General features: G+C 37.5%; 3 protein-coding genes across 12 annotated transcripts in view; 2 read left to right on the top strand and 1 right to left on the bottom strand.

Moving 5' to 3' along the window:
- The window catches only part of N4BP1 (NEDD4 binding protein 1), an 18,798-nt gene extending 9,707 nt beyond the window's left edge, over positions 1-9,091 (top strand). For 2 of the 4 annotated variants that reach the window (XM_075766053.1, XM_075766055.1), the window contains 5 exons: positions 1,865-1,995; positions 2,439-2,535; positions 3,565-3,672; positions 5,222-5,329; positions 7,448-9,091. In XM_075766053.1, coding sequence (XP_075622168.1) covers positions 1,865-1,995; positions 2,439-2,535; positions 3,565-3,672; positions 5,222-5,329; positions 7,448-7,784 — 781 coding nt within the window. In that variant the 3' untranslated portion in view covers positions 7,785-9,091. Of the gene's footprint in view, positions 1-1,864; positions 1,996-2,438; positions 2,536-3,564; positions 3,673-5,221; positions 5,330-5,504; positions 5,567-6,521; positions 6,562-7,447 lie in introns of all 4 variants that reach the window. The other 2 variants (XR_012837670.1, XM_075766054.1) reach the window with 2 other exon arrangements.
- A 59,235-nt stretch (positions 9,092-68,326) lies between these two features.
- On the top strand, positions 68,327-88,422 carry SIAH1 (siah E3 ubiquitin protein ligase 1). 7 transcript variants are annotated; one of them, XM_075765942.1, is made up of 3 exons: positions 77,426-77,521; positions 78,057-78,096; positions 87,027-88,422. In XM_075765942.1, the coding sequence occupies exon 3, from the start codon at positions 87,029-87,031 to the stop codon at positions 87,875-87,877; it is 849 nt and encodes a 282-aa protein (XP_075622057.1). In that variant the 5' UTR covers positions 77,426-77,521; positions 78,057-78,096; positions 87,027-87,028; the 3' UTR covers positions 87,878-88,422. The 7 variants fall into 7 exon arrangements, with proteins under 7 accessions (XP_075622056.1, XP_075622058.1, XP_075622057.1 ...); XM_075765946.1 differs by lacking the exons at positions 77,426-77,521; positions 78,057-78,096 and adding exons at positions 83,632-83,831; positions 84,559-84,637; XM_075765941.1 differs by lacking the exons at positions 77,426-77,521; positions 78,057-78,096 and adding an exon at positions 68,327-68,559.
- Positions 88,423-92,358: 3,936 nt separating this feature from the next.
- Positions 92,359-136,143, bottom strand: LONP2 (lon peptidase 2, peroxisomal). The gene is made up of 15 exons (XM_075765939.1): positions 135,819-136,143; positions 134,625-134,859; positions 133,692-133,823; positions 132,345-132,467; positions 131,407-131,570; positions 130,617-130,711; positions 128,310-128,568; positions 121,425-121,566; positions 114,209-114,359; positions 113,612-113,738; positions 112,400-112,533; positions 103,222-103,364; positions 96,089-96,296; positions 94,572-94,762; positions 92,359-92,748 (listed from the first exon to the last, which is right to left on the bottom strand). The coding sequence occupies exons 1-15, from the start codon at positions 136,049-136,051 to the stop codon at positions 92,527-92,529; spliced, it is 2,559 nt and encodes an 852-aa protein (XP_075622054.1). The 5' UTR covers positions 136,052-136,143; the 3' UTR covers positions 92,359-92,526.
- Positions 136,144-144,179: the final 8,036 nt, after the last annotated feature.

Below are 144,179 nucleotides of genomic sequence, written 5' to 3'. Positions count from 1 at the left end.
CAGGACAAATCAAGAGCTGCTGTTCCAGGCTTCAGAACACTTAAAAAAACCAGAGAGTACTTTCGGTAGTGCAACAGGCTTAAAGCTCAAAAAAAAAAGGAGAACGGACAACTAGAGAAGGCATACTTTTCAACATGAGCATCGAGACCTCTGCATCTCTTAAAGTCTGATTGAGAGCCCTTAATACAGTGAAAGTATTTAACAGAGCTTTCCACTTTATTGAATATGATACCTGACTTAAAGTGGGCAGATGATGACTGCTTATGAGGGGTAACTCTTTTGTGACAATTGTATTCCTTTATTTGACTGCTCTTGACATCAAGAACACTTAATTTCATTAGGGCAAATGTGGTATAGGATTTTTTTCTCCAGAAAGTCTGTTAATAAATCAGTTTTTCTGCCATTTACAGTTCAGATGTAGCTTACTCATTTTTCTGCCCTTCTACATAAAACATTTCTCTCCAAATTCAGAGAACCTTAATAGATTTATATTTTGGTACATTTATTTTAAATTTAGTTTAAAAGGATACATAGCTGGAAAAGGATACATGAATGGTACTAAAGGCTGAGTTTCACTGTAAAGTATTTCCATAGAGATGTTTTAAAGAACACTCTGTTCAGAAGATTTCTTGGTAGGTTAAACTAGGGGTTTAAAGATAAGATTCCATTAAAAACTACTAAGGCTTACTATTAGGCTTATAATATACAATTGCACGTTAATTAGGAGACTGGTTTAAAATATAAATACCACTTGATCACTTATTATTATGAGAAGCCCTTTGTAGTGACTTAACATCTAACTCAGAATATGTACTACTTTGTAAGAAAGGCTTTGCCTGTTCGTGCCATCAGTTCTGAATCAGTGTGTCTTTTCTAATTAAGTATATCTTTGTTTTGTCTAAGTGTAGCCTCTAATCTCTGAAAATGTGAGGGGAAAAGTTTCTGAATGAGAACTGGATTTAGCCTTATGTAAGGTACTAATAGGTGTTTTGTAGGAATTTATTCTAGAGGTATTCTTGATTCTGTCTTCTGTGCTTTATTTTAAGATTCTTCTTCCATTATTCTCCTGAAGCTCAGTTCCCAGAATCTGGTTAGACAGTTAATTGCTAAAGGAGGACTTCCTGCCATGTGTTAAACAGGGATATAGCATCATTGGGATAGTTCAGATTGAGAGGGACCTCACAAGGTTATCAACTCCAATCTCTGTATCACTCATATTAGGCAGTTACTGATTTTTCTGGAAAGTCACTTAAACTGAGTTGCAAAACCAGGTAATGAACATATTATATTTTTAAATGGGGGTGGGGGGGGATTGCCACTGAAATACAGTGTTTTGAAAATCTTTGTTCAAAGAAACTTCATTACTTTACTTGAAAACAGTAGCTCAGGTTGTTGAAATGAAAGGATAGGAAGCCCTAATAGATGATCAGAGAACTTCTTAGATGTCATCCTTGGGAACTAGTTGAACCAAAGATGTTCTGTTTTGTAGTGAAATTGTATTTGGAGCCACCACAATATTGGATTATGATCATTCTAATCTATAACCAGTAGATTTTGGAAACCATTGCTATTGGCCTCTTTTTAAAGCTATAAACCCACTTCTAATTACTCAAATATCATTATGACCATGAAACGGAAAGGAGACTGAGCTGTGAAGTTGGAAGAGATGTTTCTATTCTCTTCTTTTGCTGAAGATGTCTATTTATAAGAGTCTTCATCTATAACATCCATCCACCTTTTATTTTGGTGAGGCTGTATGTGTAACTTCCAGCTTCACTTTGCAAGGTTTTGTTCTGTTTTCCTTGTAGTCATAGTAGTAAAAATCTAGGGAATCTAATCTCCCTTCTCTTTCTTCCACCCCCAGTCATGGTCTAAGGAAATTCTTCTCCTGTCGAGGAATTGCAATAGCTGTTGACTACTTTTGGAAACGTGGGCACAGAAATATTACTGTATTTGTTCCACAGTGGAGAACAAGACGTGATCCTTACATTACAGGTAAGGGAAATAATTTCCTAATATTTTTTTAATTAAACTAAATTGTAACTATTTCTTTGGATACTTCTGTGAAGAATGAGTGAATAAATGAAGAAGGAATGCTTCATAAAATGTTAAGCATGAGCAGTCTGGTTGCCCAGTATGAGTAATTGGATTTCAATATACAGTGTGAGACACTCTGAAATGCTGTTTATGCTAACTGTCGTAAGTAGAGGCCTTTTTGGTTTGTTTGGGTTTTGTTTGCTCTTTATAGTTTCAACTTTTTGCTCCCCGTTTTTATAATATTAGCAGTCCTTCAGCTATCAATGTAATTTCTGTAGATTAATAGGTACAAAAAATAGCCTATCTTCTCTGCTAATTATATCTCAGACTAATTGTCAAACCTATAAATAGCTTATAAGAAAGCTTTTGTTTTTAAGAACAGTTGTTTCATGTTTTAACAGAGCAGGATTTCTTAACACAGCTCCAGGATGTTGGAATATTGTCTTTAACCCCTGCAAGGATGGTTTTAGGAGCAAGAATTGCTGCTCATGACGACAGGTACAGAACATACATAGTTTTAAAGTATTTTTAAACATCTGACTAATGGCTGTAAAACCTTAATACTTCATAAGCAGTAGTATAACCTGTCTAAACAGAGCTATGCATCCAGCACCATGAGCTCTAAATCTGTTACGTTGCTTTACTGTCGTAAGAAACCTTTTCATATAGAATTCTCTAATATTATACATGCTGTTTTCAGAAATTCCTGGAAAATGGAAAATTTTCATGGCAATTTTCACAAAAGAAAAGTTAATGCACTTCAAATGTCATCACTTGCATTGAGGAAGAAATTAGTCTTATAGTAATGTTTTTATCCTTTCCTGATCATCAGTCTGTCCCTGAATTGCCTTTTATGTTTGGGGACTGCTAGCATAAGTCAGCTACTGATCAGGTACTATTTTTGTTCCTTTTTTTTTTTTTTTGATGCCATTGTGGCATACAGACATAATATGTATTTGTAACAATGTGTAGGCTAGTAAATTTCCACATTAATTTGAGCACCAAAGTTCAACTTCAAAATGTGGGGATCATTTTTCAGTGAACAAGACAACAATAAGCTTTAGGGGTTTTCTTCTTGGGTATTGGGGGGGTTTCCTAGTGCTTACATTGCTACTGCCAAATTTTCCTAGTCTTGAGACACACAGTTGAAAGCGCACGCTGCCTAAGTTGTTTTTTTTCCACAACCAGCTTTCCTAATTCTGCATGAATGAGTAGTTTGTGGCTTTGAAATTGTGTTGTGCAGCTAGCTACAGTTTGCTGGATTTCAGTTTCTTTCTTCCTACTAATAATCTTTCATACTTTATTTTTCTGAGTACAAAATTGTCAGGTTTTTGCATCAGGGGCATGCCTATTTTTGTTAGATTATGTAGTCATGTATCTGATGGCAAAACATGACAGGCAAAAGATAAATTAAGTGCACTCTATATATATCTTCCTTGTTAAAATATAGCAACACTAATCTCTTAATAATGCTGCAATTTTCAGCAAAGCAGACCATCTTAACCATCTTTGAAATTAATTTTACAGGTTTTTATTACACCTTGCTGATAAAACTGGAGGTGTTATTGTGACTAATGATAACTTCAGAGAATTTGTGACAGAATCACTTGCCTGGAGAGAAATTATTCAAAAAAGGTAATTACTCAATTTCTATGAAAACTTAAAAAGATGTCTGTCTTTACAGTTGTAGGCACTCTACTTTCATGTGACACTTTTTATTTTTAATTAATCTGTCATGCAATTCTGGTAGAGCCCAACAAAGTACTGGGTGCATTTCACCACTTTGATTCATGGCCTTATAATCATGTGTTGAGTAGTCTGATGTCCCTATTATTCATATATTCTCTAATGTCCATCTGTTAATTGCTCACATAAATTGTAGCAGCCAAGCTATATCGCTTCTGAAGCTCAGTGTTAGATCCTGTTAGAGTATATGCTTTGTGGTCAATTCTCTTAGGCTTCCTTGTTTTACATTTCATTTCTTCAAGGCAATATGATAGCTGATGCAGACATACAGTGTCACTTTTAAGGTTTCAGAATCAATCACTCTTTACTGTAGTACAACAAATCAGCATAGCTAAAGAAAATAATGAACACTTGCAACATAACCTGGTAGCTGTTTCCCTGCAATTGCTGAGCGTCCTTTGTTTAGATGAGTTCATTTAGCTATCAAATGTCCCTGCTTCAGCTTGTGGATTCTCTGTGAATTATAGTTTCTCCGGTGCAACTGGTTGGGGTTTTGTGTGTGTGTGTGGTTTTTTGTCATTGTCTTTTATTTTCCCTTTTCCAGTTAAATAGGGTAATTTTACTATTAAGGTATGATCTTCTGTTGCCCAAACTGCCCATTAATCCCTCAGATTCTCTCTGACCTCTTTTGAGGGTACATCTACTGCAGTGACTGGGGTCTGTATAGGTCTAATAAATAATTAAAAACTCTTTGGTTCTCACAATATAGCTGTGAGAACATGGAATTGATGTTGTCTAATTAAGAAGGTATTTATGCTATTTCTCGAGTGAATTCTACCTGTCAGGTTCTGTTCTCCTATAGAACTTTAGCAAGAATACTTAGCACATCATACTGAGTCTGTGGCTTTGTAAGAGCTTGTGTTAACATCTGCTATTAGTTTTACTTCTGGGGAAATTCCACAATACCAAATTGTCTCCTTGCAAATTTTAGGTGAACTGGTTTCCTTCAATGCAGATTTCCCTGTCCCAAAATGATTCCAGAAACAAGCTTCTTTGTCCTAACTGTAAACAGCTAATGCTATGTTTGCTAGTTGTGTGGCTTTCTGATAACATGCATTTTAGCTACGTGGTTGAAGATCCTTAAAAGGAAGGAGAGTTTGAACAACCAGAAAATCTTCTCTAATCACCTAGAAAATTCCACCCTAGTCTCTTTGCAAAAATTTGCAGTCATCCAATGCTTGCTGTTGGGGGCGGGGGGGAGGAGGGAATAAAAAAGCTCAGTGTGCTGCACTGCAATAGGAACAGTTCATATAAGCTCCCATTAAATTACTTTAACAGTGAATGTTGGTTGTATCTAAAATGGTTTACTAGTTAAGCTTCAGTGACTCCTGACGTGGTGTGAAATGTCTGCTCTAAGGCAAATTGTTCTGTGCCACAGAGGTGAAGGGCAGCAAGGGTGTAATACATTGTAAATAATATTGAAAGTACTCTCTTGCAGGTTGCTCCAGTACACTTTTGCTGGTGACATATTTATGGTTCCTGATGATCCTTTGGGAAGAAATGGACCCAGATTAGATGACTTCCTTCGAAGTGAAGGCTATTCTAGGTATAAGCACCGTTTTCACTTTTGTTTGAGACAGTTACGATTTCAAATGTGGGATAAACTGTTTCTTAGTTCACTTGAACACTTCAGATCTGTGTAGTAATGGTAGAGTAAAATTAAGCAAGAACACTGTAGGATGTAGTAGCTTAACAAAAACATGTTTTTCCTATTACTTCAGTCTGTTCAGAAACTGCTGATGACATTTGCATCTAATCAAGATCTTTCTCAGAACTAAGATAAGTAAGACAAAACTTCCTCTGAGACTTGATTGTGGTGGCTTCATACAAAGGTGGTCCAAACTATGTTAACATAGCACAAAACTGCCAGTGGTTTGGGTATGTGGTAGTCTGGTATCCTGTTAATTACAGTGATGTTATTTAAAACACCTTGGTTGATCACTTACTCATAGTGGGACAACAGGTGCTACAAAAGAAACACTCTACACTCATATTCTTTGTCACGGGAGAAGCATGTCACTTCACACTTGAGGGTACTGTACTGTTACTAAAATGATTTTTGAGAGCATTGTTATTAAATGCATTTGTATTAGATTCATACTTTTAATATTTATATTAATAAACCTATATTGTTCCCTTAAGATCATTGTACTTGTGCATATATTAAAAGTATGAATTTGCTTTGCATTAAGTACCAAGACTTGAGAATGGGTTTGTTCTTTTGCACAAGAAGATAAGGTGCTCTTTGCTCTTCTTTCACCAGCTTAGGAATTATAAATGCCAATAATAGTGAGTATTGAGAGACCTTTTAGAAACAAGTGAACTAAATAAAATTAGCAATACAAAAGGCAAGCTATACTTAATCCTTAATACAAAGAATAAGCAGGAATCTGAGCTATTAGAAATTATTGTTGAAAGTAAGGCATGTATATACCAGTAGATCACAGGTCGATTTGAAAATAAGCATGTAATGTCAACACAAAAAAAGCAAGTGCAGTTCTGGAACTCAGTAAGAAATGCTGAGAAAGTATTCAAGCTCTAATATAAATGCTTATGAGATGTCATCTGGAACACTGTATTTTAGCTGCCTGTGTCCAGGAAAAAGAAAGTGAAAACAGAGTGTGTTCTGAGAGTTGACTCTGATGATTGTAGAAAGAGAGACTCTTTTGAGAAGACTCTAGAAGAGCTTGGCTTCCTATCTGTGAACTTGGAACTAGGCTTTGATTTTTTTTTTGTAGGTGTGTGATGGGCCTTTTTAAGACAGAGGAAAGCGTGCCAGTGTGTAAAGAGTTAATTTTGTTTCTTTCCTGAGACTTTTCCACTTGAGTTAAATGATGTAGAAAGCATAAATGGCACCAGAAATAAGATCAGAAACTAGAAGGATATCGAGCAATTAGAGAGTCTTTCCATGTTGAGTGGTGGGAGGTGTTGTAACCTAAATGCTTTTAAAATAGAGCTCTGTAATTTAGGTAGTTTCCCTCAGTGGTAGGAGAATGGACTGTAACATGAGTTCCAGTTGACATTTCTGTGTTATCTAGTGGCATCTGAAGTAGACTTGGCCCTAAATTTTGTAGTGCTAGCAGTTTAGAGTAGCAACAACTTTTCAAATTCTGAAATGAAATCTCAATAATTAAGAATATTCAGATCCTGAAATTGCTAAAAACCTTAATTCCCCATTAAGGATATCATATGAGGGAATCAAGGCCATCATCTAAATGTAAGCACAGCTCAATCATGAGCAAAAGTAGATGAGGAAGTCTTGTGGAGCATCTGGAAGCCACTTTGGTCTGTCAGTATTTTTCACGTGTTCTGGGTCAGTGTACATATGATCAATGTATCTTGTTATCCATTTAGCTTAATAATGCTGATATGGATACTTCCATAAAATAAGCTTTGACTGTTTCTGTATTCTGCCAAATAAAGTACTTAATGCTTATTGGAACCAATGCTAGGTAATGGTAGTTAATGTTGTTAGTCATGCCAGATTCAAACTGAAAACTGTTACACCTACTGTTTTGTTTCACTTTTGAAAAAGTGCGTATCATTTGATTCCAATCAGTAACTGAGCTGTAGTGAAGTATGGGAGTTTCTTTTCTGTGTTTGTACAGAGACAGCTAGCATCTCCTTTACCTTAATTTAATAAAATTTTTATTTTGTTCCATAGAGATTTTCGATCTGCACAAAAGGCTTTACAGAGCAGTGGACAATATTCTTCAGAGACACCTTTCTTCGTGCCAGTCTCCAAACCAACCAGTAGCAGTCAACAGCCTAAAAACAGAGTACATAGTGGTCGTTCATCAACATGGCTTCCACTGGAAACAGACTTAGAGGCTTGTCTAGCAATTCCGCCACAGAGATCTGCCTCAGAAACAGTACAGCTTAGAGAAGCCCTGATAAAAATTTTTCCTGATTATGAGCAAAGACAAAAGATTGATCAAATACTAGCTGATCATCCATTCATGAGAGACCTTAATGCACTGTCTGCCATGGTGCTTGACTGAATATTATACAGGGTTTTTATATCAATCTGACTAACTTTGAATATCAATGTGAAGAAAAATGTTGCTCTGTTATGTTACATTGTGAATATTCAGAACTTAATTTTATTTGTATAAACAAAGATATTTTTTGTGTATGTTCTGTTTCTAATAGATGCCAGTTTTTGGTAAATTAAAAACTGCTGCTACTACAGATTTGTAGTAATATTTTCTATGAAAAAACAAATCTTCTGCTTCACTTGAATTACTTATTAAAGCAGTAGCAGTTCTAAAGAACTGTTATCACTTTAAATAATGTTAGCACTTTTTAAAAACCCTTTTCCTCAAAAAGGAAAAATCATGTCAGAGGCTTAAAAGTGACACTTACAGCTTCACATATATTTTCCAGATGTTTGCATAACATACTATAACATAAGCCATGCTGCACCTGTCAGATATCGTTGGTGTTTGTATCCAGAGTATAGATATTCTTAGAAAATCTATGCTCTACTAGTACGTCCTTCTTATGAATTTTGAAATATTTCTCCATGGAAATAAAACAGACCCTTTAAATATTCTCAGATACAAAGACTTCTATGTAGTGTATATGTGAACCTGCTTTCCTTAAGTTGGCGTTGTGGATTTTGGAAATAGGCTGTACTCCTAAGGGTCTATGGACAGCAGTTCGAAGATCTCTGACATCAGTGGATGTTCAGTGTATTGTTGAAGTACTGTCACAAGGTGGCGTTATGCATCTGTTGGTCTGTAATGATCAACAGGAAGGCTTCTGACATGTTCTGAAGTGCTGGTTCTCACATAAAGATTCAGTGCAAGACAGGTAACAGTAATTGTGTGTTGTGGATCAAATTGTATATTGTATGAATAACTTATGGATACTAAGCCGCCTTCTGATATTATGGGCAGCTAAGAAGCTTTGTATATGTGGGTAAAATCTTAGTGCCCATGGAATGAGAACAAACCAGAAAAATCTATTTGCCTGTTCATCCAGGTTGAGAGATACTATGCGGGAGTAATTGGGAGAGGGAAGGTTTTGGTTAGAAAGTGTAAATTCACAACTCTTCAAGAGAAGATATTTGTAATGCTTTAAAAGATCTGTGGTACCGACATTATTTTTTGTTGGAAATTCTTTTGACCATCAGTAGTCCTTCAGAATAATTTTAGTATCTTTAACAATCTGTGCTATTACCTGTTTGTCTTTGCCCTGCCTGTTCTAAGTCTGAATGCTGTGATAAGTTATTAACAGAGTGTGATGCTGTTTATGTATGAAAGCTGATGAACAGGACTGCTTTCAAGAGCTGGAGCAAAATGAAGATTACTGTGTGTCTGTGTCTCTGTGCATGCTTAAGTCTGTTATACCTTCCTTTTAACTGGTTTCTGGTGCTATGTGTTCACATTAGTAAAATCAAATTAGACTGTAAAGAAAATGTGGGCTACACAGCCCATGTTAAACTTCCGACCTACTGAGCCTTACCCTAAAGCCTAAGAATAGTGGCTTTCTCTCCAGCAGGAGTTCCCTGGGTTCTGAAATCACTCTTTGCTTAAATGTAAAAAAGCTGAAATATACTGAAGAAATGAGGGTGTTGAAAGTCAGTTAGTTTACGTGGCCCTTTTACATGTATTGTGAAGTCAGAAACAGAAGGCAAAGTCTTGCTCTTCCCTTAACAGGAACAAACTGAAAGATGATTGCAGCAAGAGCAAAAGTATTAAGAACAGTTATTGCAGCATCTCAAAAACATAAGTGAGGATGAGGAAAGGTTTTGAATATGTTTCTACATCCAAATAGACAAACCTTATTTTTTCCCCCTACTTAAATGAGTGGGTAATTCATTAGTCAGGTGGGCCGAGTTATTCTGACCAGCACGTTTGCCAAGAAGCAGTGCTTGCCTGCTATGTGATCACCAAGTTCTGTCCCCATAAGAACTTAAAAGGTTCCTAAAGCCTGTTGTCACTGATTGGACTTGTTGTTTTAGTAAGTAGTAAGGGAATAAATTATGACCAGTGAAGGGCTTTTTTTCAACAGGGATAAGATCCTAAGGAAGGGGGTAGTGATGAATTGGGTAATTCTGCTTAGTTCTACATTGGAGTGAAACACAGGAACTTTGGGTCAGCTGCTTAATTCCTAATAAGCTCTTCTAGAGGCAATCAGGAGTATCAAGGAAATGGGCCAAGAGCAACACAAACTATTCCCCATGTACTTTGCATATTAGTATACTCAAAGCTGAGATTGACTCTGCAGTACAGAAGCACAGATAAGGAAATGTGTTTTTGTTTTTGTTTGTTTGTCAGAAGAAGATAAAAATTGGAGTATGACACTGCAGGGGCAGCAAGATAAATACTATGTTCATTACTATCTAGTGTGGGAGACATGGTGAAGTATGTAAACTTCACTAGCTAACAATGGGTTACGGAACTATATTAATGCTAGTAAATGTTGATGTGCTGTTCGCTTCTGTGCTAAACATCCACCTCAAAAGGAACTGGAGCGGAATGTAGCATCAAGTGTTCAGCAGAGTAGTAGCTGATTACTTTTTCATGACACAAGAAGCCTAGCTGGGAATACTAGCTATCTAAAACCTGTAATCTTACCACTTTTTGCCAGATAGAGGGCAGACTTGACAAATGAATTAATTTTGATGGCAGAAGCTTGTTGCTGGATGTTAAAGCAAGCTGTCACAGCAAAAGCTCATGTAAAATTATACCAAGTGAGGCTAAAGATTCTGTGTTTTCTTCTTTTTTTAGGTTCTATTGTCCCTTCAGCTTTGAGTTTTAAATATTGCATCTCTGTTAACAGGGAAGGTGACAAACATAACCAGTGTGGTCTGAATTTTCCTTGAGGGAAATGGGTGGAATTGCTGCAATGCTATGCCATATGGTGGAGGAATACCCACGGCGGCATCTCAACTGCATTTAGAACAAAACCATCAGTCTTTCAGTTTTGTTTTCATTTGTTCTTAGTTCCCTATTAGCCTACTTATTTTAAGTATGGCTGTTCATAAAATCCATAAACAGCCTCTTTCAGTGCACAACAGAGTAAGCACTGCATGAAACACAGCAGCCTGCAAAGCTTTCTTGGGCCCAACAGAACAAGTTTTTTGTTTGGATTTGTTTTTAATGGCCAAGACAATACGTTTTTTTATGCAAGAAAGTCAGTCTGTGATTCTCCTTTATCACCTGTACAAAGTGCTGAGAGTGGAATGAGCAGAGGAAGGATCAAGTCTGAGTTCAAATGTAACCAGAATGTTCCTGATCCCTAGAATAAACTTTCTGTGAGATGGTATGTATCACTAATACAGCTTTCAATTTATTGGTATTTCCACTGAAGTGGGAAGATAAAGGAATATTTCTTTGATCTTGCTCGGAACTTCCCTGTTTTGTAGATAGGATACTCACAATTCCAGGTAGATAAAACCACTCTTACCTGAACGGAACAGTCCTGAGTTTACCCATGATAGTAAAAAAGTGCCAAGACCCAGCAATAAGCAACAAAAACCTGAAATCCTGGATATATGTATAATCTAGCTCCATACTAAAACAATAAAATACCATAATCACCTGAGTGCATTCAAGTAGTTGTCTGTGTGATAACTAGTGTGTAACTGTGGTCTAGTTCTGTTGTGATCCTTGTGTAGCAAACAGTGCAGTGGATTTGTCAGTTTGGGGACCAGCAGGATACAGCTCTAAGAAATTATCTTAGAGCTCTCTGCTCTGCTTCCTGCATTGCTCCCAATCCTAGGTAGCTCACACTTCAGATAGATTATTGGGTGCTGTGCTGGTAAGAGAAGTGTACAGTGACTGACATGGTTTTGCAAGCAAGTCCTGCACTGATGGTGAGCCTGAACTTGTAATTCCTGCTGGACCTGAGCTAATGCTGTGAAGCATCTTCGTACTGTGTTTCCCAGTATGTCTCATAATGTGGTATTTGGGCTCTTTTTCTTACCAGTGTTAATTGCCTGGTGTTCCAGGCACCTTTCCCGTCATCTTGGAAGACAGAGCTGACTGAACCTGCACCTTTCCTGTCATCTTGGAAGGCAGAGTTGACTGAACCTAAGAGAAAAAGCACATCAGTTTAAAAACGGGAAATATACTGTTGCATTTATTGCAAAATACTATTTCCTAATGCTAACTTGTATGAAGAAAGAAAAATATGAAAAATTGTCAAAATACTGTGATATGTGGGAAAGTCATTCTTCACTGAAAAAAAGGTAAGATTAAAACCTTAGTATGAGTAGGTAAAAATGTCTGGGAAGAGACTGTTACAGAACTGAACAAGTTTTTCCACACAGGAGCATTACAAAGGTTCATTCACAAGTTTTCTGAGGACAAGAGAGTGTCTATTGGCAGCAGGTAACCCGCTGGGTATACAGCAAGTGCCTACATGTTCTTTTTACCTATGAAAAAATACTGATTAATGATAAGTTAACAACATAATTGCAAATTGCCTTTTGTTTAACACAGAATGAGCATGCAGAAGGTCAGCTTGTAGCACGAATATTACTACATAATTCCCATTATTTTTATAGACAGATCTGAGACAATGCCTAGATTTTAATGGGTGGAAAACATGGAAGAAAAGGGCTTTGACATGAGGAACTACAGAATTGCCAAGGAGAGTATTTGATGAGTATCCTTCTTAATATCAACCAAAATGTTCCACACAGATGGCCAGCATAAACATTCCCATTTTTCAAACACAGATATTGAGGCACAAGAAAGAACCAACTTGCCTAAAACTGCTCAGTATGGTGGATGGAAGTGGTGACCAAGCTCCCAAACCTCAGCACAGCAACGAGCTCCTTAGTAAATCCTTCCTTATCCCACTACAACATCTATCCTGCCCAGGCAAAATGTACAGGGCTGAAGTGAAGATTTTTCTCAACTGGCTTCAACATCATCCACCCTGCAACTAGCACCACAACAGCCCTGCCGCTGTGAAAAATGAGGCCTCTGAGGGCATCCATCTTGTTTCACCTCAGGTGAGCTGCGGCAGGGAGGGAGGGAAAAGGGGCGTGAGGAAACTGGGAGGGAGGCTGGTGACTGACACAGTGCTTAAGGGAAGGCTTTGTGAACCTGTATGGCAGTGTGGGCAGCAGCTCTGCTGGTTTTCTGTGCCTTGGCCCAGTTTTGCAGCTGAAGCAAGTAGGTTGAGAGTGAACAAATGCAAGACACTGAGGGGAGACAGGCTGGTGGGAAAGCGGCAGGGGATGGGGGAGCACGAGCCAAGCCCCTGCTTAGTGGCAGACCGTGTGGTAACAGCAAAGCCCTCATCTGGGTACAGGGCACCTCCACAGTAGGTTTGTATTTTAGGTGAGCTTAATTCTCACTGCTCTATCCCCATTGCTAGGCTTGACACAATGTAGTAATGTCAGTATTGAACTGGGATGGCAAACTGCAGGTAGCCCCCTGTGCTGAACAGTCTACATACAAAGTGAGGGGTGTCAGAGAAGTCAAGACTGTACTTCTCTTTAAATAATTGCTAAAAGATGCGATTAAATGTGTTTCCTGTTAGGGCTATGGTTTAATGGTGCAAATGCTGTGTAAATGCTGTAGCTATCTGTAGTAAGGGAGATGGGATTCAGTCTTTTTACCTCAGTATATAGCAAGGCTTCTGTTCACATGAATTTGTTTGCTGCAACTGATGGCAGAGACTTTTGGGGTTTGTTTTTCTTGTCCTCAATGATTGAGCTATGCCTGAAAAATGTTAAGTATTATGTTCTTATGCCAAAATAAATATTAATGCTTGGACTTAATCAGGAGTAGATTGATCACTTCAAAGTCACACAATTACTTAATCAAGGGAAGACAGAACCACAGTGTGATTTTTGAGCTTTGTTTGTTTGTTTGTTCTCGGTTTTAAAGGGAAATGGCCTTCTCTCTGCACTCAGTCTGATATTAGCTATAGGCTCCCTTAAACTGCGTGGACCCTGCATGCATGTGTGAACGTGCTTCTCGAAGAACTTGTCTTCTTTCACTTGTGTGTATTCTGGTTGTATACATGTTCATTTTTTAGCTGCTGGTGTGAGAATAAACATACATTGTAACCTTTATTTCTTTCTCTAAAGTCTGTTCCTAAAGTATGCTTCATGCTATTGAACGTTTGGTTGTTAAAAACCCACCACTAGAAGCAGTGTTTTGAGTGGAAAATAACAGGGACCATCCCTTATGAGCAAGCGATGCGGCATTCTCTTTTCCCTTCCTTTAACGTTTTATAGAATGACTGTCTCCAGGATAAAGTTCCAAGACTTTGACTCTGATTCCTCGTGCGAGGATGAGTACAAGATTTTTTGTGATAAACTCAACAGTGTACTATTGAAAGGAGTGTTTTCTCTAAGTTTTAAGATAGGCGTTATGTAATTTAAGTAATTTTATTCCAGTTGTAAATAAGCAAAGCTACAAATAAGTCCTAGTATTCAGTGCTGGTACTGCTGTTTTTCCCTTCTCTTTCAGTGCTCTAGTAGGGTAGTTTTTGTATTTTGGAAGAGTATTTCTGAACTGCCTTTTGCAACAGCAGAGAAAGTACTTGAGAAAGTTCCATGAAAAACAGTGAATCATACAGTGTCTTTCTAATACCGATAGTGTTTCTTTCTGCTTTGCAAGCTTGCAGGCTGTGTTTGATAGGAATGCCTTTCTTGCTGGAATTTTTTTGTAGCTGCATCCAATGCTATTTTTAGCTCTGGGCCTGATTTATGTTCTGAATAGCTCTGTTTCACTGGGAACCTTGAAACTCTGTGATAATTCACATATAGGACCTTTTATTTTCATAAATACTGTTCTAAATAATAATTACTTTGCAGATTGAAAGACTACCTAATCTGCAGTATAAACTATAGTAGGGTATTCTGGTATTTGGAGGAGTCTGGTTACAAAACTAGGTGTCTCTCTGACGTGTTCAGTTTATCTCTTTTATCACAGAATGTAAACCCAGGGCCCTTACAGCAGTGCAACTAATTGCATTTAAAGTACTTTTAGTGCCCCTGACTGCTACGGTGTGTGGTCAATTTGGTATATATGTGTTGGTAGGTAATTCTATGCATACAGTGCAAATACTGCAATGTTCAAGTAAAAGGGATAGACAATTGATGAATTTTTAAAAACAAGTGGATTTCAGATATGTACATTTTTCACCTGTGTGGGTGCGCATTTCTGTTTAGAATGTGGTTCCATTGTACTGTTGAAACTTTGCAGCTGTGTATGAAAAACCAAGTTTTTCTGTCTGCCTTATGGCTAGCTACATTCTGTAAGATTGCATTATATCATTTCAAATGGCTAATTCAAAGGAAGCATTTTTAAAGAGGAAACTGGTTTTGAATACATTGGTTCCCCTTTTCAGTCTCCACTTGAATACATTTTTAACTGTTTCAGGAATGATACTTTCAATGAACATAAGAGAACTAAAATAGTACATATTTTTAATTAAAAAAATAGAAACTATGCCCCAAACACATCAGAGTTCTGCTGAAATATACCAATTAAGTTTTGTTGTGTTCTGGGTTTTTTTTAAACGTTTGTTGCTAAGTATAGGAATCATTGTGATTCAAATCCAAAGTAACGTATAATTTTTCTAGCTGGCTGTTGAGCATACAATATTTGAAGTATTGAGTCTAAGTATTATTAATTTTAAGAGAAAGCTTTGAGCAAGATATTATTCAGAGGCCATTAGTAAAAAATAAAAGCAAAAAATAAAATGCTGGCTTGCATGCATGTTGGTATAGAGACACACACATATGCTGTTTAAAACAAATGTTAAAGATGAATCCAAACTGTAAGCATTTCAGTTCTTTAATTTTATATAATGATTTTGATGGTCAGAAAACAAAACAGTTTCTGGGAAGAAATACCAGTACTGACATTGTTGTAACAGTAGAGGGAGCCACTTGTTAAGTCTTCGGTTTAAAGGTAAACAGTTGCATGTTTGGCCTCCAAAGAAAATGTAGAAAGTTATGGGATGATGTATGAACATAATAAATATTTGCACAGTTACCCAGTCTTAGTGCAGAAGTTCACTTCTATATCTTATTGTATCGTTTTAGACCTTTATTGATACCCTTACTGCTATATGTTAGGTTTCATTTGCTGCTTGGCTCAGGGACTGTACTTTTCTTCTGTTTGCTAATAGTTTAGGTTTGAGATGTGAATGAAATTGGTAGTAATAGATTTAGCTTTAATATAAGTTCTTTGAATTCAAAATTGCAACCAGAAATCTGCTGTTTGGACAATTCTGATTGCTAAAAGTTAAGATATCAGTGCATGAGAAATTATTTTTTAAAAAAGTAAAAATAAAAAAAAAATCAGAGGGATTACATTACAAATCAGAGAAGATATCACAGAGACTAAATGATACTGAAGCCAGTCTGAGTCTGACTCCTTTATGTGAGGAACATTACTGCACCTTGAATCCATATGAACCCAAGTCAATTGTGTGTCTTGATAGAAGAAAATTGGGAATATCTAAAAGGCAGAGCATGAAGGTCTGGCGATATTTTCTGAGAGGAGGAGGAGATAAATTGTGGTTTATAAATACTTTTCTGTAGGACATCTCTGAAGCAGAGGGCCTTGAATTAAAAAGAGGATATCAGAGTCCTTTGCCAGATCTCCTGCTGGCAGAACACCAAGAATATAGATAAGGACATTCTTGACATTCTGAAGTGAAGGGGCATTAAAATAGTAATATTTGGCATTTGCTGGAAACCAATTAATGTTTTCTGTTGCATTTGCATAAAGGATTCTTTACATTAGGGGAATAGAATTTGCTATATTTTAACTTTTAAAAATTTTTTTATTCTCTCAGCATGCATGTCTATCAGCTGCTAGCGCCTAATCTAAAGAGAAATTTCCAGGGCTGAGTGTAACTTAGTGTGAAACATGTAACATCAGTACTCAGCTTCACAATGTTCAAACTTGTTTCCCTTCCAGAGTTGAGCCAGAAACTGACTTTTGAGTAAATGAGAAAGGAGGTAGCACTAAAAATTAAATGATTTAAGACAATGCTAGTGTGATCATGAAAATTATTTGCAGACTCTCTACTGATTCAGTGTGTGCACAATTATTTTTGTTTTAAATCATTCAATACATTAATTCTGACTAAAAATTATTTAGGGCTCTGATTCATAAGCAGTATATGTTGTAGTGGCCTAAAATGTTACCCGTGTTATTTGCAGGAGATTCACTTCAGCTACCCTTGCTACGGCAGGGCTGCTGTGTGTTGGTTTATCAGTTGTCACAGCTGGCATATTGGTTTAAACTGCTATAGGTCACGAGTCAGAGCCCTCAGTTCTCTGCTGTCAACAAAAATGTAGAGAAGATAAAGATATAGTAGCTAGATGGTTATCCTTTGTTTTATAGCATTCATCAAAGCAGATGGAAATGGAAATCAAATTAAGCTCTCCAGTATTACAGCAGCTATGAGTCTTCCAAATTATGATGGATTGAAATAATTCATGCAAAAGCCCAGAATATCTCATCTATCCCATCTGGTGAGTTTAGTCTCAGGGCCTTTCAGGGACATTATTCAAATGTTTCTGGTAGGAGGTGAATGTAATTGCTGCTTGAGGAGCTATTTGGGAAGGGAGGTTATGATTTCTTTTAATATGATATTTAATTATATACAAATAATAAAGCAGCTTAAATGAGTTTATAATGTTCCTGTAAAAATGTTATGGCCTTTTTTTTCTTTCCTCACTGATAAGCTCTTGCTTGTCTCTTGTTTGTATCATAATGCACTAATGGTGAGTGATACATAGTAAGAAGGAGGTAATGGAAGTCTGCCTTAAATTGTGTGTATCTGTTCATAAGCCCTTAGGTGGGAGGAGAAGATGATGGGAGAGTTAGCAGAGATGTCAGTGGTTAGTCAGTACTGTAGTGGCAGAGACAGAAATAGAATCTAGATCCTTTTTTCCCATGTAAGGTATATGTGACACCTTCTCATGACTAGGACTGCTATTTAGTTGTGGTGGTCATGGATTAAATACTAGCATTGCATGCACGTATTCTCTCCCTCCTATAAAACACAGGGTAGGTGTACTTTGAAAAAGTTTTGTTAAGATAATATCTTCTAATGCTGTAAACATAGAGAAACACAAGATGAATTCAGCTAAATTAAAGACGACAACCTGTTGGGCAAGGAGATACCTTGTTTGGTATCAAAATAAACAGTAGAGGTTGTGTGCTGTTCTATCTAGAAAGTTCTTCCCAGTCCAAAGGATGGCATCCTTACACAATAAAGCAAATAGTTCTATATTCTGCTATTAAAACTGTTTAAAAAAAAAAAAAAGAAAATTTGAAGTTATGAAGGTTGGTTTCTTTCCAGTTTCTTGTTGGGTCAAACAAGCACAAAGTTAGAATTTTGTTTAAGGCTGTCTTGTGGTTAGTGAATGCAGACAGGGAGCAGAAGGTCTGATCAGGTATCAGTGTGCACAAGGGTGGGAAATAACGATAAGCAGTGTTCAGCAGAAGGCTCTGAAATGCACTGAGTGGGTATATGGAGCAAGTTCTATTCCACAAGTGAAAATATAGCAGTATATTTGAAAACTGTGTTTGTATTTCAAAATAGATTATGTTTGTGAGTTATAACAACTTACCAAACTGCCATAGACAATGCTATTTTCTCACTCTGTGTACAGACTGCAATTGTGGAAGGAGCTGAGTATTAAATCATATCCTACTACACAAGTTTAACAGTCTTAAAATTTTATATTTTCTAACATTTGATCTGAATAAACTGCTTTCTGAGAATTGTCTTTTCTACTAATTGATTTGACAGTCTATGCTACTGAACAATGTTGGAAATACGTGCTGCGCTGGTTTTGGCTGGGATAGAGTTAATTTCCTCATAGTAGCTAGCATAGGGTTATATTTTAGATTTGTGCTGAAAACAGTGTTGATAATATAGATATGTTTTTGTTCTTGTTGAGCAATACTTACACAGAGTCAAGGCCTTTTCTGCCAGTGAGTGGGGTGCATAAGAAGTTGGGAGGGGACACAGCCAGGACAGCTGACCCAGACTGGCCAAAGGGATATTCCCTACCAAATAACATCATGCTCATAACTGGGGAAGCTAGCCAGGAGGCAAGATAGTTGCTTGGAAACAGACTAGGCATCAGGGGTTTTTTTCCCTCCACAGGTGGTGAGCAATTGGACTTGTGCATCACTTGTTTTATATATATATGTATTTATTATGATGATCCTCTTCCTTTGTTATACTATTAAACTGTCTTTATCCCACAAGTCTGGGTTGTTTTTTTTCCATTCTCCTCCCCATCCACTCTAGGGAGGGAGGGAAAGTGAGCCAGTGGCTGTGTGGTGCTTAGTTACTGGCTGGGGTTAAACCAGGACAGGTGCACGTTTTCTGCTGTGCATATTTCAGAAGAAAAAATGGTATATATACTGTGTGGTTCTTATGTTATGCAGGTATTGGCTTGAGAGTGTGAAGGGTCTATATCAGGACCTATCATTATGCAGCTCATCAAGGCAACATTTGCAATCCTTGCACTTGCAAAAAGGCAAAGCTGCTTCCAAGACTTTCCTGCTAAGACAGAAAAAAAAGCAGGAAGGATTTTACTGTCTCTTAACAGTTGAGAGGGAGAAAATATGGCATACACAGTGATGGGCTGCAACCTTGTCTGTGTTCCCCTTTCAACTAGGTTGTTTCCTGAAGCTTTCTGCAAGCATTATTATTGAAGACATCTGTGATACCCCACTCACCCATGACTCCTAAAGCAAGGCTATGCACTGACAAGGTAATTTAGCTCACAGGTGAACAGAATATATATTGGAATGAATGGTAACTGGTATTATGGAAATACCTGACACACCCAGCTGAATTAAGGTTCTGCTATGTCATATGACCAGCAAATTCAGAGTAAAAGATAGGCCATGTCATAAAGACTCTGCATTCTGAATAGAAAACCTAAAGAACTGTGAGAGTGATGCAGGCACATGAAGAGTTTGATGGCTGTTTTTTCATGTGAGGTTTGGATTCTTTTTTTCTAATTTTCTAGTTATCTTGTAGTTTTGATTGTTGTTTTTATCAGTTTCTTGTTGTTTTATCAATTTATGTAAGTTACTGCTTTGCTGTAAGCCTACAATGTTTTGTATTTGATTCTAATGCATTGATGAGTGATTGGGGGAAAAAACCTAAGCCAATAATGGAAAGCCAGAATTTTGAGCTTGAAAAGCTTATGACTAAGTCTTAATTTATAAGAACAATTTTTAATGTGATATTTTTGTATGTCTATGCAAGTCCATTTTTATGTTGGCTTTAGTCATCTTGCTGCATCTTAAATAGTGAGGTATATCATAATGTTTTAGTGAAAAAAATTAGATATTTGTGGTTTATGTATAAATAAGCTCGCAGGTGGTTGGATAGACCAATTTTTCTATTCTGTTGGTTTGATTCCCCATGAGAACTCTGTTTCAGAGTAGAATTAATTTAAAAGTGAAAATCTTGCTATAATTCTCATTAGTACCTTCAGGTGCCTAAACACCATTTGAGCTAGTTAGATGTAATATTTCTCTCCAAGCTAGACATAACCTATCAGCTCTGATACAAATTAGCACACTTACTTGAATGAGCTTTTGCTTGAGTGTGATTTTCCCAAAGATCTAAGTAGACTACTATCAAGGACCCCTAAAACTGTTCCCATATCAAAATGTGGTGCCACGAACTGCAATGATGAGTTACTGTTAAAATATTTGCAAAAGCTCTTTGTAGGCAGAAATCCATTTAAATGTGCTGCAGAACAAAGTATTTACAGATTAATGATAATTCTTGGGATATACAGAGGATTCTTCAACTGTAATCTCTAGAGAATTATTACTAAGTAGTACATATTGCTACTTCCATTGATGGATAGAGAAATTAAACTCCAAAAAAGTCAAGGGTTTTGCAGAAAGAGGTCTGCTTAAGCAATTTGGAAAACCTGGTTTGTATTGGTCATAAAGAAAATAACAGGAAAAAAAATCTTGTAGAGAAAATACAATTTGTATTGTTGGGGCTGTTATCTTTACAATATTTCCAATTTTATTTTTTTTTTAAGTAAATGTAATATTTGCATCACATTATATATAAACATATATATAGTTATTGCCTGTTAATATATAGACACTTTTTAAGTGATGGTAATACATTATACACTTTCTTTCCCTGTTGTGATTTGGTGTTTAATATAATAAACCTGTTTAATAATTTTAAGAAGGAACATTATGTGTGAGGAAATCAAAACAGCTGAGCTCAATTTTCTAATCCTTCTCTCTTCTACTTTTTCGGTAGGGATGATGTTCATCCAGCTCAAACTCAGGGTTTTTGGTTTTTTCCAGTCTGTTTTTTAAATCTAGAATACTTTGTGGACAATGTGAAGTTATAAACAAATATTTCCTGATCTCCAACTCATCCAATTGTAATGGATAGTGTCCAGGAGTTTCAGCTTCTCTTTTTTTTTTAACAAGGTATTTCTTGTTCCAGAAGGTACTCAGGAGCTTTACAGGGCACTTAGGGATCTAAGTCTAGGGACCCTAGAGGTCTAGGGACCTCTACAGAATTTTCAGAAATCTATAGGTACATAAATACCACTGAAAGACCACAGTGCTTCAGGTACTTTAGGAAGTGTGCCTTCAGGACCTAAGCAATTACATTTTTGAAAAGCCTATCTTTTGCACTCATATAGTATTACCAAAAAGTGACTGCCTCAAGAAAGTAAGATGAGATGAGGATTTACAATGGGAGGTAAATGTACTTCAGGTCCCACACCATTAGCACCATCTGGAGTAGTATGTCATATGCCACAGGAATGCACAACTGCAGCCACATGGCTGTGCAGCATTTCCATGTGAACTGTCCCAAATGTGGCTACAGGTTGTTGCAAGATCCACTGTACACTTGAGAGAGGGGGAAAAATAGGACTGATTTCACAGTAATGAAACTGTGGACTTGCTAAACTTACTGGATGTAGTTCCAGTTCTGATCATTATTAAACTTCCTTTCATGAGGATGGAAGGGAGACAAAGCTGGAGGCATAAATGTGAAGCAGGTTGTACTATAGCGGCTGCACAGGAATAAGCAGTCTGAATTTTGAAGTATGTGGGGAATGCTGTGCTGATTTCATTGCAATTGTTGTTGCAGGCCAAGATTGTTTTTAGAGGGTTCATCACATGTTTGGTGCTTAAATAAATGAGACCATATGAAAGTTATGAGTCTGAAGATACTGAGCATCAGTCTCAGTTGTTACTTGCTGGCATTGAAGGTAGTGAGTTCAGTATCTTGTTGCAGAGACCAACATTTCATAGTGTACTTCAAAGTGTCTGGTTTTGTCTTGACCTGGCACACGATGATACTTTTTCAAAGCAGAAAGAGCATTTCCAGTGTGAAGTATGCCATAGAGCCATTCTGAACGTGACATTAAATGTACTGATGCTTTGATCTTAGGTTAATATGAAATCAGAGCTCTATTGGCCTGAAAGACCGTCTTGACAAAGTCCCCATCTACCTCATGAGCTTTTGTTTTGCTGGTGATTTCTAGGCCCTCAGTTCATCCCCTGTGATAACTTTTGTGACTGCTGTTCAATACAAAAGTAAGCACAAATGTTTACTTGAAACTTGGGTACACAAGCTTGCTTTTTTTTTTTTTAAAGTTGTGATTTTTAAAAACAAAACTAACAAGCAACAGAATGCTTGCATAAAAATGAAGTAACAATCATGGTGATTTGGTGTGCCTGACAATGCTGTTAATCTGCCTAGCTTGGCAGTTGGGAGGTAAGCTTCTTACAAGTGTTTGTCTCCTTAGGAATTCCCCTCTGCTTAACCAGTGATAAAGAGATGATGGTCTGTTTAACCATAAAGGCTTCTCTACCAGCTGCCTCTATATTTATTAGCACAGTTTCTATTACACAAAAATCATTTAGAGTACAATTACATGTCTGATTACAGAAGTGTATTGTGATATTTTCTGTTTCTTGTGAATTGTTTAATATGAAGCAACCATGCAGAAATGCTTGGATGGGTGAAGTTAGTGAGGCATTTAATTAAGTTGCAAAAGCCAATGCACTTGCAAATGGAATATTGAATGTACTACTTATTTCATTTGTGAAACAAAATTGGTTGTGGATTTAAAGAAGAAAAGGCTTGCAGACAAGCACATCCCTCTAAATTCTAGAGATATGTCATAACTGGTCTACAGTTTGGGTTTAAATTGGAAGTGCCCTGATCTGGGTTTTTGTTTTACCTAGTTTAATAAAGCAAATCTTTTGGTATTTCCACCCTTGATTTTGCTTCATGGGGACCAAAAAAACCCCAAACAAAACCTCTTCCTTTTTCTGCGTAATGACAGTCTGTAATGCTTTTTTAAAAGAAAGCAAAATGTTTTTTGTGCTATGGGTTTTGTGTTTGTTTTTGTTCTGGGTTGAGGTGGTGGAGGTTTTTTGGGACGTGGGGGTGGGAGGTGCATCTGGGGGCTTAGGTTTGGGGTTTTGGGGGGTTGTTTTTTTGTTTGGGTTTTCTTTTTGAGAGAATGGGGCTTTGTGAATTATTTCTATGGTCTGTAAAGGTGTTGTGTGGGTTTTGAGTTCACACAAACTGGGTTAATCTGGGACTGTCACAAAGGGCATATGGTCTGGGAATGAACATATGGTCTGGAAGAGGGCATTCATTATAGTGCTGCAGAACCTTCCCAGCTGGTTTATCTATGGGGTAAACTTAAGAGTTCACTTGGGAAGACTGCATGTCTACCTGGGGAATCAGTATAAGATTTCATTATTTGAGCCAGTATACTCTGCTCCCATTGTAATCTATTTACCAGAACTGTTTTCTCTCAAAAAATAGGTCAGAAATTAAAGAAAAACTTTGGCCAAAAAGACACTCTTTGGAAATAATCCACATGACAGTGAAATTGCTGTTTGGGAAGCTTATAGCCTTGTGAGTTTCATTAACAATGTCTACTAAATACTCTAAAATTTAATATTGTAGATCAGCTGCCCAGTCCTGCAGCTCTTATTCAGCTGACCTTAATAGAACTACGTGCTTGTTTGGGTTGTGTTTTGTTTTTTTTTTGTTTGGAAAAATATTCTCTCAATGACTGAACTTTTTCCAGTAAATGTATTATTGGAGAGGCTGATGATGTTTGTGATGATTCTGTACATTGGTTCTATTTGGCCCATTGTTTGTCTACTGAATGGCAAATAAAGGTCTTGAATTAGAAAATAAAAAAGAATAGAATTTCAGTTATAGAATCAAGGCATCCATCTAAATATCCATGGTTATTCACTGCTTATAAAGTCCTAAGCATTAAAAAAAAAAGAATTACTCTTAGATTATTTTTTTCAGCCTACAGTAATTTACTTCTACTTAACTTCAAATACGTATGTAGAGTCCTTGAATATTCACGTATCTGAGTAAATAAAAGTGTAGCTTTAGGGATCCTTCTGTATTGGTAGATTTTTATAACTAAGTATGCAAATTAGGATTCAAGATTCCCCATAAACACAGTAAATGCAAAATCTTACTGTTACTGAAACAAAAATAAGGCTCCAAGCTTGTGTCTCAGACTCCAAGATGATTTTTCCAGACCCTGCATTTGATGAGGGGGATAGGAGAAAGAATTCCTCCTGTATAAATACAAGAATTTTGATATGGAAATTTTTGTTTCCATGAATATCACAATATTATGTATATACAACTCTTCAGAGTAGGAAAGCCAGCATGTAGTATGCTTATTCCTCTTTTTTTAATGAAAGATTAATGCTTATTTTCATTTACATTGGCTTTATCAGTACTTATGTTCCTTATGTTCTCTGTAGTGAATGCTTTTGTGAAGTCTAAGCAAGTTTGGTGAAAGATCTGATCTTTTATTCTCCCCACTGTTAACAATTAGTGCAAGATAGGGCCCAATATTGCTTACTAAGTCAATATAATCATAGATTAATTCAGGTTGGAAAGGACCTCAGGGCATTACCTAGTCCAGCCTCTTACTGAAAGCAGGGTCAGCTACAAGATCAGGCTGCTCAGGGCCTTATTCTGTTGGGTCTTGAAAACCTTCAAGAACTGAGACTAGGCAACTTGTTCCACTGCTTGGCTGTCCTCATGCTTGAAAGATTGTTCCCTTGTATCCATCCAACCCACTCTTGATTCAATTTGGGGTTTTTTTTCTCTCATCCTTCCAGCATACATTACTGTGAGGAGCCTGCTTCTGTCTCCTTGATTACCTCCTTGTAGGTAGTGGGGAACTGCTATCGAGTTCCACACCCCCCCCCCCCCCAAAGCCTTCCCTTCTCCAGGCTGTATCCAGTGTTCTTTCCTCTGCTTGTCTTCACAGGATAAGTGCTCCAGGACCTGGCTGTCTTGGTGGTCCTCCATTGAACTCTCTCTCTCTCCAGTTGATCCATGTCTTGCTTGATTGAGGAACCCAAAATGGGTCACAGTATTTTGGATGCAGCCTTATGAGTGCCAAGTACAGGGGGGCAATCACTTCCTTCAATCTATGGGTTATGTTCCCATTAATACAGCTCAGGATGCTGTTGGCCATCTTGGCTGCTAGAGCACATCATGGGCTTACGTTCAGCTTGCTGTTAACCAGGATCGCCAGCTCCTTTTTGGCACAGCTGCTCACAGCCAGACAGTCCTCAGCTTGTATTCTTGCACAGGACTGTTCCATCCTAAATGTAGGACCCTGCACTTGTCCTTGTTGAATTTCTTAAGGTTCCTGCTGACCCAAGCCTCCAGCCTAAGTCCTTCTGGATGGGAGTCTTGCCCTCAAGGCTGTTGACTGGTTTTCCCCAATTTAGAGACACCAACCAAGATGCAAATTCAATGGGGGTTCAAGTTGAAATTTTTGAAGCTAAGCTTACAATAAAGTTGAAAATATTGAAGAGCTTTCTCATGATTATTTTAGTATATGGAACTTCATGTTTGGATGTGATTGTGGAAATGTTTTCTGAAACTCTTCAAGGAAGTTTCTAGTGGAGCAAAACTTAGGTTGAGAAGCAAGACATGTTTCTGTCCAGAAACAATTAAAACACAGTTCTTTTTTTAGTAGGACAATCTTTGCATGTTGGTTTTATGTATATACATTAGTAGGTAGACACAGTCGCAGACAGGAGAAATCTGACATATATTTTATGGAAAGGAAATAATCTTCATCTGGAGCATTTCAGTTTGATTTGGCATTTTCGGAATGGCTAGGACATGTAAACAGGGAGATCACACACGCAGAAAACCTGCATGTCAATGTAAAAGCCTCAACATTCCAGTCCTTTGGCAACAGAAGATCCTGCCAATGAAAACTAGCTAGATACCAAAGTAGAACAAATCAACAGGAAATAGCCCATGAGAAAGTTTCCAACAGAAAGCCACGGGGGTTTTTTAGCACAGTGAGTATAAATTTCACAGATTATATGCTTGTTTAGTCATCAAGGTAAATCTGAGGAAGACGGGATCTGCTTAATGGTAACACAATTAGCAAATGGTATAGAGTTGATCAATATTCCATGTATTACCATTTTGCTTTTAACTTTGACTTTTTGAGATGCTCTTTGCCTGCCTGGTATGCTACATTTGTTAATTAAGTCCATCTGCTGAAAGTCTGGTCTGGTACTTTAATAATATGATGAGTTGCTTATTAAAAAAATTGTGCCCGAAAGTGCTACTGTTGATCTTAACAAAGAGAATTTAAGGCAAGTATATCTTTGAAATATCCTTATTTTGCTGGCGATATCACTAAATCTTAACCTGTTATAACTACAGTTCTCCACGTTTGAGGTTTATAGGAAATGGTATGCCATGCATTTCACTATGCAAAATATTATGTTTAACAGAATAATCTTAATCACACTAGCCTTGTTCTGTAGATCATATTACAAAATGTAAAGAAATCCACTGAAACCATGAAAGGGCTTGAATTTTGCAGCTTTGAAACTGCAAGTGAAAGAAGAAACTGCTAATAACTAACTTCACAACTTCTTGGTGAATTCTATTTGAACATGTTAATGGAGACATGGCGTTCTATTTTTTAGGCCCTATTCAAAATGTATATCCTTTACCACTAAATGCAGAAGATTTGCCTGACAGTGTCATGGGCATACTGTTACATTCTTAATGAATATAGGGAAAAGAAGGAAGTAATATTCATGTCATTTGGATCTTTATGTTGTAAGTTGGTTTAGAGTATATATTGCTATTGTATGTATGAATATGTACTACCATTTGACACGCATCCTGAGGCAAAATGATACATTGATATTACAGCCTAATTATTCTTATTGAATACCAAGTACATTTCTGACTTGCTTCTTACAATCTGGCTTCTTCAATATGTGTAGTTAATGGTAATTAGGTAATAGCTTTTAAAATAATGTTTGCTATTCAAGGAATTGCTGTGTCTGGTTCTCCAGAAGCCTTTAGCATTCTGTTGTGTTCATAATTAGTCTGCATGCTGTTATGTAGTTAGTAAAGATAGTTATATTGTACTTTCATGCAATTTATAGCCAAACAACCAGTAGATTATATAGCCTGACATGTAGATGATGGGCAATTATAGTTCACCTAACAATTTGCCTGGTTGTCCTAGGGTCTAGCTTTTCGCATTCTGGGAGATTGTGCTGCAAGCAGAGAATTAGGAGACAGCATGCCATTAAGACTAATTTATTGATAAGTAAACGGGTAGGTGAAAGATTCTTCTACCACCTACCCTGATAAAAATGTTTACCAAAAATAGTGGAACTTCACTAGTAGGAAATACTAACGTTGACTTTGTCTTGCATCCATTTCTGTTTATCAGCAAAACTGAAAAGCTTTTTTTTTAAGGTGTAAATACCTATGCTTAGTGACGGTCACCTATCACCTATCAAAAATTTCCTTGACAAAGTCGAGCTTTGTTAACCTCTTGTCCCATGTGTCACTACTAGGGCCTCTGTGCTTTAAGCTTTCCAAAATAGTTTCATTCTTGAAGGTATGCATATCAGAATTAAGAGAAGCTGTCTTTCCAAAGATGTGCACAGATGTGAATTATTACATTTCTACTCGTAGATAGATATTCTTGTTTATAAATACACAAAAATCCATTGTAAAGAACTACTGAAGTACTAAAATGATTAATGTAGGTGTTGCTGACCCTTTTTGTTACAAGGTTGCACAAAGAGCTGAAATGTGCTAGTTGCAATGATCCTCAGGTCTTTCTGTGATTTGCTGCTTTTCAGAATGGCTTCCATCTCAAATGTATGTTTTTGTGTCCTTTCTTCTTCCTTCCTAGAAATATTGTAATACTCAATTACATTAATATTCCATATGACCATCAAATCATCACTAATGTGACTTGCCATTCTATAAAGATTTTGGCAATAAAGATTTTGCACCACTGTCTATACAAGTATAAATGGCGCAATCAAAGAATAGATCATCTGGTCCTGCAAATGTTGGTAGTTATGTTTAGAGATCTATTATCAGCCTGGGTTTAGCCCCTTAGTATTGTCCCTGTTCCAAATATTCTATTTTATGTATATGATATAAATATATATATCATGTGTGTATATATATGTATATATTTGTATATGGTAATAAATTAAATGCTCTGGTACATACAGGGTAAAATATAGTTGCCTTATCTGCTGATCTTTTCCCCTATAAATTACACAGACTTATTTGTCAAGGTCTACTCTGTATGCAACTGGATGGATAACTGACACTTTGTTGGGGTTTTGTGAAGACTAGCAACCCTTGCAACAAAATTAGTAGTAGTTGGTGAGAAGCACACAGGATGCCCTCCCTCAAATTCTCTTACCTATTCTTAGCTTATATATTAATCATAGTTATAAGCTCCTAATTCAAACTGCTCCTTAATTGCTGCCAGAGAACACTTCATTATCAACATACTTAAGCTTAAAAAATTATATTTGCAGTCATTTTTAACAATAAAATAACTAAATCTTGGGAAGTTGACCTGGACTATAATCATTAAGCAAATCCTGTTTGTAAGTAGATGCATCTGTAACTTCTTCTGTTTCACTGGAAGTGCCTAGATGGAAGCTAAACTTGGCCTGTGTAATTGAGTTTCTGGAGACAATTAGGTTGAGAATTGTATTGTAGATTAAAAATAAGGCCCACACATTGCTTATTTATGACATAGCCTGACTGTACTGTATCGGTAGATATCTGCCCTAATGTCTTTTTGTTTTCTGGGAATATAATACTTTGTATCAAAAACATGAGTAATTTCTATGTTATGGTATGATATCATCTCTATTGACTTCTTTAGATTATCCAAAGAATACATTTGAATATCCTTTGATTCAGAAGATGCATGTCTTTTAAAGTATAATATATGTCATTAGCTTTTAAAGTATAATATATGTCATTAGTATCGTAAATAAGCAACTTACCCAGATGACTATAGTTCGTTGAAAATTCTGGCTATAATGATATTTTTGGTAACTGAGTATTTAGATATACGCCTAATGGAATTTTCAGAAGTGCCTAATTGACTCCTTCCCAGCACTACCCTTCTGCCAAAAGTGTGTTTTGTTGTTGTGGTTGGTTTTTAAATTGAAAACAGTTCAGGTTTATATAGTATGAACACATTTTACTTTGGTTATTCAAAAGTGTCTCCATAATTTCAAGGCACTATTTATTTGGCTTTACAGAGTTAAAAGGGATTGCACAACTTGACTAATCCACTGACCAAAGTTTTAACGGATGCATAGCTAAGGGAGTGTTGTTTGGCATAGATTCAAACACAGTAACTAATTAGAAAACAATGTGAGGGCTAAGGTGATGGCTGAAAAAGCCCTTGTTTGCTAAGCTCTGTTCAAGCAATCATGCATTACTTAATCAGTGTTTAAAGTGACTTTTAGGATGCTACAGCAACATGTATGGCCAAAATGGTCTTTTGGGGAGGGCAGGGCAGATTTTAACATTTCAAAGCAAAGCAGCTGGATTTTTAAGCAATCAGGAAGAAATGAGAGTAAAATAGTCATCTTAATAAAGCAGCAAATCAAAGGGAATCCTTTGTATGCCTACAGTAAGATAATCAGGCTCTCATTAATGATTATTAACTTAATAGGAAAACTAGTTGTGAAGGGGGAAATAGTTGCCTACTCAGAGCTGCTTTGCATCTAGATGTTCAGTAATAAAGTTTGATAGTTCTTGTAGCTAGCTCATGCCTTGTGTATCAGGTGGAATAATGCTCCTGTTAATGCATCTCATATTATAATTTTGTCTCTGCATTTGGTTATCTAGTTGTTTATAATAAAGTCCAAACTGAGCCATGGCCAGGATAATTGAATGTATCTTAAAGGTAGCTAGGATATGTTGCTCAATCACTTGTGTTGTGCAATCTGATTCATGGGAGAGAGGGGGATTTGTGCGGACTGTGAACTTCATCAGTTTTAATCATATGAATCATATCTAAGGAATCCAAGAAACTGAAAATTCAAAGGGCCATTCTTCAAGTGCTTCCTGTTAGTGCCAGATCTTTAATTGCTAGGTTCTATGTTATAAACTGCAACGTTGCTGTGCTTTTTACAGTTAATTGCTTATAGAGACTTAGGAAATGTAATTCAGGTCATTTTTCAGGTGGTTCAGTTCTGCTGAATGCTTTGCAGGAAAATGATTGACAAACCAAGATATTTTAGGAATATCAATATTTTTTTCCAGGAGATATTGTTTGAAAAACTGCTGCTGTAGGGAAATCAATGCAAATTTACATGCTGTTCTACAAAAATTCTTTACTTTAACCAGTAATCAATAAATGTGGTATTTAGAAAAATGTAACACTAGCCATAAGAATTCTGGTTTTAAAATCAAGGGTAAAACAAAAAGACATCCAAAACTCAATCTAAACAAACTCTACCTGTCTGTTCCAACATTTGCCATTCTTAATTCCAGCCTGGTGTCTGAGTGGAACCTCTAGTCATCCTTTCCAAGATGAATGAGATTGGAAAGACAACGGAAGGAAAAACGGGGCGGGGGGGAAGTGCTTATAAACTACAATATTCATATGAGTCCTTCGTGTGGTTTTGGCTATGGAAAATGTCATCCTTTCACCAGATTTGCCCAATGTGCTATCAAAACTCAGAGTTTTCTATCTTTTCTCCTTTTGCCTTTTACTGCAACAGAAAAGCAACAGTGTGGCATCCTGCATGTTAAATCAGTTCATAGACCAGTAAAGATGAGAACAATATGCATGCAGAAGGCTTTAGTAACGCAGCACTTACAACAGAGGAAGAATAATACTAATACTGATCAAGACTCAGTGCAGATATACATGGGAAAACAAAGTTGTGCTGTTACTTTCAGCTATATTTCTCTGTAACCTTTTTACCTGCAAGAACCTAGCAAAACTGTTTGGCATGCCCTGTAACAGGACTGAGAGCTACAATCTAGAAAGAATAGTACAGCAAAAACATGGTAACTGAGTGGCTAAGATGTCTCTTGATCTGTAGTGAAGTGTGACTTTTTTTTTTAATGTCTCTATAAATCAGCCCTATGGTTTTTTTGTAGTGGTTTCAGTTGTTAAGGATGAGATCAGTAGGTCTTGTCCCACACTTGAGGAATTTAAATATTGGTTGAAATATTTGGTTTTTCTTTAGCACATTCCATTGCAGAGCATCTTGTTTTGCTTTTGCCTCTCCCACTTCCTTTCAGAATTGTACCAGCAGCCTACAGGCTTGTTCAGCATTTCAAAGGGGCAATATGCTTCCCAGATCAGAATGGTGTCAACAGGAGACAGTCTGCCTAGTGTCATTTTTTTGTAAGTTGTTTCTTTGTTTACACTGTGAAATGAGAAGGGGGGGGGGGGGGATCAAATGGCGTGCAACTGGCTCCAGTAAATGTCAAATGACAGTAAATGCCTTGTTTATTGCCTGGGGAAGACTGGTAACTTGCTGAATTTCCATTGAGGCTCCTTCATAAAGGAGCAGGGCTCAGATCTCCCTTGGAGCTGATTATGCAATTGATGGGGCAGGGTTTTGGCTTCTGGAGCAGCAAGCTTGCATAACATGGTTTATAATCCAGCGCTACTTTCCCAGCCTGAAAGGACCTTTTTCATAAGGCGTTTTCTATAACAAAAACTGTTTCCAGATTTCTACACAATTACTGAAATAATGGTACCCTAACTCTTAAAACAAACAACAAAAAAACCCCACCAAACCAAAAAAACCTTGTACAAGAAATTCTTGACCTGATCTTTCTGTATATGGGGCACCTTTTCTTTTTCAAATAATGAATCATTTATAAGATTTATTTTTTTTCATACCATGAAGGCAACTTTGTCTTGTATCAACAAGAATTCTGCTAATAAAACACTGAAGAAATTGAATTACACCAACTAAGAATTTCTTGGAGGCCTTAACGCAAATAAGTTGGTTTCTGAGAGTTTCATTCTTCTTATACGACCTATATATGAAAGCATAGGTGACCAGACCTGCAACTAGAATGTTTAGTCGTGTACTTGGGAGAGGCAGGCCTGAATAATAGCATGATGTTAATGCCACAAAGATGATGTCTGTGGAGATGGCTGCAGTGGTGACTTAAGGACAATAGGAATTGGGATGTCTTGTTCTTTATTGCAGCCTAGGGGCATGCATTCTTCTTGCTTTAACAAGAAACTTCCATCTATTATTCTTCAACTCCCTTCATAACATACACTGCCCCTCTCCAGATGCTTGATTACTCTCTGCATGTTTCTGTCCTTACAGAAATGCATGCGTCTCCCTGTTAGCTTGGTTGAAGATTCTAGAGCAGCCAATGAGTGGTATTTGTGTGTTGCAATCCACATCCTACACTGCTTTGTGGCCTGACTGTGCAAATTTATATTCAGGGTCCTTAGGGACAATATGAGGACTCATGCAGCATAAGGTGGCATAAATGTTTATATTACTATTTTATCTTCCAGTTGATGGAACAAAAGAACGGTAGGAAAAATGCATAGATGAAGTCTCCTTGGGAGTTGGAAGTAGACGATCTAATATTCTTTTCCCTCCTGTCCCTGAACTGCCCCACTGAATCTTCATGCCCAACAAGAAAAATGTTCCCAGCTTGTTACAAATTTGGGGTTTGTCTGGGTACTCATCAGTTAGGAGCTGGTGACTTGGAAAGAGCTAAAGTTACATATGCATCTCCCATCATTGTCACCTGTAATTGCAGATTGATTGGTCTTTCTGAAAATAACTTTTGTGGTGAAAAGGTGACACTCTACTATTTCAGAAGGCAGCAATCAGAATTACTTATGTGAGATCACATGAAATATCTATTATTATGTCAGTAGCAGTTATTACTTGCTTTTCTTTCACAAAAGCAGATATGAAAGGTGAAACAAAGAAATGTATTTATTTAAATATGTTGCTGCTTTAAATTGTTGGCAAAAATGACTAAGAATTCTAAATGTGATCGCCAAAGTCCTCGTGCACAAAAGAGGCAGTTTGGACAGCAGTACTGAAAGCTTCGTAACTGTTGCACAAATAGGAGTCATCATATATCTATGCATTGTTAACCCACTGTCTTCAGGCATTGGACTCTGCCAGCAGTATTAACAAGGAAAAGTTTCTACCAGAAAGTTCTCACTACAGGAAAATTCTCAAGTCTCACTTTCTTCATTGTTTCTCTGCTGCCAATAGCTTTGTCACCATCATCTCTGCTGTTTCATTACACAAACTATGGATCACTTTTTGACTCCTTTCCCAATATCTAGATTGTGCCCAAATCTTGAGGTGGTAATCGGAGGGACTGCTGTTTTTATCTAGTGGATTCTCTGACACCCAAGGAGATGATTAGCGGATTAAACACAGTATCATAATGATTTCATTTATGTCTCTCGGATTCACTAAGTGATGATGTTCAGTTTGGATTTGAATGACCAGAAAATGACTGTCTTTCTGAATCAACTTTCACCTCCCAAAGGGGTTGACAAAAATAACCTTAAACCTCAAACCTCTGGCAGGAATTGTTCAGATCTGTATTTTGAAAAGTCAATAATTTGGTTGTAGTAAACAAAATGTAATACGTGGGATCAGAAAATTGAAGTAAATTCTCAGATTATTTTGGATTTTATTATTGAAATGCAAATGCATTCTTAATACCAGCTGAATATAAATCAGGAGGTGTTTAGAGGTTATTAACAACAGTTAAATTTTTATGAGAAACTGCACATCTTTGATTTGTGGCTACCTAAAAGGCAAAACATGTATCATTGCACACAATCTGACTAATCTCCACTAAGCAGCCCTAGTGTTTCATCTACGGGAAACTGGAATATAATCAAACATTCTGTTTATGCAGTCTGTTATTTAACGAACTACTAACCCTAAGGTTATTTGATCTTCGACAGTTTGGGGTAAAGCATCCTCACTGGCAAAATCCACATTAATTTCAGAGTTTTGAACTGCAAGAAGTGTAGGGTCAAGTCTGTTGTACAGGAATGCATTCACTAAATTGTGTATGATTGGTAGTCCAGTTCTTACAGTAAAAACAATTGTAAGCAAAGTTATGTGAATTCAGTTTTAAATTCAGTCTTTCATGTTCTGAAAGAGTCTGCAATGACTAATAATGAAACTAAAACCTCAATCTGAAATTTTGAATTGCCAGATAAGTTTCTGTGTACTCACTGGACAAATAACTCTCACTTTTACCCATTTAAAAGCCCTCAGCTCTGTTTGTCTGGCTCTTTAAGCATAAAATGAAAAAAATTCCCCCCATCTCTCCTTGAAATTGTTCCATTGAGCTCTGGAGCAAGTCCAGGATGGGACAGAATGTGTATAGCTCTAAGGTTATCTTAAAATTATGACTTAAACTAGAAGCACATTATTGATATAAGAATATATGCTGTTAGTAGCCTGCAAATTTTGTGGACACTGTAATATTGATGACTGCAAAGTTTGGATTTTTTTTTCCTTAGATATGGGGGGAAAGTGTTCATGTAGACCAAGTAAATATATCTATAAAAATAATGTTAATCTAGAACTACACCCACACAATGAGCTTGCATCAATGTGTCCCTGAGCGTTCAGCTGCCCAGCTACCAATGTGCTATGTGCTATAGATTTGTATTAGTGTAGCCCCCTGAGCACGCATGCCTCCTCTTTTGATACCTAATATATGTTAGTGTCATATAAATCAGTCAAAAGTATAAGGTATGTTTATTAAAAAATCATTATATCCTCACTTTACATTCATCATTGTACATAGTGGATGCTTCGAATGAAGGTTATTTGAAACAAACAGAATTTGTCTTATCAGTTTATCTAGTTATGTAGCAATCTGGGATAATTCATTGCAGGCAGAAAAGCCACATAATGGTATATATAATGGGGAAAGTTTTTTGTTTATTGGAAAAAAATGAAATTAGCAGCTTCAGAAATAGCCTTGAGTCAGACAGCTAGCTCTATTATTATGTTACTTAGAAGCTAATGTATTATGAACAAGTGCCAAATATTTTTGTGTAATGCAGAGGAGATTAAATGGAAGCTTCTATTTTTGAGATCCACTTTGTAGCGTACATGTAATCAACAGAAAGTCCTAGATAACAAATAGTACACAGATAGCCCTGCTAATTTTGAATAATTATGTAAATGATTATAATCTGAGCATTGTACTTATCTGAGGGATTAAGAATGCATACAAATCAACAGAAAAGTTTTGAAAATGAACTTACAAAAAGTCAATTATAGATTTCTTTTTAAATGACGATGTGGGAGCATAACTCAGCTATGTAGTTTTGTTTAAAGTCACGATCCTAGCATGAGGAAAGAGAAAACTCCCTGATAAGGCTACACTGCATAAATCTAGTGGGTTTGAATCTGGTCAGGTAACTTGCACAGTACTTGGTTGTCAGAGATGACAAAATTTGTGAGTTTCTGAATATGTTTCTATACAATTTTTGGCTAGTTCAGTATGGCTTTATGCTTTCTGTATTATTTCTTTACTGGAAAGGTCAGTGTATGAGGTTGCAGAGCTAAACATGGTAAGACTAGCTTCTCTGGTTAATACACTGCAGTGGCAGCTCCAAACTATTGTTCATTCAAATATTCTCATTTCTGAGACAAATTGCAAAATTGATTTCAAAGATCTCTGTTCTAGGAAATTAAATTAGGTATTTAAACTGATTTGCTTTATTTTGAAATATGACTTGGCATGCTCTTCTTACTGTTTAGAAATGTTGAGGACTTAACAGAAGTATCTAGGATAAATTTCACAGGAATGGGCTTATTTAAAATATTCTCATCCAGGGTAAGTAGATGGTCTAGTTTTGAGTGAAAGAAAGGTGCGGCAAGAGTTGACTCACCCAAAATTGGCCTACTGTCTAATTCTGTGCTTGTGGAGTGAGGGCATAGAAGACATCAGGGAATTTACACTTCTAGCATTGACTTACAGGCTCTGAATATATTTATGTTTTCTGAATAGTTTTTAATTGTTAGTTTTGGATAGGTGAAAATGTTACTGAATTTACAGGTGATTGTTTTACCTTTGTGGGTAGCAGTAGTTACTATCTTGCATGTTTTAAAGTGCCCATTGAAGGCTCCAAAGAACTCACTTAAAGTTAGCATTTTAGTTCCATACGGCACTATCTGTAGAAAAGGATCCCACTCCACTGTCAGTCTCTAATGAAAATCAGAATGGATTGTTGTGGCCACTGGAGGAAGCAATAATTAAGGCTCTGGGAGAAGGAAGGGTACACTTCACAGCTACCTGGCAGAGCAGCAAGTGTGTTAGCACGTTGCTGATTGGAAGAGAACACTAAAGGCAATTACTGCTACCTCATTAAAGGGATTTAAAAACACCTTCTCTAGTACTTAAAACCTTTTCTATGTTGCCTCTGCAGACTTTCTGAAAGTGGTTGAACAAGAAACCAAATTTTGTTTTGTTTTTGTAAGAGTACCATTTAAAACAAAAAACCAAACCCAAAACAAAACAACCTTCTAAATCAAAAACAAACTGTCTTTTCAATAGGTATTTGTTGCTAATTCTTAAGAAGTAAAACTTACAGACACACCTTGTTCCTGTTGGCTTTCAAATATTTACATGCTATTTAAAAAAATACTTGTGAGCCCAAGCAAGTTCAGTTAGGAAGCCTTTGAAAGAATTTTCCCAAGGTGTATTTAATTTATTGGAATTTTTTTTCCCTTATGCTACCAAATAAGTTGTTCTTCATAGAAGAACATTTTTCATACATAAAGACAGTTCTTTATGGATTAAATCTTAAAGCTTTCATTTGGGCAAATACAGTTTCGGTTTTAATGTTGAAGTAGGTTCAGTAGGTTCAGCTTTTTAAGTTTTGAAAGTCAAAACACAACATACTAAATAATGAGGTAGTAGCAAATACAAGATGATAATTCTGCTATTTCTAAACATTTTGATTTTAAAACATGAAAGTTCTGGAGTTTTTCCTTCTAACACATAATCTCAATATTAGAATCATAGAATCATTTCAGTTGGAAAAGACCTTTAAGATTAAAAAGTCCACCTGTTAACCTAACACTGCCAAGGCCACCTCTAAACCATGTCCCTAAGCACCACATCTACATGTTTTTTAAATATATCCAGGAGTGGTGACTCCACCACTTCCCTGGGCAGCTGGTTCTAATGCCTGACAACTCTTCCTGGTGAAGAAATTTTTCTTAATATCCGATCTAATCCTCTCTTGGCACAACTTGAGGCCGTTTCCTTTCATCCTGTCACTTCTTACTTGGGAGAAGAGACTGACACCCACCTGGCTACAGCTTCCTTTCAGGTAGTTTTAGAGAGCAATAAGGTCTCCCTTGAACCTCCTTTTCTCCAGGCTAAACAACCCCAGTTTCCTCAGCCGCTCCTCATAAGACTTGTGCTCTAGACCCTTCATCAGCTTTGTGGTTCTTCTTTGGACATGCTCCAGCACCTCAATGTCTGTCTCGTAGTGAGTGGCTCAAAACTGAACGCAGTATTCAAGTTGTGGCATCACCAGTGCCAAGTACAGGGGGATGATCACTTCCCTCGTCCTGCTGGTCACACTCATTTGAGTAACTGCTAGCTCATCTGAATGATACATAAGAATTACATAATTCTGTCCCTATGAAATTTTGTAAACGCCAATATTCATTTGGATTTGACTCTAAAATTCTTACCAGGTAGTCAGCTAAAGTTGATATTTATTACCAGTCTGTTCATGACTAAAGAATACTTGTGTGATCACTATGTGGTGAGATTCTGGTGTGTTTCTAGAGTATGCCAGAATTTATCCATAGCATCCTACTGGGAGCTAAATAGTGATAGGAACAGAATATGCCTTAGAGGAGCTCATGAGTTAAGATGAAATTAATGCAATGAGAAATGGTAACAGGCAGAAGAGGAGGATCTGAGGAAAGTCAGCAGTCACAGAAATCGAAAATTAACTTTTTTTTATACCCACTTCAAGTGCTTTGTTTAGGCAAATAGGATGTTATTTATTGGTCAAAGTTTAGGAGGATTTTTGCTTCCTCTCTGAATGTAGTAGTTCTAGAGTGTGTTTCTTGAGCTCTTCTTGTGTTGAAAGAGTCTTTGTTTCTGGTTATGAGGCTTTATTTATAAAGGACCAATAATGAAGATGCATATTCTGAAAACAAGGCTTTTTCTATGACCACCTCTTACTCATTTGTCTGGGGTTCTGGGAGGAGTTCCATTTCCTGTGTCTCCCAGGAATCCCCTATACTTGTCCCAGTACATCTGCAAGAGGGTGTGCTGATCTTTTTTAGATGCTGATAATATCTGACATTTAACTGGCTCATTGAAATTCTCCAGGGAACTTCCAAATTGTGATCTACTCCCTTAGCTGCCTAGTTATCTTAACACAATGACTGAGTTTTATCGTTCCTGTCATTGAGGCAGCTACTGTGGTGTCAAGCCAAGAAGGACCATCTGGGATAACTTTGCAGATAAGTTCCAGTGATTTGTTTAGAGATTTGTATTGACCTTAAAGCAACGTTCTCTGTCTGGGCTGTAAAGCACTGTGTGGAGGTATTTGCATCTGAACTTGTTGTTTCGTCCTGTTTAACATACTTTATTAAGTTCAAACTGCACGTGACATTGGTTTCTCCCTTGTGACAGATACACTATTACAAACAGGAAGTCTGCGTCTTGTGTGGTTCATATTTACCAGCATAATTTCTTTCTCAAGAAGACTGTACACACTAAACGTATTCTCTAGATATGTCTCCTGTCATCAGTCCTGTGCTTGAATTGTTCATTATCATGTCTCTAACTCTTGTCTTATGTAACTGATGGGGCTGTTCAGATTGTTTCTAAACAAAGTTCAGAATGGTGTATAATCGTGGCAGTCACACTTACTGAAACATGGATTTCTCCAGTGGTAACGTGTGGCTAAATAATGGTGCTGTTACATGGATTAAATTTACATAACATATTGTCTTCCAAGGTATTTGGTGACAAGACACAGTAGTTACTAGATCAAACCACAGCTACAATGAAGGTGGAATTTCAGTCTCTGGAATGCTAAGACAACAGCTGCAATCCTGTGGGACAATGTAGATCACAAAGTCCTGGATAAAGTTATTTCATTTAAGTGGTTCCGGCTTAGAAACATGCTTCTAGGGCAGGGCTTAGAAACATGCAGGCAGATTAAACCTAGCCACTGAACATTTTGGGGAACTTCTGCAAAGTCTTCTTCATAGAAGAAGTCTTCTTACTGTTGGAATTACATATATAATCTGGATACCAACTTTACCCTGAGAAAACCCAGGCAGCACCAAATAATTACTTTGGGGAAGAAAAAAAAAAAAAAAAAAGGGAAGTTTTTAAAGTAAAGGTGTCTAGAACATTTGATTTCACAAGAAAGAGACGTGATGAAGATTTTATGAAATACGCTTTGGACTTTACTAATTTGTATAAAGCAAGTATTCAGACACTATAATGGTAGGTGAAAGCATAAGCAGATATGCTGATAGGTCCTAAGCAAATTATAACTATTTAGTTGTTCCAGGATCTGGCCCAGCAAAGATTGCAAACCATTGTGGAAACTGGAGCTTTTGAGTTTTACAGCCGAATCAATCTGATCTTCTTAATTTTTATTTAAGGCTAAGGGTCTTTCTGAGTGGTAACGCTGATTTTTCTGGTGGTATCTGCATTTTGTATTTAATTTGCGTACAAGTGTATGCCCAAATCTGCCATCTCTTTTTTGATAACTTCTTCATTTTCCTCTCCTGGTTTCTGTGTTGTAATGAAAACATTGCTAGATGGCCTAACCTCCAGATACTATTCCTTAGTGACAGCTGGAAAATAGTCTCTCCAAGAAGTACTAGGCAAAACAATAACCCCAAGCTTTAGCTCCAGCTAAAAGGAACGTAGAAGTTTACAGCTACAAGCATGTTTTAATTTAAGTAGGCGGCTACCAACTGTTTCTTTTTGAGTGCTGCTATGACTTTTCCCAGGCATTTCACAGAAGTAAATTCCATCGCAGGAGGAGGTCTGATCTGACTGCAAATTTCCTAAAATATGGAAAGGAAGAGATAGGCTACAGGGGGAAAGTAAGTTATTTTCTAGTCTGTACTAGCAAACTAAGCCAGACTAGGGCACAGATTCACGCGCTGACCCTTCGTCATCCATGCTATTTAATTGTTAGCATGCTCACTGAGGCAGTTCTGGCCTGCCAGCAAGCACTCCCCCAGGCAGTGTAAAAACATGGCTGGGGGGTAGGGCAGGGCAGGGCTGGAGTAGGTTCTGGCTAATCTTATTTACTTGTGTATACATAGGCACAGAGCCCAAGAGGGGAAGAAAGGCTTATGCAGGTCCTAAAAGAGAAATAAAAAGATGCTAGAGAGAGAAGACAGCTAGGAACAAAAGAATTTTTTTAGATTCCTTTTTTTACTTAGACAGAACAGGAACCTCTGAAGTGGTTAGGAATTTTGTTTACTGTCTGTTGCTTATAGATTAATTTAAAAGTACTTGACCATTTGTTATGCTTGTTTTGTTTAAGGATTGCAAGTGCTTGTCTATACTGAAAAGCTAAATCATGAGGTTTCTTTACTCGGCTCCCTCAAGATTAAAGGTACCATGAAATGATGGTCAGGATAAGATATTTTGGCCTAAAAAGATTAAGCTCTTTTTCCTACCAAAGCACCTGCATAAATATAGACAAATCCAGAATCAACAGAAGATGTAAATGTTGTATGATGTGACTTAGCAAAAGCACCGATGTCAGATCATCAGTGAATATTTTAATTTCAACTCCTTTTTGTCTTTATATAGATATGAGTGCCATTATTAGTGAGGTCAGAAATTTGCCTGCTTTCCCCTTATTATTATATATTTTCAGTTCAGTTCTGAGTAGCTGTAGAAATTTTTCATATATGAAAGTGCAGGTACGTTTATGCTGCAATCCTGTTACTTTTATTCTGTAGCACATGTAGACCATAAATATAGACAATATCCTACTCCTTTGCAACTCTCAGCCCATTAAGTTCCAAAGTGAAACATTTCAAAGATGCTAGAAATAATTTTCAGGAACTAAATATGAATTAATATTAATTAAACACCAAGGCTTGGCATGGACACCATGCTCTAAGCACCCTTCTTTTGATGGTATTACAATATGGAAACTATCATGAAAAAATGATAGGACAGATCTTTTTACTTTATTTAAAAGATAAGTAATTTGAAACAAGACTTGATAATTAGGAAGCAGGGAATAGCTGCAATTTAAAAGGAGTGGTACTATCTGTGTCTGACTACAGTTTTGCAACAGCTCTAAAAGAACTAGAAGCTCCCATGGAAATACATTGGGAACCTGAGTGCATAACCCCCTTAAACTAATAGCCTAGTGTTCTCAAGGGAGTAGAGGGGCCTGGAAGGAGTGAACTGTAATCCAATTTTCATAGATTTGTGTACTACAGTTATCTCTGTAGTGTCTGAGTACATTCCTGCAAGCTACTGCTTTTCTGTCAGCTAGTAAGTATCAAGAGTGTGTCTTCAAAGAAAAAAATAGTAGGCCCAAATCTTGTTCTCCAAATGGTATAAATAGGGAATATTTTCAGCAACACCACCTAGTCTATGTAGAGAAGGGAAGAATCCACTTTGTGACATCTCTTCCATATGTCAGTATAACACACTGGAGGTGGGATTTGTTTTTTTTAATTGACGTGCTTGGTATCTCATTTCAGTAACTGATATGAAATTCAAGTACAGTAGAAGAGACAGTAGTAGCCATGCATATACCTATGGGCAAGCAGACTTGTCAGCCTGTTACACTGGTACAGTTCTGAATGAAGTACTCGGTAGCAAACCAAAAAGCAAGACCAGAAAGTCTACTTCTTGTATTGCTGCGTGTTTTAGTGTGCTCAACTGTTGTTGCAAAGCAGATTGAGGAATTTGGATTCCTCACGTACTTTTAGGTTGCAAAATTCATTTGATACCTTCTCCTGCCTTTGACACCAGATGGGGTCTGAAAAAGGCTTCACCATCTGTGTTTGTGTTGGCTTGGTCTTTGCATGTCTAGTGGGTAAGTCCCACAAGTATTTCTCTGTGAATAGTACTTAAGAGTCTTAGCTGATGCATTTTTACATGTTTCATTGTCTCTTCATGTGACAAATGCACTGAAAGCTTTTAACACGTCCCAGATATTTCCATCTCTTGTTTTAGGGAAGTATAAAATAGGATGGTTAAACTCTCCATTGTATCTGATGTTGTTGAGCATTCTTTGAATTTAGTAGTAATTCCTCACAGCATTTATGTATAAAGATGCTCTAGAAATCTCTCTGTCCTATGTAGAATTTCAGCTTTTCTATCCGTATATTGCATTTTAAGAGACATGTAATGTAAACAGTTTTCCTGGTTGCAAAAAATACTTTTGGAGTCTCTGGGACGTGTTTCTACTCATGATATAGCCACATTTTACCTTTCTGATGTGGTAAACATGTCTGGTAAATCAGGAGGCTAGAGATTCCTTACATGCAAAATCATTGCAACAGCTGGAACAAGGAAGGGAGCAAGCTTTGTCAGGGAGTAGTTTTGAGGAAGCAAGAAATTTGTGCCTGGAGAGTCTTAGTAATAAAGGAATTTTCCTGACTAAACACTTAGTGGTACTTCAGGATAAGACCTCTGCATATGACAGGAATGGGCATGCTTAATCTTCAAAGACCGGAACCTGGCTTGTATTTGGACCGGGGGATACAAGTTGGTAAGTACACTTAAGAAAGTGAAAGAAAAATCATTTTTAAAAACATAAGAAAATTTTGTATATATTTTTAATTATCAAGATACTTTTTAGTATTAAAATGGACCATAACTTTCCTTCTTGCATATTGCAAGTTCCTAATAAAGGCCAAACTACTCAAGGAAGTTGAAATGTAAATGAGAGTCTCACACAACCTTGCTGAATGCTTGAACATATTGAAAATGCGTATTAGTTTCTTGACATGCTATTAAGTCTGACAGGTTGACTTCACACTGATTTCTGTGGAATCTAGAATTTTGCTTTGTATGTGTACAAGCTGCAGACACAAATAAACTATATGCTTGTTTAGACACTGTCAAGTAATTTTCCCAAGAAATGTAAAGCATGAATGTCTTTCCAGGAAATTCCTGTTAAATAATAGCCTCTCTATGAATTTAATCTTCGAGAACTGGAACATTGTTGAATAGTACTATATTGGTATAGGGACAAAATGGTGGACTATTGAAGCAGTTTTAAAATGTAAATACAGCTTTCCTTTCATGTCTAGATCTCTCTCTTAAAGATATCTAATTTGTGTTGCAAAAATAAAACTACAACAAGTAAACTGTTTATAGAAAAAGAAAAACAAAATTGGAACCATATGTTTAGAACTAAGTTATTACTGCTTTCACAAATGGTTTGTTGTACAGCTTTTTCAGAATTACCCCAGATAAGTATTTTGTTGATGACAAGCTGGAATTAAATTAGGATAATACACCCTGCATTATTAAAAAAATAAAGTAAAATAAACAAAAGTATCTTTCTGGCTAAAAGCTAGTTGTCACCTTAAAGAATTTTTGGTTTAGGTTATTAAAGCACTCAATAATGATTGGCTACCCTTGGGAGACATTTATTAATATTTTATTCCGTGTAAACATCTGGATTCAATTTAGCCAAAGAACATTGTGAGTGAAAACTGGCCTCTCTCCAATGCACTGCAATAGGTGTCTGGAGGTTTGAATACTTTGTTTGCATTACTCTTCTGAGATAAAATTTACCATCAATCCAACTAACTGAGACCAGTAAGTGCCCTTTAATGCTAAGTATCTTAAGAAAAAACAGAAAATAAAATTCAAGTTCATGTGCAGAATGCTGCTACAGTGTAATAATTGTAGGATTTGTAATAGAGGTGTACAAAAACATTTCAGGAATCACTTTGCAAAGATACAGCAGTAAAATAATTTCTGATCCTGGGTAGTGGAAGTTTTCACTCTGATTTGAATTTTGTTGTTTGCCATTTGATGTCATAACAGAAATATGACAAGCTGCTTTGCTAGCCTTTGGCAAACTCCCAATTTATTTCTTCCAAGAGCAAATTAACTTTGACCTTTATGACCAAATCAGACAAATACCAAGCATCTCCCTTTGAGGTATTGAATGCTACATGAAAAGGAAACGCTGTCATGAATCCATGAAGAAAATATTCCTTGATGATCATAACATTTATGGTTTTGTCTATGAGCATTAGTAACCATGAAGGACACTGATATTGTTGATTAGTTAGTGAACAAATTTAATACTTTACCACTATAATGTAGCTGTAACTTCAAAGTGATGGGCCTTCTTGATTGAATTTAAGTTGTATGGTCAAGTCGTGTTCACTTTGCAATTTATAAACAACATTGGAAGCTGTTCCCATACATAATAAAAGCCTTTTGGGGAGTAAAGGCATCAGGAGAGGTCTAGCTGAACATGCCCATATGAAGCTTCTCTGGCTTTGAGCATAAACCACTGTAGTCAATTTTCTATCCTGATTCCTTGCAATTTTATAGTCCTTTGTGTCAAGGAAATCAAGTAATTGCATTTCAATTTGTAAAATTATGATATGTTAATATCTTACAGGTTATAAAGATTAATTTTGTAAAATTTTCTGATTGTGGAAAGTGTTACTTGAAGGTTTAATTAAGCACTGTTACATCCTCATAAGGTATGCAGTTAGTATTATGCAGTTGCTTAGACTTATACACAGCAGTTTGGGCACAAATCCTGCATGCTCTATCCTACTTCCCCTAGTTTTTGGACTTTTGTTATTGGGGCGTGAATCTGTTGCCAAAACATAAATGTCCATTGCCATCATGATGAGGTAAGATATTTCACTTCTTCTCTGGCTACCCATTCATAAGGGAACAGATATCCTTTATGCTCTCTGTTATATCTAAATACATTTTTAAAAATAATTTGAAGCAGTATATGTTTCACAATCATTCTAAATATGAAACAGTGTAGGTGTGATCCTAGGATCCTACATGCTAACTATCCCAGAAGGCCAGAGGGATTCTTCTGAGTCAGCTGGTGAATCAGAACAACTTCTGATATATTTGCTCAGATGTGCTGTGTCACTTTCACTTACAGTTCCAACGTTAGTAAATATTTCTACAGTTTCCCCTAACTGGCAGGAAAGAGAAAATATAAAAATAATAATGCTCAAAAATCAAAGAGTAAATATTAATGCAAAGGGCTCCATATTAGGTTTTTTAAAATATCTTTAAAAATTGTATGGTATAGCAATATGGATGTGCAGAACATGGATATGGGATATATTTTGTGTGCATCAGCTATGTGAATATCACTTGTCATGGATCTTATGAGGGGTTTTTCTTTAAGATTTTGTTTACAAAAATAATCAGTCCAGATTTTTGAAGCATAGTAGAAATACATTCACTTTTTGAGTGTCCCTCTGCAAGTTTCCTTGGCTTGATAGAAATCATAGCCATCAAAGGCCAGTGGAAAGGTTGTTCTTGGCCTCCTTCCCAGTTTGTAGTAGGTGAAGGTCCATGTGACATTGGTATCCAGATCCCTGTAGGGGGATGTGTGTGCATACATGGACTATATAAACCATAATAAATCACTTGTTTCAAACATAGTTGATTCTTTTTTCTTGGCATCTGAATGATTGAGATTGTGCTGTATTTACTTTGTCTCTTCCTAAATGTTGTATTGAAAAGGAACAGATTCTTCCCTGCCCTTTTCCTCCTATGACTCCTCTGAATTCATTTCAGTATTTTTATTTCTAAGCTTTTTTTCAGGTTATTCAGAGGTATAATGGACTAAGCTTCCAAAGTGGTGTGGTGAGCTGGGCAAGACTAGAGATCCATTTTAACAGTATTGTGCCAAGACAGCAGATACCTGTGTGCCCCTCAGTTTTTAGTTAAAAAAATAAGAATGGGACAGTTCAAAATTGCATTCTTTCTCTATTAGTAGTGCTTTTAAAAAAAAAAAAAAAAAAAAAGAAAAAAAAGCCAAACCAACCAAAAAACCCCCACCATTTCTGTACTCTTATTTTGGTTCTTTTTACTAGTTGGGTCATTATGGAGTTTCAGGTTTTACATTGTCCTTCAGAAAACTATTAATAATATCGGCAGTGGCAATATTTCAGAGATAAAAGTATTTCTTTTCAAGTTTTATGCATAGGTTGTAAAATGTAATTGAATTGCGGAGACTCCCCCCCCCCCCCGGTATCTTGAAGTATTTCAGATGAAAGCCCTTTTTTCAACAATTTCCCCACAATTATATAAGATCTCCACCAATCGTATTGATCAGTATCCATAACAAAACTCCAAAACAGTAGACGTGCCACAAATTTCTTATTTCTCAAAAGTAAGGCTAGAAAATGGGACTGCAAACAAGCACCAAATCTAAGCTGAAGAAAACAACAGTAACTGCTCCAATATATGAGATTTGAATGTGACAGGCTGAGACTGGCAATACTACAGTAAAAAAAAAAAAAAAAATCCTCTTTTGGTGAGAAAGAAAATCAGGAGGGCTTGTTGATGTTTTTGAACCACTACACACAACAGTGGAAGTGCCAACCTGATTACTTCCTTAAGTATAAATGAAAGCAGAATAAATAGAACAGACAGACAGAGATTCTTTGCAAGTCAGGTCATTTCCAGCTATAGTCTTGCTTCCCTGTATTTTGTAAAGGTACTTGAATTCATCTGTTCAGGGGATTGCCCTAGTTATGCAAGTACTTGTTATGGAAAGACAACACTTCTGTTTACACTGGTATGACTTTCAACAAAGGTCAGATGCCTCCATGCAAGCTGTAGCTTTTTATACAAGGAGTTTGCAGGAGGTCTCTAGCTCTTGTCACTGTTAACTAGTAGCTTTAGCTATCTGCCAGGGGCTGAAAGTCTTGCCCATTTGGGGTTAAACTCTTTGGATAATCATACAAAACAAACAAACAATTTTGTTGCCTATAGACAGACTGAGGAGCTAGCTGGCTTAGTTCTTGCTTCCTTCTTGCTACACAAGCCACTGTCACTTTCAGTTTTTATGGAACTTCATGATTTCAGCACTCCCTCCCTGACAGTGAATAAAACAGCATATAGCACATGCTGTCTGAATATCTCAGTGTCTAATTTTAAATATGTTTTTCATTGCCATCTTTGTGTCTCTCTTTGCAGTAGCTTAAATGAGGTCAAAGATTTTGTGTCTACAATGCAGCCTAATGTATCTGAGTAATCTAGTCAGCAATTTAATATGGGATTTAGAGGTCTTCAATCCCTATTTTTCCTCCAAGTGTCCATTGGTTTAAAAAAAAAAAAAAAAGTAAAACTGAAAGCTATATTATTGGCTGAGTGCACATTTTAGCAGGCTTCTGATTTATTTATTCTATGTGACCTGGCTGTGTGTCTGGAGCTATGGAGATCCTCTCAGTGCTTCAGAATGCTGGCTAGAGAAAATGTGAGGCATTCTGCTAGTATTAGACAGATGCAGGTGCTGTGTTATGCAGGGACCTATGCAGTGTTTTCTTAGAAGGAAGCAGTGTTTGCTCCAGCACACTAGCCCACATGAGGTCGTTGCTTTGCCTCTGCTCCCTCCATTTGCATACACCCCATTGAAATCATGCTTTGTGAGGTATAATGTGAGCAAGAGAAAGTTTGTTTTGTTTGGCTTTTGTCACTATTAATCAAGAGAAGGCTGGTGTTTGCACCGCCATTCTTTCTGAAGCACAGAATCCTTGATTATACTTTTATGTATTTTTGAGGTGACATAATCCCTGCGCTGTTTTTTTTTCTGTATGTGAATAGCACTTTAAAAAAAAAAAAAAAATTGTTTCTAAAAGTGGGATAACATATCACTTCAAGATCTTTGCAAGATCTCTCTATTTGGAGGTTTAAATTTAGAAACTTGTGCTGTCATCTTAAAAATTAAAAAAAAAAAAAGTTGCTTTTCATCTGCTTTCCCTCTGGCTCCCAGGAGTCAGTCTCAATGTAGCAGACACTGCATTGCTATTTCCTTTTTAAATCTAGGACAGCAAAGCTATGACACTTTTCAAAGTTCTGATGTCCTTGTTAATATTTCTTTTTACTGTGAGCGAAGGTAAAGCTGACGCAGGAAGTGTCCTACTTTCCAGTTCCTAATTCCAGCAGAAAACCCTTAGAAAACAGAAGTTTGACAGCTTCTTGTATTGATATATATTAAATCATGTATATTGTAGTGTGTAAAAGCTTTGTGCAAGATGGAAGAGATAAAATGCAAAAGTATGACAGTTTATGATCCAATTATGATGTAAAATATTCTACTGCTACTTTTGAAAGAATTTCAAACTTTCACAGTCATTTAACTGAGATGTATCTGCCTGGTATGTGAGCACTAGAAACCTTTTAATGGCTCTTCAGTACCAGAAAGACATTGACATATTAGAGTTAATTCAGTAAAAGGCCACTAAGATAACCAGGGGCTTGAAGTACATGATACACAAGTAGAGGCTGAGAGAACTGATTTATTCAAACCTGAAGGAGGAGAAACCTTATTGCTCTCTAGGTCTATTTAATGGAAAGGTATAGAAAAGACAGAGGGTGACTCTTCCCGGGGCTGTACAGCTATAGGATGAGAGTAGATGCAAACTGGAACACAGGAAACTACAATTAAATATGAAGAGAAATGTATTCACTGTGAAGGTGATCCAACACTGGAACAGGTGCCCAGAGAAGTCATGGGATCTTCATCCTTGGAGAACTGAACAGGACAAAGCCCTGTTTGACAAGATCTACTTGCACCTGCTTTGAGCAGGGGGGTTGGACCTAAGTTCTGTATTTCTATGACTGAGCAAAGCTACTACATTCGATACTGGGTTTGCCACAAGAATAGGGCAGTATGTCCTTCATGTAAAAAGCTTACTTATTTTTTTATAGTTTCTCTGAAAATGGGGGACTCATATGTACCAACTATGGATCATACTTCCTCTCCCTTCTTCTCTGTACTCATGCGGCATTAATAGAAATTGGACAAATAATACAGGAACAAATGACAGGCTAATACCATAATGCTTTTGCAAAGGGTTTGACCTGGCCAGCAGAGCATGTTAAAACCCTATTTGTGTGTGACTTTTGGTCCATGGTGAGGAACAGTGGGGTTATCAATGGCAGCGTTTTGAATTCAGCAGAGCAAAGCCCTAATGAGATCTGAGTTTTTAACCACTGATGATAGGAATGTGTGCCTCGCACGTATATTCCTACTTTCAGCTATTTCATATCACCCAATGAAAATCTCTCATAAATGTAAATATGCACTTACACACTTTTTTCCTAAATTTAATCTCAACAATGTTTTTAGCTGCTGTTACTGCCACAGGGAGTTAATTCAAAAAATGAAAGTGAACACAGGAAATAAAATTCTACATTCTGATCCCTGTGCTTCTATTTTTATCCACTGTTCAGTCAAAACCAGTTATCTCTACTACTGCCATGAGAAGCAAACCTAGGATAATTGTATTCCTTCCCCATTGACTGCAGTTCGTAATGTTTACAACTTATACTAGAGGGAAAAAGTTTTATATATATACCATTAGAGCTATTGCTTTCCAAAATGAAAGATTAATAGCTCTTACTTTCTTCCTATAAATCACTCCTTTTAACTCTTCTCCAGTATAATTGTTTTCTTCACCTTTTCTGCCACTCAGCAGCAGGTAAAGTTTTGGACAGTATCTGCAAGCATTCTGGAGAATCAGCAAATCCCACAAAAACATTTTTACTGGAAACTGAAAGTACAAAATATTCAATGAACTTTTAAGGATCATCCACAAAAACATACACATAACTGTCATGTATCTAAAAATCCCCCCCCCCCCCCCAAAAAAAAAAAGGTAAAAAGGTAGTGTTGTAATAAGTATTGGTGGTACATTTGAAGAGGGGAATTTTCAACTCAATTCCTTTTATTTACTTTTATTAGATTGAGATAGCATTTTCAAAAGTTTCACTAATATAGGATATTAAAGCTGGAGACAGGAACTAAGTAATTTGGAGTCTAAATTTCACTGTTTAAAAAAGAAACGTTTATTTGAAGAAAAGTGAGTGGCTCTTGGAAGAAAATTTGTTTATGCATAGTAGGGACATTTTTACTATGGGACAAATGCTGTTTTCCTACATGTTCCCTGACCTTGGTGGGACTACAAGAGTGCTACTGAATTCCTCAGGAGATTATTTTATTGTTATAGTGTTGTTATCTATAAGTGCTGTATATATAAAAGGTTAGATTCTACATCTGTACTGTGATTATGCTCTGTCCTTATCTATGTAAATTAGGAAGTCAATATGAGGGTAAAAACAGTAGAGGGAGGAAAGAGTTGTCATTTCAGAATATAGCAGGTATTCAGGAGGTGGCAATAGCCTTAAAAATGAGAGTGCAAAAAACCAAGGCAGAATGCCTGCCTTTGAAGGAATAGTATCTACGTGGCATGATGCAGTTTTTCATTTTTAAAAACTAACATCTGTCAGAGTACTAGCAGTGGGGGGGAAAAATGGAACTAATCAGGCTGGGGGATTTTCTCTTTCTCCAGCACACTTTCAAAATAGAGATGAAAACATTGCTGAGTTCTGCAAATCAAATACACCTCTATGCAATCCTACTAAATCAGCAGAATTGCATCATGATTTAGTCATCCCTGCAATTTGGACTACATAACATTGAGTTCAAGGTGCTCATATATCAGGGGAATAGATATGTCACCCTTGGAAGATACTGGTATGTCAGCTAGTTTGCTTCAGGGTCACAAGTTGACATGGAACGCTATTTGGAAGGCCTTCCTTTGGGAAACTCCCTCTTGAGTATGGGAGTTCAAAAGGAAATATTAATAAATGCATATACTTGTGAAGGCAGGGCATACTCTGCTGTTCTGCAAAATGAGAAATCAAGGGAGATCTATTGCTGAGAAAGCATGTTCTGGGAGACTTCACTTTTGATGTTTTATTTCTGCATTTACTAGGATACAAAGATTCATTCTAGATACCTTGTCAAAATTACATATATGTGCTTTAGAAAGTATATGCTCCTATAGAGGCTAATCATAGTATATAACTCTATGCAATGTTATATGCCACTTATTAGGCATCATATAAATAACCCTTCTTTTAAGCAAACTTTACTGATATACCTTGGAACATATGCTGAGGAGAAAGGATGTGGCTGAAATAAAAATGTTAAGGTTCTGAAGGTAAAATGTATAGAGTAGGATTTATTCAGACAAAATGGTAAGTGGGATGGACAGAGCTTTTGCTGTGACTTGGGACAGAATTTAGCTTAAAGCAGGATACAACTTGGGGTATGTGGCTATGCTCATGTAAGAGTGACCCCAATGCCCAGATTATCTCTGTTACTACGCTATGTTGCTCTTAAAAGCAAAGTGGAGGAAGTAAGTAGATACGGTTCTACTGTCTTTTAATCAGTTTATTAGGATCAACCAAACCAGTGTGAGGGACTTCTGTTGCATGTGACCTTTCTCTGATACATAAACTGGAATTGCAACTTCCTGTGCAAACTCCCATCCCTGTGCACCTACGTAACATTGCTGTCTGTGTCAATGAGCTTTGACTCGCCCATAGTCCACAGACTGACCTTTTTCACAAGCTGACTATAAAGAAATTAAAATAGACTGCGTATTCAGTTCTTCTGGCCACTTGCATGGGTCAAGATAAGTTTAACGGCTGCAACATGCCAAGCTCAGGTTCTGTGAAAGGAGTGTAATGCCAGCAGGGAAAGAATGGTAGAAAACATTTAGCAGTAATTGAAGCACAGTTGGCTTACGCATTTCAAGATAAATTAAAGGTATTCTGACAGCATCTGGAGGTCCTCTTAGGAGCTCCTAGAATCTCTGAAAAATAAATCTAAGTAAACTCTAGGCTTTAAGCTTTCTCTGCAGCGGACTGTACATGTGTAGTGTTAAAGATAGCGGGCATTTTCATGGTTCTCTCTTATTTTTATCCTGTGTGTATCACATTATACAGCTGTCTGCAGTCGGTGATATGAGCAGAATATATTGAGAACATATTTTCTTAAGAAGCATTTTATGTTAACATTTTATCTCATTGTTAACTTTTAAATTATATTGTTTTCATACTTGCTAGAAAGCATTTAACATGCAGATTTCTAAGTATCATTGCTCTTCTTAAATCCTGATTCACGCTACAATATCTTGATGGTGTAATAACCTAGATTAGGCCTGATACTTATTCTGCTTGGCTTTTAAGTTAAACAAGTTTTATGAGATTCTGTCCTCTTTCAGCTGCTTTTCAAGTTGTCAGCTTTCATACCACTGTCCAGTTTCTACCAAAGTGATATAGGTAGGGGTTTTTTTCTTACTGTATTTATGACAGTAAGTGATCAGATGCTACAAGTGCTCAAATTTCAGAAAGGAGGCTGGACTCGATTGGTTTCACTGCTCGCAGAGAGAATGTTTGTTAGTAATTATGTTTTCTTCTCATACCAACAAAATACCCAATATAAACACAGTTGTATTAAGTGTGGAAGTATAGCTAATATAACTTGCAAAACTACTATGTGGTATAACAGTTCAGCCTTTCTAACAGACCAAGCCTTGCCAGGACTAAATCTTCATTAACGACATAACCTTTGCTAATGTGGCTTCAAACATATCTAGCCAAATAGTGCAAGATCTTACATTAATAATAGTGAATAATCTGAGGTAGCTAACAGTTCATTGTGGTGTGGCAGAAGCTTGATGGAGTGCTGACAAATGGGTAGCAAAAAAGACAGACGATGTTTCCAGAAAATGTGAAGTGGTGACATTGTTTTCTATTGTGGATTTGACTCAGAAGATTGGAACTTGACTTTTGGCCTTCATATCCAACACTTGTTGGCAGCATATCGCTGTGTAAATAAATCTGTTTAGGTCTTTTATTCTGGTTAGTTTCCCAGGTCACGTCAAAGTACATGAAGTACATGTTAAAAGGAAAATGCCCTTTATCTTCATAATAACAATAAAAAATGCTTTAAATGTTCTTCAGTCTGACATACATAAAATTAAGAAATATGCATTGGATACGGTTATATTTAGTTTAAACAAACACTTGTACTTTCTGTGGGAAATAATGGGAAAGGTTATCTGTATCATAACACAGCTCAATATTTCTGCTTTGTATGATGCTAAGAGATTAGGTATTCTTGCGTGGCATACTTGAATCTATCCTGGTTTAAATTTTGAACCCTTGATATGCCCTTCTCCTTGTAAAAAAAAAAAAAAAAAGGGGGGGGGGGCAAAAAAAATGCTGGAAAAATATAGAAGAAATACAAGTTGTATTTTTGCGGGAAAATCAGAATTGTGAGATGCGATTCAGAGATTTTGATGACAGATGGGCAGATAAAGTTCACTTGTAGGCATTTTCTTGCATTATAAATGGTGATACATTGGCAATCTCATAAATTTCTACTATAGAGTGATATACTAATTACAGGATGTGAGCATGTTCATTTGTAACTTGACTGACACAGAGAAAAAGATGATTATAATAAATCAATACACAGAATTAAAATAAGATTATAGCAAGTAATATGATGTTCACAAGGTCTTTGTCTTGATGGATACTGCCTCCATATTCCCTTGGAAGCTTAAGAGGGTATGTCTTTTGTGCCTATATGTTTAAACTCTGACTTACATTTGAAGATTTATGTTATGGCCATCATGTGTGGGAGGAATTTGTTAGTATGACAAACAGATTCTTTGAAACATCACTGAGTCATTACCCAAGAAGTTACTAATTTGTATTGTGAGCTGTTCCATTTGTAGGCGCTGTAAACTCAATGTAGCCAGAAAACTGGAGAACACTATGCAATAGACTGGGAAGTGATTACACTTATCATAATCTCATCTTCCTGTGTGAGCTATATGAAAACATTCCCTCCATCCCTCATGATTAATTTATAGATGTGCAATATATTTTACCTCTCAAGTAATGAAATTATTTCAGATCTTACTGTGGATGAAATTAGATTGTGGTCACTAGAAAGGAGACCACATTCAGGTTATATGAAGTCTCAAACCTTATTACTTAATCACTTGTAAGTTCTTCAATACTGTTTTTAAAAAGAGTATTACTTTCCTATTTAAATGATGCTGTAGGCAGAGGTGCAGATGCTACCACTGTTCCCCATTTCTCAAGTGATGAACCTAACACAGATTTGCACCACGTTGAACAGAAGTCTTAGAATATAGAGAGACCAGATAAGGTCTATCCTGTACAATGTCTTGCTCTAGCTTAGAAAGTCCCTTCTCATTGTGCAGACTCTTATACACTATTCTCAAAATTGGAACTTGCCTGTAAAACCCCCGTATAAAGGTTAGTAGGGTAAAGTGAAAACCTGGATGTTGACAATGATTTAAATTTTCTGCTGTTCATACCCAGATATCCTTGTCAGTGGTCCTTTCTATTTCTTCACAAGTTCCCCTTGTTTCCCTTTTATCTAGTCAGCTTTTCACTAATATGTAGAAGATAAGAGAAGTAAAATATGATGAATTGTGCAGTAACTGAGGGAGTTAATTCATAGCCCCTTAAATGTATGGCTTTAAGATATATTATTCCTGTTCTTATTCTTTACTTAATTCCTGTAGAGAATTAAGGGTATGTGCACAGTTAATAAAGTAAATTACAGGTAGGAATCTCTTTCCAGTTGAGAGATTCAAAGACTTGAGCAATTAGTCTGCCTGTTAGGTTCAAATCACTAAAGCCATGGAGATTCTAACGCAGGCTTTGTTAGAAATTCTCCTGAAAATGGAAAAGGTTTAAAGCAGTTCTTTGGCTCATGTTTCAGTAAAATAATATAATAAAATAGAACTTTTCCTGAGGACTATCAACAAATACCAGGGGAGCTCCTTGAAGATCTGATGCCTGACAAATTGCCTCTGTGTTGATGGAGATCAAACAGGATTAATGCCCAAAACTACTGATGAAAATTGTAAAATAGCTTAACAGTTTCAGCCCAACTATTGAAACCTGTGGGAGTTTTTTCCATGAGCTATAGTTCAGAACGTTGGCAGATTGTACAGAAGAATTATGACAGCAGTTTCGATTCTCTCCATGAAACTGGAAATAGGATACAGAGTATCCATACAGCTTTTTCTTCACCACTACACCAGCATCAGAGGGGCGGAAATATTGATTTTAAATGTAATGTATGAGTTATCTTGAGAGATCCATTTGGCTATAGCTCAGCTATTCATGCTTGGCCCCCAAATCTTTCTGTGTCCACTGCATAGACAGTAAAGGGCACGAATGGGGTACGAACGTTTCCTGCCATTCACACAATTCTAATATCGTGGGAATTCCAAGGTTGTTTACAAGCTGGAATCAGTCCTGTGTAAGTTCATATATGTAACTCATATGTTTATGCAGAAGCATAAGTATATGAAAATCTGCTTTGGAAGATGAAACTCAGGCTAGACTTTCAGCAAATGTGGAAGGTCTAACAAAGTTTCTTCATGAGGCCAGAGATATAACAGAAGAAATAACCTCTTTCCCAAACCAGAGAGAGATCTTTTGGCTACAATGGATTTCTCCTAATGAAGGTCTTGTACACACCAAGCGTGAAAATTACTCCTTACAGCCAGCAGAGGAATACAATGAGAGGCAGCAGATGCCTGTGCCTCGGGATATAAAGTAACAAGAGAAAATGGTAGGACCCAGAGGAAACAGAAGCCTTGTCTTACTAAAAAACAGTGGAGAAAAAGTAGTAAGGCTTCTCTGTAAGTAATGTTATATGGCTGATGTGGGCACCTTATGAAAAATGGAGTGTGTATAAGTGAATCTGTGTGTAAGCCAGTGGTGATGCCAGGGGATTCTTCTGTTTAAACGCGTAACTGTTGAATGTGAAATGCTTTCCAAAACCACATTGTGAGGATTGATTCTCTGTACCATAATTCACTACTTCTCAACAAATGCAGTATGTCAGCCAGGAGAAAAAAAAGTGCAAAAAAAAAAGGGGGGGGGGGGGGGCAAAAAAAAAAAGTTGTATTTCTAAGATTCTGTATCTGTGTTTCATAGTAAATGAACGTATTCTGGTACTTCTCTTTGCTGATGTCTATCTTGCTAAAACTTTTTTATTATTATTTTTCCCTAGACAGTGACTTTGAGTATACGATCCCTTTCTGGGATCATACGCTTCTGTTTTGCTTATTTCATTAAGCAAATAAATGATCCTCCTCCTTAGATCCATTCACAGTCTCTCTGTTACTGTCTGTCACCTCTGAACAGTACTGAATGGTTAAATCCTTCCTCCAATAACCTCAACACAGTGGGATCTGTGCCTTTTTAGTAAATTACTCAATTAAAATATTCACACTTTTCTATGCCACTCCTCATGCTTCAGAAGAGGGTTTTGTACACCTGCAAAATTGTTATTTTCATTCAAATCCCTGTAAACTTGGGGTTTGGTTTTTTGGTGGTTTTTTCTTTTTTTTTTTTTTTTTTTGGTCATGCCTACAAAACAGAGGATAAATATCAGGATGTCAACGTACTGTAACTACTTCCTATATTGCTAGCTTTTATTGACTTGCCACTTTCTTTTGTCCATATTTTCTTTTCTCTCTCCCATCTTATACAAAAGTCTTTGTGGGGCAGGAAGTGTTCTTCTACTATATGTTCATTGAACAACTGGCATACTGAAGCCCTGGCATATGATTAAGATTTATAGGCATGGGTGCATTTAATAAAAGAAGCATTGCCTGTGTAACTTAGCCTGGTGCAAAACTGGACTTGATACTATTAAGGCCGTGTAAAGGGATCTGTGATCAAAGAAAGACCTCTGAAAATCCAACTGAAGTGTTTTTACCTAATACACTTTAGTGTCTTGTAATTTGAAGAGGTGGTCAGTTGCAGTTTGTATAGAAGAATGAACTAAATTCAGTCTTCAGTCACAGAAACTGAGCCATCTGCATGTGGGCTGTGTATGTATGCCTTAGGGGGCTTGCTCATAGGTAACTTCACTGCCTTTCCCTGTATGTTGTCTTATGTGAACATCAAAAGGATGAGGAGTTGTCCATCAGCATTCTAATGTCCTGGTTGTTCAGAGGGTTACTTCATCAATTACAGTTGTGAAGAGTTTGATTTTTCCTAGTTCTTTTGTAGGAACTGCAAGGGTAGTGAATCAAACATATCGCTCTTCTTTTTATGCACACATGAAGACAAGGAAAAATTGTAATTGGGAAGTGCAATGACTATTCCATCTTCCTCCAGGACATGCAGAATCTGCTCTTGCAAACAGACATATGGGATTTCAGGATCTATTTTGTTTTTCTTGTTAATTCTCTGAATTGGGGGTATCCTAGAGTATGGAAGAATGGTACTGTTTGTATTAAACATGTACAAAAGGAGACATATTCGAAAGGATATTCCCAGATTATGCTTGTCTAGATGAATCTTGGTAGGTTACTAGCACACTACAATGCATACATTACTCATAGTTTATGTTGTAGATAATATAATCCTTTTGATGTAGGAAATAATATCTGTCAGTTCTCCAAAACAGTAAATGATATTTTTCCATTAGCCTTGTAACTTGTCTGCTTGGGTCATAGTATGTAGTTACAGCACTTGGCCTAAGCTAATCTCTGCTGATGCACCAAAAAACAAAAACAAACAAAACAAAACAAAAAAAAATTGCATACAGCAATGAATCTGAAAGGCAGAGAAAGCAGCATTTCTTAATCTACTGGCTGAAATTAGTTAGTTGTATATTGTTTTAACATTCTTAAGTCAGATCACAATATTTACATCTCGGTAACATTGCAACTGCAGTTCAAAACTCAAGGTAAAAACACGATAAACTGGGAAAGGCTTAGAAAAGTGCCTCACTTGGACCAAGAATTTTTAGGAGTGAGATTCACTTTTTGCTTGCTTTTTTGCTCCATCAGTACAAGAGAATGCAATTTATAACCTCCCTGCTTAATTTGTATTGATAATCTGTAGAGATTTATCTTCTTTCTAGGATACGGTCTTTTCACCATCCTCTTTGGGGTAAGCAGGTTTTGGCAATAGTATTTTAAATATGGCTACAGGTTTGACACATGCAAGCTTAGGCTGCTGCAACCATATATTTAGCAGTACTGGCATAAACAGGTATCTCCCTACCCCACCCAGTTCTTATTTGTGTTAGTTGTCAGTTTGTACTTTATAAAATTATGTTGAAAAAAGTTTTGCATAGTAAAAGGATTTTGTTATGGTTTCATTAAGCGCTATGTTATAACAAAGTTAAAACTACAAAGCTACAAAGATAAATGAAATTTTAAATAGTTTGTGAGGTTTTATGATAAGCATGTACACAGTTCAGAAGGCCTCTGGCACTAATAAGCCCCAGTGTCTATCCTCTAACTAGATTAAATTCATTTCCATTAGAATTCAGCAGATGCAGCAGTCATGGGTTGTTTTTCATTCCCAAGGGGTACTTTCTCCTTGACAGAAACCCCAGATACCCTTTTGCTTTTCAATGTCTAATTGTTAGACAGCAATCAGGAAGGTGACAATAAAATTGGGAGCTTATGGTAAACACCAGTTAAAAAAGGAGGAAAAAGTTAGTGGTCGTGACTCAAAGTAGTTTCTTGTTGGGCTTCCTAACTAAGGAGAAAAAGGAAGATATGCAGCCCTGAAAAACACAATGCACAATTCAACCTAAATAGTGGAATAAAACTCTTCAAGAGAGAGCAGTCATTGTAAAAGGAAGCTAAATTGTCAAAATGAAATTGGAAATGAGGAGGGGTGGCAGATTTAGTAGCTGGAATCAAGAAGTTCCTTCCTGTTTTCCAGGAATACACTGAAAATTCTTTCTGCCTCAAAAAAACCCCCTCTGCAACAAAACCCCAAAACTTTGCATGCAGCACTATAGGAACTCTGCAGTCAACGATGAGGAGAATTTTGATAGGGTAAATTAGTTGGATTTTTGAATGAGCTGAAATTCCTTCCTAAAAGCAGTTTTACAGCTGCTTTGATGTGCAGCTGGGGAAGATTCTGCTTTGGTTAGTTACCAGGATAGGTCACATTCCAGGGCTTCCCATTGTAATTCACTTCTAAGGACTGTTTATTGGAAACTCATGGATGAAATTTATCGATTGTGGAAATTATTGTCTGTAATGTGATGACTAAAGGGACAGACATGTTTGTTGAAACTGTTCGAGTTAATTTATTTGAAATTGGTCCCTGAATAGTGTAGTTTAGGATACATACACAGATGATTGATTTTACTGTTATGGCAGTAGCTTTCCCTACCACCCATCCAACAGCAAGAAATCCCCATGTTCTAGAGCTTATGTTCTTCTGAACAAACTAGAGATTTTTTTCCATTAGCACTCTCTTCATAAATTTTTGAGGAAGCATGTGTTACAATAACATATTAAGAAATAGCAAGACTGAGACTGTGACAGGCTTCTGCTTGATATGATATACCTCCAATTGCATATTATTTAAAATTATAAGATGGTGATATTGTAGGTTTCCCTAATACTGTATATAAGGCCATGCAGGCAGACAGGGTTATAGTATTTTATCATGTCTTGAAGTGCCTCCCTGGGGTGTGCCTGTTGGAATCCAATCCTGTCTGCAGGATCCCTGTGGTAATGGATGCACTATGCAATGCTTCTCCTTATCCCTACTGGGCCAGCCAGGGCAGGATTTGCTCCATAATTATGAAAAAAGGATGTGTATTTCACTGTGCAGATGTTCAAATGATGTGCTTGCTTGCTTTCATTTAGAAAGAAATAAACTTTTTAACAGTATCGCAGTGAACACAGGCACAGCTTGCAATGGATTTCTGTTTAACGTCTTATTGAATGTTGTTACCATGTCACCCAAAAATACTTTGGAAGATGATATCTTTATGCAGCTGACAAGCTATAAATTTTCTCTCAGGCAGCTCTGTAAATGTGTGATCTTCCCAAGAGCTTTTCATTTTAAGCACATGTGCAAAATAATCAAAACAAGTATGAATTTATTTATAAGTACCAAAGATATTCTAGATTTAATTTTGGGCTTATTTTGGTGCATATTCTTAATCTTTAATAAATCAAGTCTTTCACCTTAGCCATGGAGCTGTCCTCTCCACACAACTGAGAGAAATAAAAAAAAAAAAAAAAAAAGCAAACAACCCACATATCAACCCCAAAAACCAAATCAACACACAATAACAGGAATTAAAACGCCAACATCTTCAGTAGGGAAAATTATGGTGACATTATTGATGGTCAGTGTCACCATGCTAATTGGGATGGCGAACCTATTCTTGTCATATTACATTCTTCGAATTATCCTGTTGCAAACCAGGCTGTGTTTTTTTTTTTTTTTTTCTCTTGAGACCAGGGATAACACTATTATAATGACCCCACTGAATAAAAGGAAGCCTGTGACTCCGAAGCTTTCCTGTGCAGCACTGGCAGTCTAGCGGGAGGGCTGGAAACAAGAGGTGCTACAATGGTAAATGATATTACAGTAGGAAGGACAAAAGACATGTGCAGTATGAAATAGGCATTCATATCAAAGAACATTATAATGCCTCAAGCTTTCTCTGTACTCAGGTGTGAAAATCAGAATGTTGTCTTTTGTAATTTTCCCTCTTCTCTGATAAATCAGAAGTGTCAGGGATAATGCACGTAATCAGATTTCTTTGTGGCTGACAGCTTCTTCAGTGGGGCGCCCCCTCTGATTTTATAATCCTCATTACACTCTGTAGCATCTGCTCAGACTAACTCCCAGTAAAATGAACAGGAATGTTGCTTGACAAAGGATACCTGATAATAAATATCCTTACTTTTCCAGAACACCTGATGTAAGGTGTTATGTTTAGTCAGTATGTGATTTGCTGATGTATTTCTGGTGAAAAGGCTGTTGAAAATGATAATTATTTTTAAATGCATTTTAAACATAAGTAGGAATGTGAATATAGTGGACCCTCTCTGTACGATGTGATCTTGCTGCATTTATGTCTTGGTGACCACCAGAACTCTGCTGAAAAATTACTAACAAGGAAAAATCAAAACTCCCCAATCACCATTCATTTAAAGCTGAATACAAACCTTGCTTCTTTGTCCAAGCTTCCCCACAGTAGTGCTCTCATTCTTAAGGATTCATGCAGAAAATGAAAACCAGGAGACTTTTTGTCCCTGTTTGTATGGATAAAGGAAGAAGGGGCAGGGGGGAAAGGGTGGAAGCATGACCGTTTTCTTTGGAAGTGTTCTCAACATGCTCTGTTTCTGGCAAACTGACTCTGCTCAGTCACGGGCCTCAGTACAGTCAATAAGTAAAGGCTGAACAGGGGAACAATGAAACATTCATGTGTACTGAGAGAGCTGGAACAGTAGGAACTGGTAGACGTGGCAGGGTCTGAGCAAGGTGTTAATCATGTGCCTCGAGATTGTTTGCAAGTATAGAAATGGGGATTAGTGTGTGTTTTCTCATCAGAAAACTTGAAGAGCAGCCATGGGCCTCTGTCAGAGGTACTTCACAAAAGCAAAAAAGGAATCTGTATGCAAGAAAGGTGATGCTGCTCTCCTTTTCCCTCCAATATGTTCAAGGCAACTGTTTCATAAATAAACAGGCTTATACCAAAGACATACCTAAATCCTATATGGATATCCTCCTGATTTGAAATATTTTAGGAAGGCTCAAAATGTTGACTTTTTGCCTGAATCATGAGTAACAATATAATGAAACTGCAAGAATTTAGATAGGAACTACCTATAATGTGCTTGGCATGGGACTATGTTTGTATACCTCTCAGAAAACAAACTTATTTGTGCCAGCTACAGGTGTTTGCATACGCTGTTTGCTGTTTGTTTCTGTATTAAGCTAAAGATGTGTTGTGTTAGGTTCAGAACTTCTAATATAACGTTTAGGCTTTAGCTGGCACCTGATTATTTCTGTACACAGATTAACTGTCAAACTAATTCAGATCTGGTGATAGTCTCTGACTTAAGAAAAAAACCCTGTTTAATGGATGACTTATCAGTTGATATTGTTTCTAATTACCTATCACTGTCCAGTTATGTTGTTCTTCAGGACATGGTGTAAGACTTATTTCTTACACTTAGGCATAACCTCCCAAAAACCCTGCCAAATGAAAACCTCCAGAAACACTTTCTTATCTTGTTCAACCTTACAGACATGCAAATTTCAAAACTGGAAAAGTTATTATGTATGTTTCATGCTATTTTAAAATCAGGTTTTCATCTTGTAATTGACTTACTGAATTGTCAAGTAGTTCTGAATTTATTTCTGTATAGTATCATGTGCTACATGTCCCCAGAATTTTTCCAATGTTACATCATTTAAAATGTTACATAATTACACATCTCATTTTTGACTCAGGAGTAGTTAAATGAAGACCACACATTTACATAGTAAGAACTGGATGATTCAGGAGATTTGAATTGGTTTTAAAGGCTTTTAAATTTAGTTAGTTGGAATCTAAAACAGGTCAGGGCTGACTGGAATTGTAATTTGTCTAATGACTAGTTATGGATTCTTGCAAAATAACTTGATGGTCTTAAGCCTCTCCTTGGATTCACACTGATCCTCACGAGGACAGTGCTTGTGCTGGCTCTTTCTGTTGCTAATAGTGTACTACTACTGTTTTGAAAATCGGAGCTTGTTGTTCTAAAATAGAATTAGATTAATTACTTCACCCACATTGGCAGACAGCCACTTGCTTCCCACAGCAAGGTAATAACTGTCTAGAAATATGCTGATCATAAATATTTCTGTGGAGCTCCATGACCTATCAGATTTGCTAGATAGCCTACAGTCGGTTGATAGATTATTAAAATGTATTTTCTAAGTAACTGCTACATAAAAAACCCCACGTGCAACCTAATCCAGTGATTCCTGTATGCTAGGATATCTACAAAATGTCAAGATGCTGGCTATTATCAGGAGGGATGAAGCTGGGGAAGAAGGCCAGTCTTATATTAACTTATACAGTGCTTCTGAAGATTTAGTAGATTTGGTATTGCCTAAAATCTCCAGTTCTGAAAATGATTCTCTAATATACTTTAATATGGTTATGATTTAAAGGGTAACAAGGCCCCTTTCCCACCTAGAATAACTTTTTAAAATATTGTAGTATCTTTTTCACTTTAAAAAGATTCTTTTTGTTTTTCTCCCCAACACTGTGCCAATTGCTAAACTAAAAATCCTTCTGTCTTCCTAATCGTTCTATAAAACCTGTCTTCTGCCTCCTCTTTCAATTTCAGTTTCTTATAAATCCTGAAAAAGGACATAAGTGGAAAACAAATCAAATGCATGAAGTTCAAACAAAAACAAAAATGGAAAATGTTTTTCTAGAAAATAACTGAGATCAGTTAAATTAGTCAATTATTATAATTATTAAATACAGAATATCAGTCTCATTTTTTCATGAGAAATGTCTTTTAAGATGAGGCTGTCTTTTAAGTGTTTGAAGACTTAGTACATAGCTGCACTATAATTAATAATAGACTACAACATATAGTTTCTACAGGTATATCCAATGAAGTCGACTGATACATCAGGACCATCAAATCCAACCAGTCTAACATAACATTAGCTTCAAAATGAAATATTTGTTGTTTTAAAGATTATGTTTTGGGTTCTGTTTGTTTGCCTTCTAAAACTTTAGCTTTTACTTTTGAAGGTTTTGTTCACTTTTTTTAGTGGAAACCAAATTTGAGGTAATCACTTGAACGCTGCAGATGTTCAAGGTAGCATTGCAGGAAAAAATACCAAGCCTTTTGTCATGTAAAGTATTTACCAACAAATTACTGGAGTCAGCAATCCTGTATATATATATGAGGCTTTGCAGGTTAAGAGTGGGATATCACACATACTTCGGAGAATCTCAAACTAGGTTTAGTTCAACAGTTTATATAAGAAGGTCTTCAGCATATCCCAAAATCGCTCTCTTGTGGAGTTCTTGTTAGCTCAGAATTTTGTTACTGTACAAAATGTGTGGTCCAAACATATGAAACAGCTATCAATGTTTACCTGAAAAAGTAAAATTAATTTTTAATGAACTGCTTGAAGTAGTTGTACTGTTCTTTTACTTTCTTGCTGTCAGAAAGTCCTTAAATAAACTGTTTGGGAATAGAGATTTTTAGCAGCCGAGGCAATGAAAAATATAAATTAAAAAAAGGATGAAGAAATTGGTAAAGATCAGCAACTGATCTTCCATCTTAATCAATATTATTGTCTTTAAGAGACCTCCTGGATGTTTGAGACAAACTTTGAAAGTTTGTCATCTTTCTTTTTTATGATACTGGGAAATTTTGGATAGCAAAACCCACTAGTAATGCATCCAAAGTGCTAATATGGGGAAGATATTAACTGGCTAGAAAAAATAAGGCTAAAATATTTTATTTGTATTTTTCTAAATAGAATTTATCATTTTGCATATGAAGAATAGCTTTTTTTCTTGTAAAGTCATACTGTATTTAGTACTTTGAGGAATGATTATCTTAGATGCCTTTTTGTAATTTGTGTAATCAATAATTTGTAATTAGAGTACTATGTTACCTTCAGGTACTTTGTTTACATAAATTTCAGATTAAGTGTGTTTTGTTGGACACTGTGTACTCATTTTTCTTAGGAGCTTAATGTTCTCATTTCGATACAAAAAAGTAGTTGGAATACAACACTCAAAACTGGGTAAAAATGAATTCTTCATTGCTTTAAAAGACTTTAAAATGCTGTAAGTAGAAAATTTGCTTAAGCATGTGTATTTTTACTAGCTTCAGTGTTGTTACAGTCAAGCTTAGATATGAGTTTACGTTTGGGTGCTTTGCTTAGGACATAGGCACTTAGCTACCAGGATTGAGTGTTACTATGAATGATCATCATCAGTGTTTCTGCCCAAGAAACCAGATCCAGCCACAAAATTTGAGTATCCAGTTTATCCTTTGGTAATCATATTTCTACATCTCCAGAAAATGCTGCCATATGTTGCTAATACTCTCTTAATTCTTGAAACAAAGAATGAATGAAACATAAAATATTGCTAATGACTTTTCACTTAAAATCTCGTGTATACTGTAATAATATATATGACCTTTGTAAAATATTACAGCAACTCAAATAATGTAAACTAGTTTATCCCTTTTACTAAATGAATATGAGATAATATACTTTTAAAAATGACAATACTGTCTAAAGTTTACAGGAAAGAAAAGAAAGTATTTTATTACATTTTGATATGAAACTGAAGACTTAGAGACATTATTGCCTAGTAAGGAAACACAGTAATCCCATTATACTACAGGCCTACATGCATATATAACTTTATCAACCACAGTGATATCATACCCTTCCATAGCGACAGTAGGTTCTTTTCCTGCTAAACAATGCATTCAAAAGTAATGTCAATAAATTAATAATTAGTAAAACTTGATATTAAAATTACTAACTTGAATTGGAAATTATTATATTGCCTGATACTGCTAATTTAATGGCATCCCCACTGAGTCAGTCTTTATTACTCAGCATTTAAAAGGGCTTTGGCTGGAGTGCTGTGTCCAATTCCCAGAACTATAGTCAAAAAAGAATAAAAGGAGCAGTTGCAGAGTATGCAGAGAGAAAAGACAAGCACGATCAGAGGCCTCGCAGTGGTGACTTATAGATGGAAAGGAACTGATGTAATTTACTGAAGATTAAAGTCCTCAAAAACAGAGAAGGGAAAAAATGTTTCTGTGTTCACTGAAGTATTTAAAGAATGGGCTAAAATTATAATGGGAGATTTAGGTTATATATCATGGGGAGAAACAATGTAATGGTAAGGACAGGCAAACACTAGAATAGGTTTCAGACGATGGTTTAAAAATTTCTACTGCAGGAGGATTTTTATAAGCTGTTTAGATAAACATCTGTCAGGAATAATGAAGGTATAGCTGATTCTACCTTGGAGCTGGAAGATGGATTAGATGACCTCTTAATGTGTCTTTGAGACCTTTTTACCCTTGTTTTCTACAGTAATGAAGCTTGTGTGATCTTGCTGTGGGGTCTATTCCAGTCAGCCCCCGCTACTAACTTCTGAACCTGTGGGCTAATTTCACCCCAGTTTGAGGGAGGAATGAGTCTCAAAGATGCTGAAGTTTCTGTAACTTTCTTGAAAAGTGTAATGACGGACAGTGGAGGAAGACTGAGACAAGTGGTCCTATTGACAGAAGGAGGAAAAAGCAAGCTTTGGTTGGCCAGCTGGAGAGCTTGAAGATGTGACCTGGGTGATGGAGCAGTGAGTATATGTACACCGTTTGGAAGCAGCTGCATTGGGTGCTCCCTCTGGGGCAGCTGTCAGTTATAGGTATGAGCGTGCTGGGGTGCTACAAAGGGTTGAGGCATGTGGGCAAGCTGGAGGCATTTCAGAGGTGAAGTTAGCAGGAACATGGGAGTGAAGTGGGAGGTTCCTGTGGTGAGGAGAGAGGGAGGAGAAAAACTCATTAGAAACTAGGCTTAACTACTTTCACTGCTCAAGGAAGTAGTTTGTATTCAGTGAAAGGCAAATGCTCAGTAACACTGACCAATTAGCAATGCATTGAATTGATATAGGACACAGACTCTTGTCAACTTTGTCTTTTCTTAGTAAAAAGTTAGTGTGTGTTTGCAGGATCAAAGCCTTAACCACAGAGATAGTTTGTAAGAAACCAGACAGACTACTGGAACTGATAAGCATTCTGGTTCTCCTATCTCAAAATACTAACTGCTATTATTAGAGAAACTTTTTTCCTTGTTGTCTACAGGAGACTACCTTTTTTGAAGTTTCCACTACTGAATGAATAGACTTCCATATGTTTAAAACTACATCAAATGATTGGCCCTACTCTGTACTAAAATCAAAGGTGGAAAAAACCTCTCTAATTGATAACATGTTGTTTCAGAAATGTGTTGTTCCTATCCAGGACAAAAATAATACTTAATCATAATGCATTTCCTTAAGCATTCAATAAGTCAACCCAACTATGGGCTGGCAATCATTGCCATGTATATCACTGCTCATGAATAGTTAAAGGAAAAGGCTCAATACATAGCATAGCTACAAGACGTGCAGGAAAAAATTATGTGCAAAGAAGTTACGCTCCTATAGTTGTCATCCTTTGACAATAAATAGTTGATGTTATCTATACTTGGGAGGATTCTTAAATATGGTACAGCATCACTACAGTGACGTACTTTTGAGAAGCTGCCTTAAAATTAATCCCAAAAATCTCTGAATAAGAGCAGACTTGGCAGATTCAGCATAAAAATGTTATACACAAAGAAGTGCTTTCAGGTCATCAAAAGGAATGAGGAGGATATTGAGAACCATCTGGATAACCAATTAAACTAGCCAAGAAAATTGAAGTAAGATAGCAAATATGTATTTTAAATAGTTTACTGAAAATAAACTAAACAGTGGCTCTCCTCTCGCAAACCTCTGAACAGCTTCAGTAGATGAACAGGGTCCTACTCCAACAAAGCATATGTAAGCAGGCTAGTAATTACATTAATTTCATCCAGTTTGTGCTGAATGTTATGTATGTATTTAGGGCATTGCGGGACAGAGGCCTAACCTGAATTATGCAAAGTCTTTGAGCAGACTGGAGGGGAGGGGTTTGTTGTCAGCAATCCCTTAAAATCACCAGAATGCTCCTGTGCTGGACGTTACCGGCCTCTCTAGTAAAGGCCGCTTTCCAGGGCTCTTTCATTTTTAAAAATAGAATGAGCAAGCTCTCGTGACAGACCCCACTTGGGCCTTCGAGGCCTCGACGCCACAAATGCTGGCGTGCCAAAAAACTCGCTTTCCTCACAGGAGTGCTCCCGCTGACCTGGAAGGGGCCGCCGCCACGCCCCGCGGGGTGCAGGAGGGGGAAGGCCGGGCCTGCGGCCTCTTCCTTGCCCCAGGACGCGGCGCCGCCCCGGGCTCGCTCGCGTTCGGGGCCGCGGGGCGAGCCGGCTGACCCCCGGCGGGGCTCGGCGGCGGCACAGGTAAGAGGCGGCCTCTCCCCGGACCCGGGAAACGGGTGAAAGCACAGAGGGGCCTGAATGCCGCTGGCAGCCGGGCGCCAGCCGCGCAGAGGAGCGGAGCGGAACGGCCTTTGTTCCCCAGCGCCGCTGGCCCGCGCCGGGAGCGGGGCAGCCTGACCCGCGCGCCGCTGCCGGGTGCGCGTGCGCGGGGGCGCTGCCGCCCGCCCGCCTCGGGAGCGCGCCTGGCAGGCAGGAGAGCTCCGCCGCAGCTGGCGCGCCCCCGTGGCGGTGTCTCCTCGGCCGGCAGCGAGAGGGAGGGAGCGCGCGGTCGGTTCGGGCGGTAGGGCCGAGCGGTCTCGGCGAGAGCGGCGCAACCAGTCGCCCCGCAGCGCGCACGATCGGGGGAGCCAGGCCGCCTCAGCGGGGTCCCGCCCAGCCCAGCGCCCATAGGTGAGCGCGCCGCGGAGAGGAGGCCGAGCGGCCTCGGAGGGGGCGAGAGGGGCTCGCCCGGCGGGGGCCCTCTTCCCCGCCCGGCCCGGCCCCTGTGCGGACGGCCGTCGGCCGCCTGCGGAAGGCCCCGGCGCGGCCGCGGGGGCTGGCGCGGCGGCCGCAGAGGAGAGCCGGGACAAGGCCCTGCCGCGGCCTAAGCGCAGCCCAGGCGTCCGGTTTCCTGCTGGCGGCCGGGCCCCGCGCTGCCGCCCGCGACGGGGGGGAGCTGAGGCAGCCGGGCCCGAGGGAGCGAGGCGCGGGCCCTTCTCCTCCCCGGTCGGGCCTTGCGGGATCCCGAGGGGGAGGAGGGAAGCGGCGCCGGGCGGCTCCGAGCCCCTCTGCCGGGCTATTGTGCGCCAGGCTGAGGCGGCGGCGCGGCCCGCCCCGGCTGCTGCGGAAGGCCGGCCGCGCGCGGGCCTGCGCCGCCTCGGCCGCGGGGCTGCCCCTTTGTGGGCTCGGCCTCGGCCTCGCCGCGCGGTGCGCTTTGTGCTCGCGGAGCGGGGCCCTGCGCCGGCTGCCGCCGCGGCGCGGAGAAGGTCAGCTGGGCCGCGGCGGCGGGGGGAGGCGGGGGCGGCCTGCCGCTCCGGGCCCCCAGCGGCGCCCCTCTCTGCGTGCGTCGCCGCGGGAAACAGGTTGCTGGAAGTAAGAGGGCCGCTGGGTGCCCCTGTGACGTTTCCTGGGAAGGCTGCTGTCTCCCTCTTCTCTAATCCGGTGAGAGCGAAGAGCGAGGTAGATTCTTGCTCGTCCCACGGGTTCCCCTGCGAAATCAAGTCTGGAGACCTGCCGTTCTTTCTCCTTCTCCACGGTTTTAAAAGGACAGGAAACGATAGCGTTCGTAGTGAAAGGCGAAGAATCCTAAGTATTTCTTTAGGAGGAGAACCAAGTTTCTTTTCTGGTGGTACTTTTATTATAAGCCCACGTTTCATTTGTAACTGTAAACGTAAAATATTTCTCCAATGTTTTCAGTCTCTGTTTCAACATGTCTGGGTGAATACTACCGTTCCTTTGTAATAAGCAGTTTACTTTTATGCTAATAAATAGATAAAGTGACTTAATTTGTTTAACGTGGCAGATGAGTGGATGTTAGGAAGCTGGATGTTGGACTAGGTCATGAAGGACATGGGATATTGCACACACAGGACATAGTTTCAGTTGTCTGTTTATCTTCCTTCTAAACTCTGAGGCTAGCATGGTGCGTTCCAAAGGGGAGGAAAAATGGAAGAGACTCTTCTCAACCCTGAGTTACTCAAGCTGGCCTTCAAGAGACTTGAGGTATTGGCATACAGGTAGACTAATACAGAGGCTTTTAGGGTAAAAGTCATCTGTTGCAGAATAAATCAACTAGTTCTACTTTTATCGTTTGTTCTACACTGTAACATTGATGTAGAATTTGAGTGCTAGAAACTGTAATTGTGATAACTTCAATGGAAACTAATGTTCTTAAATAGCTTTAGCACTTTTCACAGCAGTGAAAAATTGTACAGGAAAGCTATACCATCCATCAGTGGTATAGCTTTAGGAATCTGTTGTCACCCAAGAATTCTGAAACTGATGAGATGATGTGCATTTTTGTCCTGAAAACACAAAGTATCTTGTTCTTTATAATTTCTGTTGGTAAGGTTTAAATGCTATAGTCTGATTAGACTGTATTAGAGGAGTTAGCTCAGAAATTTAGTGGCTCCAGCTAAGTAGGTGTGAACTAAGGAAAGTACATATTTTAAATAATACAAGTACTTTCCATACTTAGGTTTGAGTATAGTTGCTGCTGTCTGCTTAGTGTGACTTGAGAAAGAGGTACTGCTCATGTGTCAAAGATACATGCCTCTAATGTGCAAGAGGGGGTAGCACGAGCGTGTTCATGTACAAAGCAACTCTTTTTGGTCTGAAAACTCAAATCAGGTAGGATAATTTTATGAACTCTAGTCTTCACATAAAACATTCTGGAAGACTATATGTGCAGCTCCTGTGAGAAACATGATGTTCTTAATTTTAAGTTAGAATAGCTTTGCTTTATTTTTCTGCTTGTAATAGTATTTGTAGTCTTGTAACTGTCAGCTTTAAAAGTTGGACTGAACTTTGCCAACTAGATTATCAGTGTGTGTTTTGCTTTAACGGTTGTCTCATTTTCAGGAGCTAAGCTGAACCAGAACAGTCAAGGTAAATCAATAGCATCTGAAATTATGGACACATGTAAGGAACTCAGTTCCGCAGTTGTGATGTATGTATCCAGTCTGCAGAAAGCCAAAGTGAAAATTGTGTTTCCAGCTTCTGACTGCAGTTACCTGAATCCCTGTTTGGTGCTGTTAAGTGCTACCTGCTGCAGAGAACAGTAGCAGTGAAGTAAGGATACTGGCAAGCTCTAGTTCATCTCAACCATCTCTTATGGCCTAAAGCTTAGGATCTCTTCTCTGAAGTTTACAGTCTTAAACATCATGAACGTTGCAGATGCAGGAGATAATTTTTACTGGATTTTTTCTCTTTTTGTTGCTTTGTTTTTTGAAGGACAGTCAGCATTAAGGAAAGCGAAAACTAGTTGTGACTAAAAGAGAATATTAAAAGATATCCCTTTTGACTCTAACAGAAAAACACGACAGGTAGAGACATATCATTACCTTAATAAAACGTTGTGTTTCATTAATAAGAAAACTTGTTGTAGGCAATTTACTCTTTTTCAAAGTGTATGTACCGTACATGTCTCAAACGTACAATATCATGATAAAAATGCAATGTTAGTGTATGTTTTCTGTGTACAATATCACATCATGGACGAGAAGTTGAGAGATACATGTAAATACTGTGTTGTTACCATGAGGTGTTACTGCAGGGTTACCTGAGTTTTTCCTGTTAATACTTAATTGCATGTAACAAAAATCTTCCCAAGTCATTGACTTGGAGTTGTTTTATACCATGCTACTATGCTATGCTGTTAGCCATACTAGGTAAAGAAAGGAGATTAATGCCCCATTAATACTCTTTGGTTTTATGCCACACTTCATATATGTACTTATTTTCTAGTTCTAATCCGGACTACGTACTATGTCTCTGTAATGCCTAGGACAACTATTTTAAAATACCTGCCTGTTTGAGTTCATCTATAAAATGGTGATTCTTTGTGTTATCACAGGAATAATGAGAGATTTGCTAATTCCACAGTACTTTAATCAGATAAAGTGGTAGATAATTTCAGTTAACCAAATGGTGCACTTCTGATTTTGACTCGTTTCTTTTTCTAGAACTGAATACGGAAGCTGAGGTTGGCTGTGTTTTCAGTGGGGAAGTAAAATATTACTTGAATGGTGAAGACAGTATTTGTCCTTTTTCATCTGGAAATGCATTTTAAAAATTACTGTGGATATATTCCTACAGGGAATGGATTTTAAAAAAGCAGTAAATTCACATACAGACAGTGGTTGTTGACCATTTCCTTTTTTGTTTGCCTTATCTAGAAACAGATTTGTATCTTTTCTTGTAACAATTGATGACCTTGCTAAGACATGAAGAAAAACAAGGAGAGTGTAGTGATAACTTCTGCTGCTTAAAGAGTTAGTCATCAGCTCCTTTCAAGTGAAACAGCAGTTCTTTGAACTTTGGTTTGTGTGGCGTGAAGTCTTTAAATTAATATTTTAAAGTTCTTTTCTACAGTTCTTGCATGTAGTACTAAATGGAGCAAAAAATTCATTTAGTCTTTCTTGAAAGACCACAGTGGCTTTTCAGTGTGTGGGTTTTTTTGAATGCTGTCAAGGAGGAGCATTTGGAATGCCATACTTCTTAAAGGGTTATATTCAAATACGTGTTCAGATTAAATACGTCAAAGGAAAACTATATATGAAGGAAAACTGTACATTAAATTTTGCTAATGTACAGATTGTCAAAAGGTTTTAACTGGAGTAGGAGTATTTTAAAACAGTTTCATGTTAAATTAGAGGAGGGAGAGCTTGAAAATAAATTCCTTTGCATAAAAATTGCTAATGCTGGTGCTAGAGCTTAGAAACGTAGCTGCATTAGAAAGCTTATCTTTGTTGTTTCTGTTTACTCTGTATTACAGATATTTCTTGAGGGAAGGTTCTATGTCTTCTGTATTTTGCAAGGGGATGACAACTGAAATATTAGGTTTCTAAGTTCTGTCTTGTAAGTACACGTTGCTTTATGCTGAAATGTGATGTAGGTACTAGTTTGAAGTGGATTTTAGAAGTTAGTTTTTCCTATGATTTTTCTAAAATCAGCATTATTTCTAAAATATATTGTTAGTTGCTGTTAACACATCAGTGTTAGAAAAGAAGAAATAACAGATGTAGCACTGAACAAGCTGTAGCACATGCAGGGTACAGTTCTGCAGTAGCTAAAGACAGTTTCTGTTCGGGATGCCAGCGATAACTCGCAGTGTTGCTGTCACCAACGTGAATGTGAAATGGGCTAGTTTTAGTCCCAAGTTGTCTGTGAGGAATGGGTAATTATTATCTGATTCACTTCCCAGAGTAGCTTGCTGCATGGTGACATAAAAGCCAGTGCTGCTACAAGAGATGTCATCCTCTGGTGTCGTGGGTGTACTCGGGATCAGTGTGAAGTGCTTACCGCTAAGAAAGGATGGTCTCACCCTCCACTGCCAGCTCGGTTTTGGTGTTTTCCTTGTGTGCGAGTGTAAGCAGTCATGTAGTTGTGCAAGACTGATCTTACTGAATATATTACCTTAAAGAGAAAGAAAACTAATGGGTGAAAGGCAGGCAGCGCAACCATTCCTTTTGGTGGCAGCTTGCTTTTGTTTGTTGTAGAGATGGTGGAATTGGACTCTGATACACTGTTGGTGTGTGCCTGGAGTTGTGGAGCCTGTATCTGGTGGATTTTTCTTTGTGCTATAGATGAACCATTTTTCTTCTTTAAAGAAATATTGTAACTGAACAGTTCTTAAAAGTGCTATTAAAATATTTAAGAACCTTTAAAACATGTAATGTTGCTACTTGCTCTTTGAAAGATAATGACTGTAACTCAGTGTATCAGATTAGAACCAAGACCTTAATCCTGTCCTCAGATCTATGAAAATGGATTCTGTGGGGTTTTTGGGGTGGTTTGGGTTTTTTGTTTGGTTGCTTTTTGTTTTGTTTTGTTTTGTTTTTTAAACCTTGCTAGCACCTGTCATTTTTTTAACCAGACATAGGACTCAGATTTTGCTACAGTTTTATGATCGGATATTTTAATCTTCTTAAATTGCCTAATGTTGTTTTGGAAATCATGTTTGAAACGTGCTTTGATATGCATTTGTGTGTTGACACATATATTCCACTTTAAGGTGTACATGAGAAATTTCTCATGTTTAACTAAAGCTACTTTTTAAATTCATGTAAACTTGTTCACTTTTGCCTAGATATGAGCCTTAAGTCCTGTTCCTTTCCTTCTTCTAATGTACATGTGCAGTTGTCATCTTGTAAAAGCTGTGAAAATGCTCTGCTTATCTTTTGATTTCCGAATGGCTGTTTATTTTGAAAAATATATATATATATGCACATATATATGTGTTATATGTAAAATCATTAGAGTCATAAAGTGACTTTCATTCACAGGAATTTTTTGCCCTTTTTTGTGCATGAAGGTGTCAACACAGTTGAGAGTTAATTTGTGTAGGGTTCGTCTGTACATGGCCAATATCTGTGTGATTATGCAAGTATGTTAAGGATGTAATTTGAAGACTGGTTGCACAGGTGTGACTAGGGAATAATTTGGCTGGCAGATGTTGATGGTGTGCTATAAAATTTAGTCTGGCTTTGTGCTAGGTCAGATATAATTGTTAGAAAGGAAGTTCTACAAATAAAAACTACGTATTCCATAGTAGAAATTGAAACAGGCATTCTTCTAAAACAGAACCTGTAAAGCAGTAATTTTAAGAGAACTTTTATGCATATTGAAACCAGTTGCTGCCCTAAACAGCTTTATTTTAAAATCAGATGTTACATTTCAGGAAAAGTTGTTGTTCTTTGTACAATCATAATTCTTCTATGGATGTACAGGTGCTCATCTACTAAAGGAGTTGAGTGTGGGGAAGAAGGTTATTTCATGAAGGCTGTTCCTTAATGTGCACATGAAGAAGATGACTTAGGGTTGCCTGTGAAACTTTATTATTTTCTAACTTACAAATGCTTGATCTTCTAATGTAATATATTTTTGTAACACTGCTGTAAAAGACAGAAAAGTACTGAAGTTTACAGTTACGCTCTAAATAGCGAGTCATTGTTAGGATTTGATGTTTGAGATTCAGCACTGCAACACAGACTCAAGTTTTGATTTTACTATGTAACAGGAAGGAGAACAATATTTTGCAGAGAAGAACATAGTGATAGGTGTTGAATTTGGAAAGTGCTGATAAAGAAAGCATGGAATAGCAGAAAGATACATCTACTCTTGTAATTTCCAAACAGTCTAGAATATCTTGTGTTTTATTTTGTCATGCAGACTCAGGGCTGACTTCAGAATGATTATGGTTGAATTTTAATTTTGTATGCCATGAAGCATTATTCAAGCAATACAAATAAGTGAAATACTGAGTGCATTTTACTTAGCATTTAAGATATACCTGATCAGAATTTAATGGCAATAAAAGAACATATAACTCTCTTGCCCGAGAGCTCTTTTTTTCTGCTGAATTTGAATCACTTGCTTCAAAAGCTGAGCAGTTGGATCTTCACAAAGAAAGCTGAGGGAATTTTTTTGGTAACAGAAGGATCCCTCTAAAGAAAGGTTTATTTGCTTTCTATAAAATGTCAGTATGGAGTTGATGGCTCAGAAGGTGGCCTTCTGATTAGATACAATAGAATTAGTGAGGAGGGTGTTGCTAATGTCTCCCTAATTTGTTTCTTTGCTATACAAAATATTGGAATGAATAGAGGGCAGTTATCCATATGTGAGCAGGAGTTGGAAAGTAAATAGTGATCGAAGTTTGACTATTGCTGACTGTAAAAACTGAGATGTTAAATAATTTAATAGTGTTCTTTAGTGTATAATGCCATTTAGTTATTACTAACCTGAAGAAAATTTGAATAGGGTCTGCAGAGTTAATTTAGTATCCTTATCAAGTTAATTCAGTCCCTTTTGCATTAATGTCTGATACTCGCAGCTACTTATGGTATTTTAAAACCTGTAAAAGACAGGGAAGTACTTGCCTGTGGTGACTCAGAAACTTGTGACAGAGCAGGAACTAAACCCAAGTCTCTCATGCCACAGATTACTGCTCCAGTACCACTAATTCGTCTTCTTTTTTTTCTATTTTTTTTTTCCTATTTTTCTTTTTTTTTCTTTTTTTTAAAATTTTTTTTCTTTATGTAGCACGGTGGTCTGTGGAGTCAGCAGTTCAACCTATTTCTGTTTGCTGTGCGTCAGGTTGATAATACTTACTAGAAGAATACTCTTATTTGTGAGATAAAGCCACATTCTAAAACTGATATTTTCATGAAAAGCAGTAGAGCTGTTGCTCTGTGCAGGAGTGTGACCATGCTAAACTTGTCAGTAGCCAAGTTTGAGAATTTTAGTAACATTGTAATAATGATTTTAAAAAAAGATTTTTAATGGTAGCAGTTGAATTCTTGTGCAACAATACTACAGAAACAGTTGATTCAGAAGTGATGAGCGGGGGGGGAAAACTTAAGTCACTTGAGTAAACTGTATTGGTTTTAATGGAGGCACATCTGCTTCAAAGAATGGATGCTAAGCATCCAAGGCATATAGAAGTTGGGAGTTTAAAGATGAAGCACTGAAAAATTTGGAACCATCAGAAATGTGAAAATGCTACTGTCTTTTTGCACTTCTTTTACTAAGGTCTTATGTTTGTTACAGTGTAGATAATTTCAGTGCTCTCTTTTACCCACAGTATATCAACAAAATACAAAAGCCTAGATTTCCATAGTTTACCTTTTTAATTATGTATCCATAGTAGGAAAATCTTACTTCCAAAATGTGGAAATGTCCATTTTAAAAAATACGGACTTGATACTTTGGATTTAAAATGTTGTGCATTTTATTTTCTTTGCATTGTGTGTCTGAGATACAATAGACATATTTATCTGGCGTTCTTCTAAATGTTCTTGCTTCTGCAGATTAAATATCTGGATTAAAAAAAACCAAGCCAAACTTGTAAAAACTCTCCCTCAAAATGACTAGAGATTCTGTGTAGGCTAGTAGTAGAAGTTCTCAAAAATCAGTAATTTCTGATGAGTTAAAAGTTAGGCTTCCAGTGTCACTACTCTGTGCTCTGTGATACTGGATGTACATATGTGTAGATTTCATGTTTGCCATACCTTGAGGCACCAACATCCATACTCTGGAATCAGTATCTCAGTTCTCCAAGTCCTCCCCTATGTGTTTGCCCTTCACATGCTAGATTGTAATTCTTCACAGGGTTCCACTGTCATCAGGACTGTGTACAGGAATACAGAACAAAGTAAGGATAGCAAGAATAAATTATTATTTAAGATGGAAATATGTATGAACCTAAGCAATGCACAAGATGGAGAGATCGTTATAAAATTAGTCAACGTATGTAATCCTGTCCTGGCTTCTCCTACAGAGTGGCTTTCTGTGTCATGATCAGCCTCTTTTACAGGCCAGGTCCTCCTTGATCAGGTCTGGGTTTTTTGATGATCTGCTCTCTAGTACTATTTAGTTATGCAGGAAAATATTGAGCATAAAATAGGTCTTGAATTTGAATTGGAATAGTTATCACAGAAAGACTTTGTATGTACGCATCAAAGTACAGGTACTTTTAGTTTAGCCTTATTGAATTAAGGTAGGCACTTCCATGCCACACCCTCTTTCCTGTGTCTGCCACAGACACAGGAATGGTGATGCAATATTGTGTGGCAATTACAGTATGCAGTGAAGAATATAGTTTTTGCAAAATCAGACTGAGGAAAGAAACACAGCCCTCAAATTGTCATACTCGGTAGGATTTGCTGTTAACATTTACAGAGGGTTTTTTTTCTTTAATGTGTGGGGTTTTTTAAACTAGTAGAGTGTAATTGTATACAGAGCCCATCTATGGGATCTTGTAGAACAGAATTAAGTGCTTTAGATACTTCTGAATGGTAATATATGTTGCAGCATGAAAAATAACTTGGTTTTTTTTGTGGTGCTGTTATTAATTCACTTTGTAGCTGATCCTCCTGAATGCCTGCCTTTTTATTGCAACATGCTATGTCTGGAACTTTTAAAGAGGTAACTGTCTACCTGTCTTCATTGAAATTACTGGGCTGAGTTATTATTGGAAGATGATCCTGATGCAGCTCAGTTCAGTGTGCTCTGTGCACAATGAAAGGAAATTAGATATTACTAAAAATAAAATACAAACTGTTTTCCCTGTAATTTATTGTTTGCGTAGAGTTGTCTGTATTTTCATATGAAGTTTTTCTTTATGTTGTTAGTTTCTGTGGTTTCTGCCACATCTTCATTTTGAAACCTGTACTTCTGCTTTATCTCAGGTATTTTTACTGTGCTCAGACTATGGCAGACTGCAGAAAGGTATGTTCAGTTTGGTACCTGAGAAGGCTGGCATGGGACAGCTGCCATTTTGAGTTCATACCATAGTTTACCATGCTATAGATTCCGTGTGTGGACGTGCTAGAGGTTCTTGTGTACTATGTCAAGGAAGGCTCTGGCCATTGACTGACTACCAAGATTAGTACTGAGGATACAGAGCTGGTGAACAGCGAAAAGAGAAGGCTTTTGTCACAGAGCACCACTTGAGGTACAGTGCAAGAGTGTGCAGTGTACAGCTTTGAGCAATATCTCTGCATCACCTTCTTCACACTTCTGTAGTAGGTGGGATTTGGCAGTGTTAGCGAGATAAGTTATTTGCTTGTTTTTAAAAAGCAAAAATATGGTAAAGTCCAATTTGGAAGTGGTCCGTGATCTTTTTAACGCGAGTGTTTGGTTTTCATTTGTGTTCAAAGAATTATTCTTTTTCTCTGTATTTTTGTTTAAATATATAAAGGAAGAAGTTGTTTTACTAGCTAGTTTGCAGCTTAACTTTCTTCTATTACAATATCAATATATCAATATTGATAATATTGATATATCAATAATTTTTGCTTATACCAGTTTATTTAATGTATTGCTGTATTTTCTTTTTCTAGCGGTGCCATTTGATAAATTGTTTTAGTATCGTTTCCTTTATAGTTCCCCTAGCTTTTGCTTTCTGTCGTGCTTCCTCTGCTTCCAAGCCCAAAAGATGGGGGAGGTAAATGTCCTAGTTTACTTTAGAACAATTTGTTGAGGGTCTGAATTTACAAAGAAACCTGTTTTCTTATTTAGTGCCAAGTATAATTCTAAGACATGTGAAAGCTGGGATGTTCTCTGATTATGTAGTACAGAGTAAGTGGTCCAAACTCAGGTTTTTGCTATTGATCAGACATTTCTAGTTTTCATTCTGGAATGAAATTTGGGGGTTTATCAGGTAGTAATTTTTTCTTTGAACTTTGTTCCTCAGCTTGTCTTTCTTTGCAAGACTGGAGTATCATAGCAGTATAGTCTCTGATATTTCATGCTAACTTGGGTCTTGATTCTTTAGAATATGGAAAATTATGGTTGGCTAGAGTACGGGTTATTGACTTTTTTTAAATTTATGAAGTTCTTTGTTACATTTAAAAATGAATGTTATAGTCATAGTAGTAATTGCTTGCTAATATGATTTTTGTGTGGTTTTGTATTTTCTATAGGACACTGTTGCTTCTTAATTTTACATTATAAAGTTGTTGGAAAGAAAATCTTTGATAGCTAGAAAAAAAAATCTCCAGGGTTGATGTTTAATATTCTGGCATAGGTAGGAGAAATAGTCAATGATAGTGATGAAGCAGAAGTCAAACAGTGCTAGCCAAGTCTCAGGTTTTTGTATTGGATTTAGAAACACATCACTAGAATTTAATGGGCTTTATAATACTGTTTGTGTTTACGTAGTGCTGTTTGTATCTACATCTGCCGCGTAGTATGTGTTTGAATTTGGAGATCTGGATTGCCCACTAGCAATGACTCAATTGGTGATCATATATTGTGTACAAGAGAACATATATGATAGCATCAGAAACATTGAGTGTTAAGGTCTGGTGGTTCACTGCAGAGGTAGCCATGAAGAGGATGACTGATTCCATGATTATATAAATCCATTGGGATTTCCTTTCTTGATGATTGGAAAGAGGGGTTGGTAGTGAGTGTCCTGAGGTGCAAGATAAAAAATCATCTACCTGCAATTTCAGGCAGGCTGGGTCACTACAAGGTCGTGGAAATTGTCTTAATTTTGTATGAAAAGGAGATGAACTGGACAGATGACATTTTGAAAAAATGAAATCATTATGAGACTTGCCTCAATTTTGTAAAATTTTTTTGTCTTGTTTTAAAATATTCTGTTACATTAGATTGCTCTGGCTTTTGGTTATTATTCTCTTGGAAAAGAGAAGCTCTGAGCTGTCTGAAATAACGGATAGCATATAGTTAAGGGCACTAAGGAAAACAGTGTCTGGAAGAGTTGAGAAAAATCATGAATCAAACCCAGTGTGTATAGAGACCAAATTGTGTTATGTGGTTGATTAATAATTTATGTCATGAACTGTACTTCTAACAGTTTTGAAGTAGGCCAGTATGTACAGAGGCTGTGTATAAACAGGGATGTACATTCCTGTGTCCAGTGTCAGATTTGCAGGAGCAGCCATGCATTTGATATTAACCGTGCCAGGCCTTTGTGATCTAACATCTCCCAAGAGCTGAGAGAGATAAATTGGTAGACTTCAAAATGCAAAAGCCATGGGCCCTGAAATGTCTTTTAAAATTTAAGTAGAAATTAAAATATACTAATTTCTTAAAAAATATTCATGAGCTATTCTCTGAGATATTTGTGCATAATACACTTAATGTTAGATGGCTTTGCTGAAGCATGGGTTTGGTAGTGGTGAGGGCAATATATAATATTTTCGCTAGAGCCTGCTGAAACCTTTTTCCCTTCTGTTTTGCTGTCCCTTGATGATTATGAATGTAAGAAGGGACAGAGGAAAGGTAGATTCCTTGGAAAATTATTTTCAGAAATGGAAAGCACATGCAGTTGAAAAGCTGGCTTTTCTGTAGTACTGTAGATGCTGTCCTTAGCAGTTTAAGACTTTTCATAATAGACCAGCTATGGTACGAAACTATGGTCTCCTAAGAATTTTTAATATAAAATTAACCTAATGCTACTTAAAAAAAAAAAAAAAAAAAAAAAAGAAGAAGATTCTCTACTTAAAATACATTGGTGCCCCTTTTTAATCAGAACAAAGTGTGCTTTTTAATTACCTTCATTCTCAAGATAATACTCACTTGGGACTTCTGTATCAGTAACACTTGCAGATTCTTGGGCATGAGATTATGTACTTGGTGTATACTTGTGTATGTGTGTACACACCCACCGTTCTTGATTCTAAATATAAACACACTTCTTTTTTTCTCTTGCATTCATGAAACCTTCCTTCTGCCACCAAAGAAATGTTGGTGACTTTAATACTTTCAATTGATTTATAATATATTTACTAAATATTGTTTATAATATTTTGGAGAAGTTATCAACATTGAAGTGTGCAAATATCTGATGATATTGGGTAATCTTTCTGTATCTTCTTTTAAGTTCTTATTTATACCTGTTTAATGAGTATTTTCAACAGTTCATTTAGCGTTTGGGTTTTGACATTCTTTGGCTTATATCGCATCTTGAAAAAAGTAACCTGTCAATGTTTTTCACAACTTTGAACACTGTCATGAAATATTCTCATTTCCAGTCCTCTGTAACAGAGTATTGTTTTTTTAAAAAAGTCTTCTTTTCAAATATGATTGTACAGTTGAAAAATTTGAAAGATTTTATATTACTTTGTTGATGGCTTTAATGCATTAAGAATTTATACATTTTGAATGGAAGTCTCTGAATTCAATTAGTTCTGAAATGTGATTGAGAAAAGGTTTTATTGCATCAGATACAGACATTTGTGATAAGGCATTTTTCGGTGTCCTTGAATCACTCTTCAGCATTATATAATGAGATATTTTTCTTTTCCCCCTTCCAGCCATTAAGATTACTATACAGCAGTTTTGTGGGTTTTTTCCCAAAACTAATATTTAGTTACCCTCTCAAAAGCAGATTAAAATGGTAAACCGAAGTTTAATCTATTTGATATGAGTGAAAATTTTGGAGAGGTGGATGGTGTTGATTTGAATTTGTCAAAGGTGCCCCGTATTTTAGTGAAGTGCAGAGATGTGATTTCTGGAATGGTGTCTGAAGCTAACACCTTTGAAAGATGAGAAGTTGAAAGGGTATCAGTCTATTCCTATATGTTGTAGTTAATTCCATGGCATGTGAGGTACATAATTTTTGAACTTCTCTTGAAACTGCTTTCCTTACGTCTGCACTTCAGCTGAGCTTTTTAAACAGTGAAGTGATTGCGTCTTCCCATTCTCGCTGTAATTTTTTTTACCCCTCTGGGGTTTCAAAGGCTTTCTCTCTTCAGGCATTGTACATTACATCACAGCGTAGCAGAGAGCACACAGTGTTAGCTCACCTGGTGAAAGGCTTGTGGCTTTGTTTTGGGGACAGTGGCTTTGCTGCAGGAGAGAAAACCTGGGGCGTGTTTCAGACACCTCAGAACATGCTGAGTTTCTTGAAAGCCATTTCTGTGGTGGTTTTCTTCAGCTTTTCTGTTTTGCTTGGAAACTTTCTTGACTCTTAACTGGTGGGGATGCTGTATATTGCACGTATGGGGGAATCTGAAGCATACCTTGTATCGAGTTAGTAGTTTTTGTTAATAGTAATTGGGCATTATTTCGCATGTTACAGCGCTGATACAAGCTTCCACAGTCTTCCTTTAACAGGACTTGAATTTCAAATAGTAGGAAAGCATTTCTAAAGACAGTTTTCTTTACTCAGATACCGTAGCCTTACTTTTTATGCGACCAAAACAATTTATTGCAGTGTGTTCTTCTGTTGCCTCCACTGAAACTTGTACTTCCGTGATCTTACCATCACTGTATCTGTATTCCGCAATGCCTAAGCTTTTCTGAGCCCAGTGTGTGCTTCATGTCATGCAAGCATGTTGACTTGGTTTTGACTCCTTTATCCTTAGACTGTTCTAATTTTTAATAGTCCATGTGGATATCCAAATATGCCATATTGTTCCAGATCTGTTGGTCTTTTCTTTTCCTTGAGATTGTTGTGCTTTTGCTTGATTGAGTAATCTTTATACGTATTGAGAAAATTCCTGTTGAACGGGTACTTTATAGATCCACAGTAGAAAATGCTAATTTGTGCCATATCCTTGAAATAACAGGAACAGGGGTGAAATTCATGTATTAGAAGAATTTTGAATGGAATCTTGTAGCTTTTAAAAACAAGTATTTAGGGAACATGATCAGATCCATCAATCTAGAAGTATCTGAAATAGAAGGTGTAAAGCGCAGCCTGTTGCTGTTCACATGGCTCAGGTGACACGTAAAGGGAGCTGTACGTACGAACATGCAAGCTTCCGTAGGAGCGTGCGAGAAGCGGAGGCGATGTGGTGGTTTAAGGCCGGAACGCGCTCTTCGGGCTGGCTGTCCTGGGGGAGAGGGGCTGTCAGTCGGAAGGGGCCGGGCCGTGCCGGGCCGGGCCGTGCCCTCCCCTCGAGTGCCCGTGGCCGCCTGGGGCCGCCCGCGCCGCGCCCGAGCGGGGCCGCCGCGCCCTCCCCTGCGCGCCCCCGCGGCCCCGGGCAGGGGCGGGGCGGGGCTTGGGCCGGGAGCGGGGCCCAGCCCGGGGCAGCCAATGGCTCGGCCGGGCCGCGCCGCCTCAGCCGCTGGCCGGGAGCCGGGCGCGGGGCAGCGCCGGCGGGGAGGAGCCGGCCCGGCCCGGCCCGGCCTGGCGCGGCGCGGCGGGGGAAGTTTGGGGAACCATTTTGGGGCGCCGGGCCGGAGCGTGGATGTAGCCGGTGGATGCGGAGAGCGCGCGGCCGTAGATGGGGGGGGTCGTGCCCGAAGCAGTAACAGCAACGCGCGGAGCGGCGCGGGGGCGTTCGCTGGGGGCAGCGCCCGGCCTGCGCCCCCCCGGCCGCTCCACCTCCTCCGGCTGCCCGCGGCCCCGAGCCCGTCTCTTCTGCGCGGAAACGCAATGAGCTCCTTCACTCCGCATGACGGGGAGATCTGCCTCCAGCTTTCTGTATTCGTGCAAGGGAGTGTTGTGTGCGTGCTTGCCGGGAAGTAAAACCAGCGAAGGGAAAGGTAGTGACTCTTAAATCGCGTTATGCGCAGTGTCTTAAGCTGGTTTTGTAGGAGCTGTGAAATCGTGTCCCTCGGGAGATCTCGATAGTCCGTGTATTTCACCCTTCCCCAGAACGGTGTTGAGAATAGTTTCATTAACAGGTCGGTGCCTTCTGTCTGATGTCATCAAGGACAGAGTTTTTCTTGGTCTAGAAACCAGGAAATCTCAAAATACATTTTCCTCTTTTCACTCTTTGTGTTGGTTACACTTTTTTCAAATTTGTACAATGTTTTGAGTAATTTGTGAGGTAGGTACTAATACTTTTGAAGGTGACACCTAGTGTACCTTAGTTTGTTGCTTAGAAGCTTATTCCCAGTGTGTGGGAACAAAGGTAGTAACAAATATTGCATATAGGGTTTTTTTACCCGTAGTAAGGTTTTTGTAACTAAAAATATCTTTAAACTTTATTTCCAGTTCTGTAGTTGTGTTTACTTGGTTTGTAATTGTCTGGTTTTGATAGTTCAGTGGGTTAAATGTATTACATTGTTAACATTTTTAATTGTGATTGACTTGTAGTTTTTAAGATAGCTATGAGAAACTAACTTCTCAGACTTTTCTGTCATTATGTGTTACTCATCTTTACATTAACAAGAGTGATGAAAATGTAGGCTTTGGGCAGGTTTAGGCTTGGTAAATTACAGTTTATAGCTTAAGTTTCTTCCTTGAATGCTAATCTCAATGGTCTCGTTCACAGATTCCTGCTCATTTTCATTCCCTGCTCATTTCGGTGGTCCTTGGTTGTAGAACATGTGTGTGTGAAAGCTGGTCACATACAGAAATGGTGATAAACCAGGGCTGTACTGTTCGGTTCTTTAGTAGGTCTATAGCTTAGAAGGCTTAAGTGGGAAGTACCTCCGTGCATAAGGGCTACTGCAAAGTTTGTAGGTTGCTTAATTTAATGTTGAACGGGCTCCGAGAGGTGTAATTAAAGAAACTAGAGCTCACCTAGCTTGTCAGACTGCCTAGGGAACTGGTCTAACACAGTGGTTTTCACCAGTGTTATCTGTGGGTTACTGGGGATCCCTGGATCAGGATGTAGAGGTTCAGGTAAGATGAAGCACACACAGACTTTTCTGAAATGTGTGTTTACAGTATTTGAAGGTAAACACTTAGAATTTTACACATGAATATGCATGTGATTTCTAAACTCTTTCCGAGCAAACAACGTGATCAGAATTTGTTCTCCTGTGTATCATTATTCTCTGCGTATCATTTGTTCTAGAGCATAGAACTGCAGTCTGCCATCATGAGCCTCCCACCTACGGTGTTGGGAAAAATAGCAGCAGAGCTCAGTTGCCACAGAGGCTTTATCATTTTTTAATCCCCTCGCAACAAGCTGGTGTGGTATCACTTCCCCAGAACGTCTATTTGATTTTTCACAGATAGCTTAAACATTTAATTGAAGCTGGAATGCCTTATAGTAGGAAAATAAGGCCAAACGACACAAACATTCCTGTCATATCTCTACAGTGTTACTTAAGGCTCAGCATTTAAAACCACTGTATGGGTTTTTCCAAAGATGACAACTGGATATTTCTAGTCCAACAAGCCTGAGATGAAGGAAGAGACTTTGGAGGGGTGAGATGATGCTGTTATTGGGCACGTGAGACTTGTAAAAATCAGTGACTGAATACCAAATCTTAAGACACCCATGGTTTTCTAGCTCCGGACTGGGGAGAGGTGCTTCTGTAGGCAGTTTCAAATTCTTCTATGATTACTTCTTGAATGTCAAGGGATAAGTTATTTTGCATGTTGGAATCTCTTAGTTCCTTCACTTCATGCCCTAAACAGTGTATGTCTTGCAAAAGCATGCACAGTGTGCTGCTTTGAGGTATCTAGTCCAAGTATGAGTAAGTTTGTGGGTGAAATGATGCTAAATATGGGAAGCTTGCCTATTGCCTAATATTCCCATGTTAAATAAATAGCAAGAAGATTAAAGATGAGGTGTTATTTTGAGAGCTTTATGCATATGTGACAGATACAGAGCTGGGGGTACTTGCAGAGAGGCACTTAAGGTGGTTGAGAATTTTACTGTGTAACGGAAGCCAATTTTGGCTAGCATTTTACTTAACTTTCCTTAACCTACAAAGGTAAGGTTTATTTTTTCAAAATGGAGTGTTTATTTTCTCTGGTAGTACTAGTAATTCCTTCTGCACAAGAAGGAGGAGTTAGGGGGCACAGGACAGAGCATAGCATCCATAACAGGTTAAGAAATGTGGTACTTTTACTGCATCTGTTGAATGCTTGAGCAAGCTGTTTGGTCTTAACTTCTGGCTGGGGACATTTGAAAGAATAGAACTTCAGTGTAAACTCCACTGAATGTAAAACTTCATCGACAGTGCCTTTTGCAGTTACTGGAAGTGTTTGAGTACTTCCATGTTCAAATTAATTCTCAAATTTAATCTTTTGAATTTCTTGTCTTATTTGGGAAATTCAGTAAAATAATTGCTTTGTTTTTCTTTTCTGGTATTTTCACAAATGGTTTAGTTCAGGAAGCTGAAGCAATGGATGCGCTTTACAAGCTATAGGACCTGGTATAACAGAGTAATGAAAATGAAGAGTCACTATCCTATCCGAGGAAAAAAACAGTGTGGTGATGGTCTTAGCTTTGTTTTCCCTTGCTGCTGTTTTTCATTTTTTTAGAAAAATTATGTAGTAAACATGATTACTGAGAAGGTCATATCTGGAAGTTCATTTTTTCATTAAAAATGACTAGTTTCTTATTTCACTAAATACACAGCAATATAAAATTCAGCCTTAGAATCGTTCCATAGTGCTTCTAGTTGTTACACACAAGTGAGCTGGGTGGAGTATTTTGTAAATGCAATGTTAAAAAACCCAACAAACTTCTTTTGAGGATTTCAGTTACATTTTTAGCATATCTTTACTCCTCCCCTTTGCAGCTTCCAATAGGTAAATTCCATTTCAGAATAATTAGCAGAACTTCTTCACTTGTTAAATTTGTGTGTCATACAAGTGTCTGTATGGTATGCAGCACAATTGATACTTACGTGTTAATGTATCCACAGTTTGCGTTGCATGTTTGGTTTCATTTGTATCTCTCTTGAAGCTTCTTTGTAAATCAAAAATACTGTATGCAGAGGAAAAGAAGATGTGTTTAGATCCTCATTCTTTTTTCTCTCTTCTGTTACAGAAATGAGCCGTCAGACTGCTACAGCACTACCTACAGGTACTTCAAAGTGTACGCCATCGCAGAGGGTGCCTGCACTGACTGGCACTACAGCTTCCAATAATGACTTGGCTAGTCTCTTTGAGTGTCCTGTGTGTTTTGACTATGTGCTGCCACCAATTCTTCAGTGTCAGAGTGGCCATCTTGTTTGTAGCAACTGTCGCCCTAAACTTACATGCTGTCCAACTTGCCGAGGCCCACTGGGCTCCATTCGTAACCTGGCGATGGAGAAGGTTGCCAATTCTGTACTATTCCCGTGTAAATATGCCTCTTCCGGATGCGAGATAACTTTGCCACACACAGAAAAAGCAGAGCACGAGGAGCTGTGTGAGTTTAGGCCTTACTCCTGTCCATGTCCCGGTGCTTCATGTAAATGGCAAGGTTCTCTGGATGCTGTAATGCCACATCTGATGCATCAACATAAGTCAATTACAACACTTCAGGGAGAAGACATAGTGTTCCTTGCTACAGACATTAATCTTCCTGGTGCTGTTGACTGGGTTATGATGCAGTCTTGTTTTGGCTTTCATTTCATGTTAGTCTTGGAGAAACAGGAAAAATATGATGGTCACCAGCAATTCTTTGCAATTGTACAGCTGATAGGAACACGCAAGCAAGCGGAAAACTTTGCTTATCGACTCGAGTTAAACGGGCATAGGCGGCGATTGACTTGGGAAGCAACTCCTCGATCTATTCATGAGGGAATTGCAACAGCCATTATGAATAGTGACTGTCTAGTCTTTGACACCAGCATTGCACAGCTCTTTGCAGAAAATGGCAATTTAGGCATCAATGTAACTATATCCATGTGTTGAAATGGCAATCAAACCTCTTCAGGCCAGTGTTTAAAACCATTGCATTTAATTTAGCAGAAACTAGGGTAACCGTCTTTGACTGTCAGACAAATTATTTGGTAGATGGAGGGTAGACATATATGAAGGTAAATAAAAGGAAAGGCTGTTAAATTACAGGAAGCAGTTGCATGTAGTAACACTAATATATTTAAGTCAACAGTAAACCACTGAAAATATATATACACCCAAAATGGGCATCTTTTGTATTAAGAATTGATTCTACAGGAAATGTTGTAAAATAATTCTAAAAACTTGTTTGTAGATTGATTGTACTGTTGAAAAGGATACTGTTTCGTGTTTTTGTTTGTGTTTTTTTCCTCCCCCCTTTGACTGACAAGCCATGTTGAGTGGTCTGGTCTCTGGCCGCTGCTTCCCCTCCTCCTCCCACCTCCCCTTTGTAAGTCACTACATAGTATTGCTGCTGTTTGTGTATATTTTTTGTGTATTTGCTAATTTTTATTAACTTCTAGTTTTTCATTAAATAAATATGACTTTCTTTTCTGTAATTCAGGTTTTTCTCTTTTTTGTATCTTTTAAAAATTAATTACAGGTGTCATCTTCTGATATGCATAATTGCTATGGTAAAACTTATCTTTCTGTATGTTTGGTAAATTTTGTCTCTTTCCAGTAGTCAATTCATTGGTAATACTGTTCTTAATTGAGCTATTTTGTGAATGTACTGAACTCGAAAGGAGTAATTATGATCAAAGATGTATCAGGAAAGAAAGCTCCTTTAAAAACAGGTCTAGATGTTGTTGTACTTTGAGTTACCTTCTAACAAAAATGAACAATTATTAAGACTTTCCGAATTAAAAAATTCACGCTTCAAATTTAGAGATGCTTAGAAACTTGATTGCACCCTTGTATTTGTTGGTTTTGCAGTACAAAGAAGGTATTGTCTTACACAGTATTTGTAACTATAAAAACAGACCATTTGTTTTTAAAAAAAAAAAAAAAAGGCAGTCAGAATGACATGTTTTCAGTCTTTTTATATTTGTCATTAAAAGAATACCTGGCAAATTAAAAAAAAAAAACTTTGCTTTTTGCTTTAGCTCAAAGTTTGACACATTGATACTCCTGCTCAGCTTCTTGTCTTCACATCTTTTGGTTGTTCCTAAAGTAACTGTCTTGAACTGGTTTTTGTATATCATTTTAGTGACATGATACACGTTGCAATGCACGTAATCTCTTACAGGTATGGTTCACCGGCCATAAAGGCTTTTTTGAGGATATTGGGCTTTATGCAGACTGCCTGTATGTGAAAAATTTAACCATGGATGTATATGGTATTTGTGCTACAAAACAATAGAGACAGAAAAACAAATAAGGTGAAAAGCTGTTTTATCTCAAGCTATTTGCAAGAAATCTCTGTCAAACCTAGCAGTAGTGGGCATCTATTTGGGGAGGTCGTCTGGCTATTAACTACTTTTGTAACACATTAAAATACAGTTTATTTACTGTGCACTGTCTTAACTTTCTTACTGGAAGTTGATCTATTTAAGATGACTCTTGTTATTATTTTGATGCATGATGAGGTAAGTAGTTCTACAGGTAAGGAACATAAAACCCATCAGGTTGGATTAATAAAATACTACAGAAATAGTTGGCTTCATGTAATGAAAGTAAGAAATTTCACTCAAAATTTCGTATTTAGGCTGTTCGAACTGTGCACAGATTTCATTTAAAAGATGTACCTTGTGACAGTAAATGCTTCAGAAATCCTGCACTCTAGCATTTTTTCCTTATGAATATACAACTAATTGTTTGCAGTCTTCTAAATTCAGTAATTCTCTCAAATTAAGCTTGTCTACATTTACCTCATGTTTGTCTTCTGGTCTTTGACAGAAACTTGGCTAAATACTTCAGGTATTTTTAGAGGAACACACTGACTCACCATCTCAGTTGCTCGCTCGTGATTGACTGGCTTGGGCTGAAGTTTGCCTGCTAAGGTAATCTCATTTTCAGCTCTCCAGTTTTGTTAAGAAAATCCAGCTAAGGACCTGTACGAACCCGCCGCAGTCTGATAGTTAAGATCAGGGCTGCGTAAGCACAGAAGTTGCGTAAGCCTGTTCTCTGCTGCCGCTTGTACTTGGAATGGTTCAACTTCTGTCCCCAAAAGAACCGTGAATCTTATAACCTTATTGCGCTGATGTGCAGTGGTTTTATTTAGGCTAGAATGGGCTGAAGATCAGGAGTATGCTTTTGAAGGGGACTTTAAAAATTGAATTTGTATTGTGCTGTAGGAGCCAACTGGTATGGTCAGACAGTTTTTTACATTTTACAGATGACAAGTGCTATAACATAACTGATGTATGCTGACTTGCTGTAACGTAAACTAGTATTACTCCATTTGGTGTTTAAAAAACCCCAACTGTATGAAACATCTGATGTCCGTCATCAGATAGAATGATTACACAAATTATACTTAGGCCCAGATCCTCAAAAGTATTGGAAGGCTAATTCAGTGGATCTCCTCTAAAGAGTCTTGAGGATTGGTAAGTCAACTACACTGTTACATATGAAAAAAAGAAAACATACTAGAAATCTGTACAGTTTTACTACCTTATCTAAAATAAATGGTGTATTAAAACCTGGCATTGTCTTAACATTAGCTATTTATTTTAGAAAGTACTATTTTACTTTGCGGTATTGGGAAAGAGTATTCCAATTTGTCTTTAATAGATGAAATGCAGTAGATCTCGCATTTATCCACTTAGCACTACCTCCGTTGCTTTTCATTGCCCTTTTAAAAAAAAAAAAAAAAAGCTTTAAAGGGAAAATGTTTGACAAATGGGGATGTTAATAGTTGGGTTCTGTTTTGTATTGCTGCCTGTGCTGTTGTACTATCCAGTACCTTTTCAAAGTGTGACTTGCTCTAGTGGGGCAGGTAGTTATTAACCGTAGCAAGTTACAGTGTGGACAGAGGAAAGAAGCTACCGCTGCTTGCTTTTTATCTTTGATAAGCTTAGTTATCTTCTGGTGTATTCTGAGGGATGCATTAAAGAATTTTTTTCCCCCTACTGGTTTTGATTAAAGGCAAAGCAGCAGATTAGTTGTCATACCTTTCTGGTGTTTTACTGATTATCCAGTTTCTTTGCACTTTTTGTGTTCAAGTAAGGCAGAAAGTATTGTGAGACTCTGCGGTTGTTGCCTCTTACCCTTGAACTTCGCTAGTGAATGACTAAGAGTAGAACCTTAAAATAGTGAAACAAGAGGGGCTTTTATTTCTATCGTTTTATTAGATGAAGTCATCTGTGAAAATTGTAACATCTTTTGTACGTCAGGTGCAGAAATACCCACTGAATTTATTATTATCACTGCTAATATATTCCAGGTAAATCAGCTTTCTATCTATGGAAATGAAAGCAAAACAAACTATGACTTTTGATTTACAGGCTGCTTCTGTAATAGGCTTTTGGCACAGATACAATTTGCATTTCATAAGCACAGTTGAGTTTGTTTCAGAATTAATGAGCAAGAACAGAATGTAACACACTGGGTTTTCTCTTGTGGTTGGGCCTAGTGTAAAACAATGAGAAACTCAAGGATCTTACATAAATTTAAATTTCTATCTTCACTGACAGTCAAGGGAAGAGAAGAGACAAAGCTACCAACTGAGATGGGATACTGACAGACTTTCTTAAATTACTCACAGTATGCAGTACCTAAAGCAATTTAATAATCCAGTATTTTCTTGGCATTGTTTAAATGGATTTAATTTTCATAGGCTAAACTGCAAGCGTAGGCATCCCAGAGTCGAGTTGATTTGTATCAGGTAAGAACAAAGGACATGTACTTTGTCCCTCCAAAATATTACCCAGCTCTTCCACAAAGTCTTCACGTATGCTCCACCTCCTGCTGCTGCTGTAAGTACAACTGTGCATACATCTCCCTTCCCACGCAGGAATTGGTACATGTCAACTCTTCATGAGTTGCTTCCTGTATTTAGGTTTGAAAAATGACGTCTGCATTGACCTCGCTTCAAACTAGAACTGAGTGCTGAAAGGACTTACTAACTTCATTTAGACCATATTGCTTCTGTGCAGATCCCTTAAGCATATTTTTTGGATTTCAGACCCCTTTTTCCTGTGATGCTACTTGCTCCCTAGCATATTGAGTGTTATTGTCTAAGTAAATTTGCACTAAATCAGTTTGGTTTTTGGTAACAACCCCATCTATTAGACTCTCTTGCTGAACTGCATGTGCTGCAATTTGTGTTCTCTGAATATAGCTTGCAGAATTGCATATTATTCCCTGTTTGTGGGTGTGTCTTCTTTAGAGATGTGATCAGCTGCTGATATTTATATACATATATACCAGATAAGCTAAGGAATTGTTTCTCAACAGCTTCAGTTTTCTCATGGTTGACTCTATCAGGAAATGAGGGTTTTTTTCCATGATTATTTGCTAATGATAGTAAAAAACCAGCAAATGCCCATAACTGTGATTTCAGGTTGTTAACTGCTGAAGGTAATACTTTTATTTTGATTCCATTTACACCCACATTTAAACAATCAAGTTTAGTTTGTAGTGATACTTGATACATATATAGCTGATAGTTAGTGATCTCTCTTAAATTTGACATACAGAAGTAATCTGAGCCTGTCTGCTTAAAGTTTACTATTCAAACGCTCAACTCTGGGCTTAACTGCAAATCCTCCATCAAAAGCTGCATTAAGAACTTCATCGAGACAGCTTGCCATAACAAAAGTCAAATCTTGCCGTACATTCACTGCAATTTCTTCAAGATCTTTTTCATTTCGTCGAGGAATGATAATTCTCTTCAGCCCAACTCGGTGTGCTGCCAGGACTTTGTCTTTAATTCCCCCAACCTAATAAGGAGAAGAAATATATATATAAAAATCCATGACACTAATCTAATAAAGTAATTATTGTAACAAATTATACCAGGAGCTAAATTTTAATGAAAGGTTCTCCCATCTCCCGTCATTTAGGAAAGCAATTAAAAATGCTGCAGTAGTTTTAGCTCATTATATGCTTAATGAGGGAAATACGTTAACATGCTGCAGTACCCTTTCTGTAGCAGTTAATAACAAAAGAGGGAAAAAAAATACAGGAGTGCAGGTACAGGAGTATCAATAGTGGAGAAGTCATTACTTCTCAAGAATTTATTATTTTTTTTTAAAGATGGCCTTAACTCAATTTTTTTTTTCATATGGCATGCTGACATCCTGCACCTACTTTGGAAGATTTTCAAGATGAAGGCAGTATTAGGGTTGGGGGGGGGGAATAGTCTTAAAGATGCAATGTCACGTGATAAATAACTTGAGTTGCACAACTGAAACTGCACAGAAAAGCAAACTGGTGCCCCAAACTGCAAAGATGGTTTTGTTCTAGAAAAGCAGGTGGCACTTCGCTAAGCCACCTGTTTGAGTTTGTAATGAGATGTAAAGAGGGGTTTAAATTTGTTTTTCCTTTACTCACAGCTGTAGCTTCTTCCCCTTGAACTTTTTTCTAATCCTATTTAAAGACCATCTTACAGAAGAAACTTGCAATTTTAGGATGCTTTAGAGGAACAAAAGCCTTGTATTGTAGCACAGAGGGCAAAATTTAGGCTACTGTAAAAGAAGGTAGTAGCGAACCATAAGGCCTCATGGTCATCAGCCTAGTCTGGACAACGCTACGTACCTACCACCATGACTTGCTTTCAGGGAGCAGATGCAGTTAATGGTGTGCCCATAGGAATTAAGTTACTAATAATAGTAAGATTCTAGACAACATTCAGAAAGAAGGTAAACCTGGTTTTGTATTTACAGATACCTAATTTTTACACCTACCTTAAACAGTAGGCAAAATTTGGTCAGTGGTGCAATAAAGGCAACTTATTTGGCAAGCTAAGCAAACCTGCGCCAGATCAGAGTTAGTGGAGTGGAGCTTTGAACACCAGCCCATCTCGGTAACTGCCATCAGAAGGCGATTCCAGAGATCCTTCTAGTCTGCTACCTTATCACATTATCCCTGCTTTACTCTCTACTGCTGAAACAAAACTATTTTCCAACTTCATCCTTCCTTTGTCCATCATTTGGTACGAGATGGCAACTCCCACATCTGCTTCATCACTTATGCCAGGCTCCATTTGACACTTTAAAACTGTGTCTGTTTGAAAGCTTTCCTTTGCCCTCATGCTTTGAAAAAGCTTTATGGGAACACCATTCAGCTGAACTATATACAAGGAACAAAATTTCAGAAGAATCTATAAATATATGCATAGAGGTGGTTTCAGGAGTTAACCTATATGCAATTACTGTCAGAGCTTTAAGAAACAACTTTTCAAAGAAACGAGATACTTCTGTAGTAATTGTTTGAGGAAGCACGTTCAGAAATGGCAATACATATTTTGAAACAGTCTTGAATGTTAAGATTTCTAGGTTTCCTTTCTAACTAGATATTTTAGTGTGCTTTCTGTGAAAACGGCAGCAAGGCTAGCTTTAACGTTAAGTGCAAAGCAGGCAGAGGAGTGGTACAGTACTACGGCAGGCTGGCTTCCACCAGCCTCCTACCACTGCACCAGGAGACTGGATCGCTGCTAAGGAATGATCCAGCACGACTTTGCTTTTGTAAATGGCTCTAAACAGATGTGATACCCAATAGAGAGAATTAATACAACTTAGCTCTTTTCTCAAATTATACTTACTGGAAGAACAAGGCCTCTTAGTGTAATTTCTCCTGTCATGGCTACATCTGAACACACCAGCCGCCCACTGAAGAGTGAAGCAAGACAGGTTACTATGGTAACACCAGCAGATGGTCCATCTTTTGTGACAGCTCCAGCTGGGAAGTGCAGATGGATGTCAGTGTTGTCAAGGAGATCAAAACTTCCAGAAGCTTAAGGAAAAAAAGAATGGTTTGAACATGAAAAATCTAAACCCATTTTGTTCCCAGTCTTTATTCTAAAAGCCCACCAGAGAACTAGAAGTCTTAGCACTATTTTTTTAACAGTAGGCTGAAAAAGCAACACTGTTTTGCAGAAGCCCTAGGAAAACAAGCAAAAGGAAAACCCAACAAGCTTTCCTACATCCAGATTCCTAGACAAAACCATAACAAGTTAAGGAGCTTGGTATTTGCATGTGTTGGAAATTCAGAGTTAATATAGAAACCAAGGAATTACTACGTAGAATTTTTACGGTTTTTATGTCCCAAACCATAAATGTCAACTTTCTGAGAACATACCACAAAATCAGCACTCCACAGAAAGCCAGTATTAACCAGTATTATAACATAAACCTCTCATTTACATCTTTTCACCTTACTTAACCTGTAGGACATAACAGGTAAATGCGTATACAGTTAATGCCAGCAGCATTTCATGCATTGATCCAATGTAGTTTTTTTACCTATCTAAACTTCTGTAAATAATGACAGATACTGGATGATTATTTGACAATTCAGCAGATGATCAAACCAGAAGGCACATTTCCAGAATTCTTGGGAGGTTCAGAGAAAACCCAAAAGAGTTAAAAGTTTCTTAGCCAAAGTCCTATTGTGCTGCAATTCAGCAGTTGCCATACAATCCCAACTAATTATCAAAATATTAAAACTTGGACTACAAAAAACCTACTCTTAACAGAATCTGTGTCTTAATTTTAGAGGAAAACTACAGACTTGCGTATATCCACATCACAAAAGTACTGGAGGAAAGCTTGAATGTAAAAATGAGTAAGAGGCAAGTGTCTGCCACAAGTAAGGAGAAGCATCTTGGCACAGAGGCTGTCCGCAACTTTCTCGGTTGTTGCAGGGAGGGACTGGCCAGGATGGCACAATCTGCAGTGACAACTCCTGTTCTGCCTGGACTGACCCCTTTGCCAGGCTGCCGACACCTCAGCTTGGCAGAAATCTGAAAAAGGACTCCAGCAAAAAACTCAAGAGCTGATTTCATCTTCAGTGGAGCACAGATTGCTGGAAAAACCCTTCTCTGTTAAGGCAACACTTGATACATTTCCACAATGAGTATCAGTAACTTCCACTGTTACTCAGCAATGTTACAATCTGCTGAATTACTGAAAAATACCAAGTTTTTAGAACCTTTAATTTCCATGCAATATTAATGCTTCCTTTGTGTGCATCCCTGCACTAAGAGGCCAAGGGATGCACAGAATCTCTGCGACGCAATAGAGCTATGCATTAGTTATCATTTTTTTTTCCCCAACCTACCATTGGTTAGCTGGTATCTCTTTGCATTGCTGCGCAACCAGCTAATTGCAAGATGTGCTGACTCCTTCATGACATCTCCAAGTTGACCAGTCAAAGTAAGCTGACCTTCTCCATCCATGCGACTAGCTTCTACAAACATGATCTCCCCCCCTAAGGGAGTCCAAGCCAAGCCTATGGCTACTCCTGGCTGACTTAAGCGTTCAGACACCTGAAGGAAAGAAAGTAACACAGGAAACGGTTTAGGAAACAGTCGTAACAAAACTAGTGCAAAACCCATTTGATAGTTGCCTTCAAAGCAACTGTACCGATTAAAACACAAAAGTTAAGCCCAAGTGTCTGCTATATATATATTTTTTTAAATGCAGCAGTAATTCTGCCTTATATGTAAACATTAATTACAGAATAGGAGCTGTATGTGGCTGCTTAGCTTAAAGCAATGGCAAACATCTGGGTACATCATTCTTGAAATCTTCCCCACCCCCAAAAGTTCAATGAGAATTTTTTCTCTCCACTTCAGAAGACTTCAAGTATTTAGTCAATCCTGACTGAACGCTTATATGACTTAATCCATCCTGCCCTGACTCTGTTACTTACACAAAAAAGCCAGTTTTGCTCCCAAATGTTACCTAAAAGATGGTTTCACTACTGTTAGACAAGACACTGATTTTTTTGTTCATTGCAAACACTTATAAATAATTTGGAATAATGAAGACGCAAGTCTGCTAGCAGGCTAGATATGAAAGAGCTGGGAAAGCTGACTGACTCCATTAGTAATTTCAAGTAGTTAAGCAACCCCACACAAGACTGATCTACTTATCTAAGCCTGCCTGTCCCCAGTTACTGAAGAGATCAATGGAGGTCGCCGAATCCCAGTCTCCTCCTGTGTTGAGAAGGAAGGAGAGGCAGGATGTTTTCCATGAAAGTTCCAGGTTTGATTCCCTTCCCCCCCCCCCTTGCATGAGAGATTCTTTTAGAATATACAGAAAGTCCTTTTGTTTGCCTGAGCTTCAAGGAAATGAAGAAATCCTGATGAAAGATGTCACAGCTATTCAGCATGTTCTGAACTACTAAGTTATGTATTCATTGCAAGGCAGAAAAGAAACTGGATGAATTTTTACTGTGTCAGGCAGTGACTAGAGCAAAAGACAAATACTCCTTTGTAAAATAAAGCAATAGGCCCATTTGAAAATAATTTCATCTCTTACTGAAATGCAGAACTGAAAGTTCATTTGATTAATTCCTGAAAGGGATGAATCCCTCGTTAAACTGTTTAGAGAATTTAAAGAAATGTTTCATTTCTTGGATAGAAAACAAGTCGAAGGAGCCTCACAACAGAACCATAGTAAAATAATTCCAATTCTGAAATCTGGATTTCTAGTTATGTTAAAATTTCTCAAACTACTTTTGTCCCTTCTAAGCACATCTAACATTCCATTTTACACTGCATGCAAATCCAGAGCAATAGACCATTTTTTTTTCCTTTAGTATCAACTCATTCTGCTCTGTACAACTTGCCATAATCTCAATGCTTTCATTTTGCTTCCTTCCAAGAGTTAGCAGAGAAGTAAACTAATCAGACTTTGTACAGACCCTGAAAACGCAAAGCTCTGTAGACACGAAGTTGACCTGCTTTAACCATCAGCCCAGCTGCAAGACCAGAGCAGTCTCTATATGAGCCCGTACAGCCACGTACCTTAGATCCAGAGGCAGAAATACTTGTCTGGCCCTGCTGCGAGCTGGCTGCGTTAGAAATACTTTGATCTAGGAGCTCCAAAGGCAGTAAGTTATTAAGCATACTAGTCCCTTACTAAAATGCCCCTCCATAAGCCCACTGGAAATGCTGCTGCAAGTCCCCAAGTAGTACACAGGCTTAAAGTTTGTAAGTCGAACAGCAGCAGTGGATTACCTAAACAGAACAATATAGCGTTCCATGAGATTATCAGAACAAGAACTGTCTTTCTAAATAGGAGTCAAATGTTAACATTTCAGGATTAGGCTGAAATCTATCCCCATCATAAAAATAGAATCAAGACCATTCTTAGTGTTCAGTTTTCTCTTTCCTGTTTCACAAATAGAAAATGGCTTCCTTTATGCAGTAAGAGTGAACAACTATTTACTCTACAGTTGGTACCTCTCATTACTGGCCAAAAAGAGATGCACATTTAAAAAAATAAGCTCATTTACAAACACACAAGTTGTGATACTTGTAGCTATAGGCAACTCAGATATATGACAAGAACAACTTGCTCGTGCAAGAGAACTGGTGAAGCACAAAAAAAAACAAAAAACACCAACCCAAAAACCAAAAAGCATTTGGAGTGCTATGAAATGAAATTAAACATACATGCTTGTTATAATTTCTGATTTTTGTATGATATGCTTTGCCAAATGCTAAACTGAACTGTCAAGAGCTGTCTTCTAAGTTTGATGACTAAGATTTGAAATGTGGCCCTCGCTCAGGACCACTGTTTATTGGTTTGAAGGAAATTAGCACAATCCTGACTACAGCAAAACCATGCTGATACTGGAGCTCCTGGCACAAACAAGGCTCCAGCTATCAGGAGAGAGAAGCAGCAGAGGCCAGTGGGACTGGTGTTATGCTCCTGGATCTAGCGGACCGGTCAGTTAGTAACGATACTTCTCTCACAGTAAAGCAAAGGAAGCTGCACAGCCCAGCGCCTTGGTTCCATTGTGGCTCTCAGTTATCTACATATTTTGAACAACATCACACCATTTACTTTTATTACCATAATTTAGCTAAAAGGGCTGGGTTTTTTCTTTTTCATTTAAGAAAATTGTACATAATCGTGGTTCACTTTTATGATATCAAAATACCTCATCTTATCAAGCATTTTCATTTTGTTAATGTAAGTTTCTATATCTGTTCCCTGTATTTTATAAGGTACAGTGACTTAGGCTGATTAGCTTAGTAATTGCTTAGTAACTCAGGTTAACAAAATCAATTCATCCTGGTTAGACTGAAATCCAGCAGCATCGAAGCATTCTCCTTTACACTTTAGACAATCATGTATTTTGGCAGCCTGTCATGGTTTCAAACATTTCAGGTATAATGAACAAAAGCACCTGTCCATACCCTCCTCCCATCCCAAAGCAGACATCAATAAGGTCTGTTGTTTGAGTTTTTTGGTTTTCTTTTCCTTGTTTTGGACTGGATGTTAGCACTGGTTCTAACTGTTTATCAATTCAAAACAGTTTGCAGACTAATTCCACTGTTTGAGAGCTCAGGGGCAGAAAATAGCAAACATGACTAAAGACCAAAAAGACTCATCATTTATCTCACCTCAGTACAAACTCCCTCCTCTATCCTCAGACTAGGTAGGTTCCTCCTCCTCCTCTCACAAGTAAGTTGAGATCTGATAAGAGAAACTAGGTGTGTAGTAAGTGTAATCACCTTTCAACCATCATTCTTCCGCACTAACTGGTAGACTCAGAGGCCAGCAGTTACTCCAAGTTATCCTAAGCTTAAGGAAAAGAGACATCATCCACAAGTCTGCAATTTTGCAGTTACTTTGTAGGTTGACATATAGGCATAATTGACAAAAAACTATTAAGTCACTGATTCACAATGGGAAGATGAAAACCAGTCCTAAGTTACCTGCTGGCCGTTAGCATCTTTGTTATCCTTCCACAGGTTCTCCCCACCTGACTAGAAGCTTCTTCTTTTCTAGTCTACTCTTCTGATTCATTCCCAAACAAACCACTGCAGGCAAAATATGTAACAGCACCTTCCCTCTAAGGGAGGAGGACTTCCCAGAAATATCACAAGACTGGTATTTCTTAGATGACAATGCCTATCTAAACCTGTGCTTTGTACAGGTTTTGCTTCTAAAAGATAACCTAATTTGTTCCTTAATTAGAATTGTATGTCCCAGGAAATAGAGCTATTCTTTTATAGCATCTGTGCTTTCATTTCCTAGACTAGGTAATGTCATTAACCGAGAGCTTCCATCACTTCAATGTCACTCACATTGTGAGGATACAGACTAATTCTGATGGGCTTGCCTATGGTGCCAATAACGTTTTGTTAACTGAGCAGAATTAAGGGTTGAAAAAGCTAAAATCCAAGCCAAAAGAGAAACACTTCATTATAAACGCTCTTGATATCTTATAAACCCTGTTCTGCAAAAGCATGCTGTACTGAAACATTTAATTACATCTTTTACACTTTGAACTACTGTCAAGATTATTCTTAGAAAACTTTACTATGTGATTTATTCCAACATTTGTTCTGTGGGGTGACACGTAAGATTATTTATTTTTGATAACTGAATTAATCCTACAAGTATGAGCTGAGTAATCTGTCATGCCTTTCTGCTGGGGGACCTCTGTAGAAAATACACAAGCAATGCACTGAAAAGGTGAAAGATGAAGCAATCATTTTAAGCTGTTCCCCGAAGTACAACAGATCAATTAAGTCATATCATGTTTTCAGTTCTATTTGCTCAGTCTCATCCAAGTACTGACACGGTGGCTGCCTCCATTGTATAATTATAAATGGCAAAATGCAGGTCAAAGGTGAAGCTTTAAATGCTAGATATAGAAAGGAGACACACACATTGCAGACTACAAAACCAGAAAAAAACCCAGCAGCCAGTCTGAAACGCCTGTCATTGAGACAGGAGATATACTTTTCATTTGGAAGAATCTTGGGGGCACTTGAGAAGATTCAAAGGAATAATAAGTTAGTTGGGAAAATTCATTAAAACAGGAGTTATGTGGCTGAGCAATTTAAATTGAAAAAAAATCATAAAGTGCGTACGGAAAAATATGTACTCGTTACTAAGTACATCCAATAGTACATGAAAATAAATCCTGAGCTGCTCAGGGAATTGATGCTGTGTGGATTCATCTCTAGCTCCATTTATGCACTACTTAATTTGCCTGCTAAATATGGAAACATTTAAAAAACCTTTGATACACAGGTCAAAAGCTTCAGTCAGTCTTATTTCAGCTTATACAGGCCAGCAGATCCATGAGATGCTTATATGCGTATTCATGGCAACTGTTCATGCAAAAACCCCCAACCCAGCACTCATGTATTTGTAGGTTTGGAATTAAGAGCCACACTTTAAAAATTTTACTTGCACTACTTACTCCTGTAGAAAAATGACAAAATAGCAGAAATTACTTGCCAACACAGCCACATTACCAAATTCAAATGCATAATCAACTCCAGAAAAAGTTCAAAATGAGGCAGAACATCTAAGGAAAGTCACATATTAGCATATTGCTTGGCCTACAATCTAATTTTTAAAAAGTGTGGTAAGTTCACATTTATTTGAATTAATTCTCCTCTTGATTGGGAACTGGGAGTAGAGTTGCAAGTGACCAGAACTTCTGTAAAACTTTACAAAATTTGATTTATTTTTTAGCTTCTTTATGAAAGTAATAAAAACCGTTTCTAGAAATCAGAGTACTGGCTTGAATATTAAGTTCAATTTACTACAATGGCTTTATGCGCATCTGCAAATCAAGCACTAAAAAGCCAAATGATCCTGCAGAACTTTAGCTCCAAAGAACAGATGTCCAAAGCATATAACATACTTCAGAATAAAAATTCAGATAGAATGTTATTTCTCTGGAAAAAACCTCACATGCTATTTTTCAGCATTGTTTCTAAAAGTCAGGTAGTGAGAAAAAAAAAAGATTAGTACAAATTTCCATAGAAGTATTAAAAATGTCTGATGGCTACAGTAATTCAGAAGCTAAAGTATATCTACACTACCTTCTTAATTAAAATGGCCTTAAAATGTCTTGTGTGATTTTATTACTGGTCATAGCTGCTTCTGAGTGATGATAAGAAAGAACATAAGTTGCTTACAGTATAGTCATTTGCATAAAAAGCAATCTCTTCTAATTTCTGGAAGTAAAAAGAAATAAATCAGGACACAAGTGACCCATGTGAAAAAAAACTCAGCCAAGAGTGTCGTAAGATACTGGCCTCTTGATCACCTGATCTTCCTTGCCTCCCATTCCCCCCCAACATCCACTGCTACCGTCATCATCCTCTAACACAATCAATAGTGCTGTCTTCTTTCAAGCTGTTTCCTCATTTCTGTCTCTTCATTAAGAATCTCTTCCATGATAAAATCTTCATATCCACAAACCTCAGTTCAGGCTCATTCCTTAACAATCATTCATTTTCTCCTGTTTCCCCTGCATATCTTGTCCCCATTTTTGTCCTCCAAATCCCACTGGAGTCTGGTTCTCTCATCTAGGAGAGAAGCATTGCCACAGCAAAGTTCTTAGAAGTTTGAATTTTGTCTCTTCTTAAAGTTTTCCCTTCATTTCTATTTTCTCCATAACTTACTGGTTTACTTATCTTTTCTCCAGGATAAAGACAGAAAAATTTAGCGTTCCAACAGCAACTGTCTTCCTATCATAGTGTTATATATACTACTTACACTCGGTCAGTTCACCTGGACCTGAAGTAAAGCAGAGAATAACTGCAATGTAAATGGTGAAAAGAGAAACCCAAACTAACAAACTACTTTAACTGATGGCATTTTCATAGAATGTAGCAAAATACAGATGAGGGAAAGACAAAATTCTGGAATATGCCTACTGAGGAACAGAGCTGGTACTAAGAAGCTGGAGGTGACTCACTGATCATAAACCATTTTTAATAGCCAAGAGTCACATTAATCTAAAGAATGTCTGAGAGCTTCTGGTACAAATTGAAGTGGTTTTAATACCCAAAAATGCTGACTGGCTTTAAGGAGGTATGTGGGACAGTCCTTAACACAGTTGCCTCAGAGCCAGGATTCCTGGGTTCTACTTTTGGCGTCTTTCCCAAGACCACCAAACATCCCCCAAACAAAAGCAAAGTTGTTATAAACTGAAAAAACACCACCGCATTCTTAAGCACTGCTGCAGGCATCTAACAGAAAGTCATGCCATTAAGTTATTTACGTACCTGAATTAGAACAAAGCAAACCAAAAACTTCTTTAGGTGAAAAAACACTTGGTAGAACACAAAGAAACACAGTCCTGTTACTAATACATTTTTTTAAAAAGTTAATATTGTATAAACTCAGTCAATAGCAATAAAACAGACAACTAGTCAAACCAGACAAAAACAGCAGTCAAGCAGAAACAAACGAGGATGTTACCTCGGTTTCATACATGGGTGGCCCCAGGATATCTTTTAAAGCATGGAAATCAATTAAAATCGGCATTTCAGGTGGCAGAGCCAGGTCAGCTGTGTCACTGATGGATTCTGGTTTTGTATCTTCTGTGACATGCTCTTTGCAATCTAAAAGAATAAAATCTAATTTAGGATTTGTAGCAGGCAGTCTTGACACAGGAATTAAAAGAATCATGACGGAGAAAAATAAAATATTCAAATAAATGCTCAGAAAGTTCATGAAAGTGTGCTTAAACCATCTTTCACAAAAATCTTGTCAAATTAAAAATAATATGGCATCAAATTTAATCATTAAGCCTAAACATGTTCTAACTGTTCAGCAAAGATAGTATTAAATCTAGAGCAGCGACAGAGATGCAACTCACTTAAATGCATTTTAAACTAGGTCAAATAACAAAACGCATTAGGTTCATTTAGGACTTTGCACTTTTAATCAGATCTGTGCATAAAAACAGTATAGGAGATGATAATGTTCAATGTAGTGTAATATAGAATATGAAGCTGAATGTGGAAATACTGACAATTCAGTAACTACTGGTCTTTTTATGTATGTTTACAACTGTGCTCTCTATGGTTTCTTTCTGCAAGGACTTAAATACTTAATTTCTGACACTAATAATTAAGTTCTGTCAAATAAAGTAGGAGCATTTTGGCCAGATTTATATACACTGCTTTGCCACATGGCTGTGTTACTTATAGCTAGCTTGCATTACATTCAATAACATCTCATTTCACAGTATTCAACAAGGACAGTGTAACTTACTGCTCTGTGACCCTGCCTTCCTCTCTCCACACCCCAGTCCTCACACACATACCCTCGCCAGCTGACTGGGCGCAGGAGAAGCTGCTACACGTAGACCACATGGAAAACAGCTCCACTGCAAACCTAACTCATCCAGCCTTGGTGTGCTGCCTCCTTCCAGGCTGTTAGATGGAAGCACTACTCCAAGACAGCACAGCCCACCTTTATCGCAGCCAATGCAGCACATATTCTGACATTACACTTTTTACTTTGATTTTTGTCTCTTATGACTATTATGGCTTTACTCAATCACAGAATGATTTGGGTTGGAAGGGACCTTTAAAGATCATCTACTTCAACCCCCTCGCCACAGGCAGGGACACCTTTCACTAGATCAGGTTGCTTAATTCACAAAATTGACACCCCTCGTTTGTTCAACAGCCAGCTCAGCACGCAGCACATACAGTCCTTGCTCAGTGGAAAAACCTCAAACAATTTCAGTATAACATCTATGACTTCTGTCTTGAAGTACTATGCTTACACTGGGCTCTGCTCTTTTCTGTGTTGGAATGAAATATTTCTAAGGTGTCTTGACCAATAACCACTAGCAGCAAAACATTTCTCAAAGATGAAGTTATTAGGCATTTTCAGAAATACCTACCGGTACGATATACTCTTCAGGAAAGGCTATAAAACCCAATTAGCCTGACACTTTTGAATGCAATATACTCAAGCATCATCAAGAAGGGACCACATAATTACAGCAACAGTTATGGATGCAAAAGTGTGCTCTTTCCTTCCTCCATTTATAGTATGATTGTATTTCTTACCTATACAATTGTTTCCTTAGCAGAATTTCCTTAAAATTCCTGTTTTCTGTACAAATGTGTTTTTAATACAAAAGTGAACTATAATGGGGACCATATAAATATCAAAGACGCAAAATTGTTTTAAATCAGACTATACATAGCTGGTCGTTTGCATGAATAAGCTCAAGAACTTAAACATCATTTGTACTAGGCCTACAATGCACATTTACTTAAGCGACTGTACACAGAAGGAGAATGTAAGCAGGGAGTCATTTCCCCACAGAATTTGATCCAGATGCAGAAGGCTCATTACCATTTTCTCAAGAGCCCTAAGCACTATTTTCGTGAAACATATATCAGAGAAATGAAAAATACTTGAACAATCCAGATGTTTTGAAGGTTCTGTGGCAGTTTTATGGCAGTGCCTCCTTGCCTTGAGGCTGCCATTAAGAAAAGCATTGTACACGTAACATATAGTAAAGATATTTCTTCCTACCCCAAAACCACAAGCCTAAAATACATTTAAAGCAATAGTCTGTATTATGCAGGAATGTATACTGAGCTTCAAGACTTCTGCACCATATTACCTGCTGTTGCTTCCTTTCTTCAAATTCTTCGTTACTTTCAATGAAGAAATTGTCTTCCTTTGCACATTAATGCATTCACAATAATTGAAGATTCAGGAATTTAAACAATTATAGAAAAACACAGTATTTAATATAACATTAGGAGGTGCTCTGTGCTGCACAAGTAATTCTCAGAATCAATAAAGAATGTAATTTAATTTTGTTGGAGTGCAATTCTCACTAATGCCTTCATACAGTACCAGCGAAAACATTCTACATCACTATTACTGTAACACCAACTCAGCTTCCATTCAGGACTCAAATCTAATAGTTATTATTCAACAGCTACTAATCTTTCCATTGTACAACTCATCGCTTCATGCATAAATCCCATTCCTTCACTGTACACACTGCTTTAAGTCAGATGGCCCTCCTGTTGTTCCAGCATGTCTCTGTATTTTTGTTGAACTACTATTTCTGTACATAATAAATTCAAATACATAAATACTAGCAAGTCTAGGAAATATAACCCTGCACGCTATTCTTGCAACTCAGACTGCAATTTCAACACCATCGATCTTCAAAACTTGAGTAATATATGACAACTCCTATATCTTAAGACAAAACTGAGCTTTAAAACAACTGCTTTTGTTCTATACCAAGATTGTACTGCCTAACACAGACAATTTTCCATGTCTGCTTGCTCTCATTTCACCTAGTTCTACATTTACAGCTGAAGGAGACAGACTTCTCATAAACAAATCAGTAGTTAATTTTTGAGGCCACCTGCCCTATTAAAAGAATCAGAAACCCACTCTTTGAGTTTATATAATCTAATTAGTAGACCCCATTTTATAATCTGTAACAGTAACAAACTCCAGACTTTTTCTAAAAATATTAACCTAAATCCTGACATTATCTAATTTTCTATAAAAGCATACAGTGACGTTCCAAACTATAGTTACAAACACTATAATTTTTTCTTTGAAGGAAAAAATATCTTCTTTCATCACCTTTACAGAAGTGCTGACTATGAAGAATCTATAAAGGCACAATTAATTAAGATTTCCATTAATAACAACAAATACATGTTCCCTACCTATCCCAGAGGAATAGTCATAACCCATAATGCAAGTTAAATGACACATTTATCTAAAACAAGACAGTTCAATTCAAGCTTCCAGAAACAGAACTTTTGTTAAGGACAACAGATTAATCATCTTACAAGCAAAAAAGTCAAAGAAGTGTCCTTAACAGAGCTCCGCACTGTACTGGAGGAACCACCTGCTGATCTACTATTACATTACTGCTTAAACAAAAGCAGCATGGTACTGAGTTGTTGTAACATTTAAAAATTGGAAAAACAAACAAATCAAACCACTCCCCCCCCCCAAGCCCCCCAAAATATCAAAAAAACAACCAACAAAAGAAAATTATGTTTGTAAAATTTTCAGAGCAGAATCTGCAGCTACTCAGCAAAGATCACGACAGTGTTCCTCAGGAATATGCCTTTGCAAGTTCCCAAAACAACCCAAAATCTTGTATGTAAATACTGGATTTGTAAGAAAATGGACTCCTCAGAAAACATACTGACAATGAATGATACACAATTCCGGATTTAATCTAAAAAGGAATCCCATGGCACAAAGACAAAGAGTTAAGAATTTAAGACTGCCACTTACTTCTAGAAATATAATGGAAATGAGTGAATAGAAGAGACTAAAACTTCCTCAACATGTAGCAATTTCTCAGCTCCTCATAAAACATATTTAAATTAAGCAATAGTAACATGTAAGTCTTAACCCAAAGATTTGTAGTCACACTTACTGGTCAAGATAGAAGAATATAATAGAAACCTAAAATTTTTAAACAGCTTTTAACATAACGTATTCTGATTTGCTGAATTGCTATGAAGAGGTATAAGAAAGAACATAAGCATGAAAAAAAAAGTTTCAAGTTTGTTGGCAATTAAAGAAAAACCAGCATGCTCTTTTTTTCTCAGCTGCTTTACTAGCAGATGCTTCAGCACGCAACAAGCAGACACAGAATTCTTTTAGTCCCTCCAAACTAATTAACTAACAAACTCCACAAAACTACATTTAAGTAGGAAAGGACGGGATTGCCCTTGTTGACAACAGACCACATTCAAAGCCAGGTATAACATCAAACTACATCATAAAAGTAACTTTCCATTGTCCAACTTAAATCTTATACACTACATACTCCAGCAGTGTCACTTCCAAAAGATTTTCTTTTGGAAAGGAACTCCTTCCTGGGACCCCAATCCTACTAACACTTGTATACTTGAATTTAATGCTATGTGCATTTTCCCCACAGGATCAGAACATTTCTCTTTTCACAAAATAATTATGTTCCATCAATTCTGATCTAGAATAACAACGCGTACTTGAGGCACTTGAACTTGAGGTTTTCATGCAAGAATATTTAGATAAATTAACACAGCGAAAAAAACGGTTTGTATATAAACCCAACTTTTCATAACATTTATGCCTCTTTGGTCTAAACCAGAAAAGACATTCCAAGCAATTTTTAGAAAGAACCACATATTACAGTCTGGAGAGCTGTTAAGTATACTAATGCCGGCACAGCTGAGCTCAAATTTGAGTGCCTACAGTCATACCACCATGAGATTTATGCTGATCAGATTTCATAAACTCATTTCCCAGTGCGATGGGAGATCCCATGCTGCTGGAAGTGCCAAGTTTTGGCTAGAACATAGAACATGTCGTTTTTTGCAAGAGCAGCGATGTTAGCTCAGCTGTATTAAGGCCCTTATACATACTAAAAACAAACAAATCCCCCCACAGTCATGCATAATAATGTTTTTAGAATAAAATGCATCATGCCCAAGTTGAGGGGGGGGGAGTAAAGACTACATGTTTCAGTTCACGTTGACCACTTCAGTTAAACTTGCATTTAAACTCAGAACCAAGTGTTGTCCACAAGGAATAGAACAAAATGGGTTATGGAAATATTTAAGTATTTTCAAAGCCTGAGTTTCAACATAGATAGAATACCTACTTTTAGTTATTAAATATTACCTTTCCTAAACCTCCTTTCAAGTCTGAATTAGACAAATAATTTTTCACTCTGGGTTTCAACTGTTGTATCATGATATGATGCCTAACTGCACAGTTGCTGCATTGTATTCTCAAGGCAGTTGCACTAAAATAGGAAGGAGAATTTAAAATATTTTTGTGACTCCTAGAATTTTTCTACTGTCAAAGACTAGATGAATGTCTCATAAATCTTAGATAGTGTTTCAGTAAAATATCAGATAGTGTTACTGTACACAAGAATAACTCCCCGGAGAGGTCTGAAAAATGACTCCATTTGCTTTTGCTGAAGTTCACTGTACAAATTCAGTGACTGATGCAAACTTAACACTCCTCCACTTGCCAACTTCGTCATAAAGCTCAGGAGTCAAAGGAGCAAGGAAGGCAATACAAAGCTGCCGGTGTATTTCAGTCATGCATTTTTGGAAAGTGCTAAACACGGCTTGACAGCATATCTCCTAGCATCAGTTCTGCTATGGCAGGTATACTCCCATTTTTAGAGCCTACTATCACACAGTATCAAAAGCATGATGTTTACAAAGCCTTGAAAACAGATGCTCCACTTGAAGTTAATAATCTGATTTAATCAATATAGCAACGGAAATTTTGTGGTTCTGCCACCTAATGTCTTTCAACTTTTATTACAAACCCACAAGCCAGAAGGTACTCAGCAGAATAAACATGATAGGCACCATGTCACTAATCTGATATGCTACAAATCATGTACGAATCATGCTTTAGCAAGTTAGAATCTATAAGGCAAGCCTGTGGTTTGCTCTCTCATATTCACAACTCCTGACATATGAATGCACTAACTGTGGAGACTCAATCCCACATCAGTAATGGACAAATGTGTAAAGAAAAGACGAATTATAGGTCTTTTTATACAGATAAAGAAAAAAATATCAAGAAATACATCTAAATAAAACTATCATGATACAACATCTTGATTAACTATTCTTCCAGAGTCACTCATTATATGAAATAAAAATTCATCATCACTATGCACAACTGCACAAACATCCATTAATCAACAGGGAAAAAAAATCCAAATAAATACATTTAAGCTACAAATCACATTATTTGTACCAACTTGTGAGTATTTGGGGATATTTCTGAGTTTTGTTTTAAATATTTCATTGTTTTTAACAGATTGAATGAAAATTGAACACAAATATTTTTAAAAAGTGTCCTACTCTCATACACTCCCAACAAGTGACATACTCTTCTAAAAATACAGTAGCATATAAGCACATTATTAGTACAAAATAAAACACATTTTGCAGACTGCACCATTCTATACATGTCTTCATAATACCAAAGTTTAACTACAGAGCCACCTGTCCCTTGGAGTCCCTTTTACTAATACAGCTTTTTCTTATGGACAGTTTCAACTCCAGAAGCACAAAGGCAAATCTTCACAGATAATTTCTTCTGGGCTTACTGTGTGTCAACCAAAACCACTAGCATTTTGCTATCTTTTGAAGCAGTTAGCTTGCTGTTTTCACTTAGCTTTGGAAAGTTGCAAGTCCCGTACTAATTTTAACAGTGTATAATTTGAACAGTGTAAATACCCAAGTTGCAAGTAAAGTGCTAATTTTAACACCGTAAATACCTCTCTCACTGGAGTGAGATGTCTAATACAGTTCCTTTTTGTTCTTTGCTTTAATAGTAAAGTCTTTCTTCTTACAGTATCAGGAGTTCTGCTCTGAACCTACTTTTTGTTTTTTATCAGAAGGCTTGAAGAACAGAATGAAACTTTTTTTTTATTCAGCCATCTCATTAGACCTTTTAAGCACATTTTAGGCACAGCTACCCTTCAGTGCAAAGAAATACTTTAGAAATACAACTCGTCAAAATTACTATCAAAAAAGTGACAGTAGAAAAGACACCTGATATTCCTTGATGCTAGTAAGCCTGGCCACCACAGCCTCCAGGCTCAGCGTTCTGGTTCAAGAGCAAGTTCAGGTATTGCAGAAGTACCAACAAAATCAGCATCTGACTTCCGAAAAATCCAGCACAGAGGAGAGACGGTAGACAAGATGCACATAATATAAATGGAAAGCATTAATAAATATGTCTTAAAAGCTCTTCTTTTTAATGTAGATGGGACAGTTTAAACTGCACAGTCATTCACACACGCACAGCCACTGCTATAGTGAGAGATCACTTTCTTTAAGCCAAACGTTCAGAGAAAACTGAGCTGAATCCACTTAAGCAAACACTGATTTGTAGATCAAATTCAGTCTTCTGATATTACAGTTTCCACAGACATTATGATGATCTTAGAAAACTCAACAAGGTAAAACAAATTTAATTTTCAGAAGGGAAATACTGAGTTAGGGAAAAAAGGCATGGTAAAGCTGAAAGATCGTCAATAAGCAGATTTCCAGTGACAAATTACAAAAGATTTTACTATGGGTTAAACTCTTCTTCATATACTCTTCTAATTAATACCACTGTTTGTACAAATATTAGTTATATTTCCTCCCCCAGGATTTACTCTCTGAAAGCAGGGAGCACCATTCAGACTTGTAAGCTGCCTTCTTCTAAGGAAGAGATAATAAGTCTGCTTATTTGTCCTCCTTTAAACCAGTCCAGAACTATTCTAGCTGTACAGATATTAAAACTTAAAGGTTTTTTTTCCCACATCGGCTTAATTGTGGAATATTTCACAACATCAGACCAACAGGAGTCTGTTTAGTATTTTAAGTTTGTGAGTATTCTGGAGGAAAAGCAAGCAGCCATTCTGTAGTTTTTGCTTTCTGTGTGCTGTTTTGCACACAGCTGTTGTCTGACAGACTGGCAGTATTTCTTGTCAGAAAGTGTCAACTGGACTCATTGCAGATTTTAAAAAACAAACAAACAAAATACCGACACCCTAGATGCTAGATTTTCTTGAAACTATCTACACTTTAGAAGTTCAACTTCAGGTTTGGATTCTGTCCTTTCACATTTCTCATCTACCTTGAACTGTGGGCTCCTGCCGGCAATGAGCACTCTGAAACCTTCAACGGAAAACTGCTGCATACAGCAAGATGCCCCATCAGCAACTGGCTGGAATAAAAGCACAACCATCTACGCTCTGCATGGTGTGTTTCACCAAACACAGTATGGATGTGGAACTTCATTTTTATTAAAGAGAACATTAATTTAGGGATAAAAAAGGGAGCAGTCACCAGTTGCACGTGGCATGGATTATGGGCCTGACTTCTTCCTTCCTCTCTTCGATTCTATTTCAAGATTAGAAAGAGGTCTGCCTTTACTGATGATGCAGTTACCTTAGTATTTTTGATACCTGAGAATTTTATGTTTAGTTTTCATTTGGTCTGTTGGATGACTGGGAATGATAAATCACTATTGTCCACGTACATGGGAAACAAGAACAGACTTAACTGAAGCTGACAAGTTACCAAAGCTCCAAGAGACTTAAAGTAAGTGCAGTCTTAAAAGCACACAAAAGAGCCCCTAAACCTTTCTAAATTTCAAAGCTCTTCAAGCGCACATTTATTTTAGACTACAACAAAATAACTGGATTGAGTTCTAAACTGGTAGAGCATGCACAGCACAGTTAAAGAACCTCTTTAAATACAATAATGAAAGCCATGCTTAGTATTTTATTAAAGAAAAAAAAAGTGGAAAATTTGTGTAAAAAAGCCTACGAAGACATAAAAACATACACAAATCATAATTGCATACCTAAGATATGAAACAGATCCATTGTACTTCTCAATTACCAACCTGGCAGGCTGAAATTACTCTACTTAGGTCCCACGCCATAATTCAGTGCTACTTGAACCATGCATAAGAAGAATGTCACTCTATTTGCAAAGCTTTTAAAAACAGAACCCTTAAAGAAGCATAAAAAAGGAGAAAAGGTTGATAAATCAGCTCCCTAGTGACTACGTTAGAAATTTTCTTTGTAATAAAACACGCAAAAGATACACACCTTCTCCTTCACCCACTTCAGCACGATCTGGCTTTGTTTCTTTGTGCTGTCCTTCTGCCACTTTCACTGCCACTGCTCTGCAAATAGCTCCCAGCTTCCGATCCAGAGAGCGGACTCCTGCCTCTCTGGTGTATCTAGCGTAGAGACAATTGTTTTACTGGTGGATGTTCTTTGCAAGAGACATTTCTTTTGAATGTAAACACACTTTCTTTTTAAAAATGCATCCAAATAAAATGAGATGTGAAAGGCAGTGAGACCTTGGGCTGCTCTAATAAACAGGAAAAGATGTCATGTGCTTTTATCAAAATAATTGTGGTTTGCTGATAAAGTTGTAAAGAACAACAAACTACTAAGTGGGAAGACAACATGACCAACACTTGGTATCACACCTTAATGAAATGTTAAACAATGCTCCAATAGCAGTGACCTCTTCTCAGATGCATAAAAATTAAAAGGAAGAACTATTTTAAAACTCAAAATATAGTTCACTGAAAGTTGAGGAACTGACTATGAAAGAAGATTTTCTTTTAATCTACAAATTAAAAAGAAACACCAGACAGTAACACTCACTAAATGCCAAAATGCTGTTCCTGGTCATAAAATACTTCAATTCATTGAATACTGATACACTTTTTCCATTGAAAATAAGCTACTTTCAAGTCCAAAAGATGTTGTTATGATCACTATCTTTGCTCTCATGTCCAGCAAAAAAGTAGTTTAAAAAACCCCACATTTTAATTTTTTAACCTAATCCCAATTTTTAGACAAATGTGGCCCATCAAGTCACAAGAAACAAAACAGTAATTTCCTTTTTTTCTATGAAAATGACAGAAATAAAACTTCCTTCTTTAAAATAAAGGCTGTCTGCTGCCAAGACCACGGCTTCACACTGAACACTGCAGCAATACTAGCTTCAAGCATTTCTGTTTATTTATAGTGCTTTGCTAATTGTGCCAACACTTCTGATTGCAAGACACAGTCTGAGAACCAGATCAAGGAATTCTCCAGAGAAGGAGAGATTATTTGGTTTAGCCAGCAGAGCCAGACAGAACTCAGGAAAGAGCAATTCCATAAATTACCGATTGTTGAACTTCTGAAACTATTACGCACAACAGATCTTAAGAAACGTTTTGTGTTATCATTTTATAAATGATTTATTAGTTACCAGAAAAAGAAATTATTTAAACTTAAAGCAATGAATAACAGATTTACCTGGTAATTATGTCCAAAGTGGTTACTTGTGGAATCTGTATTTGCTGTGGAGTCAGGCCATGTTGTTCAAGCTGTTTAGGAATCAAGTGTCTATGTGCAATTTCAATTTTTTCTTCTTGTGTGTATCCTTCAAAAGAAAAAGCATATATTTACTAATCTTTTTGCTTATACACTACAATATAATCAAATTTCTTACAATTTATAACTGTACCTGATTGAACTTAACAGAAAAACCCCAATTTAAAAGTTGGTATGATACTTTGTGGTTATCCATAACTTCATGTGAACAACAGAATTTTAGTGGCTAAAAGATACCTTTCTTCATTGGAATCTTAAAAATATCAGCCAACAGCCATTTAGAAAACAAACACATCAATGGGTGAAAATAATGTTACAGAATGTATCGATGTATCTCCATATATCTGGAACTGAATTTTCCTACATGCAATGCTAAATTTCTCTTTTAACACTTCTGGCCACTCAGTCTAGATTCCTGGCAGGCTTACCTTAAGGAACTGCTTCTCATTTCAGGAAAAAACCCTCAACATTGTTTAAGGACTTGCAATAGTCATTTTAATGAAAACACTGTAGTGTTACCTGGAACTTGAATAATTTCCATTCTGTCCAGCAGAGCAGGTGGGATAGTAGCTGTGGTGTTGGCTGTAGCTATAAAAAGGACTTGGGACAGATCAAAGGCTACATTTAAGTAGTGATCGGTGAAGCTGTGATTTTGTTCTGGATCCAAGACCTTAACAAGAGTGAACACAAAATTGATGCAGTTGCTCAGTTAGAAGTAAATAAAATATGGACATTTTTATTATCTCAAATGTGACTTTACATTCATAAAATATGTTATGAATACTACTAAAGCCTGACCCTCAATATCCTGCCTCGCTCTGATTACTCTGTAAATATATTTCACACCACATTCAAAAAAAAAAAAAAAAGAGTTGTTTCCCCATTAGTTTATTTTACCCTTTTCTAAGACGGCTGCAGTATTTCTCCAATCATCAAGTACCTCTTGTAATCTACCTCCACGACCTTTCACAGATGGTAGAGAGCCTTTCAAGAGAGATGGCCTTTCAGCACCCTTGGAAAAGCAGCCCATGTGGTCCCATGGACTTGTACGAGTAGAATTCTCTCAAGTAATCCCTCATCTCTGCTGGTAGCTCTTCTTTCTCTAAGCACACCTACCTGGGAGATCTCACTATGAAGACAAAGGGGAAGAACACAGATTTTCTCAGCCTTACCTGCTGTCACTAAATCACCTGCTCCACTCATTCTGTTTTGTCCAGCCTTTTACTACTAATGTAGTAGTAGAAGCTCTTCCTATTGCCCATGACATCCCATGCAATTCTTGACTCCAGCTGAGCTTCGACCTTCCTAACACAATCTTTGCATTTTTCCTTTTCTTCCCCAAATTTTGTGATTAAAAAATTGAGATAAAATTAAACAAGTACTGAAGAATAACAACACAACAGTCTGACCAACCTCAAAAATTTACTGCACAAGTAGAACTATGGCCTAAATAACAGCATTGTCTTCCTATTGCTTTTAGTACTACTTATATGCACTAATGCAACGCTTGCATATATTTAAGCTATTTGCACTGGGTGATAAATATTCTACGTAAGTAGATCATGAGTGTACTAAGGTGCTGTCTTGTAGGTTTTTTTAACAGTGCCAAAAATTGGAAGTTCATTGTATATAGCAATCTACTCTTGGCTTCTCTATCATCACCTATGAACCACCTTCATTCCACCCCCTCTTAAAGTACTGCCACACTTTTCCTTCCTAAATGATGAATTATCAATGCTACACCGACACAAATATTCTCATGTTACAAATAATGGGACTTACGCATCTCTTGAGAAACAGCACACTGCTGTCAGAATAATTTATCTGCCTATACCCAAATGAATGCACCCTTTGTCTTAGCAACTTGAATTCTAGCCAAGAACAGCGTTGATAATTCCAAAAAACTGAATTTGAGCACTCCTTAGCTGGTTATGAAAGAAACAATTCTGAATTTTCACTGCTCTTGAATTCTGTTTGGTGTTTGAAAAGTTAAAAATTCTTAGAACAGAAATGTTTTATGATCACAACAAACTAGCAAAATATTTTTTTTACAGAATGCCAGAAACACAGCAGAACTTTTTTTAAAAACAGAATAATTTCTGATTTTATTTTGAAGTACTGCACAGATTTAAAACTACTATTTGGAAATGTATTGCAACTGTAATAAAATACAAATTATACATTCCCTATAATAGTGAAATTTTAAAACATACTGAAGCATATGCCTAAATTCTAAAACTAAGGCTGGAACTCAGTGAATGTTATTGTTCATTGGCTATAAGCTATTCAAAAGCTTCTTTTCTTACCCTCTTCAGCAGGCAGCTGCTATCATTTACTCCCTTCTTTACTGATGAAGGCAAATCCTTGAAGTATCCTGACTAGCCAAGTACACCAATGCATAATTCAGTCAGAGTTATAGATGTCTCTTACCTCAACTAGTCCTACAATCTAGTCCTAAAACGTAGGGGGTCACAACAGTAGGCACTGTATCCAAGCACAGCATCTACAAACTGTCTTCAAAGAGAGTTGATCTACACCAAGTCTCTCATTCAAAGTCTACTCTAGTTTTTCAAAACTGATTTAAACAGCAAATCCTAATTGAACTTACCCTTTTTTTTATACTGCTAACACAGTATTTCCACAAAATTCCACCCTGTTAGATGAAGCATTTGCAACTACTTCCAAAAATGCTGAGAAACAATGTATTCTGATAGACCAAGTTGTGTTTTTATAAATTTATCTACACACATGTTTATCTCATTCTCCTTCTAGTTTTCAATTAGAAATTCTTACAAATCCTACTAAGTGCTAAGCTGGTGATTGTGTTACTATTTACAAAGATATACAAAATATCAATGTTGCACTCATGCGCAAACAATACTATCCACTAAAGGTAAAGGAAACTGATCAAAACCAACTTGGATTATATCTAAAAATGTGAATTATCTGAGATTTTCTACAAGGGCTAGAGTTTCTCTGGACTGCTAATTCTTTGTCATGGTAACTATTTCTTAGAATAAGACATAAAACAATATCATGCCTCTGCATTTAAAACAGATTTTCCAAAGCAAATAGAACTGTTCTTCAGCTAGGTATCCGTGCTAAAGTTCAAGTTCAAAAGTTTTTGATGATATTCAACTAATTAAAAAATATTAAGTACAAAAAGAACATTCAGTGAACAAAACATCTTGGTTAATTTATGGCTGACAGCTCACATGCGTACAAAGGCTTCTTTGTACCAGTTTTTTATTACCACAAAATCCAGAATAAGTTCCATGAACATTTAATTGCCTGTGTATGCTCCTAGTCTCGTTTCCCTGCATACAAATCTTCACTATCAGGCTCTTGGATCCATTTCTGTTTTCCTCTGTTTTAAACAGAGGTCATCTAAATTTAGACTAAACCATTCTCTTTTTGATGAACAGTAACTGGAAATAGGAAGACATTCTGTTTTGCTTAAGCAACGGCTCTGCAGAAGCACTAGAACTAAACACATATCCAGCAATTATAAAACATTAAGCTTTGCTTCCAAGCTTACAGGGTATGGCAATTTTCTTCTTGAATATATCCCTTTGTAGACAGTCAGTGAGAATTTAACACACCTACACATTAAGGAAAAAAGGAGGTGCCTTTTATACTTAATGATAGCACTTACCACACAAGCAGCAGCAGTCTGAAAAACAAATGTGCCAGTTAGGTGACCACTCTCCTACATAATAGCCACCTTTGCTCATTCCAGATGGACATCCCAACAATGTAAACCACAAAAAGCAAATGAAAATTAAGCTGTTATGTCCAGGCATGAGCTCTCCATTAGAAGAGGTAAAGCACCTGCTTCAGGATGTTTAGACAGCAGTAGAGGGATATACAGATCTCATATGGGAGCAGCCCAGACATGGTTAATAGAGCAATTACTTCTCCAGATGCAACTAATGGTCAATTAGCAATGACTTACATAAAGATTGCAGCTCAAGCAGACAGTTGGAAGCTAACCCGATGAGCCTCAGCTGGAATAATCCATGGCAGGGGCTGAGTTGAGTATCACTGAGAATGTGGTTTTAAAATACGGAAAACAGAAGCATCCCAAAGCAGCAAAGTATCAAAAATTCAAACACAAATAATTAAAAAATAAATTAATTTTGTTTGCCCTCATACACTTGACATAATAGAAGAACAGAAACGCTAATTCTCTACTAAGGGAATGAAAAATAAATTAAAAGAAACAGCAAAGCTTGAATAAAATTAACAATATTAATGTACAGATCTGGATTCATGATGGGAACACTTCCAAAAAAAGTCAAACTCAGATTTCCAAGAAATGCCAAATCATTGCTTCATTACTGATTTTGACTGCCTAGCAAACAGTCAGCTAGCTAACAAAATTTGATTTCCAGGTATTTTTCATCCATGCATTGACTAGATTTAGGCCAGCTTAGTTCAACATCTAAAGGAGAAATGACAGAAGAAATACCTGAGCAATACCTCAGAAACAGAGCTCATTAACAGCAAAGAGTAAATAAAATCCTGCATGGGAAAAGTACAAAGAAAATGTGTTTGAATATTTGTTACACTCACTTGTTTTCCTTGCACTTACAGGCTTTTCCTGCACCCTAGAAATGTGGAGCACACACTTAAGAAATACACAGGTAAAGGACCATAACTGTCATTTTTGAAAGCTAAAAAAGTGAAGCCACGATACTTTCGAGCACATTTAAATTATTACTAGGTTTGTGTTAACATGCAAAGATCAAAACAGAGCTCTCAAACCATAACCTGTTCATATGTTGATTTTCGAAGAACTAGTTGGCCTTGTCAAAACAGTAATTTCACAGTATCTAGCAAGAAGAAAATAATGACGTTTGTAGAACATCAATTGACATTTCATTTGCAGAAAGTCATACAGCATAGATGAGCTCATGACACCTTAATTTAAGTAGCATTTTTGATATTCAAATTTCTGTATTAAGCACTGTCAGTCAAAGACAGTCATTAGCATTACTCTGTAGGCAAGTATTACCAGAACCATTCATTCTCACCTACAACCGCCCAGCTACGGAAGTTACTGCATCTTAAGTCTGACAACTGAGATGCTTCTAGGATTATGCCCTAAATCATTACAGTGAAAGTGAGCCAGGCTAACTTAAATTCGGATAACTGTCTTTTACTAACCCAACTCCTTTTGACTGAAACATGTAAATAACAATCAAAGAAGCAGTTCAGCTGAAACAGTGATAGGATGGTAGCCCCTACAGCCAGAAAGAACATAAAAGAGAGGTAGACAGTGTAAAAATACAGCAGTATAAGGAAATTCTAAATGTACACAATACCAAAACCATTAAGTGTAGTAGTGGTACATCTGCTCTGGACAGCCTCAAGCATTTCAGCCTAGCCCAGCCTTGCTGTGCCACTACCTTCCTCATTCCCTCCTTTCCTCATCATCAGTGCTAGCACAGGAAGATGCACACAGCCTTCTGCACTAAGATGCTAGGGAAGGGCAATGCTCTTTGTCTCTTCCCCATACCTGAGGAGATGCTCCTTCCCTTCTCCAGCAAACTGCTAGAATAAAACCACTGAATATGAAAGTCAGTGGAAGAAGGAATTGTACTGGGATAATATCATGTATCATACTCCAGGGAAAAAGGCGGCAGAAGGAAGGTTCTGGCAACTCATTACTGCTCTCTGCTACAGACGACTCTGATACACGAAGCCAGCAAGTCATAGGTCTCAATACATCATCTTCATAATCGCTCGAGATTTAACCCCGTGAAATCCTGCGTTGGTTTTGCGTGGCAAGGTTTTGGTAGCGGGGGGGCTACAGGGGTGGCTTCTGTGAGAAGCTGCTAGAAGCTTCCCCTGTGTCTGATAGAGCCAAGGCCAGCCGGCTCCAAGACGGACCCGCCGCTGGCCAAGGCCAAGCCAATCAGCACCTCTGTGATAACATATTTAAGAAAGAGAAAAAACACTTAGAGAGCACTTTTTGCAGCCGGAGAGAGGAGTGAGAAGATGTAAGAACATCTGCAGACACCAAGGTCAGTGCAGAAGGAGGGAGAGGAGGTGCTCCAGGCACCGGAGCAAGATTCCCCTGCAGCCCGTGGTGAAGACCATGGTGAAGCAGGCTGTCCCCCTGCAGCCCATGGAGGGAGGATGAGGGGGTGGAGAGATTCCACCTGCAGCCCGTGGAGGACCCCATGCCAGAGCAGGTGGAGGCACCTGAAGGAGGCTGTGACCCCATGGGAAGCCTGTGCTGGAGCAAGCTCCTGGCAGGACCTGTGGCCCAGTGGAGAGAGGAGCCCACGCCAGAGCAGGTTTGCTGGCAGGATTTGTGACCCCGTGGGGGACCCACGCTGGAGCAGTTTGTGAAGGACTGTAGCCTGTGGGAAGGACTCACGCTGGAGCAGTTCGTGAAGGACTGTCTCCTGTGAGAGGGACCCCACGCTGGAGCAGGGGAACGATGAGAGGAGTCCTCCCCCTGAGGATGAAGGAGCGACAGAAACACCGTGTGATGAACTGACCGTAACCCCCACTCCCCGTCCCCCTGTGCCACTGGGGGGGCGGAGGTTGAAGCCAGGAGTGAAGTTGAGCCCGGGAAGATGGGAGGGGTGGGGGGAGGCGTTTTAAGATTTGGTTTTATTTCTCATTCCTCTGCTCTGTTTTGCCTAGGAATAAATTAGATGAATCCCCTCTCTAAGTTCGGTCTGTTTTGCTCATGACGATAATTAGAGAATGATCTCTCCCTGTCCTTATCTCGACCCACAAGCTTTTCGTTATACTTTTTCTCCCCTGCCTAGAGAAGGAGGAGAGTGATAGAGCGGCTCTGGTGGGCACCTGGCCCTCAGCCAGGATCAACCCACCACAAATCCCAACTAACCTAGTTAATAACATCTCTACAGTTGATGGATTTACAAAATATTCCAACAGTATCTCATTCACCAAAGTCCTTATTTGTATCTCCCAGATTTTACTTGTGTCTTTAAGCAAGTCAACTTTAACACCCCTAAACTCTTTGTAATAAAATAACTATGCCACACACTTCAAAATTAGATTAATTTATGTCTTGGTCTGAGTCTCAGAATTTCAGAAAAACCACACTTAATAGCTGAATTTCATGGAAAGCAACCACCCACCACATCATAATCACTCAAGGAGTGGGGATCTGAGACTTAAATGAAAAATTTAAGTTCATAAAGTTATTACAATACTAATTAAAGAAATGCTGCTAAAAGAACATGCAACTGGTCCATACTACATGCTAGGTAAAACACTCAGCTCCAATATAAGCTTGTACCATCAAAAGCTTCACATATATATTAAAATTGTTCCAAGAAAGAAAGGGAAAACTTAAAGTCCAGCTACTGTCTGGCTGCTCTACAGTTCGCTCTTACAGCTAACAGCATTTGGTCATTAAAAATCAATGCCTCAAAGTCCCCCAAATAAGTAATGTTTAGAACCTTGAACAGTCTTTAAATATACAAAACACTTAGCACAAAATACATCCTTGTGTTTTAGTACAGATCACAGATTAAAGATATCTTACCTAGCATACTATGTAACAGCATTTGCAGTGTGCACAAGAACTGAAGGAAATCCAACAATGTCAAAACACAGTCGCTGTTATTTGAATAAAAAAGCTGACACTGTCATGCTATATTTTGTCCAATGAATCTTCCTTTCTGAGTCCAGTATTTTAATTCTTTTTGATTACAAATGAATCAATGCTTGTAATTTAACTTCTTACCTCAAGCAAGGCTGCTGCAGGATCCCCCTGCAAGCTCTTCCCCAGTTTATCAACCTCATCTAACAGGAAGACTGGATTGTTAACCCCAACAGTTTTCAGTCCATTGATTATTCTGCCAGGCATACTGCCAACATAGGTGCGCCTGTGAGAAAAAAAATGTATATGGGGAAAGAGGGGCCAGACGCACGTAACAGGAGTAGAAACATCAAAAATAAAACTCAAAGGAAAATATAGGAATAAGTAACAATTCTTGCTTTTTTTCAAAAGGAACTAGTTGATAAAAATATAGAATATGCATCTGAACTAATATAAGCAATTGTATCAGCAGATGAAAATTCTGGTTCCATGGTGCACTAGTTGGTCTGGAAAGAGAAACATATGCATTACAGTCTATCCAAACTTTATGGCTTGCAGGCATTTTACGTGATTCAGTACAAGCATCTTTGTACTGTAAGAACAAGCATAAGCAGATTTGGGAACCTCATTAATACTAACATATTAATAACGATGATACTGGGGTTTTGTCATCACAACAGAGTTCACACAGCATCTTACAAATTAAGGCAAAATTCCAAATATGCTGAACTGTCGATGTCCCCTGTATATACAGCATGCTTTAATTGATACTCACAAAAATAATTGTATTTACTATGTCATTTCAACATGAAGTAAAAAACTAGAACAGTACAATAGAACAAAAAAGTTATGGTGAATTTATTCAACAAAGGCACTAAAAATTTTATGAAATGCTGGTCACCCAAGAAGAGAGAGAAACATGAAGTGCTGAATTATGGTAACTATCTCATGACCCTCACAAAGCAGATATGCAGAACAGGCCTGCTTTACCATATGATCTGTTTTAATACAGTCCAAAATAAACAGGATGACATTTAGAAAGACCTAACCAAAATACCATGGGAGTAATTTCCAAAGATACTAGAGAAGACTTTGAATATAAAAAGCCCACCTCAAATCGCACAGCAGTGGTGTTAGTTATACGTAATATTTAACTACTAAGGGAACAAATTGTAGTTACTGTATTTAACTTTAGATTTGAGCAAAAATAAAAGTTTTTAAGATCATCTAAATAGCCAGAAGTGCAACAGAATTTCAGTTTGCCTACTACCACCTTCATGAGACAGCTGCTAAAGACTGGAACAGCCACCATGCAATAATTTAGCACCTCACTGCTTTTGTGTAGAGTCTTACTCTGCAGTGAGTATTGCACTGAGCTTGCACTATACAACATTTACTGCAGATCAAGAATCTGCATGGGGGAGCTATTATACTAGCATGCCACTCCATTCTCCATCTGCACACAGTCAATCTTGCCAGAAGAATGAAAGGATCCTATGAAATGTAATCAGAAAATTACAAGACTGAAGCAGAACTGAAATTACAAGACTGAAGCAGAACTGCAACTCACAGAAGTGAATCATACCAGTGCAACCAAATTAATCATTGTAACAATTTGGGGGGTTCTTTGGGATTTTGGGGTGGGGTTTTACTTTTTTTTTCCCCCCCTTTTCCCCATTTGTTTGTGGGTTTGGTGGTGGTGGTTTCATTGGGGTTTTTTGGGATTTTTTTAACAAAAGGTGCTTACTGCACTAGTAAATAGTTTCATATGCTTTAGAGACAATACAGCCTGACTGTTTTTAATATTCTATTTATGCCAGTAATAGGATAACATAATTCGGTAAACACTAATCATTCTTTCTTCTTGCTTGGTACATTATTCTCGAGTGTGTGCTTAAAGACATTACACTTTCTTAATGCATGTTTGTGTTCTTATATACACAAAGTTTCATCTGATCCTTTTCAATTCTATAAAATTCTGAGGTATCTATGTTCCATCTAGTGTTAAGAAACAGCTTTGGTTTATAAACTAAATGAAGGTAAACTGGGTTTCTCTAGTCAAGGGAAAGCACAGTGAATAATCATAATCAGCTTTCCCTGCATCACCCAATTGCAACAGTGCTAATGTAAATGTCATATGTAGGATGATAAAGTACAATAACGTAGTATTTTACCTAGAGAATACAAACACAGGTAGCCTGTTTTGATTTCTAAATGGTTATTATGGAACACATCTCAACACAAGAGTCCTCGGTAAGACAGACCCTGCAGATATTTACATATAAAACTGCTAGAATAAATTAAAATTGCAAGCAGATATGGCCATTTATTTGTCTGGACATTAACCTTTGCCTTGTAACTTGTGAAACTGAATACTGATGTTGGTGAACAGTAGCCACTGAATGTGATGTTATTCTTTATTTTCATTATTTTAGCTGGGGTTGAAAGGAGGAAAAACAATATTCTACATTAGCATTTTTGATGATATAATGTGGCTTTGCTCATTTTTTGATGCACTGTTTCTCTCCATGCACTAAACCTAGATAGAGAGTCAGCTGCTTTCCATTCAAAACAGGAAGTACAGATCAAGTTTCCTGGTTATCTCACTTGAGTAGTAACAATTAAAAAAACCCCATAAGACCCCATGCCACAGAAGGTCTGTAATTTAGGAATCTTTTTATTTATTTTTAAATCAATGTAAAGGTACCTTTAAAAAACCACTAGAGTTGCACAGCATATCATTAGGAGCCATGTATCCTAGAAAATGCGAGACAGACAGCTGGGAAATCTCACCTTCTCAGCTCTCCCAGCGTAAACTGGGAATGTGAATGAATTGGAACCCTTAAACCAGCACTAGTAAAATTGATAAAAACATGACTTGCTTTGTTCATACTGTTCTAAAGACAAAAAGTTTTAAATTGTTTTTAACTACAGTGGTTTTCAAACTGCAGAGGTAGGAAAAGATAACAAAGTTAATGCCCCCAAAGAAACTATTCTTGAACTTAGTTGCACAAGGTCATAGCTTATTTTTGCACAAGGACAGAGGTTGCGTATAGTCAAGTGCTTTACAAATATATTTATACTTGAATAACAAAGCTATTCCTCTCACAGGCGAAACTGTTTGAGGTTTGTTTTCTTCTTTTTTCTAACGCAATAAGGCCTGTGCTGTGAACAACTTCTAGCACAGCTGTTACTGGTGAGGAATCACACACCTTTTCTGACACAGATGCACACAGACAAATTTTCAGCTCAGGCCTAAGCCAGAATAAACTATCCAAACTTCTACAAACTGAAAAGCAATGGTAATACAAGAAAGAGTGCTTCACATGGAGGTGAGAGAGAGAAAAAAAGAACTTCACAGTGATCTCACCAGCACCGCTATAAATAAATGGCACAATTACATCTTTCCTTTTTAAAAATAGAAAACCACATGCATGCAACAGAAAAGATCACATAATTCCTGTATAAAACAAAGTATCAGTATGGAAGAGATCTTAAATGCAGTGAACTTCTTGGAAAAAAGTTCTAAGTCATCCTTCAGGGTCATTTGGTGTTTTGTGTGTGTCTCTCTCTGTGTGTGTGTGTGTGTGTGTGTGTGTGTGTGTGTGTGTGTGGTGGTGGTGGTGGTGGTGGTGTTTTGGTTTTTTTAATACAAGTTAACAACAAATGTAAGCCAGCAAACTTTTACATATGGTATAGATGAGTGGTAAATGCAAACAACAGCTGGATGATGTCTGATAAAGCAGCTCTGTTTTTGTACTAAGATGATGATTTCATTTTGGGAATGCAGAACAGTAGTAGCTACTCTTCACCCAATCAAAAAGGATTCACAAACTCCAGCTGCAGACACATGATCCCCACTGAAATGGCAAAACCTGGGCGTTTCTGATTGCCCTAGTTACAAATCACATGGAACAGCACACTTACTGAAACACCACTCCCCACCCTGCTGCCGTCTAATAGATTTTATTTTGTTTGCTGAATCTGTCAGTCTACATCTTTCACTTACAGCAGTAATAAGCAGCCAAATTGAATGCTATTTCAGGCAATATTTGCTTGCAAGTGAAACCAAACCACAGTTTCTTTTTTTAATGTTCTAGTACATTTAGTACATTTTTAAAAACGTTTAGTACATTAGTAGGTACAAGGACTATCATTCTTCTGCAATGTTAATAGTATCCTTAACTTAAGCCTTAAAGCCTAATAAGGAGCTTTTAGGAGAAAAAGAATGGCTCGTAACATGTAATATTAGAAAATCATCCTACTTAACAGTAAAACTCAAAGAACAGCAGCCTATGTCTCATCCACTATTAGATCACTTCTGCAATTCCTCTCTATGACTGCCACCAGATGCACAATATGGATTCACTTGACTGAGAATAACTTGAAGGATCTATTCACACAAAAGGACATTACAGAGAGAGGTCTACAGAAAAGCTGTAGTTTAAATTTGATTAAATCTTATTCTGAGAAGCAGAAAAGCAGGGAAAAAAAAGAGCAGAATTAAAAATACACAACAGTTGGTTTTGATTTTACCTACATAAAACTTGCAAAAGCAGTCAGTTACAAGGGACTCCTCATACTAACTGCTCTGAAGTTTGCTTTTAGTCTTAAACTATACACTTTATTAAAGAGTAACCACATGATACTCTTGCTGATTCTAGATAGTATTTTCCTTTGCTGATGAAAAATAAACTGTCTTACCAAATACTTCCCCATCAGCTAATTTCAAGTAAATTTTTAATATGAAATTTATAATGGTTAACTTCTAACATGCATTAATAATATAATAACGCCCTCAAAAATACTACAATGACAGCCACAAACACCTGAATTTAGAAATTTTTAAAAACCTCATTATCACATGATTCTAGCTGTCTTTATTCTTCATTAATTTTAAGCACAAGATAGAAAGCCAATCTAAAAACAAAAAAAGCCAAACAAACAAAAAGGAAAACAATAAGAAATTACTGGCAATTTCATAAGAGTTGATAAGAGTTTTACTTTTATTCATAATGTCAATTTCACAGACATGGTTTCGCTGTTACAAAGACTTGAGCTCTGCTCTGGAAGAGTCATTGATATCTGTAACGCTTAGTATTCAACAGCCTCTAGTGGTTTCAGTTCGAATAGCAACATGCTGTTGAATCACATTTTAAATTGTTTTTAGGATCCATACCACAAGTAATCTGAAACATCAGAATTCTCACTTATTAAACAGTGATTAACAATAGAGTTTATGAATTACAGGAATAATACATAGTGAAAGTGGAGGACAGAATTTCACCTGTTTTTCCCTAAGTGTGTAAGTAAATTGGTAAAAAGGACAGATATTACGAAGGTTTACAAAACAATCAGACACACATGCACAGAGTGCTGCTGTGAGGCACAACCCAATGTGTTAAAACAAATTATCTACAAACCCCCAGTGGCTGCTGGGTATGTTGACCAAACCTAGACTAAGAAAAACTTACTGATGATTCTTTCAAGCTACAAACTCTAGGTAAGTGTCAAACACTCTGGAAAACAAAACTCCTGCAAATTTGCCACAGAAGAATGTGCACAGGAATAAACACCTGTTGCTAATTTTATCAAGGGTGATCAATTAAATGTCTACGAAACAACTCTGAATTTTCAAGTTGTCATCAAGTACAAAATCACCATTTAGTCGCTTTTTCATCTCTCATTTTCTGGTCTAAGAAGTGATCAATAGTGTATTATACTCTAGATTCCTATAAATTAATTATATTCCAGATTCCTAGAATTTATGCATATGTTCAGCACAAATTTGCCAGTGAGTCTCCCACATTCCTTCCAGTTCGGACTGTGAGCTTCTACCACTCCAATAAATTCACACGTGCAACTAGGTAGCTTACATGGTCATAAGTCTGAAACCACAAAATGAACTTTTATTATGGCATTTCTTGGAAGTTTTCATTAAAATTACACAGGGAAGTGATAAGAATACCAAGGTCCTTTTTATGCCTTGAAAACAAAAAGAAATTACATAATTCAAATTGAAGCAAGAATGATGGTGTATTCTCATTGAAAGTAAGCAGCATAGCCATTGGGCAAAATTAACTGCTACATGGCACCAGAGAAATAACCGATAGCTTTAATTCACAATAATTTATCTACTGTTGCAAGGAGAATATTTATTCAATAATGTGATTTAAAAATAAACACTTGGTTTTACAGATCTTTAGAACACTAACATATTTATTATTCCAAATTTCCTATCATGCATGCAATAAGCATAACATATGCTTAACGGCACCAAAAATGCTGCACTGATGTTTGGCAGTTACTTATCTACATTATCCATTCATTATGTTTCCAGTTGCAAGGAATAAGGAAGGGACTAATATAAACAAATGGTTTAAAAGACTAAGAAGTAGATATATAAAAAGATGCAAGATTAAAAAAAAGTCCTGAGGAAAGTCACCCAAAAAATCTCCTTTGAAATCTTCCAGCTTAAGTGTCCTTGTATAAACTTCCTTGAAATAGGAAAACAGTATCTTAAACTTGGTAGTGTACTAAGTAACTCAGTTGCTATCCTCTAGCAACTTTTAAGTATCACTCTCAGTTTCTCCTCCTGTTTTAGCAACAGACATGGTTATGAAGTAATACATTGCTATTCATAGGCTATTTTGTATAACTAAATCTTTACATCCCTCTTAAAAAGTAGAAAAACCAGATCCAACATTTAAAAGTTTGCATTAGACTTTCTACTGAACTTTACTTCAAAGTGCCAAAGTGACTGAAGATGAAATTCATTCTCCCCTATAACAATAAAGAGCAACAGCAGAAGGAAAGAATAAAGGCTGCGTACCAACACTAAACATCTATTCCTGTCACTAAAATTCTCCCCTGAGTAATACCTTTGAATACCAAGAAAAGCCAATTAATAACTAACATTGTTTGAAACAGCAAAATTTCTCCATATTAGCTAAAAATTTAAAATAATCATTACATTCTGAAACAAACAAAAGAAAAAAAATTGCAATTAGGAAAGAAAGTAGTAGTTACCTGTGGCCTCGAATATCGGACTGATCACAGACTCCTCCTAAAGCAATTCTATGGAATTCTCGACCCAAAGTCTTTGCAATTGATCTTCCAACACTAGTTTTACCAACTCCTGGGGGCCCCACAAAACAAAGAATGGGTCCCTTGAGGTTGTTTTTAAGCTGTCGGACAGCTAAGTACTCCAAAACTCTCTTCTTCAACTTCTCCATAGCATAATGATCATTATCCAAAAGAATTCGAGCTGCACGAATTTCAAGGCGATCTATCAATCATTGACAACAGAAAAGATATCAGCACATTTACCTTTAAAAATGGAAACAATTAATTCAACAATGGAAGAGAAACAAACACATTCTCAAACATGTTCATCAATGCAATCCCCCTGACACACACACATATTTCAGACAATGTTTTCCTAAAACAAAGGTATTATAATTCTCCTTTAATAAGGAAATTAGACATAAGCTAGACAGATCATAATACTGATAATGAAATTGAAAAACCCTCATCTTTTCACTGTGTCACAGATTGAAATCTGGTTCAAATGAACTTAGTGTCTATTCTAGAACAGTGATTCAATGATAAGCAAATTTTTCAGCATTTGCTTTCTCACAGAATTACATCTGATCCTGTAAGGTCTCTCAAAAGACAAATTCATCCTTACGTCTTCATCATCAACTTATGATAAGAGTCTATAACGATCCTGCAAACAGAGCAAGATCTTACTGTCTTGAAGGACAGGCTTTTCTTGCTGTGCAACACAAAGTCATTTGTCACTGTAAAAATACCCATGTGATACTAGGACTGGAAAAATTAGTTTTTTGCAATCGTCATAATTTGAGATAAATGGTCAGGCCTCATCAATGGACATTAACTAATGCTTTGCACAGAGCATGAATTTCTGGCACAAAGCAGCTGTCTTCTCCTTTGCTCTACAACATAAAGAGAGCAGGCAGAAAGCAGTAAAGTCTATCAACTCTGCACACATATCCCCTTCAAATTCTGTGCATTCCAGATGCAGACCCCTCATGCCATTAAGTGTGCATATTTCATGTACAGACAATTGTGACTAAATTCTCATCAACCATGTAAGTTTTTGTAATGAACCACTGAACAAAAAAATTCACTATTGATTGTAATTTTCTATTGGATTTTCTATTTTTATATTCATGTATATTTTTATTCACTCTATCTATGGAGTCCAAAGCATCACTTGCATACATGTGAATACAAACTTCGCAACTTTGCTTAAAGTAAAAACTTCAAACTACATGTGACATGGCACGATTTTACAAGATTAAAGAACAACAAAAAGAACATTCTGCTAGGACATGAGTGTCAACAAATATTTTAGTCTTTCTGGGATCTTTGAATAATATCGTAGAGATCTGCAAAGATCTATAGGCAGATATTTTTATAATTTATTGATTAAATAAATATTTACAAGAAAATTTGTAAACAGCCAAGGCTCTAGTTCGAAACGGCCAAAATTTATCACCACACATACTAAGAGGGCAAAAGACAGACAGACGTTTCTGCTGGTGTGGTGTGTTAAATTTCTTTTTAAAATCAGACTGTTTTAAATGCCATTCAAAAGCCTCATTCTTCAGCAGCTGCTAGAAGGAATTAAGATCCTTTTCTCCAGCAGTACACCTTCTGGTAAGTCATTTTGCCCACTTAATCTACTTGTGTTGGTCAATAGGAAAAGTCATGTTGCATTTTCTACTCTTCTCGCTCTCCATTTTTGGATACTCTTCCCATATTAATAGTATCACCCTTTACTCACAACTTTTGAAAACTATGGTACAAAGCTGACATGATACGGAGTTCTTCTATTGTACCTGAAGTTGTAATTATTAAAATTAACTACAATTGTGCTTTTTAATCCTTTTGTTCCTTACCAAACTTGATTAACTTAAGACATACCAGAACCTTCTCCAGGATGATTAATGCTACAGAAATGTACAAAAGCTTTTTTTGTAATTAGATGCTCTTTTTTTCATTATTTTAGATACATGCTAGTACAGATTGTAAGTAATAATGCCTTCATTTTACTATGTAGATATTCCTAATACTTTTAAAATGCACATTCTTAGATGTACAACTGAGCTACACAGGCTATTCAGTATACAGATCTTACTTTAAGCCAAGTAGACCGTAAGACTTCAGTAACATATTAATAACATTCTCATAATCTGACAATGAAGACAAACATTTGCAAGACAGAACTAAGTACATAGTGTTTACATGATGGTTACTTGTCCTAAAATGTCCGTGCAAGAGACAATCAACAATAATAGAAGAGTTTACCTTTCGTACTCTTGTTCCATGGCAATTCTACCATCAGTTCCAAGTAATTTCTGGTCAATGCATATTCAGGCATTGACTGAGGCATCTTCTTTAATCTGGAAATACATGCACAGAATTCATAAGGCTAACCAGGAATTAACTGTGAAGTAAAACTCTCCTGAACCACAAGACAGATATTTAGCAAACTTTAGGTCATCAGCATACCCTCTTAATTTCTGACAGCCATAATACTGAAAAAGCAAGTCACTACTCCACTAATTAGGAGGTTGTCTTTTCATAGTAATAGGTTGTTTATAGGATTCAAACAGAAATGAAAAAAAAAAGTCAGTTCCCTATGCATACACCATGCATGCATATATGCATCCTCACTGAAAAAAAGAGGTGGATAACCATCATATCGCCATGGATAGCCCAGTTATCCTCCCACCAAAGGAAAACAGAGGAAAAGAGAGTCAATAACTGCCTCGGTTTCTTCATTAATTATTAACAATTATGGTGTTATTTAGGTTTTTTTGAGATGTTCATAACATAAAAGCTTAGAGCTTACAGTTTAATGCTATATTAACGTATAAACTGTATCTAGAAGACTTCAAATTTGTCATCACCTCTGATGTTCCAAAAGGATGAAATTATGAAATTTATAAGCAAAAACCAGCGCTCTACTAAATTTTCAAAAATCACTTCCAAAACACAACCAACACAAACATATAATCAAATAAGAAAAGCTTAATGCAAGACTTATTTTAAAAACCAAAATAATAGGAGAAACCACCACCTGAAAGTCTCCTACCTCTTTATTTCCTTAAGACAAACTTTAAGAGCTTGTTCTGACATACTGGATGTTCTAATCTTTTTTTCCAGCATGACAACATCATCATGATCTTCTTCTTCCTCCTCATCTTCTGTAGTGCCGGGAATGTGATTGATTCTCCTATTAGGCCGAATAGCTACAACCTATGAAATGGAAAAGAGAGCCAGAGAATAGTATCAGGTTTTGTTTTTTAAATAAGGTCGGTACTTTGGCTTTGAATGGAAACCATGGCAAAAACATGCAAGGTGCTGGGAGAGTCTCCTTCATAGAAAAATTCAGAAGATTTTAATCCAATAAATAACTTCACAAAACGTATTGGCACTACTTTAAAAAGTTACGGTTCTTATTTTACTGTATGTATTTCCTAAGCACATTTATCATCTACACTAAACTAGCAGACAACAGAAGACAAGACCAAAACCACATAAGTATAGTTAGATGCAGCAAAAGTCCAAGCTGCCCTAGTTTAGCAAGTTACATTTTACAACACACACTGTTTATCTGTATTTCAAAAGCTATTGTTCAATTGCAATGCCATTAGTAAAAGGTACACCTTTCACTGCAGAGGCCAAAACTCAGTGTTTGTGTACTGTGCAAGTAAATTTGGCATAAAATGACTCTTTCAAGGAACCTGAGTGTTTATTCAATGGCAGAAAGTGCTCAGATTACAGTACATAAACAAACAAACAAATAACATAAAGCCTAGGCAGTTTTAAAAGAGTATTTCCTCTTTTAGGTATCTAAAGAGCCAAAGTTCCCAGCTGGGTGTTCTCTGCAGCTCCAGACTGACCACAAAACATTATGGCTATAGATTAAAACTTTGCACAGATTAAAGTCACGTACATTCATTAGCCTGTTTAAAAGTGCATCTTTATAGATTTAGGATGTTTAAGTATTCCACATTTAAAGGTCCATACCCTTTTATCATCATCCTGTTTGGGTTTTCTTGTTTTCTGAAGCAGCTTCAGACCTTCAATCTGTCTAACAAGCAATGGTATAGTCATCTTGAACCGTTCTTCCAGCCTAACAGCATCTAAAATCTGAGAGCAAGGAGTTACTGTCTTTTGACCAGAGTTATAGAATAGATGGTTTAGGAAAAAAGGTAGCAAAAAAAGCAATGAGAATAGAGCACACAAAATCTAGCCTCAAGGGTCTGGATGCCAAAACTACAAAGCACTCCAAAATAGGAAAAAAAGTCTTTTATCTTGTCTGTTTTTAAAGTGTCTTAATATTTCAGTTTTATTTTCTGTGGTAAACATTTATCAGCATTCTATTTTTCAATTACTGAGCCTCAGTAAAGAGCTAGCCCTCTACGAAAGTTATGGCATGATCTTCTTGGTTAACCCAGAAAAAAATCACCTTATGCCTTTTTTTATTGTTTTGTCTTTTTAAAATTTCAGACATTATTCCATTTTCATGTTTAATTAAGTTGGTATGTGGAAATGGGTAGAATTTGGCTCTTCCACAGCTTCCACTAGCTGCTCTTTTCTTTAGCTCTTCTAATATAAAAAAGGACATGGTAAGTTTAATGACTAAAGTACCTTCCTCCAGCAGGATATTCAGCTACAGTACACACTTTCACTTTAAATTACTGTATTAATTTCTACATGTTGTGTTTTGAAACAACCAAACTTATGCTTTCAATTCAAGGTTGAACATGCAGCACTGGCAATGATAAAAGAAAAGGAACAAAACTTCTGAATACAGCAAACATAGAAATCAGACTAGTAAGTATCAAGCCATAAGCATTGTTTTTGCATAAAGTTATTTTGACATATGATGCAAATTTAACCAGTGTCTCAGTATTTAAAAAGCCCTACACTTCAAGGTGTTTTTAAAAAGACAGAAAAAAAACCAGGATTCTGAAGCTGTTGCTATTAAGAGATGAAAAATGATCTGTCAACTGTGATAAGTAAGCAAGATTTCAACACAATTAAAAGACAGATTTATCAACTTTATGATAGGAAGGGGAAGTCTACATTGTATTTATTGTTTAATAAAATGAATGTTTTCCAACACTAACTAGATTAATTTACTTATTAGGTGAGTTCTGACGTAGAGATATATAAACACTTTAAACAACAGCATAAAAACTTTTTACGAGCATTCACGAGCAGTTGTAACAGATACCTTCTGGCACGATGTTATCACTATACAGTATCCAGTGTAAGCATTTTCAAAATTATCTAAAAATTATTAAATGCAAAAAAAAAAAAAAAAAGCAAACACCTAACTCCCCTTTAAAATGTTTAAGAACCTAATACCTGAAGCTTCTCTTGGTTGGATGTACGGATGATAGAAGTCAGTATATCTGGCAAAGCTTCTCTAGGCAGATTGTCCAAAAGACGTCTCAGCTTTGCAACTGCAGGAACGGACATATCCAGCATCTCAACCAACTGTAAGAAACACACAATCAACAATATTAATGGTTGCTATATTTCTTTTAAAATTATTTAAGTGAATATCTGACCTAAAAAGGATTACATCTTTCAGTATGAAACATGTCTAGATACTTTGCCAAAAAGCTACTGAAATAAATTTTTAAAAAAGTTCACAGAAGAGGCACTAAGACTTTGAGCTTTTTGCTTGTTGGAGAAGTTCAAAAATATCATCATTGCTTGCAGCACTTTTTTCAATGCCTGCATCTCTTATTTCCCCCTCACATTCTGGATTAATAACTTTCCCAGTTATCTTAGCACTATATTGACTCTTTTTCTATACATCCTTTAAACTCAAATTCATTATACCTGGGGACATCTGTTTATAATCAAGGCTCTAGAAGGTTTTTTCCTCTTTAATAATTTAAAAAAAAAAAAAAAACCACCACCTCACAAAAACCCAATCCATTGTATACATGTATATATTTGTGTACATATATATACACATTTATATATAAAATCCTGGAACAAAATAATCAAAAGTATCCCTTTTACTAGAGTGTATTTATAGTTTTGCTATATATTAAGTAATACCAACTTATGATAGCACTAACATATAAACTCATCCTACAATGAGCTGTACAGACACCACGGAATTTGACTCAGAAACCTTAAACTATAACAAAAATATTTATTTTGTAGCAGAAGTACTGAAACTCACTGAAAAATACAAGAACTATAAAAATAAAAGGGCAGAGAAGAAACTAAATATACGCATAAATATACCAGTATATGATACATAGGATTAAAACAATTTACCTGCACTGCATATTTGTAGAATTGTTCTGACAACTCTCCCAGTTCCTCCTCAGATTTATGCTGATTAGTGAACTGCTCAAGTCGATCTAACTGTTCAACTTCAGCAATAGGATATGGCTTCTCTTTCAGCAACTGCAGGATCTGGAATCGGCAGAGGCCCGTAACCAGCAACGTATAATGTGGCTTTGGCCAGTTGCTACCAACCACCTGAACTGCCAAGGCAGCAGTGCCAATCCTAAAACCAGATCAAATCTTCATATTATTTGTCACCTTCCACAGAACATTTTGTGTGCCCCTTGTCAAGGGGCAATTGAGCTATAGATTGCAAGAACCTTCCGGGTCACAGCTCCTTATCGTGAAAAGCAACCAAATTATACCATTTCCTTTGTAACACAAATTATAAAACCACATCCTAAAACCTGAAAATGAATGAGCTAACTGAAAAACTAAGATAATGTAATACAGTCACCTGATTCAGAAACATGTGTGTGTTTTTCATAAACAATTTAATGGATCTTGCTGTGGATGGGAACGCTGACATTTCTGCTTAAACTATGCACATTGGAAAACTGAGTGTTTGTAATTTACAGTTCTTCAGTGAAATTATCAGCCCGATTCTGAATAACCGTTTTAGATCACATGTACCTGCTTAAGCAGATTCAAAAAAATAATTTATTTTCTCGCAAAACCTTACTAAGTCCACTGATGTGATAAAGTTTTGAGAGTAAGGTTGCAGCAGGTTAGTTTTACTTACACTTTACCCCACAGAAATACAATTTGTTTTCATTTCACATGGACTAGGTCACTATCCACGCTACTTATTAGGTGAAAAATGTTATCGTTCACAACTGCGACAGCCTAAATGCTCCTGGCCTGCGTTCTTTGATCGTATTTTCCCCTTCCACCTCGATCTCCTTTTCCAAAATTTTCTTCCAGACGCCAGTGAAGACAGTCCCCGCCACCACGCGCCCCCCTCAACGGAGAGAAGTTTCTCCGAAGGGAGAAGTTTACCACACGGCGGCGGCGAACAGGCTCGCCCCCCGCGGCCAGGCCCACCCCCGCGACCTCAACGCCCCCGCGGAGGTGACACGGCGAGCTGGCCTGGGGGCAGCGCGCCGCGGTACAGCGGCAGTTCGGACAACTGCGCCAGGGCGCCGAGTCCGCGAAGGAGGGGAGAGCCGGGCCGGGCGGCACCTGTGCAGGGAGGGCAGGTCGTCGCAGTCGGAGGTGGGGTCGCTGGTGTTGGGGATGACGCCGATGATGGTGCTCCTCAGCGAAGTGCCCTTCAGGAGCCGGCTGCGCACCAGCTGCATGTTGCGGGGCGAGTCCACGCTCGTCCGCATGGTCGAGCCGGGCAGCAGGACGCCCTCATGGGTGAGCAGCAGCGGGAGGCGGCTGGGGATCTGGATGGCGCTGCCCGCCGCCATGGCCGCCCGCTCCGCTCCCCCTACGCGCCGCCCACACACCGGCGCGACCGGGCAGCCTCGGCGCGCGGCTCCGCCCCGCTACGGGCGCCCGGAAGGGCCAGGCCGCGCTGCACGCGCCCCCGTGCCTGCCTCCTCCCGGGACGGCAACGGGAGAGGCTGCCAAGGACGCGCTGCCGGGCCCGTCCTTCGCCAAGGGCGACATGCGGAGGAGACTGTGTGCCTGGCCTTGTGCAGTAAAGTAACTTCCACCTTACTTTTAGTCTTCCTCTCTCAGGTTGCTTGGGTTGGTTTTTTTTCCTCTTTTTTTTTAATAAAGGACAAAGCCCGCCGCGGGCCCCAGTTCCCCTGAAGGGCGCTATGGGTGTCTCAACCACCAGATGTCAGGCTGGCACTTGCAGTTGTTTCAGGCTTTAATCTAGCTGTAAAAAAGAAAAAGTGCAATGGAGTCTGACATAGGAAAGGGAGTGTGTAATAAACTTATCATTTGTTAAACGGGATGGTTATTTAGTGAAATCCATTTTTGTTTGTTTTTACAAAAATCTGCTCTCCTACAACTGGCCCATGGCCAAAGAGCTCAGGACGGTGTTTCTTCAAGCACAGGTGCTCTTCAAAGCGCTCCAGGCAGCCCTAAACCGAAGGGAGAAAATGCAGGAGCCATCATCTGCTCTGCGGGGCGGTGGCCCAAAGTCTGAGCCTGCCCCCAGGGCTGGGGAGCAGGGAAAAGCAAAGCACCCGCTGGTGCTCCCCGTGCCCCAACCCCAGCCAGGCAGGCTACCTGCAGAGGCAGATCCTGGCACCTTGCAAATGCTGTGTAGTTATTTTCAGCAGACCTGCAAGTATCAGCCAAGGTCACAGCTCACTGATCAGTAACATTCCTTTGCCCAGTCCTGCAAAAGCCTGCCCAGGTGAAAGGGCTTTGAGCACTCAGGCCCCATGCGGGAGCAGGTTTTAGAAACTTTTTCTTTTTTTTCCCCCCTCCCACTGATCAAAATTGCATAAATGTAATGAACTGCACTAGCCAATCTCTTGTTAATCACTGACTTGCACAATATGTTTTGAACAAAGGTAATTCTGTACAGAGGGGAAATCTCAGTAGCAACAAACTGACAAAATGCACAGGTATAACTACAGTAAAAAACTTGCTTGATCATGTATTTTATTAATACCTTAATCTGTTAGCCTACTGGAAAATGTCAAGTTAATAGGACATATGGAAATACTAACAATATATTTAAACGCAAGAAGTTATTACAGCTGAGAAAAATATCTTCTAAAGCAGCCACCTCAGGTACCTTGGAAAGAAGCTGGAATTTAATATACTATTCACAACATGACATTTAGAAAACATTAATACAAAAGGGCACATAACACAGGAATATGGAAAGTGGTTTTGGACTTCCTGATGTTAGATATAATTACGCTGTAAACATATGTTCAACACTCACAAATGTTTAAGCATCCTTCTATTAGTTTAGAATCTGAACACAAGCCAAACCTAAAGGTTAAACATTTGCTCATCACATTTATTGATGAATTTTCTCAGTCTGCGTCTTTTCAATAAAAAGAATCTACCAATCACATCATCTTTTTTCTCCAGGCTACCATTTTTTCCCTCCCTCCAAGACAACTAGCCCCTGTGGTCATTAAAAATAGTTTCTTAATTCATTCTGGAGCTGCATCAAAAAAAAATCTCAATGACTGCTTTAAAATTGCTTTCAATTTCTACTGAACAACTCCTAATACCCAGGGCTATATTTTACTGCATGTACTAAGCGTGCTACACAATAGGGCCACATCCCAATTGCAATGTCTACACAGTACTTGATCCCTCAAATTGTTTTTTGCTTAAATACAACAAGATCACATTTGAGCAGCAGCCTTTCAGAACTTTTTTTCTGGACTAGCTGAACATTTCTTGGTACATGGAGAAACAGTCTAGCATTAAGTATTAAGAGAATTCTGTGCCTCCAACTCAAAAGATTTAAGATCAGTAGGGACAATTGCCACATTGTCTGACCTTCTCTGACTCTCAGCAGCAACTTCTGTATCAAGTTCACAGTATCTGAGTTACACTATCTCTTAAAGGCATTCAGCCTTGATTTAAAGACTGATTGTAACAAAGAATCTGCCACCTCTATAGGTATGTTTTTCAATACTTGATTTTGTTGTTAAAATTTGCATCTTGCTTGTAATAGTTTCCAGAGACTGGCTTCTGTTGTATCTAACAGATGAAAGAGTTGCTTACTATGATAAAAATTGTTCTGCTGTGAACACAACCAATACTCCATGATCAAGTCACGGGTTAACTTTGAGTTTCTCTATTACCCATATTTCTCATTTTCTTAATAAAATCTCATCCTCCTTAAAAAGTGGATAGCCTATAACTAATATTCCAGTATTGGTCTTGCAAATGTCATATAAACAGGGTAATACCCTCTTTGTGTTTTCATTTAATATTCCTTTCTTATGAAATCAAGCTTGGAGTTTGTAGTCCTGGGTATAGCACCACTTTTCACAGCTTAAATACTAATACTTCGGTATGGATGCAGCACACACCTGACTGATGGAGATGCACATCAATGTGGTATGGTACAAGATGGTGAATGCTATACCAGATGGTATAGAGCACCGGTGATTCTCACCTAATAATTCTGTGCCCTGCAGAGTCTTCTGCTTCCACTATTTCAAAGTGGACTGACACAACAACTGGACCTCAACGAGTTTTCATTGACTAAACAGATGGGCACTGCTTTAGATTCCAGTTCAAAAGGGTACAAACCCACCTCCTTCACGTTAAGCTCATAAGTAGTTTCATTAATTTCATGTCCTTCAAAGACTGAAAAGATAGCAATGCTCTTCCTGAGCTTGTTGACAAGATCATACTAATAATTTTCCAATAATAATAATCTGCAAGACATTTTTCTTAAAAAAATAAAGCAATTCACAGATGTGTTTATTTTATACCTGTAAAACTCCTGTAACTTCTTCCTCTCTCCCCCACCTCTGCTCTATTTCTTCCATTTACAAGAACATGAGAGAATTCAGTATCTCCAAAAACCAAGACCAAGATACCTCACAATGAAGACTTGAGATTAGTATGTGTTGCTGAAGAACTATATCCCAAGCATACAGTGTATCAGAACAATCATGAAAAGAACTCAGGATTCTTAATCCAGAATTCTCTACTTTGAATACATGTAATCATTTTCCTTGCATCATATATATACCTCATTCTATACAGCATTCCCAACTGTAGACCTTAGGAAACCACACCATAGTGACTTTTGTAGTGAAGATGATAGATAAATAGAAATTTTAGCCTCTCACAATTCTTTGCTGTTAACTTTCACAAACACTAGACTGACTTTCATATAAATGAAGACATTTGGTTCATATTAATGCTGTAAGCTGGGAATTGCATAAAACGATTGTCTAAATTAACCTAACTTGATCTAACCTTCAAACTAATTACACAAAGATATTACAGTACAACTGTGTATAAAAGCATTTGCCTCAAGATTTATGTCCAGCAGAAAAACTATTTTAATAGTGTAAGCTAAAATATCATGTGAGTTTCAAGTAGTTAAGTTTTACACCATATAGCCATGATTTGTACTATAAATGAAAATGTATTTAAATTGAAATATTGAATATTTTGAAATAAATATACTCTACAGAAAATCCAAAACTAAAATTCAAACTTGAAACAGTGTTATGAAAATTCAGCTTCTTTTCTCCAGGATCATCATTCTTTAGGCAGGTATAGACAGATGCCTATGCCCTCCTACCAAGTACTCCTGGATTCCTTTCTCAGTCCTCATCTAGGTTGTTGACTACAGACAGCTCTGCTGGAGCACCAAGAATGCTAATTCAGTACCTGGTTGATGTCAAATACAGCCGATAAGGGCTCAGTTCTCCCTACTTTTTCCCAGTAGCAGAGTCAACAGTATCTCTTTCTGCTGTCTGGCAACTGCCTCTGCCCATATTCACATCAGTGTAATGCCTTTGAAATCTTCAACACTTAAATGTTGTAGAAGATCTCCAAAATTTATTAGGAGATGGGGGTTGGGAAGATTTGACATAACATAATAAATGCTAACTAGTTTTCCTTTAAAAAAACTGATAGTTTCTTTCTTCTTCTTAATCTACTTCATACTTCTGGAAATTTGCATTGTAAAGTACTAAAACCTCTCAGAAACAGATCGTATACTTGCTGTATATCTACCTATTTTCATTTGAAGTACATTCCTATTATTTTGCACCCACTGCTACTGTTTGGAAATATCATTATCATTACTTTAAAGTGGAAGTAATTTAATACAAAGACAGAAAACAATTATAGCAAATATTTTTTACAGATGCACAGGAAATTTTGAACCATTTTGTATTTTGATTGGTTTAACTAAGACTGTACATCTTTGATGTGCTACAGGTTTTAGAGTTGCTAGATTTTTAAGTAGCTCTCATAAATCTCAATGTGATATATTTATTTTTTTTAGCTACTAGATATCAATTATTACTACTATTTTTTTTCTTTAGTCTTTCTATTCCAGATAGTAGTTTTATGATCTTGAAGGTCCCCTAATACAAATGCTTTGACTCTGGCTACATTAAAAAAAAAAAAAAAAAAAAAAAAGGCTTTATTTACATGGAATTAGCCTTTCCCAGAGGCTCATGATCTGAGGGCAGACTGAAGTGATTCTGTCCTTTTTTAAAGTCAGTAAAAGAGGTTCAAATAATTTTTGCAACTGCCAATCTATATGCTGAAGATACATTTCTTTCTTTGGGGGTTGTGGTAGAAGTTTCAAACCTATAAAAAGTTCGATAGAGGTTAATCCCAGCACCTGTTTGAACTTGTTCGCAAAACTGAGTTGTAAAATGGTAGAGCTTCATAGTGCCTCCAGAGTGGGCCATTTTGAATATTAAAAACACTATTCTAAACAAAGAACATTCTGATAAGTTTCCATGCAATATAAACTCCTAGCCTATTAATGTTTCATCTGCCTCTCTCAACTCAATTCTCTTCTCCTAAGATGGGCATGCACTTCTGCCCCCTCACTGGCACTCCCTAGAGTTCTCAAACCCTCGCTCCACCTTCTGCAGCCATTTTGTAAGACAGTCAATCAATCAGTCATCACCTTCCCCCTCTCATACTAGTTCTATTTTATACTTACAGATTGTTTGACGCAATGGTGTTCCTTAGGAACTATTTCTCTCCAGTCTCAACTGCTATGTCTGTAAATAAAAAAGAAAAAGAAGTTTGCCCATTTTCTTTTCAAATTCTCTCTACTGTGTGAAAATTTAAGAGCCTCTTTTAGCAAACATGCCATCCAGCTTCAAATCCAACAAAGCACTTATGCTTAGAGATGCTATGAAAAGATGTTTTGAATTGATTCAAGGTGTGTTTCTACACATCAGTTAATATGAGACATCCAACAAAGATATGCAAGACTGGTGTAGTATAAAGGACTTACTGTCAGAGTTTTGTAATACATGTGATGATACAATGCACATTTTACAGTCTTCCCAGGTGAGCAATTATACGCAGGCATGGTCAATCCCCTGTGCACAAGATGGACGACAAACTGTTCATTAGATTTTCCTCTATAGTATTCCCTCTTCCCCAAGTGCTGAATATACTCTGCTGCTTCCTACCATCTTGGCATGCATCATGAATGCCTCAAAAATCTTTAAGATGTAGTAACTAGGAAGAAAGTTTATGTAAAGCTATTCAAAGGATGTCATAATATAACTGAACTGAATTTTAAAGTTCATTTATTTTAACGTCTACTTTTCCTACTCACTGTAAGGTTGCAGTGAAAATTTTAAAATCTGTTTTTTAATGTAGGCTTTGTATTACATATCCTCAATCATTCATTCTTCACACAAAATAATCTCTTTTTTTTTTCACATCCAGTTTGATTAAAAAGCTACCAGTTGGTTATGTAAGCACAGCACATGGAACACATGCCAAGAATTGCTGGCAGCACATTACTGACTAAAAGAGTGCGAGACCTTGCAGAAATTTCTAAAGCTGTGTGTAGGATTCTTTCATGGCAATTATAAAACACATTTTAGGAGTAAGTGCTAACAGACCTCCCAAGAACAACTGAACTTAAAAACTTAACCTTTTATTGAAAAGCATGAGAGTGCTCCAAGAAAAAGGGACGGGGGAGGTAGACAGAACAAAAATTCAAACTTACTGTTCAGATTTGAAACTTGAGCTAGAATAGTGTGGGGCAGAGAGAGTTCTCACCCATCTTGCCTAGCCAGACAGGATTCTCACACCAGACGTATGCCACAAAAATAAAGATTCAGAGGAATGTCTCAAGGACAGGAAATATCCACAGGAAATTAAAGAAATGCCATCAGTAGAGTTGTGCTGATTAACACTCAGATGAGGATACAGCTGTAAGGAACTGAAATAGAATCTCACTCAAACTTAGTTTTGCTGCATACAATGTCAAACTACCTGGATGGAATACGATTATTTTTTTCCCCTCTTTAATTTGCATACTGCCAAATCAGACTTTATATGGGAACTGCTAGTAAGAGAGAAAAAAACGTTTCCCTTGTATAATTTAACTGAATGAAGAGCTGAAGGGGCCAGGTTTGAAGCTCATACATCTTTGATACGGTTTTGTAAGCTTTGTATGTAAGCTTTGCCCTTTTTTTTAACCTCATAAAGGGGGGGGGAAATGGGCTTATAACTAAGGAATTAATTTTCTCCTGAAACCATGAACATAACCACCAAAGAAGAGAAACATGTGGAAAATAATGGAGTTACTACCACAGCTTATTGATGTAAATACTCTCCTGAGTCAACCTCAGTCATATTTGTATGTCTATGTTTTAATGAAGCAACAGTTTGAAGGAGCTGCAGAATCACATTTTTATGTTCCTCTTACCAGAGGGAGCATTTTCTTTTTCCATAGTTCAAATGAAATTTGCTGACTGGAACCTAAAAATGGTATGCTAATGTTCTGGAACAATTCTGGATTTGACCTAAAAGAAAGTCCACACAGGCCCGTTTTCAAAATTATTACGTAGAAAAAATTGCAGTTAAATTTTGGGATGAATGTGGGTTTTGCCTTTGCTTCTAAGCAACTACTTAATACTCTACAATGGAAGAAGACCTGAACATCTCCCTGGCTCCCAGAACAGTAGCTAGAACACATGCTCTCAGGCTAGGTTTGCTACCTTCTCTTGTAAGATACAAGGAATTAATCTCATGCTATTGATATAGGATGCTATTAACAAAGTTGTCTTTCTGTATTTTCGCATGTGTTATCTCTGGAGGAGTTCAGCATAGATTGAACTACATCTTCCCAAATTGACATGTCCTACCACAAAAGAGCGTATTTGGCTGTGTCATGGAGCTGATTTGCTTTTTCAGCATAGAAAAAAACAAGTTCTCTCTGGCTTTTGCTTTCAGTAACTGGGATAATGCTTCTTTAACAGGATAGAAGGGAACACTGTTGCAAGTTCCTAGCAAGTTGAAAGTAGCAGTTGACTAGGCTGCTGGAGAGCAAGAGGACAGTATAATCCACAGCAAAAAAAGCAGAAATAATGGAAACTGGCAGGTGATAAGGGAAATGATCATCAGGAGAAATAAGTAGAGAGACACATTAAATATTAAGTCAAAGATGAAAAGATAGACAATATTAAAAGAGCAAGAACAGATAGGAAACAGAATTGCCTTGTGTGGCACCTTACGAATTGTCAAATTCTGTTTCTGGTTTCTGAGCACCTGCTTATTCCTCTGTCTTGCTGGGGGTATTCAGCAATTCTGAGGCTTGAATAATATATTTTTACATGTCTATAATAATAATGGAAATGTTCTCTCAACTGATTTAACATTAATCTAAAAACATTCTAATTGATTTATAATTAAAAAAAAGATGTGCAGTTTCTAATTTTGATGTTACCAAAAAGTGAATAAACAGAGTGTGATTAAACCTAGATGCTAGAATGAAACCCTTAATGCTCCACTTCTCTAGTCTCATTTAAGATAAATCTAAAGCAGGCCCCATGGTGGTGGGGTAGGTTCTTAGAGATCCTGTAAACCTTGGAATCACGTTCCTTCTAAAGAACATAAGAAAAAATGAGATTACATCTCTTCTAATTG

This window comes from Balearica regulorum, chromosome 13, assembly GCF_011004875.1.
Source record: "Balearica regulorum gibbericeps isolate bBalReg1 chromosome 13, bBalReg1.pri, whole genome shotgun sequence".
NCBI lineage: Eukaryota > Metazoa > Chordata > Aves > Gruiformes > Gruidae > Balearica > Balearica regulorum.
This window is presented reverse-complemented; position numbering and strand designations above follow the sequence as displayed.

Coding starts and splice junctions, on each gene's coding strand:
- SIAH1 (XM_075765946.1), top strand. CDS start 83,742: ATGACGGGGAGATCTGCCTCCAGCTTTCTGTATTCGTGCAAGGGAGTG. Junction 83,832..84,558: donor GTAAAACCAGCGAAGGGAAA/GGTAGTGACTCT, acceptor CTCAATGGTCTC/GTTCACAGATTCCTGCTCAT. Junction 84,638..87,026: donor ACATGTGTGTGTGAAAGCTG/GTCACATACAGA, acceptor CTTCTGTTACAG/AAATGAGCCGTCAGACTGCT.
- LONP2 (XM_075765939.1), bottom strand. CDS start 136,051: ATGGCGGCGGGCAGCGCCATCCAGATCCCCAGCCGCCTCCCGCTGCTG. Junction 128,569..130,616: donor ATGGAACAAGAGTACGAAAG/GTAAACTCTTCT, acceptor AATGATTGATAG/ATCGCCTTGAAATTCGTGCA. Junction 113,739..114,208: donor GGAAATTATTCAAGTTCCAG/GTAACACTACAG, acceptor TTTCTTTTGAAG/GATACACACAAGAAGAAAAA.